The sequence below is a fragment of the Heterodontus francisci genome, chromosome 18 (genome assembly GCF_036365525.1).
Source record: "Heterodontus francisci isolate sHetFra1 chromosome 18, sHetFra1.hap1, whole genome shotgun sequence".
Lineage (NCBI taxonomy): Eukaryota > Metazoa > Chordata > Chondrichthyes > Heterodontiformes > Heterodontidae > Heterodontus > Heterodontus francisci.
In genome coordinates this window covers 14,243,979-14,388,157 of record NC_090388.1, presented here as the reverse complement: position 1 = coordinate 14,388,157, position 144,179 = coordinate 14,243,979, and the positions used below count along the sequence as shown (strand labels likewise).

Sequence of the window (144,179 nt, the reverse complement as noted above, 5' to 3'; positions counted from 1 at the left end):
GTGACATGTCAAGATTTATGGTGATCAAGAGTTGGTTTAATTTTGGATATTGTTTTGGTTCAGTTGTGGTGTAAGTCTGCTAATAGAGCAGCCACCAGCTCATCCTTTTTCCACCTTTTAGAGAAACCCTGAGAATCCAGTGTGATAGCTGAAACCCCTGATGCAGTGATTCTCCTGGACAGCCTGCCAGACTAATGCTTGACATCGCCTGAAAAGAACTGCTCCAAAAAGATTCCTGTGACAGCTGTCTATGTGTATTTGGATGCCAGAATAAAGGACCAGCTGGGACATCCCAGATCTTATCCTTTTTTCTTCAAGAATTAACAAGTATTTGGCCAAAGTGGGTTTTTTTTGGTTCTTTTTGTAAAGAGATCTCTGCAGAGAAAACTTCTTTATTTTTTCTTTAACTGGTGTGTGTGTGTATGTGTGCGCATGTGTGTTGGGTTAATTTAGAAGGGAACTTTCATATTTCAACCTGTATGTTAATAAAGGGGGAGGGTGCCTGGCTTGGATGTGCAGCTCCATAATCAGACCTGGAGAAAGATTGTCACTGCTGTGAAAATACTTCATTTCTCAAGCTCAAGTGTGCAGCTCAAGCTGGGACTTAGATAAAGTGTGAACTAAATTGCTGCATGGGAGATGACAGGGAATTTCCTAAGGCTTGAAATTGAAGTTCCATACTAGGGATTCAGGGAAAGGTATTTGTTTCTTGGAAGTGCCTTTCTATGTTTGGAACGCAGCGAGTACATATAACCTGGAATTTCAGCTCCATGCTGGGAAATCAGAGGGAGGTTGTCTGTTAACTACATGTTTGCAACTTTCAAAATGTTATACAATTAAATCACCTCAAATATAATCTCACCTGCATATAAATACTCTGGGTCTTAAAAAAAAAGGGAGATGATGGCATAGTGGTAATAGCACCAGATAAGTAATTCAGAGGCCCAGGCTCTGGGGACATGGGTTCAAATCCCACAACGGCAGCTGGTGGAATTTAAATTCAATTAATTAATAAATGTAATTAATTTTTAAAAATCTGGAATTGAAAGCTAGTCTCAGTAATGGTGCCATGAAACTATCATTGCTTGTTATAAAATCCCATCTGGTTCACGAATGGTGCTTTAGGGAAGGAGATTTGCCATCCTTACTGGGTCTAGCCTACATGTGACTCCAGATCCTCTGAAATGGCTGAGCGAGCCACTCAGTTCAAGGGCAATTATGGATGGGCAACAAATGCTGGTCTGCCAGCGACGTCCACATCCCATGAAAGAATAAAAACAAAAGGTATCCTCACTATCTTTTTCTGAAATCATTGACTCTTTGTTTGCTTACAGCTACCTGGCAATGAGTGATCATCCAGTACCATATCCAAATAGCTACTCTTCCAATGTGAGCGGGGATGGTGCATAAAGTGTCGGCAGATTCATAGACTACTGGAGATTTTGCACTTGTGTTGAGTTTGGTTGGTTCCTCCTTTAGTAAATCTTCCCTTAACGTGCCCTGCTCTAAGGAGAACAATCACAGCTCCTCCAGTCTCTCCACATAACTGTTGTCCTTTACCAGTCTTCACAGTAGAGAATGAGGATAAAATACCAGAGATGGAAGCAAAACCAAAAAACTAATCAAGGTGTTCAAAATTACCAGGGATATTGAGAGGGAGAAACTGGTTCCACTGGCAGTAGGGTCGGTAATCAGAAGAGACAGATTTCAGATCATTTTTATGCAGCTGAACCCAAGAGGTGAGGTGAGAGTGATTACCCTTGATAGCAAGGCAGCATTTGACTGAGCGTGGCATCAAAGAGCCCTTGCAAAATTGAAGTCAATGGGAATCAGGGGGAAAGCTCTCCGCTGGTTGGAGTCATACCTAGCACAAAGAAAGATAGTTGTGGTTGTTGGAGGTCAATCATCTCAATCCAGGACATTGCTGCAGGAGTTCGTCAGGGTAGTGTCCTAGGCCCAATCCGTTTCATCAATGAACTTCCCTCCATCATAAGGTCAGAAGTGGGGATGTTCGCTGATGATTGTATGATGTTCAGTACCATTTGCAACTCCTCACATGCTGTGTCCATATGCAGCAAGAGCTGGTCAACATTCAGGCTTGGGCTGATAAGTGGCAAGAAACATTCATGCCACACAAATGCCAGGCAATTATATTTCTAACAATACAGAATCTAATTATCTCCCCCTGACATTGCTGAATCCCCCACTATCAACATCCTGGGGGTTACCATTGATTAGAAACTGAGCTGAACCAGATACATAACTACTGTGGCTACAACAGCAGGTCAGAGGCTAGGAATCCTGCAGCGAGTAATTCACCTCCTGACTCCCCAAAGCCTGTTCACTATCTACAAGGCACAAGTCAGGAGTGTGATGGAATATTCTCCACTTGCCTGGATGGGTGCAGCTCCAACAACAATCAAGAAGCTCAACGCCATCCAGAACAAAGCAGCCCACTTGACTGGGACACCATCCACCACTTCAACCTTCACTCTCTCCACCACGGACATATAGTGGCAGCAGTGTGTACCATTGACAACATGCACTGAAGCAACTCACCACACCTCCTTTGACAGCACCTTCCAAACCTGCAGCCTCCTCCACCTAGAAGGACAAGGACAGCAGACGCCACCACGTGCAAGTTCCCCTCCAAGTCGCACACCATCCTGACTTGGAAATATATCACTGTTCCTTCACTGTTGCTGGATCAAAGTCCTGGAACTTCCTTTCTAACGGCACTGTGGGTGTATCTACACCATACGGACTGCAGCAGTTCAAGAAGGCAGCTCACCACCACCTTCTCAAGGGCAATTAGGGATGGGCAATAAATGCTGTCCAAGCCAGTGACACCGACATCCCATGAAACAAATGAAAAAACAGTAGTTATGAATAGGAATGCGCTCATAGAAAAGTTACGGCACAGAAGGAGGCCATTCAGTCCATCGTTTCTGTGCTGGCCAGCACTGCCTGAAAGGGTGGTATAGGCAGGTTTAATAGTAACTTACAAAAGGAAATTGGATCTGTACTTAAAAAGAAAAAAGAGCAGGGGTGTGGGACTAATTGGGAACTCTTGCAAAGAGTTGACACAGGCACGAAGGGCTGAATGGCCTCCATCAGTGCTGTATGATTCCATGGATTTAATCTCACCCTCACTAACACCCACATATTTACACTCCATCAGCGCTGCTGAATACTTAGCAGCAAAAGCTTTAATCAGTTTGCCTCTTCTTAAAGCTAATTGCACTCCCCACAAGACCGACACTAGCTGGAATTAGTAACTCACCCCAGATTGTTTAGTTTAGAGATACAGCACTGAAACAGGCCCTTCGGCCCACCGAGTCTGTGCCGACCATCAACCACCCATTTATATACTAATCCTACACTAATTCCATATTCCTACCACATCCCCACCTGTCCTTATATTTCCCTACCACCTACCTATACTAGGGACAATTTATAATGGCCAATTTACCTATCTGGGATCCTATTTTCCTGAAATAAAAACAAGAAATGCTGGAACCACTCAGCAGGTCTGGCAGCATCTGTGAAAAGAGAAGCAGAGTTAACGTTTCGGGTCAGCGACCCTTCTTCTCGTTCTGAGGAAGGGTCACTGACCCGAAACGTTAACTCTGCTTCTCTTGCCACAGATGCTGCCAGACCTGCTGAGTGGTTCCAGCATTTTCTTGTTTTTATTTCAGATTTCCAGCATCCGCAGTATTTTGCTTTTATCCTACTTTCCTGGTCTGCATGGCTCCAAGCTAACAAAGAAATCTTAAAGTGACAAAAATTATGCTTTTGTTTGCTGTGTGACCTGCTCTGTTAAGCTTTACATTAAAATTGCGGGAGGAACAATTGGTTTATGCTAGCTTTTAATGTAACATTGATTTGTCAATTCGAGTGGAAACTCGTATTTTGATTTCTTCAAATAATGTGGGCTTTTAACCAAAGCGCTGCAAACGAAATTGTATTCATTTAGTGAATTCAAATACATTCTGTCCCCAGGTCGCAGCTCCGCGCTGGGGATTCCGGGGAAGGTCGGTGTCTTAGAAAGACAGCTCCGTGTCGGGAACACGGAGAACTGTGGGGGCCTGGAGTCGCAGCTCCGAGCTGGGGACGAGGAGAGGGCTGGGGGGGGGGGGGGGTGGAAATGGAGGGGTCTGCAGGTGCAGCTCCGAGTTGGAGACAAGGCGACGAGCGAGGATCCGAGGGGTGCAGCTCCGAGCTGGAGACAAGGGGGAGGGAAGGCGGGCCTGGGGTGGGGGAGTCTTGGCCGTGCAGCTCCGAGGCAGGGATGATGGCCATGGGATGGGGTTGCGGGAGTGCGCTGGAGACGCTGGGAAAGGAGAGGGAGGGAGCCGGGGAGGGGGTGCGGTCGAGTGGCGGAGGTGCGGGGGGAGGGAGGGTTGGAGCTGGAACGGCCCGGGGAGCCGCGGCGGGAGGGCGGCCGCGCCTGGAAGTGCAGCTCCGCGCTGGGACTGGCTCCTTCGCAGCCATTTTGTCCAACCACAGCCGCCTCTCCAACTAACCAACCAGGCAGGGCTCCGGCAGCGCTTCAATAAGGTTTGTCACCGCTCGGCCAATGATCGCTACCGATTCCTCCGGCTCCCCGCTTGAACCCGCTGTCCGTCTCCAACAGCGGCTGCCGGCCCAGCGGCAAAGCCCGGGGCTCCGGCCAGGCCCACCGCCACCTCGGCTGTTGCCCCCGCCGCTTATTTCCACCCTTTGCTCCGAGGCCCCGCGCTTTATTTGGAATCTTAACCCGGGCTCCGGGCTGCATCTCCCCCCCCCCCTCCCTTCACTCCAGCCCCCTGCTTCTCCCCGGGCCCAGGCTCGGATCCGGGCCCCGCCGCTCTTTCTGTCTCCCACCCCGCTGCGATGTGTTGTCGGGCTGGCGTCCCCCCCCCCCCCACCAACCCGCGGATGGGGGAGGCCTCAGGCCGGTGGTTAGGCGTTGTTGAGGGAAGGGAGGGGGAGGACAGGACCCCCGGCACCGGGTCGAGGTCGAGTCCGGGGGGGAGGGGCCTTTGTTTAAGCAGCACCTTCCCCTCCCGGGCGGTGAGGGTCTGTGAGTGGGTTTGCGTATAAGCTGGAACTATCCCTCTCTCCCCATCCCCCCCCCTCTCTCTCCCCATCCCCCCCCCCATCTCTCTCCCCATCCCCCCCCCCCCCCATCTCTCTCCCCATCCCCCCCCCCATCTCTCTCACCCCCCCCCAACACCCTCCCCATCCCCCCCCCATCACTCCCCATCCCCCCCCCATCTCTCCCCACCCCCCCCATCCCCACCCCCCCCATCTCTCTCCCCATCCCCCCCCCAACACTCACCCCATCCCCCCCCCCATCTCTCTCCCCACCCCCCCCCATCCCAACCACCCCCCCCCCAACACACCCCCATCCCCCCCCCCACACTCTCCCCATCCCCCCCCCATCTCTCTCCCCATCCCCCCCCCACACCTCCCCACCCCCCCCATCACTCTCCCCATCCCCCCCCCCATCACTCTCTCCCCATCCCCCCCCACTCACCCCATCCCCCCCCATCACACCCCACCCCCCCATCACTCACCCCATCCCCCCCCCACACTCCCCCATCCCCCCCCCATCACACCCCCAACCCCCCCCCATCACACCCCCATCCCCCCCCAACACATCCCCATCCCCCCCCATCACCCCACCCCCCATCCTCTCCCCATCCCCCCCCATCTCTCACCCCATCCCCCCCCACATCTCCCACCCCCCATCCCCACCCCCCATCTCTCCCCCATCCCCCATCTCTCCCCATCCCCCCATCTCACTCCCCATCCCCCATCTCTCTCCCCATCCCCCACTCTCTCCCATCCCCCCATCTCTCCCCATCCCCCATCTCTCTCCCCATCCCCCATCCTCCCATCCCCCCTCTCTCCCCATCCCCCCCTCTCCCCCATCCCCCCCATCTCTCCCCATCCCCCCCCTCTCTCCCCATCCCCCCCCTCTCTCCCCATCCCCCCCCCTCTCTCCCCATCCCCCCCCCTCTCTCCCCATCCCCCCCCCTCTCTCCCCATCCCCCCCCCTCTCTCCCCATCCCCCCCCCTCTCTCCCCATCCCCCCCCCTCTCTCCCCATCCCCCCCCCTCTCTCCCCATCCCCCCCCCTCTCTCCCCATCCCCCCCCCTCTCTCCCCATCCCCCCCCCCTCTCTCCCCATCCCCCCCCCTCTCTCCCCATCCCCCCCCCTCTCTCCCCATCCCCCCCCCTCTCTCCCCATCCCCCCCCCTCTCTCCCCATCCACCCCCCTCTCTCCCCATCCACCCCCCTCTCTCCCCATCCCCCCCCTCTCTCCCCATCCCCCCCCTCTCTCCCCATCCCCCCCCTCTCTCCCCATCCCCCCCCTCTCTCCCCATCCCCCCCCTCTCTCCCCATCCCCCCCCTCTCTCCCCATCCCCCCCCTCTCTCCCCATCCCCCCCCTCTCTCCCCATCCCCCCCCTCTCTCCCCATCCCCCCCCTCTCTCCCCATCCCCCCCTCTCTCCCCATCCCCCCCCTCTCTCCCCATCCCCCCCTCTCTCCCCATCCCCCCCTCTCTCCCCATCCCCCCCCTCTCTCCCCATCCCCCCCCTCTCTCCCCATCCCCCCCCTCTCTCCCCATCCCCCCCCTCTCTCCCCATCCCCCCCCTCTCTCCCCATCCCCCCCCTCTCTCCCCATCCCCCCCCTCTCTCCCCATCCCCCCCCTCTCTCCCCATCCCCCCCCTCTCTCCCCATCCCCCCCCTCTCTCCCCATCCCCCCCCTCTCTCCCCATCCCCCCCCTCTCTCCCCATCCCCCCCCTCTCTCCCCATCCCCCCCCTCTCTCCCCATCCCCCCCCTCTCTCCCCATCCCCCCCCTCTCTCCCCATCCCCCCCCTCTCTCCCCATCCCCCCCCTCTCTCCCCATCCCCCCCCCCTCTCTCCCCATCCCCCCCCCCTCTCTCCCCATCCCCCCCCCCTCTCTCCCCATCCCCCCCCCCTCTCTCGCCATCCCCCCCCCCTCTCTCCCCATCCCCCCCCCCTCTCTCGCCATCCCCCCCCCCTCTCTCGCCATCCCCCCCCCCTCTCTCGCCATCCCCCCCCCCTCTCTCGCCATCCCCCCCCCCTCTCTCGCCATCCCCCCCCCCTCTCTCCCCATCCCCCCCCCCTCTCTCCCCATCCCCCCCCCCTCTCTCCCCATCCCCCCCCCCTTTCACACCACATCACCCCAATCACTCCCCCCCCCCCCCCCCCCAAAATCATGAGGGGTCTGGACAGAGTAGATAGAGAGAAACTGTTCCCATTGGGGCGGCACAGTGGCGCAGTGGTTAGCACTGCAGCCTCACAGCTCCAGGGACCCGGGTTCGATTCTGGGTACTGCCTGTGTGGAGTTTGCAAGTTCTCCCTGTGTCTGCGTGGGTTTTCTCCGGGTGCTCCGGTTTCCTCCCACAAGCCAAAAGACTTGCAGGTTGGCAGGTAAATTGGCCGTTATAAATTGTCACTAGTATAGGTAGGTGGTAGGGAAATATAGGGACAGGTGGGGATGTTTGGTAGGAATATGGGATTAGTGTAGGATTAGTATAAATGGGTGGTTGATGGTCGGCACTGACTCGGTGGGCCGAAGGGCCTGTTTCAGTGCTGTATCTCTAATCTAAAAAAAAAAAAAATGACAATGAGAATTTGGTACGTTTCTGTTTGATGTTTTGTATTATTGAACCTTCAAGGACAGTGCAAAAAAATGTCAGTTAAATTTAAGTGTTGTCATTTGCTTGAAATTTTCCAGCCCTGGAATTTGTAACACATGCAGCACAGTGGTTAGCACCGCAGCCTCACAGCTCCAGGGACCCGAGTTCAATTCTGGGTACTGCCTGTGCGGAGTTTGCAAGTTCTCCCTGTGACCGCGTGGGTTTTCTCCGGGTGCTCCGGTTTCCTCCCACAGCCAAAGACTTGCAGGTGATGGGTAAATTGGCCATTGTAAATTGCCCTTAGTGTAGGTACAGACTCGGTGGGCCGAAGGGCCTGTTTCAGTGCTGTATCTCTAAATAAAAATTTTTTTAAAACATGCTAATGTTGGCTGCAAAAACAGGCCAACATACATGTTTCAGCCTTTTACTCATGCACCAAGTGCACGCAAAGATAGTGTTAGTGGTACCACACCCAGTGACCCATAACTGCCTGTGCCTACCTTTGTAGGGGTCATTATATGTGCTAATCTCATTCCATCTTAATGGGTACGGTTTCTACATTAGTTCTGTAGAATTCGTGCTGGAATAGTTTTGGCTTAAATAGCGACTTGCAGGCGTAGTCAGGCACCTGTGCTGAAGATGGAGCGATTAGAAGTGACCAAAAGCTTGGTCAAAGAGAGGTTTTAACGAGGAAAGAAATAACCTGCATTTATCTTGCGTTTTTCATAACTTCAGGATATCCTGATGCACTTTACAGCCAATGAGTTACTTCTGGAGTGTAGTCACTCTTTTAATGTAACAAACGTGGCAGACAATTTGTACACAGCAATGAAATACATGACTGGTCATTTGTTTTAGTGATGCTGGTTGATGAATAAATATTTGAAAAGACACGGTGGAGAATCCCATGCAGTGCCATGCGATCGTTTATGCCCACCTGAGGGCAGATGGTGTCTCAGAAAGCAGGTGGCTCTGAAGGTGCAGCACTCCTTCAGAACTACACTTGAGTGTCAGATTATGTATTCAAGCCTCTGCAGCAAGCTTCTGACTTATGCGAGAGTACTATCACTGAGCCATGACTCAATGGGGAGGGAGGGAAATATATAATGTGGGATGTACATAAGGTATGTCCTGTACACAAAAAGCAGGACAAGTCCAACATGGCCAATTACTGCCCCATCCGTCGACTCTGTCATCAGTAAAGTGATGGAAGGTGTCATCGACAGTGCAATCAAGTGGTAATTGCTTAGCAATAACCTTCTCAGTGATGCTCCGTTTGGGTTCTGCCAGGGCCACTCAGCTCCTGATCTCATTACAGCCTTGGTTCAAACATGGGCAAAAGAGCTGAACTCCAGAGGTGAGGTGAGAGTGACTGCCCTTGACATCAAGGCAGTATTTGACCGAGTATGGCATCAAGGAGTCCTAGCAAAACTGGAGTCAGTGGGAATCTGGGGGGTGGAATTCTCCGCTGGTTGGAATCAATCCCAGCGCAAAGGAAGATGGCTGTGGTTGTTGGAGGTCAATCATCTGAGCTCCAGGACATCACTGCAGGAGTTCCTCAGGGTAATGTCCTAGGCCCAACCATCTTCAGCTGCTTCATCAATGACCTTCCTTCAATCATAAGGTCAGAAGTGGGGATGTTCGCTGATGATTGCACAATGTTCAGCACCATTCGCGACTCCTCAGATACTGAAGCAGTCTGTGTAGAAATGCAGCGAGACCTGGACAATATCCAGGCTTGGGCTGATAAGTGGCAAGTAACATTTGCGCCTCACAAGTGCCAGGCAATGACCATCTCCCCTGACATTCAATGGCGTTACAATTGCTGAATCTCCCACCATCAACATCCTAGGGATTCCAATTGACCAGAAACTGAACTGGAGTACCATATAAATAACGTGGCTACAAGAGCAGGTCAGAGGCTAGGAATCCTGTGGCGAGCAACTCACCTGATTCCCCAAAGCCTACCCACCATCTACAAGGCACAAGTCAGGAGTGTGATGGAATACTCTCCACTTGCCTGGATGAGTGCAGCTCCAACAACACTCAAGAAGCTTGACACATCCAGGACAAAGCAGCTCGCTTGATTGGTACCCATCCACAAATATTCACTCCCTCCACCACCGACTTTCAGTGGCAGCAGTGTGTACCATCTACAAGATGCACTGCAGCAACGCAACAAGGCTCCTTCGACAAGACCTTCCAAACCTGCGACCTCTACCGACTAGAAGGATAAGGGCAGCAAATGCATGGGAACACCACCACCTGCAAGTTTCCCTCCAAGTCACACACCATCCTGACTTGGAACTATATCGCTGTTCCTTCACTGTCACTGGGTCAAAATCCTGGAACTCCCTTCCTAACAGCACTGTGGGTGTATCTACCTCACATGAACTGCAGCGGGTTAAGAAGGCAGCTCATCACCACCTACTCAAGGGCAATTAGAGATGGGCAATAAATGCTGGCCTGGCCAGCGACGCCCACATCCCATGAATGAATTTTAAAAAAATTCTTGCATTTGTACAGGGCTTTGGTGAGACCACACCTGGAGTACTGTTCACAGTTTTGACCTCTATATTTAAGGAAAGTTATACATGTGAATTAGGAGCAGGAGTAGGCCCCTCGAGCCTACTCCGCCATTCAACAGGATCATGGCTGATCTGATTGTAAGCTCGACTCCACATTCCCACCTACCCCCAATAACCTTTTACCCCCTTGCTTATCAAGAATCTATCTACCTCTGCCTTAAAAATTTTCAATGACTCTGCTTTCACCGCCTTTTGAGGAAGTGAATTCCAAAGACTCACGACCCTCTGAGAAAAATTTCTTCTCATCTGTCTTAATTGGGCGACCCCTTATTTTTAAACAGTGATCCCTAGTTCTAGATTCTGCTACATCCACCCTGTCAAGATCCCTCAGGATCTTCTGTTTTTCAATCAAGTCGCCTCTTATTCTTCTAAACCCCAGCGGATACAAACCTAGCCTGTCCAACCTTTCCTCATAAGACATCTCACCTATTCCAGGTATTAGTCTAGTAAACCTTCTCTGAACTGCTTCCCACACATTTACATCCTTCCTTAAATAAGGAGACCAGTACAGTACACAGTACTCCAGATGTGGTCTCACCAATGCCCTGTATCACTAAAGCATAACCTCCCTGCTTTTGTATTCAATTCCCCTCTCAATAAAGATAACATTCTATTAGCTTTCCTAATTACATGCTGTACCTGCATACTAATCTTTTGCAATTCTGCATCTCAGAGCTCTGCAATCTTTCACCATTTAAATAATATGCCTCTTGTTTTATTCTTCTTGCCAAAATGGACAGTTTCACATTTTCCCACATACTCCATTTGCCAGATCTATGCCCACTCACTTAACCTATCTATATCCCTTTGTAGCGTCCTTATGTCCTCTTCGCAAGTTACTTTCCTACCAATTGTGTCATCAAATTTAGCAACCATACTGTTGGTCCCTTCACCCAAGCCATTTATATAAATTGTAAAAGGTTGCGGCCCCAGCACTGATCCCTGTGGCACACCACTCGTTACATCTTGCCAACCAGAAAATGACCCATTTATGCCTCCTCTGTTTCCTGTTAGCTAGCTAATCTGCTATCCATGCCAATATATTAATCCCTACACCATGTGCTTTTATTTTACACAGTATCTTTTGATGTGGCACCTTAACAAATGCCTTCTGGAAATCTAAGTCCAGTTCCCCTTTATCCACAGCACATGTTACTTCAAAGAACTCCAGTAAATTGGTTAAATATGATTTCCCTTTCACAAAACCATGTTGACTCTACCTGATTACCTTGAATTTTTCCAAGTGCTCTGCTATGCCGTCTTTAATAATAGCTTCTAACATTTTCCCTAAGACAGATGTTAAGTTAACTGGCCTGTAGTTTCCTACTTTCTGTCTCCCTCCCTTTGTGAATAAACATTCGCTATTTTCCAATCTAATGGAACCATTCCCGAATCTAGGGAGTTTTGGAAAATTAAAACCAACGCAGCAATTATCTCACTAGCTGCTTTTAAGACCCTAGGATGAAGTCCATCAGGACCTGGAGACTTGTCAACCCGTAGCTCCAACAATTTGCTCAGTCCCTCTTCCCAGAGGATTGTAATTTTCTTGAGTTCCTCCCTCCCTTCTATTTCCTGATTTACAGCTATTTTTGGGATGTTACTTGTATCCTCCATGGTGAAGACCGATGCAAAATACCTGTTCAGTTCATCTGCCATCTCCTGATTTTCCATTATTAATTCCCCAGACCCACTTTCTATCGGACCAATGCTCACTTTGTTAACTTTTTTAATATATCTATAGAAACTTTTGCTATCTGTCTTTATATTTCTAGCTAGCTTTCTCTCATATTCTAATTTTTCACTCTTAGTTTTTTAGTCATTCTTTGCTGTTTTTTTATATTCTGTCCAATCTTCTGACCTGTCACCCATTTTTTTGCAATTATTTGCTAATTCTTTAAGTTTGATACTATCATTAACTTTTTTAGTTAACCGCGGATGGTGGGTCCTCCTCTTGGAATTTTTCTTTCTCATTGGAATGTGTATTCTGAAATATCCCCTTAAATGTCTGCCATTGCATCTTTATTGACCTATCCCTTAACCTACTTTGCCAGTTCATTTTAGCTAGCTCTGCTTTCATGCCCTCATAATTTCTCTTATTTAAAATACTAGTCTTAGACCCACTCTTCTCTCCCTCAAACTGAATGTAAAATTCAATTATATTATGATCACTGCTGTCTAGGCGCGTCTTCACTGTGAGGTCATTGATTAATCCTATCTCGTTGTACAATACCAGGTCTAGTATAGCCTGCTGTCTGGTTGACTCCAGAATGTGCTGTTCTAAGAAACTATCCTGAAAGCGTTCTGTGAACTCCTTAGCTACCTTTTCTCAATTGATTTTTCCAGTCTATAAGTAGATTAAAATCCACCATGATTATTGCTCTACCTTTCTGCATTGGAGGCAGTACAGCGAAGGTTCACTCAAAGGGCGGCACAGTGGCGCAGTGGTTAGCACCGCAGCCTCACAGCTCCAGTGACCCGGGTTCAATTCTGGGTACTGCCTGTGTGGAGTTTGCAAGTTCTCCCTGTGTCTGCGTGGGTTTCCTCCCACATGCCAAAGACTTGCAGGTTGATAGGTTAATTGGCCGTTATAAATTGTCCCTAGTAGAGGTAGGTGGTAGGGACAGGTGGGGATGTGGTAGGAATATGGGATTAGTGTAGGATTAGTATAAATGGGTGGTTGATGGTCGGCACAGACTTGGTGGGCCGAAGGGCCTGTTTCAGTGCTGTATCTCTAAACTAAATTAGTTCCTGGGATGAGAGGGTTGTCCTTTGAGAGGCTGAGTAAATTGGCTGTATACTTTCTGGAGTTTAGAATGAGAGTTGATCTCATTGAAACATACAAAATTCTGAAGGGGCTTGATAGCGTGGACAATGAGAGGTTGTTTCCCCAGGCTGGGGAATCTAGAATATGTGGGCACAGTCTCAGGATAAGGAGCCGATCATTTAGGACTGGGATGAGGAGAAATTTCTTCACTGAAAGGGTTATGAATCTTTGAAATTCTCTAATCCAGAGGGCTGTGGATGCTGCATCTTTGAATATATTTAAGGCTGCAATAGACAGATTTTTGGTGCCTCAGGGAATCAATGGTTATGGGGAGCAGGCGGGGAAGTGGAGGTGAGGCAGAAGATCAGCCATGATCATATTGAATGGCAGAGCAGGCTCGAGGGGCCGAATGGTCTACTCCTGCTCCTATTTCTTTTGGCTAAAGGCTCAGTTGACAATTGGTGGCGGATGCCTAAGAGGCTAGAGTTGGAGAAACTGCGATCTGGGGTCATTTATAATTTTTCATCTGAAATTAACTTGTATTTTGTGACAGGCTACCCAATAGGGGCACAAAAAGGAATTTGCATTTAAGTAGTACGTTTTACATCCTCCAGATGCCCCAACATGTATGAATTACTTTTGAAGTGCTGTCATCGTTGTGTAGATAAATGCTGAAGCCAATCTGCAAAGACTTAGAATCAGCAGTGACATGATTGTTTTTTTTTGGCAATGTCAGTTGAGGGATCAATGTTGGCCAGGACACTGGGAGATATCTCCCTGCTCATTGACTAACCCCATGACAGCTTTAGCATCTGCCTTGGCTCATCTGAAGGATGGCTCCAGCAGCAATGCAGCTCTGCTATGGTTCTGCTATGGTACTGCAATGAACAGGGTTTGTACTTGATTCATAGCTTGTGAGCCTCCGTAGCATTAATGTAAGATAAATACAATAGGAAATTCAGCAGAAACTTCTTTGCCCAGAGAGTGGTAAGAATGTGGAAGTCGCTGCCACAAGGACTGGTTCAAGTGAATAATGTCGATGCATTTAAGGGGAAGCTAGATTTTGACCCAGTGATGGTGCTGTTAGGAAGGAAGTTCCAGGATTTTGACAGTGAAGGAACGGCAATATAGTTACAAGTCAGGATGGTGTGTGGCTTGGAGGGGAACTTGCAGGTGCTGGTGTTCCCATGCATCTGCTGCCCTTGTCCTTCTAGGTGGTAGAGGTCATGGGTTTGGTCGGTGCTGTTGAAGGAGCCTTGGTGAGTTTCTGCAATGCATATTGTAGATGGTACGCACTGCTGCCACTGAGCACTGGTGGTGGAGGGGGTGCTGGTCAAGCGGGCTGCTTTGTCTTGGATGATGTTGAGCTCCTTGAGTGCTATTGGCGCCACACTCATCCAGGCAAGTGGAGAGTATTCCATCACACTCCTGACTTGTCACCTTGTAGATGGTGGACAGGCTTTGGGGAGTCAGGAGGTGAGTTGCTCACTGCAGAATTCCAAGCCTCTGACCTGCTCTTGTAGCCACAGTATTTATATGGCTACTGCAGTTCAGTTTCTGGTCAGTAGTAGTCCCTTGGATGTTGTAGTGGGGGGTTCAGCGATGGTAATGCCATTGAATGTCAAGGGGAGATGGTTGGATTCTCTCTTGTTGGAGAAGGATAATGTTGATAGGGTTAGTTGAAGAGGGTTTGAAGGAGGTTTCTGTGGCCCATAAACACTGGTTTGGTGCATTTGGGCCAAATGGCCTGTTTCTGTGCTGTGTATTCTATGTAAATTGCCACAAAGACAAATGGATCGGATGCACCTGCTCTCTCTCGATAGTTGCAGACAGCTGATAATAAGAACACAGCTGGAGGAGAGTCCTGAATGTTGTGGCGGGCTCACAAATAGTTGTAGAAGAGCACAGGAAGTTGCAGAGGGTCTTGTAGTAATGACGTTTTAGATGCTCTTCCCGTACCCCCGCCAAAAAGTACTTTTGAAGACTCTGGTCTTTATTGCAATGAATACAGCGCAATGTCAATAATGGCTTGTGTTTCAGGTCTGAGAGTTATAGATTCACTATTTTCTGAATGAAAAATTTAATTAGTCAGTGTGAATCTGATGAAATGGCATTCATCTTAACGAGATATTCATCAGCCTAGTTGGGTTTTCTTTCGATTATGTTTGAGTTGCAGGAGGGCTAGCATGATATTCTTGAAACTATAACGCCAATAAGAATCATTGGTCACTTTTTATGGATTTTTTTTTTCCTCCTCAACAGTTTGCAGTAAACTGAGTCATTGTCTTTTCAAGCAACATATTGTACCCTGCATGCAACACTCAGAATGAATTCCACTTAAAGCTCCTATTCCTGTTACAGCTGTTTTGTGGGATGAAATTGAGCTATGTTAGTGCACGTATGCTTAGCAAGCAAGTTTGAGATTCCTTTGTTTTACTGGAGGTGATAACCAATTAAATGGTGAAGAACTTCATGTGAGCGTATGAAACATTTGTGCTAATATTGGTGTGATTTCACTTCAGTGTAGCCATAAACCAAATTAGAATGGAATTGGTTTCAACAATAACAATTTGCATTTATATAGCATCTTTAACGTATTAAAACATCCCATCACGAGAGCATTTATCAAGCAAAATTTGACACCAATCCGCATAAGCAGATATTAGGACAGATGATCTTTGACCACGCTTTTGGTCATCTGGCCTAAGGAGCATCGCAAAGGAGGAAAGAAAGGCAGAGAGGTTTAGGGAGGAAACGCCAGAGCTTAGGGCCTCGGCAACTGAAGGCACGGCCACCAGTGACAGAGCAATTAAAATCAGGGATGCTTTTGAGGCAGCATTGGAGGAGTGCCGATATCTCATTTGGGTGGAGGCCGGGGAGGAGATTAGAGATGGGGAGAGTTGAGGCCATGGTACAATTTGGAAACAAGGGTTTTTTAAAAATTTGTTCATGGGATGTGGGCATCACTGGCTGGGCCAGCATTTATTGCCCATCCCTAATTGCCCTTGAACTGAATGGCTTGCTAGACCATTACAACGGGTATTTAAGAGTCATCCACACAGCAGATAAGGATGCAGATTACCTTCCCTCAAGGACATTAGTGAACCAGATGGGTTTTTACAACAGTTGACAATGGACTGGCTTTTTAATTCCAGATTTATTAATTGAATTCAAATTTCACCATCTACCCTCCCTGTTGGGATTCGAACCCATGTCCCCAGAGCATTAACCTGTGTCGCTGGATTACTAGTCCAGTGCCATTACCACAACGCCACCGCCTCCCCCGGGTGAGTTTTAAAATTGAGGCATTGCTAAACCGGGAGCCAATGTAGGTCAGCGAGCACATGAGTGAAGGGTGAACGGGACTTGGTGTGAGTTAGAACACGGACAGCAGAGTTTTGGATGGCCTGAAGTATATAGAGGGTACAACCTCCTGGCCAGGAGTGTGTTAGAATACTTGAGTCTAGAGGTAACAAATGTATGGAAGAGGGTTTCAGCAGCAGATCAGCTGAGGCAGGGATGAAGTCAGGTGATGTTACAGAGGTGGAAATAAGCGGCAGCATGCTCTGTGATCAGAAGCCCATCTCAGTGTCACATGCTATACCAAGTTTGCAGGTTTTTAAACAATATGTAATCCATATAGCGCATTATCCAGTACCTGTGGTAATTTTTTCAATCATTCTATCCCCAGTACAGGGAGTTTCAAGTGAATACTTTCCAATCAGAGTGCATCCATTAATCACTTAGAAGAAGCAAAATGTTGGAAATGCACAGCAGTTTGTCAGTGTCTAGGGAGAAAAGCTAGGTTAAGATTTTGGGTATAACCCTTGATCAGTACTGAAACGCAAACTGGAAATGTTTCCAGTTAGACATGAAATTTTTAGCTTGTTTTCTCTCCTTACGAACACTAACAGACTGGCTGTGTGTTCTCTGCTTTTTCTATATTTTTAATTTCAGATTTCCAGCCTTTGTTTTTCTTCCCTTTATTTGAATTCTGTAGGAGAGATTAGTTACAAGCTTCTGTCATTGTGATATGACTATTTGCTATTTCTAATTAATGTATATGAAATCCAACAGTCAACCTATAGCATTTTAATTAGATTTCACAATCGATTTTGAGTATCAAGGTTTTTTTGGGTAAACCTGTTCTTTCTTGATTAGTCATTGGGTAATGTGAAATTATCTGTACAGGTTAACTGACAATTCACAGAAGTCAGTGAGACATTATTGGGATAAAACAGAAGGCTGAAAATGCACAGTTCTGTCAGCAACTAAACAGAAAAGACAGGTTATGATGATTTGAATTGGAAGTCTGTCAGAACTTGAACTGAAAGTTCGAGTACAGGAGCAGGGATGTCTTGCTGCAATTATACAGGCCCTTGGTGAGGCCACACCTGGAATATTGTGTGTGGTTTTGGTCTCCTTATCTGAGGAAGGATGTTCTTGCTATAGAGCGACTGCAGTGAAGGTTTACCAGACTGATTTCTGGGATGGTGGGACTGACATATGAGGAGAGATTGAGTCGGTTAGGATTATATTCGCTGGCGTTCAGAAGAATGAGGGGGATCTCATAGACACGTATAAAATTCTAACAGGACTTGACAGGGTAGATGCAGGAAGGATGTTCCCGATGGTGGGGGAGTCCAGAACTAGGGGTCATAGTCTAAGGATATGAGGTAAACCTTTCAGGACTGAGATGAGGAGAGATTTCTTCACCCAGAGAGTGGTGAGCCTGTGGAATACGCTACCACAGAAAGCAGTTGAAGTCAAAACATTGTACGTTTTCAAGAAGGAGTTAGATATAGCTCTTGGGTCTAAAGGGATCAAAGGGTATGGGGCAAGAATGGGAGCAGGCTACTGAGTTGGATGATCCGCCATGATCATAATGAATGGTGGAGAAGGCCCGAAGGGCTGAATGGCCTACTCCTGCTCCTATTTTCTATGTTTCTATGAAAGATGAGTCGATTTTTTTTTTAGTAGGGTTGGCTTAAAGGGTAATCTTCAAAAGTGGTCCATTTAAAAAGTTCTGAGTGGGCATCCTTCATCAAAACTGAGGACAATGGTAAGATTTTGCAGTCATTATGAAGCAGTGACCTCAGAAAGCTTAGCAATCTCTGGTGAGGATTTCCCCTTTCCCAACATCAATTTGAATCTGATGCCAAGTTAGGGGTAGGATAATCAACCAATCAAACTGAAGTATTCTCATAGACAGCAAACCAGGAAGTAAAAAATCACTGAATCCCTTCACTTAATTTTTGTATTTTGCAAATAGCAAAAGAAATGGGGCACACTCATGGGATTTAGGTAGAAGCTAAAATATCAAACAAACTTTAACATTTATTATTTTAAAAATTTGTGAATTTCTTATAGTAGAGAAATTTGACATTCAACAAATATAAAATTATTCTTTCAGGGCAAGTGAGGCTGTTTAGCAGTAATTATGAATTTAATACGCTGTTAAAAACCCAGTTACACCTTATTCGACAAGGTGCAACTTCACGAGTTTTTACAGCAAAGCTAAAAGCCTAAGAGTGGAAGTTCTCATCAGTTCAATGATTTCCCATTGATTGCAACTTGGGAACCTCAATACCACACACCCTCTGGAAAAGCGTAGAATCACTGACCGCAACTTCTGGATTTCGGTATTTAACTCTGCGTGGGCAGACTCCAAAACTGCTGTCAGTTTCAAAGGAGTAATGACAGCGAACACTGGTTTCACTGTCATTACCATCACAAAATCCACTATCTGTATGCAAGTTGGCGAAGTTTTACAGCAATCAACAGCTTTTCGGTATCTGGGAATGTTCTCTGTGAAACGTTTTGCCTGCCGATGAAATTTATGACTATCAACGCGAGCAGCTACACACCGAGTGTGCACCACACATTGTTTTCGGGTTTGCCTTTAGTAATAGATTTTACATAGTATCTAATCAAGCTAATTGAAATAGTTTGTGCTGGATCCAACTAGAAACACCACAAGCAAATTGATCCATCTGAGACAGCAAGCCTAGAAAAGGCGATTACAGTATTGAATTAATACATTTCAGTTGTCAACAGTTCTTGCAGTTGTGAGGAAGTGCATGTAACAGCCCGCAAATCTCATGGTTGGGTGGTTTGTGAATCTTCAGTTTTGTAGCCTTATTCTAACACTTCTGTGTTTAGAAACTTTCTGCGCAGTGCAAATCACTATTGAAATCTATCTTCATGCAAAATCTATTTAAACAAATGTGCTTTGAATATTTAAAGTACTGGGTGCTGAGACATTTTCTTTTGTTCTGTTTTTGTTTTTAAGAACTCCGCTGTTGTTTTGAGCAGGAACCTAGACTTGACGCCCCAGCGCTGGAAGAGTGCTGCAATGCTAGAGCTGGCATGTTTCAGATGAGGCATTAAACCGAGGCCACATTTACCTGTTACTAAAGGATGTAAGCAATCTCATGGCACTATTTGAAGAGTAGGTGTTGTGGCAAATATTCCCTTCAACCAATTAACGAGTCAATTGATCATTCAATTCATTTACTGTTTTTGGGGCCCTTGCTGAGTGCAAGCTGCTGCTGGGTAGCAGTGACTGCAATTTTAAAAATACAGTTGATGTTGTAAAGTGCTTTGAGTTGCCTCGGATGTGATAAACTTAAATACAAATGCTTTCTTTTTGATTTGTCTAAATAAAATGAGCTCAGATACAATATCAGCATGGAACGGAACAAAAATATGCCACAGTTTTCGTACAGAAGACTCTTTCATATTTTTGAATTGAGCAGCTTTGTTGACTGCCTATCAACCACTTGTGCTTTGATCTGTCTGCGGTTGTAGGGTGCCTCTAGTGTTCTATTGCACCTTAATGCGCGCTGTAACCCTTCCATTCGTGTTTCCACCCCTCCTGCAACACTGAAACAGGATGTGTATCAGTCACAAATGACATCCAATGTGACTGTGACCATGATGAACTATCCCTGTACATCCTTCCCAATTTGTCAGTAGCCATTGACATGGTTGACCACATCATCCTTCTCCAACCCTACTCCGTTGTCTAGCTGGGTGGGATTGTTCCTATCTGGTTCCATTCCTGTCTACCCAGTCATAGCCAGAGAATCACCAGCAATGTCTTCTCTTTCCACTCCTGCACCGTTGCTTCTGGAGTCTCCCCTAAAATCTATCCCTGGCATCCCCTCTTCTTTGTCATCTATATGCTGCCCCATGGTAATATCATTTGAAAACAGTTCAGTTTCCAAATATACACTGACAGCACCCAGCTCTACCTCACTATCATCTTGCTCAAACCTATCACTGCATCTGATTTGTAAAGCTGCTTGTCTGACATCCTTTTTTAAAAATTCTTTCATGGTACATGAGAATCATTTGCAAGGCCAGCATTTCCTGCCCATTCCTAATTGCCCTTGAGAAGGTGGTGATGAGCAGCTGCTTTGAGCCGCTACAGTCCACGTCGTGTAGGTACACCCACAGTGCTGTTAGGGAGGGTGTTCCAGGATTTTGATCCAGCAACAGTGAAGGAACGGCGATATATTTCCAAGTCAGGATGGTGTGTGGCTTGGAGGGGAACTTGCAGGTGGTGGTGTTCCCATGTACCTGCTGCCCTTGTCCTTCTAGGTGGTCGAGGTTGCAGATTTGGAAGGTGCTGTCCAAGGAGGTTTGGTGAGTTGCTGCAATGCATCTTGTAGATGATACACACTGCTGCCACTGTGTGTCGGTGGTGAAGGGAGTGAATGTTGAAGGTGGTAAATGGTGCGCTGAGCAAGCGGGCTGCTTTGTCTTGCTTGAGTGTTGTTGGAGCTGCACCCATCCAGGCAAGTGGAGAGTATTCCATCACACTGCTGACATGTGCTTCGTAGATAGTGGACTAGATTTGAGTTGGGAGATGAGTTACTCACTGGAGACTTCCCAGCTTCTGACCTGCTCTTGTAACCACAGTATTTATATGGTTGGTTCAGTTAAATTTCTGGTCAGTGGTAACCCACAGAATGTTGATGGTGGGAAATTCAGTGATGATCATTGCCATAAAACATCAAGGGGAAGTGGTTAGATTTTGTCTTGTTGGAGATGGTCATTGCCTGGCACTAGTGTGGCACAGATGTTACTTGCCATTTATCAGCCCAAGCCTGGATATTGTCCAGGTCTTGCTGCATTTTGACATGGACTGCTTCAGTATCTGAGGAGTCGCGAATGGTGCTGAATACTGAAATCATCAATGAACATCCCCACTTCTGACCTTATGACAGAGGGATGGTCATTGATGATGGTGTAGTGGTAATGTTACTGAACTAGTAATCCAGAGGCCCAGGCTAATGCTCTGGGGACATGGGTTCAAATCCCACCAGAGCAGCTGGTGGAATTTAAATTCAATTAATTAATACAAATCTGGACATGAAACCATCATTGACTCACAAAAACCTATCTGGTTCACTGATGTCCTTTAGGGAAGGAAATCTGCGTCCTTACCTGGTCTGAACTACGTGTGTCTCCAGACCCACAGCAATGTGATTGACTCTTAACTGCGCTCTGAAATGGCCTAGCAAGCCATTCAGTTGTCAGGGGCAATTAGGGATAGGCAACAAAAGCTGGCCTTGCCAGTGACGCCCTCATCCCATGGAAGAAAAAAAAAAGCTGAAGATGGTTGGGCCTAGGACACTACCCTGAGGAACTCCTGCAGTGATGTCCAGGGGCTGAGATGATTGGCCTTCAACAACCAAACCATCATCTTTTGTGCTAGGTATGACTCCAACCAGCAGAGAGTTTTCCCCCTGATTCCCATTGACATCAATGTTACTAGGGTTCCTTGATGCCACACTTGGTCAAATGCTGTCTTGCTGTCAAGGGCAGCCACTCTCACCTGACCTCTGGAGTTCAGCTCTTTTCTCCATGTTTGGACCAAAACTTTAAATACGATCTGGAGCCAGATGCCCCTGGCGGAACCCAAACTGAGCATCAGTGAGCAGGTTATTGCTGAGTAGGTGTCGCTTGATAGCACTGTCAGTGACACCTTCCATCATTTGCTGATGATCGGGAGTAGACCGATGGGACACTAATTTGCTGGGTTGGATTTGTCCTGCTTTTTGTAGACAGGACATACCTGGGCAATTCTCCACATTTGTTGGGTAGATGCCAGTGTTATAGCTGAACTGGGACAGCTTGGCTAGGGGTGTGGCTAGTTCTGGAACACAAGTCTTCAGTACTACAGCTGGGATGTTGTCAGGGCCCGTAGCCTTTGCAGTATCCAGTGCCTTCAGCCATTTATTGATATCACATGGAGTGAATCAGATTACCTGAAGTCTGGCATCCATGGTACTGGGAACCTCAGGAGGAGGCCGAGATGGATCATCCACTCAGCACTTCTGGCTGAAGATGGTTGCAAATGCTTCAGCCTTGTCTTTTGCACTGATGTGCTAGACTCCCCCATCATTGAGGATGGAGATGTTTGTGGAGTCCCCTCCTCCGGTTGTTTAATTGTCTACCACCATTAGCGAGTGGATGTGGCAGGACTACATAGCTTTGATCTGATCCATTGGTTGTGGGATCACTTAGTTCTATCCATCGCATTCTGCTTTCGCTGTTTAACATGCATGTAGTCCTGTGTTGTAGCTTCACCAGGCCGACACCTCTTTTTGAGGTAGGCCTGGTGCTGCTCCTGCACTCCTCATTGAACCAGGGTTGGTCCCCTTGCTTGATGGTAATGGTAGAGTGAGGGATATGCCAGGCCATGGGTTGACATATTATGGTTGAATACAATTTTGTTGCTGCTGATGGTCCACAGTGCCTCATAGATACCCAGTTTTGATCTGCCAGATCTGTTCTGAATCTATCCCATTTAGCACGGTAGTAGTGTCACACAGCACGATGGAGGGTATCCTCAGTGTGAAGATGGGACTTTGTCTGCACAAAAGGACTGTGTGGTGGTCACTCCACTAATACTGTCATCGGCAGATGAATCTGCGACAGGTAGATTTGTGAGGACAAGGTCAGGTAAGTTTTTCTCTTGTTGGTTTTCTCACCACCTGCCCAGACCCAGTCTAGCAGCTGTGTCCTTCAGGACTCAGTAGTGGTGCTACCGAGCCAATCTTGGTGATGGACATTGAAGTCCCCCACCCAAAGTACGTTCTGTGCCCTTGCTACCCTCAGTGCTTCTTCCAATTGGTATTCAACATGGAGGAGCACTGATTCATCAGCTGAGAGAGGGCAGTAGGTGGTAATCAGCAGGAGGTTTCTTTGCCCATGTTTGACCTGAAGCCATGAAACTTCATGGGGTCCAGAGTCAATGTTGAGGACTCCCAGGGCAACTCCCTCCCTAATGTATACCACTGTGCTGCCACCCCTGGTGGGTCTGTTCTGCTGATGGGACAGGACATACCCAGGGATGGTGATGGAGGAGTCTGGGACATTGACTGGAAGGTATGATTTGATGAGTATGACTATGTCAGGCTGTTGCTAGTCAGTGGGACAGCTCTCCCAATTCTGGCACAAGATCCCAGGGGAGGACTTTGCAAGATCGACTAGGCAGGGTGCGCCTTTGTTGTTTCCAGTGCCTCGGGTGATGCTGAGTGGTCTGTCCGGTTCTATTATTTTTTGACCTTTCTGTAGCATTTTGCTGCAACTGAGTGACTTGCTAGGCCATTTCGGAGGGCAGTTAAGAGTCAGACACATGGCTGTGGGTCTGGTGTCATATATAGGCCAGACCGGGTAAGGACAGCAGATTTCCTTCCCTAAAATGAATTAGTGAGCCAGATGGGTGTTTACGACAATCTGGTAATTTTATGGTCACCATTACTGAGACTGCTGTGGTGGGATTTGAACTCATGTCTCTGGAGCATTAGTCTGGGCCTTTGGATTACTAGTTCAGTAACAGTACCACGACGCTACCATTCTCTCCAGTATTGAATGAGAAGAAATATCCTCCACATTATATTTTGGGAAGACTGGCACCATCGTCTTCGGTCCTGCTCACAAACACTCTACCCTAGCTACTGACTCAATCCCTCTCACTAGTAACTGTCTGAAGCTGAACCAGACCAATCACCGCATCTGATGTGACACTAAGCTCCCAGCCCTGTATCCAAGACCACCTACTTTCACCTCTAACAATGCCAATTTCCGCCCCGGCCTCAGTTCATCAGCTGCTGAAACCCTCATCCGTACCTTTGTTACCTCTAGACTCGACTGTTCCAATGCTTTGCTTGCTGGCCTCCCACCATGCACCCTCCATAAACCTGAACTCATCCAAAACTTGCACTGAGTCCCGTTCCCCCAAGACCTCTACACTTGCTGACCTATATTGGTTTCCAGACTGGCAATGCTTCGGTTTTAAAGTTTTTATCCTTGTTTTGAAATGCCTCCATGCCCTCCCCAGGTCGGCCCCCCCCCCCCCCCCCCCCACTATCGCTGTAACATGCTGCAGCTCGACAACCCAACGAGATATCTGCACTCCTCCTGTTCTGACCACTTCTGCACCCCAAATCTCTATAGGTGGCCGTGCCTTTAGCTATCTTGGAAGATCTGGAACTCCCTCCCTAAACCCCTCCACCTCTCCTAAAAGCCTATCTATTTGGCCAAAATTTTAGCTACCTGTTCCTATATTGCTTCATTTGGTTTGGTGTCACACTTTGTTTGATGATTCTCCTGTGAAGGGCCTTACGATGTTTTATTACATTAAAGGAGCTATATAAGTACAGTTTATGCCCAGTAATTCAAGATTAATTTCGGCCAGTGTAGTTGTGCTTAAACTATTAGTGTTTAGGGTCTTGTGAACAGCAGTTTGTTAGCCATTTCTTTCTATTTTGGTGTTCTCCCAGATGAATTACTGCCTCCTGTCCCACATTTACACTCACACCTTATTGCTGTGCACCTCCATTCATCCCTTCTAAAGCACACAGTCAGTGTATGTGAATGGCTTCAGTTAAAGCAGGGTTGGATGTGCGACAGAATCCCTTATTAAATGGGATGTTCTTTGTAGTCGCTCAGTTTCTCATTGTTTAACCAGTTCGATGCTCTCCACTCAGTAAACTTTTATTGTAAGCTCAACCATAAAATATCTATTGCATTTCTGGGCTACTTTCGAGTTGTTTTGAAACAAGTGTTACACATTTGAATAACACTTTCAACCATGTAAATCATACAGGATGAATTTATAGAAGTACAAGACGTGACAAAAAAGCATGACAACACTTCAGTTTGTTTTCTGATTTGTACCTTGTGCTTGGATTTGCAATTAAAAGGATATTTTAACCTATTTGATGCACAATTACTCCATCACTCGCCTACGCCTATTATTAATGGCCTCTCTCTTTGGCCTCCTTGTCTCGAGAGACAATGGGTAAGCACCTGGAGGTGGTCAGTGGTTTGTGAAGCAGTGCCTGGAGTGGCTATAAAGGCCAATTCTAGAGTGACGGACTCTTCCACAGGTGCTGCAGATAAAATTGGTTGTCGGGGCTGTTACACAGTTGGCTCTCTCCTTGCGCTTCTGTCTTTTTTCCTGCCAACTGCTAAGTCTCTTCGACTCGCCACGCCTTTATGGCTGCCCGCCAGCTCTGGCGATCGCTGGCAACTGACTCCCACGACTTGTGATCAATGTCACAGGACTTCATGTCGCGTTTGCAGACGTCTTTAAAGCGGAGACATGGACGGCCGGTGGGTCTGGTACCAGTGACGAGCTCGCTGCACAATGTGTCCTTGGGGATCCTGCCATCTTCCATGCGGCTCACATGGCCAAGCCATCTCAGGCGCCGCTGGCTCAGTAGGGTGTATATGCTGGGGATGTTGGCCACCTTGAGGACTTCTGTGTTGGAGATACGGTCCTGCCACCTGATGCCAAGGATTCTCCGGAGGCAGCGAAGATGGAATGAATTGAGACGTTGCTCTTGGCTGAAGTACGTTGTCCAGGCCTCGCTGCCGTAGAGCAAGGTACTGAAGACACAGGCTTGATACACTTGGACTTTTGTGTTCTGTGTCAGTGCGCCATTTTCCCACACTCTCTTGGCCAGTCTGGACATAGCAGAGGAAGCCTTTCCCATGCGCTTGTTTAATTCTGCATCGAGAGACAGGTTGCTGGTGATAGTTGAGCCTAGGTAGGTGAACTCTTGAACCACTTCCAGAGTGTGGTCGCCGATATTGATGGATGGGGCATTTCTGACGTCCTGTCCCATGATGTTCGTTTTCTTGAGGCTGATGGTTAGGCCAAATTCATTGCAGGCAGCCGCAAACTTGTCGAGTCTCTGCGGACACTCTTCAGTGTGAGATGTTAATGCAGCATCATCAGCAAAGAGGAGTTCCCTGATGAGGACTTTCTGTACTTTGGTCTTCACTTTTAGACGGGCAAGGTTGAACAACCTGCCACCTGATCTTGTGTGGAGGAAAATTTCTTCTTCTGAAGACTTGAACGCATGTGAGAGCAGCAGGGAGAAGAAGATCGCAAACAGTGTAGGTGCGAGAACACAGCCCTGTTTCACGCCACTCAGGATTGGAAAGGGGTCTGATGAGGCGCCGCTATGCTGAATTGTGCCTTTCATATTGTCATGGAATGAGGTGATGATATTTAGTAGCTTTGGTGGGCATCCAATCTTTTCTAGTAGTCTGAAGAGACCACGTCTGCTGACAAGGTCAAAGGCTTTGGTGAGATCAATGAAAGCAATGTAGAGGGGCATCTGTTGTTCACGGCATTTCTCCTGTAGCTGGCGAAGGGAGAACAGCATGTCAATGGTGGATCTCTTTGCTCGAAAGCCACACTGTGCCTCAGGATAGACACGATCAGCCAGCTTCTGGAGCCTGTTTAAGGCGACGTGAGCAAAGACTTTCCCCACTGTGCTGAGCAGGGAGATTCCACGGTAGTTGTTGCAGTCACCGCGGTCACCCTTGTTCTTATAGAGGGTGATGATATTGGCATCGCGCATGACCTGTGGTACTGCACCCTCGTCCCAAACACAGGCAAAGCAGTTCGTGCAGTGCTGAAAGTATAGCAGGCTTGGCACTCTTGATTTCAGGGGTAATGCCGTCCTTCCCAGGGGCTTTTCCGCTGGCTAGAGAATCAGTGGCATCACTGAGTTCTGATTTTGTTGGCTGTACGTATAATGGCCTATACTTTGTATTATTCTAGGTTTTAATAGTGATTTGAGTTGTATAAATAAAATGCATCTGGTTGCACTGCTGTCACACAAGTAAATCCAAGGTGTACTGTTTTCCTGCAGAAGGCTCCGTTTATTTTCTCAACACATCTCAAAAGCATTTTGGTTTAACTGTAATTGCTGTTTTCTCCTCCTAATTCAGCATTTCTCAATTTTTCAGATGGATGGTGACAGTTCCACTACAGATGCTTCCCAGTTAGGAATCGCGGGTGATTACATTGGTGGAAGTCATTATGTGTTACAGTCTCACGAAGGTAAGACTTATTTTTTGCCATCGAGTAAAGGAATAACTAAAACACTTTTTATAGGTTTTCTCTTCGAAAACCAATCTAGCCCTGATGACCCACCAAGGCTCCCTGTTTGAAATGTGCTCGCCCTATATCCAATTTACATTCCCTTTCTATTGCAGTGCTAGTGTCAATGTGGATATGTGAATGAGGTATGGGCCAAGTGCTGGAAAATGGGATTAGAATAGATCGGTGCTTGATGGCTGGCACAGACACAATGGGCCGAAGGGCCTGTTTCTTTGCCGTATAGAGCCATGGAACATAGAGCCATTTCAAGAGGTCTTTTGTTTTTTGTGCCCCTCGAATACCCACTAGCAGAGTCTGAGCACAACAGAAATGGTGCTGGTGACACGCACTGCAACGAGCCACCATTTTCTTTTAATGATCCAGGCAAGCTGAGAGTTCAGTCAGCCTCCAGTACAGATCATGTGCAGACCATCCCCTTGTTTAAGAAAGAACTCACATTTCTATAGCTCTTTTCACAATCTCCGGACATCTCAAAGCACTTTACAGCCAATTATGCACTTTGTGAAGGGTGGTAATGTAGAAAACGCTGCAGCCAATTTGTGCACAGCAAGCTCCCACAAATAGCAAAGTGATAACCAGATAATCTGCTTTTAGTGATATTGATAGATAAATATTGTCCAGGACACCAGGGATAACTCCCCTGCTCCTCTTCCAGATAGTGGCATGGGTGCTTTTGGATCCACCTGAGAGGGCAGACAGCTTTAATGTCTCATCTGAAAGACGGCACCTCCAACAGTGCAGCACTCCTTCTGTACTACACTGGAGTGTCAGCCTGGATTTTATGTTCACGTCTCTTGAGCAGGATTTACACCCACAACCTTCTGGTTCAGAGGTGACAGTGCTAGGTTTAGGTTAACATCTGTGGTCTGCTACTGTTGCTGCTGTCACAGGGCAGGAAGGATTGCATGGCACTGAGAGCCATTGGAAAGAGAATTGCATCTGTTTAAAAGTCATGCAAAGTACAAAGGCAAGGTAGGTTTACCATGGGGATGCCATATCCTTGTGTCAATGTGACCAAATATTTGGAAACTCCATGTTGAGCTGTAGATTTTGAGGAGGCAATAGCCATGTACTCAGTGATTTAATTGCAGATGGTTAAGGAAGGTTTTTTTTTCAAATAGTTTACCTTTTATGTTTAGTTTTTAACAACCACTACAAATATTGTGAATTGTTATTAGTTGTGCTTGGTTTAAATGATTAAAATGAGCTCTTAAGAAAACTTTTAACATTGAAAATGTCAAGATCGGGGACTAAGTGGCAAAGCGGGTGAACAGCATTGCTGTTTCACCACTTGTGATCTGTATTTGACCCCAACACAGACTATGTGATAGAAACTTCCCTCTCCAGTGACTGTAATGATTCTACATAAAATGAGTTTAGGAAGTCTTAACTCAGTCGTCAATAGTTACAAGTCCACAGCACAAAAATATCCATAGTTAATCTTGTGGAACAGCCAGAAAGCTGATACCAATGGGTTGGGGGGGGTGAGGTGTGAAACCTCATACTGATACATTAGAAAGTGCTTTTTCAAAGATGTGGTTGGGTCAGAGTAGATGCCTTTGGACTGTTTTGAGCATGAGCGCAAAAGTTAGACATCCAGTACATGATGAGAACAGACTCTTGTGCACAGATGTATTGTGTAGAAGGATGTCAAGGCCTTGGAGAGGATGCAGAGGAGATTCACTAGAGTGATACCAGGGATGAGGGACTTCAGTTATGTGGAGAGATTGGAGAAACTAGGATTGTTCTCCTTCGAGCACAAAAGGTTAATGGAAGATTTTAATAGGGGTGTTCACAATTATGAAGGGTTTTGATAGAGTAGGTAGTGAAAAACTGTTTCCACTGACAGGAGGATCAGTAATCAGAGGAATCTGATTTAAGATAATTGGCAAAAGAACCAGAGGGCAGATAATTTTTTTATGCAGTGACTTATGATGTGGAATGCACTGCCTGAAAGGGTAGTAGAAGTAGATTCAGTAGTAACTTTCAAACTGGATTTGGAGATATACTTGAAAAGGAAAATATTGCAGGGCAATGGGAAAAGAGCAGAGGACAGGGACTAATGGAATAGCTCTTTCGAAGGCACAACTAGCTCTATGTTTCTATTTTTCCAGTGAATCTTCTAGTGTCTGTTTTTCCTGTAAGGGGAATTGTACATTACTGAGTTATTCTGTTGCAGGAGACACTGACGAGGGGCTTGGTGATCATGATGACACAAATGGTTCCAAAGAGTCCTACAGGGAACAAGACATCTATCTTCCAATTGCCAATGTTGCACGGATAATGAAATCAGCCGTACCTGCAACAGGGAAGGTATTGTGAAACTTTATCTTTTGATAAAACTCTATAACAAGTCCTTCCTGTAACCATCCTACTTATTTCCTGTCACACATCAGCTGTCACACTCGTTTGGGTTAAAGTGAAACAGCAGTAAATCAGAATAGGCTGAGAGAAAACAATGGCCTCGATAATACATTGTGGTACATAGCAGAACATGTCTATTATCATAAAACATAAAACACAGCCCAGCTGTGAGCAATGCCATGGGAGATCTAATTATTTCAGGACAAACTTCATCTTGATTATAATTTGCACATCAAGGAATCATTTTGTGATACATTATCAAGTGTGGAGGATTAAAATTTCAAAGAGTGAGTTCCACTTGAACACAGCCTACATAACAGATTGCACTTCAAAGTAATTCATTGGATATGAAGTAGTTTTGGGACATTTCTGATAGAACCGACATGTTAAATTTTTGGTCCCATTTTAATATGATTTTTCAAATTAAATTAATACACTCTGTAACTTAACAGTCTGTAAATTTCATGAGAAAATATGTGATATACTCTAGAATAAGGAGAAAAGCAGCACTTGACTGTAGAATGTTCAGAAGCAATTTTCTTTTAGAAAACATAACCTGCAGTTACTTCCAGGTCCCCAAGATCTATCCTAGGCCCCCTCTTTTCTCATCTACATACTCCTCCTTGCTGACTTCATCCACAAGCCAGCTTCCAGCCCCCGTCCTGTCCTGACCCCACCTCCCCCTCCCCGGCCCTGTACCTTCTCTAGGCTTCCTTGACTCCTGAACTGTAATTGTGTTGTCAGATTGTTCATCAGACATCCATTCCTCCATGGATCCCGCCTTCCTCACACTCAACGCCACGAAGACCAAAGCTTTTGTCTTCGAAATTCACTACAAACTCCATTTCCATGCTAGCGACTCCTTCCCCCTCCAGTAACTGTCTCAAACTGTTTGTAACCATGATATCTATTTCAACCCTGATAGTTTCAGACCATAGACACTCGCCACCACAGAGACTCCATACATTGCCACATTAACATTGCTTTCCTCTGCCCCTTCATTGCTGAAACCTTTATATGCCTCCAGACCCATTACTCTAATGTCCTCCTTACTGGCCTCCCTTCACCCCACATTAATTTCAATATGAGCCTTGCTGCACGTGTACTTTCCTGCACTATGCTCCCTTCATTGGCTTCCAGTCACCTAATGGTTTTAAAATCCTTCTTGTCTTGTTTAAATCCTAGTATGGTCTCCCCATCTCTGCAATCTTGTCAAGCCCACACCACCATCATCCTGTCCTAAAACAGACAATTCCTCTGATTTTAGGCTGTAATGCATCACCCCTCCCTTTGTCCCAATGTTGGTGGTAGATCCCTCAGCTACCTAAGTTCCACACTCTGGCATTCCTTCCTTAAACATCTCCATCTCCTTTTAAAAGCTTCTGTAACTCCTATCTCTTCGACCAAGCTTCCTGTCGTCCATCCTAACCTCTCCATTCCTGGTTTGGCATCTTCTTTCCTTATCCTTATCTGTGAAGTGCCTTGGGACCACATTAACGTTAAAAGCATTACATAAATGTCAGTTGTTACAAAATACAATACAGAAAAGCTATTTCATTTGAAATGAACAACCATGCATTTAATTTGGAAATTCCAGGGACACACTCTGTAATGTGCCAGTTTCCTATAGTAATATAGATTTTAATGCCAGTGATCCTTTTTTTTTAGTTTTAATTACATTACAGAAATATTCATCTTGGTGAGTAGGGGAGTCTCCTACTATTTGACTGCAAAGTTACTTGGGGCTACAGAGCTGGAATCAGATTAGAATAAATACCCAAGATATATTTCCAGTGGATTTAACTTGGGGGTAAAAACATCAGCATGCTGGAAGTGCAAGTTGAGTCTTGTTGGTACATGTACTGACATGGGATACCACTCCTGACTGGGATTGTATTTATGTCGCACCTTGATACATCCTCAATGCCTGAGTGATTCAGATACAATGAAGTACTTTTAAAGTGCAGTCAAAACATGGCAGACCATTTGTACACAAAGATCCTACAAAGAACAAATGAATGAGCAGATACTTGATTTCTGACTGTCAGTTGAGGGCTGAACATTGGCCAAGACATGAGAAGAACGCCCTGTTCCTCTTCAGATAGCGTCATGGAACATTCACTTGATGGGGTAGAACCTCGGTTTGACATCTCATCTGACAATACCTCAGTGCTAAATGACGACTTGGATACAAAGTGTAACCGTCTGCTCTTAAACAGAAAAAGAAAAGTCCTTTGGGGCTTAAGCATACTGTTCAGTACATCGTACTGTCTATAGCCATCAATAGGACATCCTCCAGTACCGCTCAAAGCCCTTCAGAGCCAATAAAGACTGTTGAAGTTATTGTGCAGATAAAACCTTCCTGTGCTTGAGTGGGAAGTAGATATTGTGGCTTTGGATGAATTTTATAAAAGCATAACATGCAGCTGTAGTGTTCAATGTTCCTAACAATCGAAACCATCTCTCATTAGATCGCTAAGGATGCTAAAGAATGCGTTCAAGAATGTGTGAGTGAGTTTATCAGTTTTATAACGTCTGAGGCCAGTGAGCGATGTCACCAAGAGAAACGCAAAACCATCAATGGAGAAGATATCCTTTTTGCCATGTCCACACTCGGGTTCGACAGTTATGTGGAACCACTAAAACTTTACCTGCAGAAGTTCAGAGAGGTGAAACTGTTTTCACTTTTAAATTCAAAAGTATTTAAGTGGTCTTTGAAAATTGTTATTGTCCAGTGTTAGCTTCTCTGCATTTGATTTCTGTTTTTTTTTGGGAAGGCAGGCTGCCACATTCCAGTTGGGGCATTTTTGCTATCAGCCTACCTGAAGAGAGAGTACGCTGCCTGGAATGAAGTCTCTCTAATTTAACCCACCCAGTGGTGAACTGCTTGCTCAGGATTGTCAACATGACTGAAATGAGGAGCTGACTGGGGAAGTGCAGACACTGGCCTGTGGTCCTTCCACTTGATTGCTGTGGCACCAATCCATCTGAATATTTCATAAGAATTTTAAAATTCCCATCCTTGTTTTCAGTTCCCTCGTGGCCTCGCCCCTCTCTCTTTGTAACCTCCTGCGCGATCTCTGCACTGCTCCGATTCTGGCCTCTTGCGCTCCCCCCCGATTTTCATTGCCCCACCATTGGCGGCCTTCAGTTGCCTAGGCCCCAAGCTCTGGAACTCCTTCCCTAAACCTCTCCGCCTCTCTTCTCCTTCAGGGTGCTCCCTAAAACCTAGCTCTTTGGCCAAGCTTTTTGGTCGCCTGTCCGACCATCTCCTTACATGGCTCGGTATCGAATTTTGTTTGATAACACTCCTGTGAAGTGCCTTGGGATGTTAAAGGCGCTATATAAATGCAAGTTGTTGGTACATGTTTAAAAAGTAAACCTTTTTTTCCAATCACATTTGTCATTCAAAGAAAAATTAAAACTGAATTGAATTGTGCAGGCAATGAAGGGGGAGAAAGGATTAAACACATCAACAGGTGGAGGCACAGATGGCCTTGGCGAGGAACTGACAGAAGAAACTTTCTGTAAGTGCTGCATATGACCATTGAATTCTTAAAAAAAACTTTTATTCAAGACTGGCTACTGGACACTAAAGGAAGCAGGAAGAAGGATTTTTTTTTCTTTAAACAAAGGATAGTCACCTCAGAAGGCAATAAAGATCTTAATGGAAAAATGCTGTCAGATCAGAACAGTCTTTGTCTTTAACCCATATGTCTACAATGTGTTGCTATTATTCAACTTGCATTATACAGCAACTTTAACACAAAAAAAATTTTGACGGTGATTCACAGATGTGTGATGAAAAGATGGTCCTGAGTCAAAAAAGGTTGAGGGAGGAACCAAAAGCTTTGTCGTAACTGCCGCAGGTTTTGAGAAGCAGACACAGTTGGAGAGGTTGAGGGAATTCCAGAGAGTGGGACCCAGGCAGATGAAGGCAGGACTGACATTGGGGCGGCAAAAGGGGAGAATTCACAAGATAGCCCATCCATTTGGTGAGGGTGATGATCATTTTTCATGACTTTTAATTGAAAGCTAAATTATTTTCTTCATCTAAAATTTGCTGCTGCAGATGCAGACTTGGCTGGATGTTGGAGGAGCAGGGCTCCTGCACTGAGTTGTTCTCTCTCAATTTTATTTATGTTGGAGAAGAGAAAAACAGAAAGCTTTACTTACTCTTCCTTGGGATAGCCACACCCTCAAACTACTAGCAGGGATGTTTAACAGCAGCGAGGGCAGTGATTGGCATTAAAACTGAAGGAAAATTGTGGCAATAAACTGAATCTGGCAGTTATTTTTTCCCCTTTTCTGCACCGCTCCATCTTTTATAAATTATAGAATGGTTACAGCACAGAAGGAGGCCATTCGACCCATTGTGTCCATCCTGGCTCTCTGCAAGAGCAACTCAGCTAGTCCCACTCAATGTCACTTTGTTGTCCATATGGATATTTATTTTGGGTATATTGCTAATCCATTAAAACAAATTACATATGAATTATAATAAAAAAGAAAATTACACTATCTCAAAAAGTAACGATTAAAATATGTTAAAAACTAATTCCAATGCATTAAGATAATCATTCAGACTCCCATCATGAGTACATATCCTAAACCATTCATCAAGCTCCTGTTAAAAGTTCTTATAAAGGCACAAACGAGTTGAAGAACCAATTTGTCCTGCATCTAAGAGATTGTAGCCTTTTCCCTGAACGCATCCTACAGTAATACTGAGCCAAGGAGTGATTCTCACTGTTTATAACACTTTTTTCGCCTTTTCCCTGTAGTCCTGCAAATTTTTCTCTTCAAATAATTATTCAATTCCCTTTTGAAAGCCACGATTGAATCTGCCTCCACCATACTTTCAGGCAGTACAATCCAGATCCTAACCACTCACCACGTAAAAAAAAGTGTTTGCTCCTGTCAGCTTTGGTTCTTCTGCCATTCACCTTAAATCAGTGTCCTCTCGTTCTCGACCTTTCTGCCAATGGGATTAGTTTCTCCTTATCTACTCTGTCCGGACCCCTCATGATTTTGAACACCTCTATCAAATCTCCTCTCAACCTTCCTTTCTCAAAGGAAAACAGTCCCAACCCCTCCTTGTAACTGAAGTTCCTCATCCTGAAAAGTTTTGGACCCAAAGAGTGAAATTGGTAAAAACAGTTTGGTGATGGATCTACTGTTTGAGTGCTATCACTGAGCAAAGCTACCAAAAATAGGTTACTTTAAGTTTCTGATTTCCAACCTCCTGGGGCTTGATTACACACAAGAACCAGTAGTGTGGTTCTAGAGGAATTAATTTTAGAAATCATTTGTTTTTCAAAACCCAGGAATGGCTGTCAGTGAACTAGGCTGCACAAATTTGTGGCTGTGCTTAATTTCCTATGGGTTGACGAATCCCATAGTACAAATTCACTCAACAGAAAACTGGAGTCATTAATATTTCTGATCATTGTAACAAACACAAGCAAAGCAAGGTGAGAGTGTTTAGAAGGATTAGTTAATAGGATTCAATGAAGCAGGGTGGGAGGTGGCTCATGCAGAGCATTAACAACCGGCGTTGATTTGATGGGCTGAATGGCCTGTTTCTGTGCTGTAATGTTTTTGACAAGAAGAAAATGCTCCACTGAATATTAACAAATTTATAAAAAAAAACACCCACTGGTCTCTTTTGTGCAGTTACATTTTCTTAGAATATCTGGCTTAAATTGCTGTCTCCTAGCATATTTTCACCCAATGTTCTAAAATACCTACCTGGTTTTAGTCATGTAGCATCCAAATCAGGGGTTCCCTGTGAATGTGGGGATGCTGAATATTAAGTTCAGTGAGAGAATTGCATAGACCCGGTGAATGTTTTAGTTTAATGCACAATACTAATTTCAGCTTGTTTATTGCAAATATACTACTGCGCTATTGAAAACTTTGATACATTTCTTATTGCCATCAACAGCTAATCAGTTGACAACAGGATTGATCACTGCAGATGGCCAGCCACAAAATGTCATGGTTTATACAACATCTTATCAACAGGTGAGTGTCCTTGCCTTTCCAAAGTTCAATCTTTGTTTTATGCAAAAGTAACATAAGTGTTTGAAGTTTACAACATTGTTTCTCATATTATCTTATTGGTAGAATTTACTCTCTTTAATGCACATGGTTGAATCATAGAATCATATAATACAGGAGGAGACGATTCGGCCCATCATCACTGTGCCAGCTCTCTGAAAGAACTACCATTTAGTCTCAATCCCCTTCTCTATCGCCATAGAAGGAAAGACTTGGAATTTATATAGTGCCTTTCACGACTTCAGGATATCACAAAGTGCTTTACAGCCAATGAAATACCTTTTGAAGTGTAGTCACTGTTGTAGGAAATGCAGCAGCCACATTACACACAGCAATGTCAAACAAACAGCAATGTGACAATAATATAAAAGCAATGTGACAATGACCAGACAATGTTTTTAGTTATGTTGGCTGAGATAAATATTGGCCAGGACACTGGGGAGAACTCGCTCGCTTTTCTTCGAAATAGTGCCATGTCCTTGGTTTAACGTTTCCTCCAAAAGATGGCACCTCTGACAGTATTGGACTGGGGGTGTCAGCCTAGATTATGTGCACAAGTCTCTGGAGTGGGTCTTGAACCCACAACCTTCTGACTCCGAGGTGAGAGTGCTACCCACTTAGCCAGTCTGCATTTATTTCCTGTCAGTATATAAATATGGTCAAAGCTGAAAAGCAGAGAAGTCAGTGTTGCTACAAGTAAAAAAAAAAGTTTATAAATGATTTATACAAACCCTCCAGCTGACTCAGGAGGGATGGGGTTAAGTGGAGCTTGTGGCTTGGTACTGAACTACACAAACTGTGAAGGTCGCAGTCCAGTCTCTGATCTGTGCTGAATTCACTGATTGCAGCTAGGGTGGTGGCGAGCTGCTTGGTTTCAATATTCTTGAACTGGGGAGAGCAGTGTTTTAACATTTAAAAAAAATTGACCAGGATTTCCTGATCCTGATCGCGAAAGGGGAAGATCCTGATCTCGGCTGCAACATACCCTGTAGTCCGCGTCCAGGATCATGCATGCGGAATGTGGAAGCTTTAGAGAGGGTGCAGAGGAGATTTACCAGGATGCTGCCTGGACTGGAGGGCATGTCTTACGAAGAAAGATTGAGGGAGCTAGGGATTTTCTCATTGGAGCGAAGAAGGATGAGAGGTGACTTGATAGAGGGGTACAAGATGATGAGAGGCATAGATAGAGTGGATAGCCAGAGACTTTTTCCCAGGGCAGAAAGTGCTATCACTAGGGGGCATAATTTTAAGGTGATTGGAGGAAGGTTTCGGGGAGACGTCAGAGGAAGGTTCTTTACACAGAGAGTGGTGGGTGCGTGGAATGCGCTGCCAGCGGTGGTAGTAGAAGCAGATACATTAGGGACATTTAAGTGACTCTTGGATAGGTACATGGATGATAGTGGAATGAAGGGTAGGTAGGTAGTTTGATCTTAGAGTAGGTTAAAGGTTCAGCACATCGTGGGCCGAAGGGCCTGTACTGTTCTATGTTCTATGAATGGTTGCTGAGGTGAGGTCCCGGCGGGATGCCAGCACCAGAGCAGCCACTATCTTCAGGACAGGAAGAATAAGAGAGAATAAAATTCATTCTCAGTGTTTTATGCTTTGGGATTGTATCTACTGTAGACAGTCAGTAAAAGCTACTCGACAGGTAAAAACAATAACAACTTAATTAAAGAGGCTTTCTTTTATTCATTCATGGGATGTGGGTGTCGCTGGCCAGGCCAGCATTTATTGCCCATCCCTAATTGCCCTTGAGAAGGTGGTGGTGAGCTGCCTTCTTGAACCACTGCAGTCCGTGTGGGGTAGGTACATCCACAGTGCTGTTAGGAAGGGAGTTCCAGGATTTTGACCCAGCGACAGTGAAGGAACGGCAATATAGTTCCAAGTCAGGATGGTGTGTTATTGGCTATTGGAATATTAGTCTTTATCTCAAGGGAGCTGAAATACAAAGGAGCAGAAGTTATGCTATGGATGTAGAAAGCTCTGATTAGACCGTATCTGGAGTACTTTGTTCAGTTCTAGACACTGCACCTAATTGAGGTGTTTCAGATGATTAAAGGAGTTGATTGGTTAGATAGAGAGAAACTATTTCCAGTGGCAGGGGAAGCCCAGAACAAGAGTTAGGCTATTCAGGGGCGATGTCAGAAAGCACTTCACTCTTTTTCCCACCCCCTAAAAAAGATGTTGAGGCTGAGGCTCAATTGAAAATTTGCTCAGGATATTGAGATATGGTACCAAGGTGGGTAATTGGAGCAGAGGTATAGATGAACCGTGATCTAATTGAATGGCAGAACAGACTCGAGGGACTGAATGGCCTATTATTATGTAAACCCTGAAGGTGGTGATTAGGAATGAAAGAACACTCAACACAAGTTTGAAGTAAAATGCAATGTGGTGTCACAGAGATGGGGGGGGGGGGGGGGGGGTGACGGTGACGTAGTGGTAATGTCAGTGGACTAGTAATCCTGAGGCCCAGGCTAATGTCCAGGGAATATGAGTTCAATTCCCACCATGACAGCTGGTGAAATTTGAATTCAATTAATTAATCAGCAATTCAAATCTAGTCTCAGTAATGGTGCTATGAAACTATCATTGATTGTCATAAAAACCCATCTGATTCACTAATGTCCTTTAGGGAAGGAAATCTGCCATCCTTACCTGGTCTGGCCGAGATGTGACTCCAGGCCCACAGCAATGTGGTTGACTCTTAACTGCCCTCTGAAATGGACTAGCAAACAAATCCGTTCAAGAGCAATTAGGGATGGGCAACAAATGCTTGTCTGCCAGTGACATCCACTTCCTTAATGAGTATTCTCTTATCCAGTGGACTGCTTGTGCCTGGTTTATCTGAACATCTGCTGCTGTTGAGGAGCCTTGCTCCTTGATTGCATCCATCAAGGAATCTTGTCCAGTGTGCCTACACTTTACCAATAGGCATGGCTGTGTTGGCAAGACAGTACTTGCATAATTCACCCTTTTGTATACACTGAGATTAGCTTCATTGGCAAAAATTAAGCAGTGGGAAATTTAAAAAAAAAAATCCTACCAGTTAAAACTAAATTTCTCCCGTAGTTCCTTATCACTACGGAGAAGAAATCTAGAACATGTAAATGTACTCAGTTTAATAGATTTTTTTAAAAACTTGGTTCCTCCCATGGCGTGGACTTCACAGGCATCATGATTGTTCTAAATTTCAATGTCTCTTGTGCTACAAATCATCAAAGTCTTTGAAAAGAAAATATGAACATATACAGGTCAACTTCTATAATTCTGGGTCCTAAAGGAAGTTGTCATGTTCCCCCATCACCCCTGTGCTCACTGACCGACATTGGCTCCCACTGAAGCAATGCCCTGATCTAAAAATTCTCATTCTTGTTTTCAAATCCCTCCACGGCCTCACCCCTCCATATTTCTTGGAGGGCTGTGGGGCTGGAGATATCTGTGTTCCTCTAATTCGGGCCTCTTGAGCATTCCTGATTTTAATATCTACATGATTGGTGGTTATGCCTTCTCAGTTGCCTATGCCCTAAGCTCTGGAATTCTCCCCCTAAACTGCTCCATCTTTCTCCCTTGTTTAAGATGCTCCTTGAAACCTACCTCTTCAACCAAGCCTTTGGTCACCTGCCCTAATATTTCCTTATGTGGGTTCAGCAGAGCAGGCCCGAAAGAGGAGTTGAAGCCTGGGACAGATCAACCATGATCTTATTGAATGGCGGGGCAGGCTTGAGGGGCTGAATGGCCTACTCCTGCTCCTATTTCTTATATTCTTATGTCAACTGCTGTTTGATAACGCTCCTGTAAAGCACCTTGGAACGTTTTATTACATTAAAGGTGCTATATAAATGCAAGTTGCTCTTGTCTGACCCATTGTATATGTCTACATTTTCTATTTTGATTTCCGCTTTCTGGTTACTCTGTTTAAATTCAGTTCAGTTTTAAAATTGCTCTTTGAGAGTTTCCATTTTAAAAATAAAAGAAATGAGCTCACTACTTTGAAACTGTTGGTGTGTGTAAGCGTTCAATAGAAACTGACTGCATCTCCTCCTTGGTTCCAGCAGATTTCAGGTGTACAGCCCATACAATTCTCTTGATGGAAACCAATTAAGACTTAGAAACATATCAAGTCCCACGATAACAAGCTGACTGGCTGAAAGAAAGGAAAAAGAATCAGCAAGGATAAGAGCAGTTGAATGGTCAACAAACCCGAAGAGAATGATCTTTACCTGCTCTTGTATTATATTCTTCTGAATAGTTGTAGATGCTTTGACAGGTTCCTGGGGTGTGACCAAGAAATCCAGTTTCTGACCCCACCTGAAGGATCATTTCTTATTTACCAGTTTTAAAAAAAAAAACTGAATCTTTATAATGTATCACAGTTACAGAGTACTTTTGTTTTGTACAAGAGTTGTTGGGTTTTGTGTGGATACATGCAGGAAGCTGATATCATTGGCCGCTGTGTGTCTGATTTATTACTGTCGAAACTTACTGGGCAGTATCTTATTTTCATATTGAATCATGTTGCTCCTTTTGTAATTCAAATAAGTAATTTCACTAGATGTACCCTTTTAATAAAACAGGTGTATAATAAATTGTTTTTGAGAGAACGAAAGCTCGTGTTTCTGTCCCATTCATTACAATTTACAAGCTGGAAGTCACTAGTTAATTTGTTCACACAAGTTAGTGACCTTTTCCTCATTTTTCCCCTCCCAAATAAAAGTGGCATAACAAATGATTTACTATGCAGTATTTGCAGATTTATTCAGGAATCAACCCACCTACACTATCAATATGTACTGGAGTGGATCATTAGCCCACATACTGAACGTAACCATTACTTAACAAGAGTAACTGTTATGAAATGAATATTTTCAAATGGGAGGCCTTCATATTTCCTCTTCCAAATTGGCACTGAGGTTATCTCCAATTAATATTTCAATGGTCAGCTAACGGAAAGCTGGCACTATGTGAGATGGGACTAGTTCTGCTGATTTGTGTGTCTCCTTCAGGTCCCCATCAAGCAGTCCAGTTGATTTAGCTAAATTAGAGCTATGAAGAAACTTCATGTGACACACCGCACTCTACATTGGAGTGGTGTGGCCATTGCAAGATTGTAATGAGCGCTAGTACAAACATTGTTAGGGCTTAATCCAATAATATACAGGTAAGGAGGTAAGGCATGGCGCTCTTGGGGCGGGGGGAATTTTAACATAACGGGATTGGATCACCTGCCTGTTTTACAGCTCCTTCCATTGAGGCCTGCCTAAAAATTATATTGGGATGGCATCCAGCAGTAAGTTGGTGATTTTCATCCTGCTACACCGCTGTTCACACCAATAAAATAGGGTAGTAGGAAGACATAAACCAGCCCAGTTACATTGATTGAAGGAGAGGATGGAGTAGGGAATTAGTCTTGGTCACAGATCTAATATGGGTTAATAAATTGAACTCTGTTGAGCTGATTCTGGTTTGAACACTATGCCAAGGATCGACACCTCTGGACTAAGCCTATGCAGTCAATTGTGAGAAATGCAATCTAAGTTGGCAGTGTCTAGGTAGGTACAGAAATGGAAGAGATTGGCTTTGCTGCCACATTATGCCAGAGGTGGTTATGGCTCGTGAGGCTCTTGGAGATAGCGATACACATGATTTCCTCCAACGGGTGTTCCTGATTGTAACCAGCGTATGCAAAGGTGGTCTGTCAAGAGGCAGGATTTGAAAGCTTTCAAGCTGGAATGGAGAGAGAGAGACCCCCACTAAGGGTACGCATATGTAAGAGTTCAGTTGCTTCTCTGCTGCAGAGAAAAACCACAGATGAGGAGGGACCTGTCACATGACAGTCACTCTGATTCAAACATAACAGTATTTCTCTGCTTGCTGAAAAGAACAGGTAGTTCCTTTAAATGCACAGACATTTCATCTCCCTCGTCACAGTCCTTGGCAATGTAGGATAGAGTGTAGCAACTAGATGATCACCTTAAGCTGCCAGCAAAATCATCCTTTCAGCTGGTCTTTTAAAAATATATAAATTCAGATCTCGAGTCAGTAGACCAAAGAAATTAACACTCAACAAAACACATTGGTATAACACTATCGACAGTGGCACCAGCCATTGGTTTGATGGAGAAGCATACAGGTGAAAGTTAACATTGCTTTATTGGTGGCATATAAATGAAGAGTAGAGCATCCAGTGTGGAATCCTGCATCACTAAATTTAATGTCGTTCAAATGCAGAGTTCATCATTACTTGCTGAACCAGGGTTACTGGAGCACTGACTTATGTAAAATTTGTGACTATTATTTAAGAAAAAGTCCTGCATTTTTCTATGCTCCCAATGGTCACCAGAGTCAAATTCATGAGGTGTTTCTTGTTATAGCTGTTACCAGATGCATTCAAATCCACCACCTAAACACTACAACATTTGCCATATTTAGCAGGTGATATGCGGTACCCTCTATCGACTGAACACTACAGGGTAGATTTTAGGAATTTGTGCTCCTGGTGAAGAGCATTACAAATGGAAAATACCACAGGGCCCACCAATCTCCACACCTAAAAAAAAATACATGCTGCCAGCACCTTAAGCTGGAAGCCTAAATTCGTAAAATCTACATTTATGTCTTAACCATTTCTCCCTATGCTGTCAAAATTTCCTACACTAAGCATTATGACCTGAGACTGTTAGTTCATATCGAATTATCAGCAAGTTATACTGTGGTTCGTGCTCACTATATGGAGTGGAGATTATCCAAAGTTAATGTTGAACCTCACAGACAGAAAGAAAGAAAAGGATTTAGCCCATCTGTCCAGGTTTGGCTCCTGGGGGTTTACGAACCATTACTACCACATTCTACGGCAGGTGACCTTTCAAGTCCATGTAACATCCATTTCAAATATTGCCATCCCAATTGCCCACACAAGGGGAAATATTGATTAACCCATTGCATATTGCAGGGCTGTATAATTGCTATCCATTTCTCCATCAATTAAACCATTGTTACACCCTTCAGTTCCCATGGAGGCTGTACAGGACCACAGCATGTCTATCATTTTGCACAAGGTACACCCCCATATGCAAATATTTTAGGGCCTTCCCTTCTTTATATTGGCAGCAGTGGGGCTGTTTGCTATGTCGTTCAAAATACAAAGTTCCTTCCTACTTAATTGTTTAACCAGGAACTCATGTGTATTTGCCTCATTTGCATCTACCTCTTATGAATGATGGTGTACTCATTTGCATATGTTCCTTCATGAGATATCACCACAGCAGCACACTGGCCTGGATTTCATGGTAGGAATAGGGGTAAGGCTATCAGCACTCAACATTATTTCGTAAATCAAACAGTGACTTCCAGCATCTGTACATGCAGTTAAACGTCCGAGTCAGGAAGTTGTCCGATTTGCATTGCTCCTCCACAAGCTTTGCTAGATTGCTGCCTCACTGAGGGATTCAGCATTAAAACATACACACGGGAGAACACATGAGGGCTTGTCTATTGACATGAGTGAATTCTTAATGGTCTGATAAGACTTAATTACTGCCAAACCACCTCTCTGGCACTGAATATTTTACAAGTGTGGAGTCTCATTCCTTCAGATTTTAATTATTGGTGGAAATTTAAAACTTCTTTTTAAATTTTAGCTTTGCCTCTTTTGTCTCTCAATCCCGCTTTTCTTCTACTTTGCAATGACTTTACATTGAATTAAATATATTAACTTACACTTCCTGTTTCAGCCTTTGTATGCCTCAATAAGAATTCTTCAATCTGCTTGGTTGAAGAGACACACTGTTGCTTTTCCTGCTCACACAGGTCCCAGATCCTCTGTCAAGGACATCGTGCTAAAATGACACTATAATTAGCGCAAGCGGGCAGTTGTAAGGATAATGAACGGTGACCACCGTTTTACAGCTGCCAACTGTAAAATCTAGGCCATTATCTTTTCCCAACCGCTACAGTATAGAAGATCTCATTTTGATATCATGCTTCATTGTTTTCGAAAGAGGCTATAAAATAAGACACCAAGTTGATGCAACAAAGGATGAAATACACAGAAATGCCCCAACTCAGGCAGAAATGAAGTGCAGGTAGAAAGGGAACTGCAAATGCAAGAGTTGAACCACATTCATAGAGAAGAAAGATTGTACCAAAGGTTTAGCAACCTAATATTCCTCCTTTTTTAAAACCTTAATACACAAATAAATTAAGCCAAAGGTATACAGAAAATGAATGCAAGAAGCACCAGAACTTGGTTTAAAGGCCATATTGAAGTATGTTAGTGCCACAGTTCCGAAGAAGGGTGACCCCGAAACGTTAACTCTGCTTCTCTCCACAGATGCTGCCAGACCTGGAGTATTTCCAGCATTTCTCGTTTTTATTTCAGATTTCCAGCATCTGTGGTATTTTGCTTTTATGTTAGTGCCACAATGCTTTGTCCTGAGCTGAGATCAAAACATGATCATAGAGGTCCAGATTAGTCCATGCAGCTACCTTGCAAATATATATTTTTGTATTGGCTCATGATGTGACCTTAGAATGTAATTTTTCTTGGTGGACTGTGACCAGTTAAAGAATAACACAAGGCACATTTTACTAATTTGCTCCAGTATTGCTTTGTGACAGATTTACCCGTTTGTTTTATTTGATTAAAAAGTAACAGCGCTTGGCAGAGTCCTTGGCTCTTGCTGTATAACAAAGCACTACAGTGACTGTGCCACTCTGGAGAGAGGTTGTATGCATTGCTGGATAGGAGACAATTTACAAGACAAATGCTGGCTGTCATGTCACCTAAGTGGAGTGGGAAATTCAGTTGGAGAATATTCAACACGGATATTGTAGTTCATGAACACTGCCTGGATCATCAATAGGGCCTACCAAATTCACAGCTGTGAAAAATGCGTAACGCACCACGAAATCCAGGTCCTCTGTGAAATCAGCCATTTTGCTAACTTTGCGCATTTTATTCATTGACACAAGGTTCACCTCACTGATTGGTAGTTTTCAGAGAAGCAGCCTCATGTATTAGCAGATAAGTGAGAATGCCAGAATGAGCAAATCAAAAATGGCCACAACCATTACTGCAGCACATCAAGTGAAAGAATTTGGAAACCAATTCTGCATGCTGATGGTGGAATACGGTTTTGTACAAGCTGCAATGTTTTGTTGGATTACACATGGCGGGCAATGGTTCAGAGCCACTCACAGTCCGAAAGTCATTGCAGCAGAAAGAGAGCATCCGACACTCCAGTGTTGGAAAACAAGCACACAAAAAAAAAAACAAGCAACGATTTTGTTTCTTTTTAAGAAGTCGACAGAGAGCACAGAAAATCATCAGTTGGTTCCAATCAAACTTGTGGATGCTTTTGCAAACGCCAACATATCATTGGAAAAACCTGATCATCCTAAGCTGTGGGTATTCATTCAACGTAATGCGCAAAATGATGGTTGATTGCAAGTGCAAATAAACTATGACAGGACTACCTAGGTTTTTGCTACACATTGTGAGATGAAGTCTCAGATTAACGCATGTGAGTCTTCTGCAATTATTTGTGATGAATCCATCAATGAGCAAGACAACTATATGCTGCAATGTTTTATTTGACTTTAATGTCTGGTAAGGCCGAAGATATACTGTCAGGAAAGCTAACAACAGTACTTGCAGATGGTGTTCACTTAGAAGCTGTTGATTACACCACAGTTTCCCAATCGATAATCAAATCAGTTTCAAAATACAGTGCAGATTTCAACTAAGCGTCTGCTTTCATTAGTGACAGTGCAACCTGCATGACAAAATCTTTCAAATCTGTGCTCCAAGGTGAATGCCTAATATTGTCCATATTTATTGTAATGGGCATATAATTTTTCGGCAGTGAGCTGTGGAAAAGCGAGTTTGGTAAAGTCGACAAACTGGTCAGCTACATTAAAAAGATCTTCAAACACTGCTCTAGCCGCAAGGTTTGATACAGGCAACACATTACAAATACGGCTGAATTTGGGGACAATACATCGCCCTTCCTCCAGAGCCCGCAATTATATGTTGGAATTCTTGGTTTCGGGACAGTACAGTATCATACAGCTCACCTGAAATCCTATTCAGGCTTTGTCTCAGAAGAGCTCACACTGACAGTGAAAACACAGGTTTTAACAGACATTATAACCCTTCTAAATGATGCTCAACTTAAAGAGGAGGTACAATTTGTTGTCAAGTATGTTCCACGACTGATGGATTTAATCACTTGGTTTGAATCTCGACATGTCACAATCCACAAAGAATTGGAATAATTTACAATAAAGAAGTGGATGTACTGTTCTGGGCTGAAGCACAGTCAAATGAACAATACTCTGATGACACTGAATTAAATGGCTGTGCTCAACGGGCATTTTCTTGCATGGCAAAGAAGCTCAAACAACATTACTGCCACAAGGAAGAGTCTAGCGGTGAAGAAAAAGTGGCTCAGAGGTTTCAACAACCTTCTGCGGCGCTGCTGAAAGCTGTGTGTATCTTTGACCCTGCACAAATGCATCTATTGATGGTGGATTTCAACCATTTTGAGGTGATTCTTGGCTTTGACAAGAACTGTAGGCTGGAAATTCCTGCTTACTAAAGCATTGCAAAAGAAGCGGATTGTACTTTGCCCGTGCTGCACTTTTGGAACTCTGTGGAATGCAGAATCCTCCACCTTGCAAAGCTCATAAGGCACTGTCTGACAATTCCAATAAACTGTGGATGCGGAGAAAGCGGTGTCTAAACATGGGCAGGTGTTCACTGCACAGAGACAGGGAATGAAGGAAGAGACAGTTGCAGGTTGCTCCATGCTCACATTCAACCACTGACTTCAGTGAGTAAAGAATGTGACCTGTTTATAGTCAGCATTTTACAATAGTTTTTGAGCATGTAATAAATGCCATTTGAAACCAGGAACCTCCCTTGTCTTTTTCATGGTTTGTTCCAACACCATGAAATTTACCATTTAGATACGTGAAATCGTGAAATTCATGATTCTTAAAATGCTATGACTGTGAAATTCATTAAGTTTGACCGTGAACTTAATAGGGCCCTCATCATAATCTAACCTTTTTCATAATCAAATTTTTTTTAAAAAGAGTTGTGTTGTTTCATGTGAGCTTGTGAAGAATGAGATTTATATCACAGGTAGGTGTGATTTTCCAAGCAATGTTCATGAACCAGGATACCAGTGTTGAATAAAAGCAAAATACCGCGGATGCTGCAAATCTGAAATAAAAACAGAAAATGCTGGAAATACCCAGCAGGTCTGGCAGCATATGTGGAGTGAGAAGTAGTGTTAACATTTCAGTTCAGTGACCTCTCATCAGAACTGGCAAAGGTTAGAAATGTAATAGGCTTTAATCAAGTAAAGCGGGGGTGGGGGGAAAAAAAAAAAGAACAAAAGGGAAGGTGTTGATAGGACAGAGGACCGGAGAGATTAACTGACAAGGAGGTCATGGGCAAAGGTGAAGAGAGTGTGCTAATGGTGTGGTGAAAGACAAAGCATTAGTGTAGAGAGGGTGTTAATGACAGAATAATGAACAGCTCTAGCCAAAAGCACAAACACTGAATTTCCCATGAGACTCAGGTGATGACTTGGGCGGCACAGTGGCGCAGTGGTTAGCACCGCCGCATCACAGCTCCAGCGACCCGGGTTCAATTCTGGGCGCTGCCTGTGTGGAGTTTGCAAGTTCTCCCTGTGTCTGCGTGGGTTTCCTCCGGGTGCTCCAGTTTCCTCCCACAAGCCAAAAGACTTGCAGGTTGGTAGGTAAATTGGCCATTGTAAATTGCCCCTAGTATAGGTAGGTGGTAGGGAAATATAGGGACAGGTGGGGATGTGATAGGAATATGGGATTAGTGTAGGATTAGTATAAATGGGTGGTTGATGGTCGGCACAGACTCGGTGGGCTGAAGGGCCTGTTTCAGTGCTGTATCTCTAAACTAAACTATAATGTGAATCCCCAAATGAACCAGGTTTCTAGGATTCTGAGTCACTAAGTATTGGAATAAAGTAAATATACCTGGATTTTGCCTTACAGAATTGTACTTACTACACAGCATAAACAGCACAAAAACAAACCATTCAACCCAACTTTTTTTCTGGTGTTTCTGCTCCACATAAGCCTCCTCCAACTCCTACTTCATCTCAACCTATCTGCATATCCTTCTCGTCCTTTTTCCCTCATGTGCTTATCTAGCTTCCCCTTAAATGTGTCTGCTATTCAACTCAACTACTCCATGTTGTCCTCATTCTAATCACTCTTTGGATAAGAGAAGTTTCCCATGAATTTTTTACTGGAGTTATTAGTGACTATCTTATATTTATGACCCCTAGTTAGGATTCCTCCATAAATGGAAACATCTTCTCCATGTCCACCTTATTAAACTCCCTCATAATTTTAAAGAACTCTATTGGGTCACGCTACACTAGCATCAAAGAAGCAGCTTCTTTCTGCAATGGAAGCTTTTCACAATGCTAACTAGTTGCATAGTCAGGCTAGAACACTCAAGAGCTAAGGTGTCAAGTTTTGCGCTCAGAGCAGTGTCTTATATTACAGCTCAACTGAGCTGGCAGGTGCAGCTAAAATCTTGGCAATGCTTCGTTTTGAAAAGGCATCTGGATTCTCACCTCTAGCTAACCAAGATTCTCTCTAGATGAAGGCCTCACTCACATGGTTAAGCCACCACCCTGATCAATCCAGTGAGACTTACCGCAGCAATCCCTCGAGTTACTGAGCAAAAAAGATAGCAAAATTCTGATGGCACTTGTACTTTATCCAAATGACGGTATAAAGGAGGGCTAGCAACAAGCCTCTCTTCCCACTCACCACCTCCTCATATTGCTCCAGTGGTACTTCTAGATCTGTTGCCACTTTGCTTCCCTCAAAAAAAGCAGGACTAGCTGGTCTGTGTGCCCTTTAGCCCATTGCAGGAGACTTGGTTACAACAGTTGTCGTCAGGATCTGCTCCAGGATATAAGGAACGATACAAGGATCCAGAAGCTATTTAGTGGTAGGCAAATTATACTCACTACCTCCAAAAATGGCACTAAAAAAATACAATTATATGGTGGAAATTCAATCTTCCAATTAGTAATATGAAACCAAAAACAACAGTCCCCACCAGTTACACTGTCAACTCTCATCACACTTGTTGACGCAGAATAATACAGCATAGAAGGCCATTCAGCCCATCTCGCCTGTGCCAGCTCTCAAAGAGATATCTAATTATATCAGGCAAATGGCCCCATTACTATTGGAGTCAATTACAAAAGCACTGTTTACAACTTAAGTGTGCTATTTCAGCCAGCTCAATAAATTCTTATGCTGTACTTACTAATTTAAAAGGTTCTGCTGATCTCAGGAAAAGCTGGGTCTTCAGTTTCAATCAGCCGTTTGCACCTCCATGAAATGCGATTATCTTAGCGATGAGATTCAGGATACAACTGCTAAAAGCTAGAGGTAGTTGCTCAGTGAAATTTCCTGTTTTTTAAAAAATTAATATGTTGGTTACTTCACTTTTTGGCTGTACTGTACAGCGAGAAAATCAGTCACACCAATACACCTGCTGTAATCAGAGGGACTGCAAATTTAAAAAAGGCAGCCATTTAATCGAGAGGTACATATTTTCAAAAGTAATTTGGATGCCTAATGAGATAGAAAGAAAAAAAAAAGTACTTATATCGTGATATTCACAGCCTCAGGACATCCCAAAGCATTTGACAGCTAATGAGCTACTTTTTAAAAACAACATTCATGGGATATGAGTATCATTGGCAAAGCCAACACTTATTGCCCATCTCTAATTGCCCTTGAGAAAGTGAAGGTGAACAGCCTTCTTGAACCATTGCAGTCTGGGTGGTGTAGATATACCAACAGTGCTGTTCCATAGGGAGTTCTAGGATTTTGACCCAGCAGCGATGAAGGAACAGTAATATATTTCCAAGTCAGGATGGTCTGTTACTTTGCGCAGCGGGGGGTGGGGGGGGGAAGAGAAATACTCCATCACACTCCTCATTTGTGCCTTCTTGATGGTGGAAAGACTTTGGGGAATCAGGTGGAGTTACTCACTGCAGAATACTCAGTCTTTGACTTGCTCTTTCCCAGGACTTATATGGCTGGTCCAGTTAAGGTTCTGGTGAATGGTGACTCCCCCAGGATGTTGATAGTGGGGGATTCAGTGATGGTAATGCCATTGAATGTCAAGGGGAGATGATTAGATTTGCTCTTGTTAGAGATGGTCATTGTCTGGCTTGAATGTTACTTGCCACTTATCAACCAACCCCTTAATGTTGCCCAAGTCTTGTTACATGCAGACACGGACTGCTTCATTATTGGAGGGATTGTGAATGAACTGAATAGCGTGCAGTGAACATTCCCACTTCTGACCTTATGATGGAGGGGATGTCAGCTGAAGATAGCTGGGTGAGGACACTGCCCTGAGGAATTCCTGTATTTGAGATGATTGACCTTCAACAACCTCAACCACCTTCCTTTGTGTTAAGTATGGCTCCAGCCAGTGGAGAGATTTCCCCTTGATGCCCATTTTCAATTTTATTTGGGTTGATGCCACACTTAGTCAAATGTCACCTTGATTATCAAGAGCAGTCACTCTCACTTCACCATTTCAGCTTTTTTATCCATGCTTGGACCAAGGCTGTAATAAGGTCTGGAGCCAAGTAGTCCTGAAGGATCCAAAGTGAGCATCAGTTAGCAGGTTATTGGTGAGTAAGTGCTGCTTGATAAAACTGGTGGTGATGCCTTCCATCACTGTGCTGATTAGCCAGGAATCGGCTGGATTGGAATTGCCCTCCTTCTTAAACTGTTGATTGTGACATTGTTGGAAATGGGACAGCCAATTTATATACAGCAATATGATAATGACCAGATAATGTTTTCTTTAGGTGTTGGTTGAGAGATAAATATTGGCCAGGACAATTACATAGGAAATTTAGTATTTCAAACAAATATTAAAGACCAAACCAAAAACCAATACAGCAAAGACAATTAATCTTAATTTTAAAATAAATCAATCACAATATATACTGAATATTTTGACATTTTTAAAAACAATCTTTTCAAAAGCAGGCAAGAAACCAGCTTGGCTTCCCCCCCCCACCACCACAGAGTGCATGTTTGTGTTAAAGGTCAACGTGCCTTGTATTTGACGCTATGCAAGAAACTGAAGACAAGGAGAACTATGAACAGAGGCGTAATATAAATGCTTTATTTGTATGTAATTAACCAACATAAGAGAAAGTGGTAAGTAGGATAAAAAGTTATTGGCAATTATTGTATTACTGTTGAGAATGTACAAAGATAATACCTTTCCCTACAAAGCACAAACAAGCGTAAAGTATGACCATTCGCAAAGAAATAAATGTACTTTATGTTCCACTGGGGAAAAAAATAAAGCCCTGAAAGTTGTGTTTCACCTGACATGAGTGCTATGATGTTGCTAGTTTAATATGGGCTGCCTCACAGCTTGATTTATAAGAGTTTAAACCAGAGCACCGCATTGTGGCATATAAGCATTTCTCAGCTGCACCAGAGAGTGCAGTTTTCAAATGTTTTGTAAAAAAGATACCAGCTGAGAAAACATTATAAAACTCACAAAACACTTTGAGCCAGAGCCTGCAGGTTGGCCAATTATTTGTTAAGTCTTCTGACAAATTCACACTAAACTAGAGCAGTCTATCTTCTTTGCATTAAAAAAACCTTTACAAAGTCAGTTTTAATCGATAGCTATAAAGAGCTTAGACTCTGTCCTACTATTAATGTAGAAGTGAGATTTATAACAGTTTCTTCAGTTAAAGTGGAAGTCTAAGTTCTTCCTGTGCACATTGCAAAATGATGTCTCAATAAGTGAAAATAAAGCTTGCAATCTGATGGAGTTGCCACCAAACTTAAATAAATTTTACTCATTGCTGCGATTTAGGTCACAAAATAGCTAGGAAAGACATTAAATAACTATGTAAATATTTGTCATGTTTTTAAGCACACGTAACACTATTTTAAAAAAAGCCAACCATCACCACACACACTATACTTGCCTTCACATTTGCCATAAACACTAAAGCTGCAATAATCTATTTCTTAAAATAGTAAATGATGTTACTGAAACATGTGACTTTTCCTGAAATTTTGGCAACCTATGTAAGTTCCTAGAAAGTCACAAACTGTTTGCAAAACTATACCGATCTATGTTTCGTACCACACTGACCTACGTTTCGCATCACTAGTTCCTGGGGCTAGGGAAAGCTTTGAGCAGTCATCCCAGAGTGGATGATGGGTCTCATCTGTAGTACTCCAACAGAATTCCCATAAAAGGGAGCACAGTTTAACATTGAATTTTCAAAACTACAATTTATCTAGTTAAATCCTTCTTTGTTTTACACATCAAGGGAAAATGATTCAAGGCAATTTTACATATAGAATTATAGAGTCTAGAGCACAGAAACAGGCCAGTTGGTCCAACTGATCAATGCTGGTTTTTATGCTCCATATTAGCCTTCTCCCACCCACTTCATCTAACCCAATTACCATATCCTTCTATTCCTTTCTCCCTCATGTGTTTATCTAACTTCCCCTTAAATGCATCCATTTTTACCGAAAATACAAATGCACCCAAGAAAAATGAAACTTTTCCTTTTGATCTATGCAGTGGCTGATTGGTTCACACAGCAAAATCAGGCCATAAAATAATTTGATTAGCATCAATTGAATCAGTCTGATCACAGACTGAATGTTGATAAACAATTGAGCATCATTCTGTTAAAATGTGCACTTGGTGACTCTTTTCTATCCACTGAAAATGTCTGACATTTGATAAGACAAAGAGTTTTTAAATTGAGTGTATTATTGTCCCTCCAGAAAATCCTGTACTTTGAGTTGGAGATTTTTAAATCAATATTTCAGCTCATAAACTGACATTGAAAAATTAGTAATAATGTGGCTCAGTTGCCGCAAGTAGTTTTCTTGATGTAATGTGTTATATTCCTAAAATATAAACACTTAAAATTTTGCATGCTTAAGAAAAGGGATTTAAGGTCTTCTGCTCTCCCATCTCACTTTCCTGTTCTATTTCCCTTCCAATTTAAAGTAGAATTTTACATTTTTAAAGCATATTCTACACTTTAATAAGTTTCATTTGTTCCCCCCACCCCCAACCCACAGTCCCCATCTTTAGGTGTGGCTTCTCCCATCATGCCCAACCCCATACCTTCAGAACACCATAGTTTCAAAAAATGCCTTCCAAAAGGTCCAGATATTGACGTCTGCCATGACCTGATCACTGAGGCAGACCTCTGATTCCTCACCCCCTCCAGAGAGGGGCTTCCAGTGCTCACTGAGTTCGCTCGCCAACAGCAATACAAGGGTTAATCAATTACAAAGTGCCATTCTTAAAATGTGCACCTTTTACTTGCATTTGAAACCTCAAGTATATTCATTCAACTGTTCCTAATAATAAAAAAAGGAAGTCACAGAAAGTGCCAGATGCACACAAAGGCTTGAATTTCCCCCCTTTATATATAAAGGCACCATCCCGGAGTTTATTTTCATTACCCAGTTTACAACATCCGTAGACCAAACACAAATTTTTTTATTCTTTGTTACTTTTTGGTAAAAAGTAGTTGAAACGGAAACTGTTTTTCCTCACTAAAATTCAAAATGGAAATTTATAGATGCAGTGAGTGGACAATACCTTTGTTGTAGAAAATCTATCCGTGCCGACTGAAAAAGAGCTAGCCGCCTAATCCCACCTTCCAGGTCTTGGTTCATAGCCCTATAGGTTATGTCACTTTGAGTACATATCTAAGTATTTTTTAAAAGCAATGACGGTTTCTGCCTCTACCACCCTTCCAGGCAGTGAGTTCCAGACCCCCACCACCCTCTGGGTGAAAACGTTTCTCCTCAATTCCCTCTCTAATCCTTCTAACAATTATTTTAAATCTATTCTTTGTTGCTGACCTAGTTCAGAAACCAATGAAGTAAAAAGTTGTTTTGGTGGATGGAACAGTTTATTCGAAATGGTAATGGAAACAGATTGACAGAGTGCAATAGAGAATTCTAATCGAAGCCATTAGTGAGTTCATCATGGGGGTAAAGCTCGAATCGAGGGGAAACACACGCTGGAAATAGGACAATCCACAATGCAAGATCTGCCAACCTCTGTTTGCTTGCTGATTTGAAAAAGAGTTGACTATGCCATAAATCACAGCCCAGACTGCTAAACTTTAGTTCCAGCAGGGCCATCTGAACATCATGAGTGAATTGGAATTTGAATCATCCACATGTAATATTTCATCTTGAAGGTCTACCAACAGAAGACCTGGACTGTTTCATCTAAAGTACTGTTGCTTGTTAGATTCTACAAAAGCCTTTTAAGAGAGTGCATTAACTTCTTGTAGCTGATTGTTTTGCTTTTTAAAAAAAAACTTTTATATTTTATAAAAGGTTTCATTATTTTACCACATCTTTTTGATTCCATGTGTTATCAATCTAAGTGGTTTATCTTGTAATGCACTGATCTAATAGCTATTTCCTGCTTTCTGAAGCAATGGGAGAATGTGTTGGGTGTCCCACAGATTGTCTGGTGAGCATTGTGATTGGAGAGTTAATCCACAGCACATTTCAGGACAGGGTTTACAGTTAACAGGAGGCACAGTCTGCTTATGGAAACTGCCATCTAGCCACAAACACAAGACAAACATGTCGGGATAAAGCCCAAACTGTAAACAGAACACTAAACTTTGTAAATCTCCATCAGCTACATAGCTGCTGAGAAAAGTGAAGGGACATTGAGGCTCCATTGTTTTAACTGCTCATAGTATCTTACAGCACAGAAGGAGGTCACTCAGTCTATCATGCCAGTGCCGGCTCTTTGAAAGAGCTGCTCAACAAGTCTCACTCTCCCGTTCTTTCCCCCTAGCCCTGCATTTAAATGCTTGCGCAAAGTTATCATGTATATAGCAAGATATGATCATCTGCAGGGATTTACATGCAGTGTCAGAGCTGGACAGAAAGTACCTAACGTAATCTGTGCTACATGTTCATCTATGACAATAAGCAACTACTGTAACAGATGAAGAAGAGCATTGAGAACTCTAAGTAAACCTTTTAAGAATCAATTTCCCCAACCCATTAAAAGAAGCTTGAGTGTTAGACAAAGACATCTGTCTGCAAAGCTTCCATCACCAATATTTTATCCATACATGAAGATTAATTGATCCTTTATAACACTGATCAATTGCTGACATCCAAAGTACGTTACCAGCATCTTTTCAGTGCTAGCCACTAGTTCTTGTATTTACACACTTGCAATGCAACATTTAGACAGAAACTTCAACACTTGTGCTTTATAAATTCAATCTTGGCTGTCAGTATAGGCAGAGTGCATTGAAGGGTTGCAGAAAACTAGATCCAAGTATGCATCGTTGTCTCTTCAAGACCATATCGCTTTCAGTTACCCATTTGCCTCACAAACCCAGAAGGACTGATTTTGTTAACAAAAACCTGAAAACTGTAAATGCCATAAAAGGGTGAACTACACACCTTAGGGTAGAAATTTGTCACAGACGCTGGTGCAAAAAAGGCATTATTGGATCAGTTGCCTGTTAAAATGTGCCTTCCATTGCAATCAATGGAATTAACCATCAAGTGCTGCTTAGAATAGGCAGCCAAACTGATCCCACCCGTGTTGCGTCACCGAGAGAGACAAATTTCTACCCCCTTAACTTTAGCCAAAGTTCAAACAGCGTTAGGAGGAGGATTTGCATTTATATAGCGTCTTTCACAACCACCGGACATCTCAAAACGCTTTACAACCAATGAAGTACTTTGTTTTTTTTGAAATGCAGTCACTTTGGTAATGTGGGAAACACAGCAAGCTCCCAAAAACAGCAGGACCATATAATCTGTTTTTGTGATGTTGATTGAGGGATAAATATTGGCCAGGGCACCAGGGAGAACTCCCCACTCTTCAAAACACAGCCATGGGATATTTTACGTCTACCTGAGAAAACAGACGGGACCTCGGCATAATGTTTCATTCGAAAGATGGCACCTCCGACAGTGCAGCACTCCCTCAGTACCGCACTCCCTCAGTACCGCACTGGAGCGTCAGCCTTGATTTTAGTGCTCAAGTCCTGGAGTGGCACTTGAACCCACAACCTTCTGACTTAAGAGGCGAGAGCACTACCTGCTGAGCCACGGCTGACGCACATAACCCACTCAAGCTTCACTCACTGGTCAAGTCATGTGTTTCTTCAGCTAGAATATTTTATAAATTATTCACTCTTTATTCCAAAAATAATTTGATTTATTTAGCAATGTGTGTGTAAATTTTACATTACATTACTACCTAATAGCAATGTTATAAGATCATTCGATCTCAATGGGCCAAATGGCCTCCTTCTGTGCCATAATGACTCTATAATAATGACTATAAATAGGAGCAGAAGGAGGCCATTCGGCCCCTCAAGCCTGCTCCAACATTCAATAAGATCATGGCCGATCTGACTGCGGCCTTAACCTCCATTTTCCTGCCTGTGCCCCATAACCCTCGACTTCTTGTAGATCTAAAATCTAACTCAGTCTTGAATACATTCAATGACCCAGCCTCCACTGCTCTATGGGGAAGATAATTCCAAAGATTAATGACCCTCAGAAGAAATTCCTCCTCATCTCAGTCTTAAATGGGAGACCCCTTTTTTTTTTTTAAACTGTGCCCCCTAATTTTAGATCCCCCCAAGAGGGGAAACATCCTCTCAGCATCTATCCTGCCAAGCCCCTTCAGAAACTTCTATGTTTCAACGAGATCACCTCATTTTTCTAAATTCCAATGGTATTGACCCAACCTACTCAACCTTCCCTCATGACACAACCCCCTCATCCCAGGAAACAGCCTAGCAAACCTTCTCTGAACTGTTATGTATCTTACTCATATTTATCAGGCTTGAATTTGGATGTGAGAATTCTCTAATTAAATAGTAATGTGATACGAATGCCACACTTCTGGTTGCTGACCCACAAGCCAGTCTTCATTTGTTATGAATGGGTCAAACTAAATGAAGCACAGAAATGTGTAGGGCCCTGGGTTAATAGAGCACTATACACCACCTGTTTTGCTACAAAGTCAGCTCTCCAGATAATTATAGTTCTAGTCTTTCAATATGGGTGGAAACATAAGAGAACAATTAAAGACTGGAATAAATCAATATCAACATGGTTTGCCAGTATACATTTTTGGCAGACTTCCAGCACTTAACATATAAGCAAGATCCACAAAACAAAAACAAAATTCACACAATCCAATGTGCACTATATATATATATTTCACCTTTTGGACAATGCAGAATGGCACCCAAATGTTAATGTTATACTTAGAAGTGTAGAAGAACACATACCGTGCAATTCTGATGTCAAAGATTAAGATCTATATATTAAAAATCTTGCATCTTTGTGCAGTCAACTTTTACCACTAAAAATTCCTACATCCACATCTGTGGGGGTGGGCAGGGGAGAGGTCAAAACTAGGTCATAAATATAAGATAGTCACTAACAAATCCAATCAGGAATTTAAGAGAAACTTCTTTACCCAGAGAGGTTACAATGTGGAACTCACAACCACAGGGAGTAGTTGAGGTGAACAGCATAAATGTATTTAAGGGAAAGCTAGATAAGTGCATTAGGGAGAAAGGAATAGGAGGATCTACCAACGATGAGATGAAGTAGGATGGGAGGAGACTCATGTGGAACACAGACACTGGCAGACCAGTTGTAGAATCATAGAATGATTACAGAAGGAGACCATTTGGCCTGTCGTGTCCGCGTTGGCTCTTTGCAAGAGCAACTCAGCTAGTCCCACTCCCCCACCTTTTCCCCTGTTGCCCTGTAATTCTTTCTCTTTGCTCTTAACAAATCCGTGCTGACTTTCCTTAATTAATCCACATTTGTCCAAGTGACTTACTTTTGTTCCGGATTATCGTTTCATAAAGCTTTCCTATCACCGAGGTTAAACTAACTGGCCTGTAGTTGCTGGCTTATCCTTACCTTTTTTTGAGCAAGGGTGTAACATTTGCAATTCTCCAGTCCTCTGGCACCACCTGTGTATCTGAGGAGGAGTAGAAGATTATGGACAGTACCTCCGCAATTTCCACCCTAGCTTCCCTCAGTGTCATCGGATGTATCTAATCCGGTCCTGGTAACTTATCAACTTTAAGTACGACCAGCCTTTCCTCCAGCTGAGTGACCTGTTTCTGAGTGCAATTTCTATGTAATTCTATATATGTAAACTGTATGAAAACTTGTCACGGTGGAATAACACCACCATCACACCAATGTTGGCAATGTAATCTCCGTTTGGATTCACCAAGCTCACCAGCCTGTACTGGAGGAATCCATACACTGCAAAGAGTTTTATTTCTTTACTGCCCAAATTGCTGTACATTTTGCTAAATAAAAATATAAAAATCAAAGTTTTATATAAATATAATGACAATGTTCAACTTTAAAATGGCAACTTAATTATGCCTCCACACGCTGGTTTGATTAACCCTACCCTTTCATCCCACTTTACCTGAAGACTAGAATTGGTCTAAAGCCATGTGCAATACCATGAGAAACTGATTAAAGTATATAAATGCTTATGCTCGAATAAATAAAGCATCTCATATCTTTCTGAAATGTTAACACATTTTACAAATATCACTTACAATCATCTCTTACAAAAACCGCATTCAAAAAGCGAGTATGATCATATTGAATGGCGGTGCAGGCTCGAAGGGCTGAATGGTCTACTCCTGCTCCTATTTTCTATGTTTCTATGCATTACCAGCAGAATCATATTTTAAAATGGAACAGCAATAGATGGCACCTCCCTCTCTGCAACCTCTACCACAAAGTTTTAGTTATCCTTTTAATTCATCATTTATCATTGTAAATTGTTATGTCAACAACTCCCATTCAGCTTTCCTATGTCACCTTTAACAATATAACTACATGCTGTGGCCACCAACTCACTATGGGAAGCAAGTTTCTGAAGTATTTCTCTCTCTCAACTCCATTGTCACAGAAAATAGGAAGGGAGATGATGACGTAGTGGTAATGTCACTGGACTAGTAATCCGGAGGCTCAGGCTAATGCCATGAGGACATGGGTACAAATCCCATTACGGCAGCTGAATTTAATCCAATCAATTATTTTTTTTTAAATCGGGAATTAAAAGCTAGACTTAGTAATGGTACCATGAAACCATCGATTGTTGTAAAAAAAAACATCTGGTTCACTAATGTCCTTTAGGGAAGAAAATCTGGCATCCTTACCTGACCTGGCCTACATGTGAGTCCAAACCTACAGCAATGTGGTTGACTTTTAACTGCCATCTGAAATGGCCTGGCAAGCCATCAGTTGTCAAGGGCAATTAGGGATGGGCAATAAATGCTGGCCTTGCCTGCCGAATCCACATCCCATGAAAGAATAAAAAAAAAGTGGGCCGCTCGGCTGCCCCTCGAGCCTGTTCTGCCATTCAACTATATCATGGCTGATCTACCTCAACGCCATTTTTCCGCACTATCCCCACATCCCTCGATATCTTTAATATCTAGAAATCTACTGATAGTCTTAAATATACTCAATGACTGAGAATTCCAAAGATTCATCACACGCCGAGTGAAGAAATTCCTCCTCATCTCAGTCCTAAATGGCCTACCTCTTATTCTGAGATGGTGTCTCCTGGTTCTAGAACCCCCAAGTTGGTGGGGGGGGGCGGAAAACATCCTTCCTGCATCCATCCTGTTGAGTTCTCCAAGAATTTTGTATGCCTCAATGAGATCACCCCTCATTCTTCTAAACTCTAAAGAATATAAGCCCAGTCTCCTCAATCTCTCCTCATAGGGAAAGGTAGCCAAACCATGGCTTACAAGGGAAATTAGAGACAGCATTAGATCCAAGGAAGAGGCATATAAATTTTCCAGGAAAAACAACAGACCTGAGGATTGGGAGCAGTTTAGAATACAGCAAAGGAGGACCAAGGGATTTATTAAGAAGGGGAAAATAGAGTACGAGAGCAAGCTTGCGGGGAACATAAAAACTGACTGTATAAGTTTCTATAGGTATGTGAAGAGAAAAAGATTGAAGACAAATGTAGGTCCCTTACAGTCAGAAACAGGGGAATTTATTATGGGGAATAAAGAAATGGCTGACCCACTAAATACATACTTTGGTTCTGTCTTCACAAAGGAGGACACAAATATCATACCAGAAATGTTGGGGAACACAGGGCTTAGTGAGAGAGAGGAACTGAAAGAAATCAGTATTAGTAGAGAAATGGTGGTGGGGAAATTGATGGGATTGAAGGCCGATAAATCCCCAGGGCCTGATGGTATGCATCCCAGAGTACTTAAGGAAGTGGCCCTAGAAATAGTGGATGCATTGGTGGTCATCTTCCAAGATTCTATAGACTCTGGAACAGTTCCTACAGATTGGAGGGTAGCTAATGTAACCCCACTATTTAAAAAGGGAGGTAGCGAGAAAGCAGGGAATTATAGACCAGTCAGCCTGACGTCGGTAATGGGGAAAATTCTAGAGTCCATTATCAAAGATTTTATAGCAGAGCACTTAGAGAACAGTGGTAGAATCGGGCAGAGTCAGCATGGAATTACGAAAGGGAAATGATGCTTGACAAATCTACTAGAATTCTTCGAGGATGTAACTAGTAGAGTTGATGAGGGGGAGCCAGTGGATGTGGTTTATTTGGACTTTCAGAAGGCTTTTGACAAAGTCCCACATAAGAGATTAGCATGTAAAATTAAAGCGCGTGGGATTGGGGGTAGTGTATTGCGATGGATAGAAAATTGGTTGGCGGACAGGAAACAAAGAGTAGGGATAAATGGGTCTTTTTCCGAGTGGCAGGCATTGACTAGTGGGGTACCGCAGGGATCAGTGCTAGGACCCCAGCTATTCACAATATACATTAATGATTTAGATGAGGGAACTAAATGTAATATCTCCAAATTTGCAGACGATACAAAACTGGGTGGGAGGGCGAGTTGTGAGGAGGATGCAGAGAGGCTTCAGGGTGATTTGGACAAGTTGAGTGAGTGGGCTAATGTATGGCAGATGCAGTATAATATGGATAAAGGTAGCAAAAACAGAAAGGCAGATTATCATCTGAATGGCTATAAACTGAGAGAGGGGAATATGCAGCGAGACCTTGGTGTTCTCGTACACTAGTCGCTGAAGGTAAGCATGCAGGTGCAACAGGCAGTAAAAAAGGCAAATGGTATGTTGGCCTTCATAGCAAGAGGATTCGAGTACAGGAGCAGGGATGTCTTGCTGCAATTACAGGGCCTTGGTGAGGCCACACCTGGAATATTGTGTGCAGTTTTGGTCTCCTTATCTGAGGAAGAATGTTCTTGCTATAGAGAGAGTGTAGCGAAGGTTTATCAGACTGATTCCTGGGATGGCGGGTCTGACACGAGGAAAGATAGAGTTGGTTAGGATTATATTCGCTGGAGTTCAGAAGAGTGAGGGGGGATCTCATAGAAACGTATAAAATTCTAACAGGACTTGACAGGGTAGATGCAGGAAGGATGTTCCCGATGGTGGAGTAGTCCAGAACCAGGGGTCATAGTCTAAGGATACGGGGTAAACCTTTCAGGACTGAGATGAGGAGATGAGCCTGTGGAATTCGCTACCACAGAAAGCAGATGAGGCCAAAACATTGAATGTTTTCAAGAAGGAATTAGATATAGCTCTTGGGTCTAAAGGAATCAAAGGGTATGGGGCGAAAGCCGGAACAGGCTCCTGAGTTGGATGATCAGCCATGATCATAATGAACGGTGGAGCAGGCTCGAAGGGCCAAATGGCCTACTCCTGCTCCTATTTTCTATGTTTTCCATGTTCTGTGTTTTCTATGTTTCACAGGACAATCCCACCATCCCTCTATGGCAAGTATATCCTTCCTTGGGCAAGGAGATCAAAACCGTACACAATATTTCAGGTACCGTCTCACCAAGGTTCTATACAATTGCAGCAAGCCTTCTTTACTCCTGTACTCAAATCCTCTTGCAATACAGCTCAACATACCATTTGCCTTCTTAATTGCTTGCTGCACCTTTATGTTAGCTTTGTGACTTATGAACAAGGACACCCAGGTCCCTTTCAACACTTCCCAATCTCTCACCATTTAAGAAATACTCTGAATTTCTGTTTTTCCTACCAAAGTGGATAACTTCACATTTTTCCACATTATATTCTATCTGCCATGTTCTTGTCCTCTCCCTGAGCCTGTCTAAATCCCTTTGAAGCCTCCTTGTGTTCATCACTTGACCATGAGCAACACCAGCAATTTATTAATACTAATCAAAGAAATAGTGAAATCTTCTGGGTAATTTTTATTTGTTCTTTGAGCATGGATGATGCTGGAAAGGCCGTATTTATTGTCCATCCCTAGTTGCATTGATTAACCCTTGAACTGCTATAGTCCTTGCAAGGATGCTGCTCCTACCCTGCACTGTTCGGTAGGGAATTCCAGGAAATTGACCCAGCAATGATGAAAGAACAGTGTCCAAGTCCAGATGGTGTACGACTTGGCTCTCCTGGTACGCAGGGTGAGATCCACAATCTAACTTGGATCTTACTGGCTGCACTTTGCACTCGAGAGCTCTAAACTCAGACCAGCAGTGCACCAATAACTCCAGCCTAAAATGAATAAAAATGAACTTACCCAAGGGTGTCAAAAATTGCCCAGATTATATCTGGCACCTAATTATTGTAATACTTCCAGGCAATAGACTATTGCTCTATCTATGCTGCCCATCTACATTTCCACAAGCCAACATGGATACATTTCTAATTCCGATAACCATAAATCCTGCTTGCTGACAAAGAACATGTCTGATCTTGATAAGTTTTTTGTCTCACTACCTTTACTTGCAAATAGCTCCACATGCTTATCATTTTTACTGTGAATAACCTCGCCTGAAATTCCAAGTTTCTTTTGACATTCTTAACTTGAAACTAAAGCTCTTGAATTTTGTACAGGGCAGAAAAACGCCTTCTCTAAATCCTGGATAATCATTAAGACTTCAATCCAAGAACATATCACTAGTTCTAGAGTAGCTAACCTCGCTTCACAGCTCTGTCACTTATGTTCTAGAATTATTGTGGTAGCCCTTTCAATAACTTAACATCTTTTCTAAAAGGGAGAATACAACTCTAACCATTTCTTCATGGATCTCATCAACAACAGATATAATTTCAAAATAACCTCTCATTAAAGACTATACTTCAAGTTGAACACCGGTAAACTCTGCTCACTTCCGAACGCTGTACTGATGGTTTTGCATTCTGTCCACTGCACCTCCACCCACCTTCTCCAACATCTCTATCCCAGTTCAAATATGTTTGAAGGCTTTCCCATTTTCCTTTATGGTTCCAGTTGCATTTTGCATGTGTTCTTTGTGTTTCTCATCAATTTCTTTGCATTTTTCAGCTCATCTTTCTATCACTCCATGCAATTCCTTTGAATATTTAAAAATTTCTTCCGTCTTCCTAATGTCCTCCATAACTAACTTAATTTATCCACACTGATTTAACTCTTTTGTTTTACCAAGAACTTATTTTATATTTCCATCTCAATATCATTACCAATTTTGAATGTTCTGTCCAAAGAGTTTTTTTTTTATAGATGTGCAGAGGACGGTTTACATTTATGGGGGAGTTCAAAACTTGGGGTCATAAATATAAGATAGTCACTAATAAATCAAATAAGGAATTCAGAAGAGTGATTAGAACATGAAACTCACTACCACATAGAGTAGTTGAGGCAAATAGCAAATGTATTTAATTGGAAGTTAGATAAGCACATGAAGGAGAAAGGAATAGTGTATGCAGATAAGGATTAGATGAAGTTGAGTGGGAGGAGGCTCATGTGGAGCATGAACACTGGCACAGACCAGTTGGGCCAAATGACCTGTTTGTGTTACAATTTCTGGAATTTTCAAACACATAGGGTCTAATCCAAATCCATTATACCTATACCTGACCAGTCAAACCCTTGCTTGAAATCTAATCAGATACATTTCTTCTCCTGCTGGATCCAGTTATCAATGAAGAGATCTACTGCTAAGTCATAGCACTGTTGCGGGGTGAAGAGGAGGATGAAGGGAATTTGTTCCCTGTACCTCCGCTGGTGGCCAGTCTGCTTGGTCCTCTGGAATCCAGGAGGGAGCCTCTGATTGTCAGGAAAGGATTGCAGCATTCCAATTTCAGGTATTCTTTGAAAGGCACTTAATCAGCTAGATTGGGCTTCTATACATCATTTTGTGAATGGCATTCAGAGCCTGCTGCTATTATTTCTGGCGGTCTAATAATGATACGAACAGCCAAAGCTAACACTAACTGAATCTTCTGAAATTCAAGTGGGAAACTTTTAAGTTCTCAGCAAAGTAAATGTGTGTAGGATACCTTGAGCCAGAATCCAAAATGCAGCCCTGTAACTTATGTAATATGCACAGTACTTTTGGCCTTTGTAATCAGAGGAACTTATATTGCACCTACACTAATCCCGTGTAAGCTACATGCATCTGGAAAGCCCTTTGAACATACAGCCATGAATTCAAACATATTCTTCAGATGGTATAAACATCTTGAAATTTCTCAGACTTTATCTGCATCTGGTAAATCATTGGAAAGGCAACAGCAAACTGTATAAGCAAGGCTTTCGCTGTTGTCATAGGAATTCTATACAACTTGGCAGGATTTATTGCCACTAAAAGCTGCTAGTTCATATCAAATTTTCCTAAATAACATTTGCGGCAGCTCACTTACAGGTTGCAGCAGGCTTGACTAGTTGTCACATCCAGTAGATCCATGATAGAATTTCCATTTGCAGTAGAACACTCAGGTTCTTACGTGCCAAAATGAAGTGGCAATAAAAATGAGACGCTTCCTCAATGAGAATGCTGGAAGAGTCAGAACCACCTATCAGCTGCAAAACATCAATACCCTTTTTTGTCCTTAATAGTATTATAACTTTCTCCCCACTTGCTTCCTTTTTTAATATAATGGGGAACAAACATCTAGCAACTCAAGATAAAAAGCATGTGCTCCACATGAATTAAGTGGTACCAGAGTCTCAGGCACTGGAGAAAGACTTAGTCATTCTGTGCCCATTATCAACACTACCCAAGTTCCAACTTCATTAAAAAAGGTAGCAATTGTAAACATGAAAGTCCATGGGGATTCCTTCAGGAATTTCCTGGGAGGCGAAGGTCATTTGTTCTTCAGGTGATACTGATCTCCCTGGGCACAAGTCAGCACAGAATGCAACTCAATCAATGTATCAGTGCTCTGATTGATGCCTCCAGTTACCTGGAGTAGGAAAAATACTTCGTAGGCTCTTTAGAATTAAGTGAGTTTGGACATCACAGTTAGAGCAGCCTTCCAGTAAATTAAAGTCACATTGAGCTGTCTTACTAATCTGCAAGTACTGTGGCGTACCTTCAGAAGCCAAGCAACAATGGAAAAATGGCATACACAGATGTCCTGACATCAGCCACTAGCAAGAGTCCATAACGTTTGATGATGCCTTAATACCAGTGGCTGGCATTGACCAAGGGCGAGGTGCTGGCAGCTTAAAGAGCGCAAAAGACATTGATCAAAGCAAACCATCAAAATTAGGAAGAGGTCTGAAAAGGATCAACACCACTAGAAAATCAAAAAATGCACAAGGAACTATTTTATGTGCCACAACTTGGGCGGATTCAATGCACAAATAGACAAGACTATTGCTGCTGAGGGGAGGAAGACAGAATGAGGCACTATATACAGCTAAGTTGGAAATTAAAGTTGTTGAAATTGGAGGAGATTACCAGGTGCATAATTCAATAGGAGGTAGTGTCTCGACATAGCTTTCCTGCAAGATGGCAGATTATCACTGTAATAACTTAGACATTTATTAACATTTTCTTTCATATAAAAGAATTGTAGACAGCAAAACTCCCTTTCTTAAAAAAAAACCCTTTCCTAGTCGCCTGTTAAAATATTATTGGCTAAGATTAATTCTAGATTAAATCCTACTTAAGATCAAATTTATTTTTAAAACTGCTGTCTTTTCTGACAAAATATTTCTAAATTTCCAACAGTGAGTACAGCTCTCAACAAGATACTAGCAAAGAAATCTTAAATATTAAAATCAGTAACTCGAGTCTTACAGTCACTGATAGAGTAATACTCTAGTTTTGGCATTCTCAAAAAAAAATTCAGCAACCATCCAGATTTTAGGCCCGAGTCCCAATCGAGCCCCTGTAAGGAGTGCTGGTCAGGAAATCAGATGCACAGTACCAGTTTTTCCATGAATTTAAATGAGTAGGAAAAAGGAGAGGGTGCAAAATCATGATTCCCTGACCAGCACTCCATGCAAGCACTGTTCTTTACCAGAAGCAGCTGATTGGGGAATCAGCACTTTTTTTATTTTTAAATAGAATCATCAATTATCCACAACTTTTACATGTCTTCTTTACTACATCGTATTTCTTAGTCCTGGGATTTCTTTATAAATACTGCTTCAGTGACTATAATCAAATACTATAGCTCGCTATTAGAATAGGATATAAAATAATTGTCTGCAATTCCTTCTGCTTCATTTTCACGTCTTGTCTTCCCTAAACTGGTCAACCAAATCTACATTAATTCTGACAGTTCAAACCAAACTTTTATACCTCTGGTCATTATCCCATCCTTACTCAATAGGATAGTTGTTCTGACCCACAGACATCCCTATTTAACTACATTGTGGGTGTACCTACACCACAGGACGACAGTGGATCAAGGTGGCGGCTCAGCATCACCTTCTCAAGGGCAATTAGGGATGGGTGATAAATGCTGACCTTGACAGCAATGCCCACATCCCATGAATGAATAAAAAAGTCAATATCATTTAATCAACACACTATCAGATGTGCTATAGCTACATATAAGGTATTACTGCTTCATGGAGTTTGGCACATGCTACTGTCGGCACCGTCAGTAGAACTTCTGGATACTTTCTGGATCCGCCAGATAACGCAGAACAGTCTTGAACCACTTCTGACTTCAAATTTTTGTGATGATGCAAATCTACAGTCAACTATACATCTGATGGAAGGAAAATGATGCAGCAAGACTGAATTGCACCAAAAACATCAGTTTGATGTTTTAAGCAGCGGATCTCAAATTTGTCAGAGATAAAAAGAACATTAGATTAGTTACCAGAGATAACGGCCCTGAAAATCTGCAGCTGTTCTGGCAGACTCCTGTCGTAAAGGACTTGATTTGCTACCTTGGTGGTGAGGGAGAGAAAAAGAGGTACACCACATCCATATACAATACAGCGGTCTCTGCTGCCAGGGGTTCCTCAGATATGCCACCCCAAGGTAGTAAAGACCCTGATTCTTCTGGCCTCACCTCCTAACTTCAAAAATCTGTGGGGTCAGAGGTAGAAAATGCATCCTGGCGCTTACACCAAGATGTAGCCTCATGGATTTTCAGGGCCATGGTAGTCTTCATTCCTGAATGCTTGGTGAACTACACCTATACAAAAAGATGTCTTCACAGGGGAGAAAATACTAGTTTAAATCTTGATGGTCATACTGATACCACTCCAGCGCCCTTGTACATACAGGCATTTATCTGGAATAGCAGCTTTGTTGTTTTGAAAGAAATGCCCGTATGAAAGTAGACAAGGAAGTTAGAGGGGCAGGAAAAAAAAAAGGAAGCTCTAAGATGAGTTCAACAGAGAGCCAAGATAACCAAGCAAAGCTAGGAAAACTCCCAATCCATACAAAAGGGATGGGGAGGGGCAAGAAGGAAAGACATGATTTATATAATTCCTTTAAGCCCCCAGGTTATTAATGGGGAATCCTAGTTACTTTCCACCCTCCTTTTGTACAATAGGCTATTCATTTGTATGTAGTGACACACGTAGATACCCAGTTCCTTCTCCTTCCATTCACATCTAATTTCATAACCTTTATAAAAAGCATCTTTGCATAAGCTTTTGTTCTAAAATAATTATTTTCATATAAAACCAGGGCTGTTACTTCAGTTTTGTGTCAGTGTTTGTTTAGGTATTATTGGAAGACACGTAATGTAATTCAGAAAATGTGTTAGCATGTGGAACATCTGTTTCTGTCTTCTGTGGCGCTTTTGTGTCTTTTAACTCTTTCAGTTCCAACCTAGTATGCTGTGGCTGGATATGATAATACTTAGGAATTACCAGTCACGGGCTCATCTGTTACCAGTTTTCAATTACTTCAGGGTTTTTAGGGACAGTGGGGGGAGGTTGGCAGTGGAATTCAGAGGAAATAAATGTCATCTTGGCAACGAGCAAAAAATAAAATGGGTTGGAGTTAGAAAAGAAACCCAATGCCATGGAAACAAATATAAAAAAGACATCACAAGCGAAAAGACAATTTCATCATACAAGTCTTTTTTGAGCAAGAACAGATATCCAAAGCTACATTCAACCAGCTCTTTAAATAGCACTGTTATATTTGCACCATTTTTACTCTTGCATTGAAAACATGGGAGGAAAAAGTGCACTTTCTGAATGCATGTTAAAGCAGAGAAGTACATACTTTGCCCCTGCACAAAATAATAAAAATAGAAAACATGCACAAAAATAAAAGTAGGGTACTCTGATCAAAACATATATACTTTGGGGAAAACAAACAATAGCTTTTGTTGCCTAGCTATCAACCCTGGTCACAAAGAAATCAAACGGAAAGCTGCCGGAGTTCTATTATGCCTTGAGCACACTATTATTGAGTGGCTCATCAATTAGATCAATATTTCAAGAATATAAAAAGTATACAGTTTCAATATACACTATATTAACATATTTTAATGTACCTTTTCAATCTGAACCACTTGTTACAGAATGCTGTTGTAAATGGTTGGAGCTGTATGTATGGTCAAGAGACTAGCATTCAGATTCAGCAACTTTTCTCTTTATTTTCATTACAGCAGAAACCTAATAGGAACAGTTCTGATCAAATCCTACTTCAGATCACACTTCATTGTTGAAAAGTGGAAACTGGTCTTAAAAGGGCTCCGCTGAAAATGTTAACTAGCCCAGGTTATAAAAAGTGTCTACATCTTTTTAAATCAACAAAATTACTATCGGCTCTTATTGAGTGAGAGGTATAAAGTGAATATCCAATGGCAAGGCGCGAGCAAATATACCAAATGATCCATCCATTGCTGGAAATGTAGCTTTTTAATTAAACTAAACAGCACAGAATTGTTTAAAGCAGTATTTACTGCAAAAAAGCAAGCTTAACATGTCTTACCAAATAAAAATTACTCCAATGATATTATACATAATATATATCTGTAGAAAGATACAAGAGCAATGTTACTAAAAATTATAACTTTCCTCTGGACTTCCCAATGCACCTTGTTAAAGCTGAAGCAGTAATTGTGGGATTAACAAAAGTATTTTGTGTAGATCTTTGTGTGCAGTTGCCTAAAATTCAACTCAGGATTTCTCTGCTTCTTTTGCATTATAACTTTGTGAATAGGCAACTGGGTTAACAAAAAAAGATAGAAAAACAAATATAAAGAAAAATGCAAGAAAATTATAAACTGCTCGGTTCAATGACAAATACAAATTCACTGGTTAGCTATAGCAGAGGTAATCTTCTGAACTATACAATTTTATGATGAAATTAGCCATTATTACAGCAATAATTTTCAACCTCAACCAGTCCAACAAAATGCTCGACTTATGAATCCTTAAGTTGCATGACCCCACAACTTTCCAGAAATTGACCGCACTTATCAAAAATGAAGCTCTCGTAAAGGAAACGTTCATTTATTTAATGTGAGCAATTGAAACAGCATTTCAAACAACTGTTCTGCTTGTGCTGATTTATAGCCAGTCATCATTGTCTGCTGGAAGACTGTAAGCAATACCCTTGCCATACACATTTCCTAGATTTTCCCTACGATTTCGGCAAGTGTGTGTGTAGGGCAAGTCTTTACATTTGAAGAAATGAAACAGTTGCAGCTGCAAAAGATTTTCTAAAATCCATTTTAGCCCAGCAAGAGATGATTATGGTTAATCTATTTGGTGAGATTTAATAAGAACTTTAGTAAAACAGTGGGGTCATACAACTTCTAGATGCCCAATACATCAATCATTTTTATACCTGTATAAAAATTGAAAATAAAAAAAGCAGTTTTAAATTTTTCATCACAAATCATGCACAAGAATGCCACTTGGTAGCACACACACACACGCACACACAAAGAAAAATTGTCCAATAACTTTTGTTTCTAATGGTGATTCAGAATCTGTGTAAGTGCTACTCTGAGAAGGAAGCTGCTTCTCCGTAGTGCCTTTATTGGTCCCAAACTTCATCCATACATAAACATGCTTTAAAGACCTACCTAATCCACCTGCAACAAGGTGAAACACCAACATTTCTTTGAAAACTCTTTAAACCACTGCTTGCACGGCAAACATCCAGTCACTACTGTAGTGATTTCAGAATAAGCCACTTTAGAAACAAGCCACCTACATGAACTCTACACAGTAATATTAATACAAATTTAAAATCTACATTATGTCTCTAAAAAGCTATTTAAAACCTGCCTGAAGCCTATTGTCACAGTTCTAAAACAAGAAGTGTACTTTGTACAATTAATACAAATTAAATTCCTTCTCTAAGAAGCTCACGTTATAGGAATTAAGAGTATAACAGAAACATATTACAAAACATTTACAAAATAAATACAAATACTATCCGATGGTACTTTACTTCTTTCATTCAGCAAATAGAAAATTTCTTCTATTCATCATTCGGACTTGGACTTCTTGGCACCGCCACTTTTAGTGCTGAAATGACATTCATGGCATTGTGTTAAACGGTTTTCCACTGTGGTCATATGTGGTAATATGCCCTCAATTATTCCCCCTTCCTCCTCCACCACCTGCTTCCTTCTGAATAGTGCTATTTGCTGCCATGTCTTTTTGAACAATGATGGCAAAGAAGGCTGAGGAGCAAGGTTTCTTTGGCAACTGAGTCACAAGAATCACTTATTTCTTCTGCCCAAATCTAGACCATTATCAACGTTACAAGGGAAAAGGATGTGCAGAAACCCCTTCTGCAAGCGAATCACAAGCTTTCTAATTCCACCTTGAAATTTTGAGCAGGATTACTGCAGTTCTAATCATCTAAAATCAAAGTGGTGACCCATTTAAATGCCTCTGTTGAAGGCACCATTTTATTTCTCTTGAAAATTTTAGCTGGTAAGACTGCAAAATTTACCATGCACCAGTGTCAGATTTGAAAGGCACTGGGACAACTCGTGAATTAGCCCCACCCCATATGTTGATAAATTGAACTCAATCGGGTTGTCAGAACTTTTCTGTTCTACTCCAGCTACATTGCTTCAAGGTGGATTTTGGCGATATGGCACATCAGAGATCACGTACTCACTTGGCTAATGTTCACTCCAGGTAGGGTCCCCCACCCTGTGAGGATGGCACAGGTCACTAAGGTTTGTGACAGTTAGGAAGGCTGCAGCTGCAGCCCAGTAAAAATGCTGACACTTTATGACCACTACTGTAGAGTGGTAAGCACATTTTGATCTAGGATTTCAGGACAGTGGAAAATACGTGGGGATTAGTACATGAGGAAGTTCACTCATATGGTTTGTTGAATATGGTGTCATGAGACCCTCTACAATTGAACCATCTCTCATATTCATTCTTGCATAACCGTTAACTGTTTTGAACATCAAAAATGGAACCAAACATTTTTCAGTATCAGAAAACTGCTGTAAAATATGGGAGAAAAGGCTGAAGGACTTGCGCAAAAATAATGCCTCATGCAAAGTAGAACAGGCAAGATCACATATCAGACTGGATGCAAAGTTCTTAAAAGGGCCCAGATGTTCATACCAACGAAGTAAAAGCAATTTAAAAAATATATATTATGGTTAAACAGATGAGGAAAAGAAATGATTTACCCAAGTCAAACAAGTTGATGTGGCAAACAGCTCTGGAACTCAAATTTATGATCTTCCAGTTACAACACTGATCAAAACCCTAGGGGAGCGAAACTGGTCCACACCAGTACTACAAGATGGGCTTATAGAATTGACAGCCAGTTATACATCGTGCCCGATTCTCTTTTCTGTTAACTTCAATGGAAAAGGAAAATCACACGTTGCAAAACAGGCAGCTGATTCATTACGAGGCTGTTTTGCGCTACTGGTGCAGACCAATTTCACCCATGAGTTAATGTACTTAGAGGCAAATATTTAATGCTATTATGCAATAAGAATAATGCTAAGAAAAGCCAGTCCACACAGAGTCCTCACAAAAGCTCACTTACTTATCTGGTGAAGCTGTAGGCCGTTTTGCAGTGCCTTTTGTTCCTTGTGCACCTGCGTCTAAAGAACATAAAAGATAACTGAGTTGTGAAAGGTCCTCTGGATACTGATGCATTTTCATAAACACATGCAACTTTACATCCAGCATTACAATGATTAACTCAACAGACATTTCCTCTGCCAATAATCTCTACCACAAAGAGAAAAAGCCAAATCTGCCTAAAATAGAGTAAACATTCCAGCTCCAAGTCAGCTAATCATTAAATGACATTTCAGCATTTTAATTTGATTCAAGCAGAAAACAATCATTTTTGGGAACAAAATATTGGAAGGTATCTTATCCTCTGCTATCTTAAGTTATATGAACGAAGTAATGATAAAAGTTTAATATTTTACGATAAATTGAGATGTATTTCTAATGTTGTCAACTATCTCCATCAGTGCAGTTAATACAACATGTGAACGCTAATTCTGATTCAAACAATATGCCTAAATAGCGATGGTTCTGAACATACCCCGAATCATCCACATTAATATTTAGTGCTGTGGTATCATAACTCCGCCATCTATGCTTCTATATTCCGTAGACCACCAGTTCCAAATCTCTAGATTACAAACAACAACTGAAAACAGCTGCCAGTTTTCAGCTCAGCACCATGTTATGGTGGAATTTTTTTTTCATTCATTATAGGATGTGGGTATTGCTGGCAAGGCCAGTATTTATTGCCCATCCATATACAACTGAGTGGCTTGCTAGGACATTTCAGAAGACAGTTAAGAGTCAACATTGCTGTGGGTCTGGAGTCACATATAAGCCAGACTGGGTAAGGACAGCAGATTTCCTTCCCTAAGGGATATTAGTGAACCAGATGGGTTTTTGTAGCAATCTGGTAATTTCATGGTCACCATTACTGATACAAGCTTTTTATTCCAGATTTATTTAATTAAGCAAATTTAAATTCCCTAGCTGCCTTGGGGTATTTGAACTCATGTCTCTGCAACATTAGTCCAGGCCTCTGGATTACCTAGTCCAGTAACAATCAATCATTATGCTACCACACTCCTAAAGCTGCAACTTTGGGACATTGTTTCCCCTATTTTTAGGGATATTGGTTTATAGTGGCTGAATAAGTCTATTTCATTCTAATTCACTGGATTCAAGTATTTTTACCAGAGTTTTGGGGCATCGAATTCTGCAATTTCATCTGTTTTTCTGTGAAAACCGTAAATCTGTGCACTTGCATATAGGCAAACCTCCCACTACTGAATTAGTTGGGAAGACATTTGCAGCCAAAATTAAATCACACTTGTATCTGAAAGCAGTTGTGTGGAGGTGCAGGCACAGGAAAAGACCCATTTGCAAATGATGAAGGACTTTTGATAAGCATTTATGTTTAAGGTTTGTGCTTCTGGTGAACAAAAAGATTCTGCACATCTGTTCATGCATAGAAAGTCATTCAGTTCCTGTGCTACAACTCGCCCGCATGTTAAATCATCCTCAACACCGAGACTGATTCTGTACAACTGTTCTCAGCTGCCATCCAATTCCAAGACATTTCGTCTGAAATGGTAAACTGCATTTGAAAATATTTTATGATTAGAGACACCAATTACAAAATGACAAGACATTTTATACTTGTATAACACAATTTGCAGCATGCATCCTGCATCTAGCAATCTGTAAGAATTATAGTATGGCTGTAAATTTTACAAGTTTGTTAATATATTTGGAATTAATACATTCAACAATCACAAATTGCATAAAAAACACAAGCCATTCTGCCCACTGCACCCGTGTCTGTGCTAGCTCTTCAACTGGAGCTATCCACTCTAATCCCATTTCTTTGCCCTTTTCTTAGTCTTTTATAGTCTTCCTTTTAACATGCAAATCAAATTCCATTTTAAATTTTGCCTCAAAAAGCACTTGGAGCAAAGCATTCCAATGTTCTAATAACGCTCTGTGTATGAACATCCCTTCTAACTACCCCTATGATCTTCTAGTGATAACCCTACCGTATGCCCTTTTAGAGTCACAGGGCTGGATTTTACGTCGGTGGCAAACCCTCTTCCGCCCGGCCCGGGGATCCGTCCCGCATTTTACAGGTCCCCAGGCTTTAATTGTTCTGAGGTGGGATTTCCACCCGCTTGAGGGAGGAAGTCCCGCCTCATTGAGCTGCCAGCCAATCATCAGGCCAGCAGCTAAGTCCCAGCAGTGCCACCGGGAGTGGTGCCACTGCTGGGACTGCAGCCCAGCCGAGGACATGGAGCCAGGACTACAGGTAAGTTAGGGTTGCCTCGCTGGGGTGATTGGTCGTGCCCCGGCGAGGCAAGGGTGGTCGTGTGGGGGGGAAAAGAGGGGAGTCTTAGGGTCCTGGAGGTGGTTGGGCAAGCGGGGGGTGGCCCTCAATTGGGCACCCTGTGCCCGTTTGTCAGGGCCCACCCCACGGGCATTGAGAGGCCACCAGCTTTCACTGGGCGGCCTTTCACGTCTCCCAGGAGTCCGCTTGCCACGGGTAAAATCCTCCTGGAGGCAGGCGAAGGCCCTTAAGTGGCCACTTAAGGGCTTTGTTTGGCCTGTGGCAGGCGGCCCATTTCATGCCGCCCCCCCCCCCCATATAAAGTGGGGCAGAGGTGGGAGCGGGTCAGGAAGGCCTCCAGGATTCTCCCGCTCAATTTACAGGGGAGATGGTGGCATAGTGGTAATGTCACTGGGCTAGTAATTCAGAGGTCCAGGCTAATTTCCTGGGGACGTGGGTTCAGATCCCACCATGGCAGCTGGTAGAATTTAAGGGCGGCACAGTGGTTAGCACCGCAGCCTCACAGCTCCAGCAACCCGGGTTCAATTCTGGGTACTGCCTGTGCGGAGTTTGCAAGTTCTCCCTGTGTCTGCGTGGGTTTCCTCCGGGTACTCCGGTATCCTCCCACAGCCAAAAGACTTGCAGGTTGATAGGTAAATTGGCCATTATAAATTGCCCCTAGTATAGGTAGGTGGCAGGGGAATATAGGGACAGGTGAGGATGTGGTAGGAATATGGGATTAGTGTAGGATTAGTATAAATGGGTGGTTAATGGTGGCACAGACTCGGTGGGCCGAAGGGCCTGTTTCAGTGCTGTATATCTAAATCAAAAATCAAAAAATTTGACGATGAATTCCGGCCAGAGTCATTACGGCAGAAGAGATGGCCACTCAGCCCATCAAGTCCATGCCGGCTTTCTGTAGAGCAATCCAATCAATGAGTCCCATTCCCCCGATCTACTCCCGTAGCTCTAAGTTTATTTCCCTCAAGTGCCCATACAATTTACTACCAATTCACCAGCCAGTAATAACAATCTTGAAAAGTAAAAGTATAAGCTTCATCAGATGTACATCAACTAGCAAAACTGCAATTACCGTACCATATAAACCATATTTTTGTTCAGAATGATTGAATTTTGAAGTTTACAAGCCAGTAAAACTGGTTGCATGGGTGCCTAAATTGCATCAAAAGAGTTACCTTGAAGCCATCTAACTTGTGTAGCTGGTCCATATCCCTTCTCATTCCGTGCTGCAATCCTAAAAATGATAGCAGGCTTTGTTGTACAATCAATATGTGCATTTGCAAGGTGTGATGAAGACACCACACAAGATGGCTTAGCACCACAGTATACCCTCATAAAGGCCAACTGGGCTGGGCTTCCAGATTTTGATTCCGTCACCTGAATGCTGCGTACTGCTAAATAAACAGAGTACTCCAGAATTTTGCCAGCAGTTGTAGCAGGTGGCTCCCAGGTAAGATGAGCACCATCTGCACTCTGAAAAAGGAGACATTGAGAAATTATCAGTCCCCACTTCAACATTGTTTTTTTCACATTTCCTGACAGTTTCTAAACTAATTAAAGTTTCCACAATCAGGAAACTAAACTTAAATTTTCACTGCAGCAGTTTCCCACCTCCCCATTTTTCAGTAGTTTTAATACAGTATCGCTCTTTAGTCCCTCAATCTTAATTTGGAAAGATATACACTTGAAGCACATCATGCAGTTCATTGCTTTTCCCAGAAATTACTAATTTTAAGTGAAAATACTGCTGCAGCAAAATAGTTTTACAAAGAAATGCTTATGAAGCTCAATAAATTATATTTCTATAACACAGAACTATACGTTTATTGTAAACTGCAGTTTCCGATCCCTCTTTGTACCTTGGTAATTTTGATAGCAGATGGAGCTCCAGGAAATCCAGGGAGACAAGTTTTGAATGCACATATCTCACTGAACGGACCCCTTCCACATGCATTAATTCCAGCAACCCTAAATTTATATGCCGTGCCTGGGAGGAGTTCTTGCTTTTTCAGCATGCTGTAGTCTGGGATGTTAGCACTTGCATCCTAAAACAAATAGATAAGGAAATACATATTTAAACTTAGTGCAGTTTTGTAATGTTATCCTTTTTTAGCTTCATACCAAAAATTAGCAGTTCGATCCATCCATGAATTTATCTCACATTCTGTTTTTGTAATGTCATTTAATTATGCTAAAAACTTGGTTCAAACATCCATTTTTGAGCTGAAGATGTCAACCATGGCTCAGCAGTAGCACTCTCACCACTAAGTCAGAAGGTCTTGGGTTCAATCCTCACTCCAAAGATGTGAGCACATAATCTATGACTGCACTTCAGTGCAGCACTGTAGGAGGAGCTGTCGCTTGGATGTGATGTCAAATGGAGGCTCTCCCTGCCTTCTCAGGTGAGCACGAAAGATCCCACTGCACTATGCAAAGACAAGGGGAGATATTCTGGCATCCTTACCAACATTTATTCCCAGAACCAGTGCCCAAAGTCAATGACCTGGTCATTTATTTCAATGGCATTTGTGAGACCTTAACTGTGTGCAAATTGGCTGCCGTGTTCCTTACGTTACACTAGTGACTATTCCAAATTACAGTTCTAGAACTAGTATCATTAATGGATGAAAATTAGCTCTGATGAGAATGATAGATTAGATACAAAAGAAAGAAGCAATAAGAGGAGGAAGGGATAAAAGACAGTTGCATTAATGAGACAGATTTTACATTTTTTTTGACACCATTCTGTTAGGCACTTGATATCTTGCTGTGTTCACATATGGAATTATTAGAATGACTTACCCATACTAAAACCATATGCTCTTAATGACTTCATGCACACAAAGCGGGCGCTAAAACCAAACAGTACTGAAATTTAGTGTTACGTGAAACATAAATAGTAGCCAACAAAAAATAAAAATCTAGTTTTGAAAAGATAATCCATACTGATCGACAGCAGATTTGAAAACCTGATTTTTTTTTTAAAGTCTGGTTTTCTGTTCCTGGAAGCACTGCCTCTTCACAAATCCTTAAGCCAACAGCAGGAATCAGTGTCAGGTGTTATTGTACCTACAACACCCACATGTCTGGTTTAAGAAAAATGCTGGAAAAGTGATAGGGGCAAGAGGCAGGGAGGAAGGAAAGCATGCAGAACAGGTAACTCCAAAATGTCTCCATTTAAATGCTCCAATTTGTACAATATTTGCTCAGGAATGAGGGCTAAAGCCAATATCAAGTACTAAATGCAAACGTAAAGTATGGGGCAGCTTCCACATTCGCCATTTGAATTTCACTCACCTCTCCATGGCTGCCCTCTGGTGGCAAGTGATACTGAGTTACAACAGAGCTGGTTCCTTTGATGATCCCTACATCATACCATGCATTGCCTTCTTTCTTTGGTGTTACCTTTAATTGTGTGAAAGAATTTTCTTGTTTCTGAAAAAAAAACAGGATCTTTGTTCAGGTTTTGCTTCAATGCAAAAAGTACCATCACTGAAAACCAACCTTTGTGTAGAAAGCTTGAAAATCAGCTACATCCGTTAACACTTTATTTATGTTTATGAGCACAGAACACTAATCCAGAGGTTAGCTGCGTGACCTTACATAAGGTTTTTGTACCACATGGCTCAGTTTTAGTTCGCTCTTAAGCAAAAATTAGATAGCAGCATGTTGTGACTGTATCATGTTACTTCACATTTAAATATCAAGGCAGAACATGCAAGTTCAACTGTTCTATCATGGCGGTGTAAAATCTGTTGTATTGGGTAACCTAATAAACCAGTAGAACTGTCGTTGAGGTAGTAGTAGTAACTCTATTTACCCCATTTGCTAGTTGATTACTATTGGAGACTTCAATTGGTGACACAGCTGCCGTGGTGGAGGATGATGGAAGTGAACTGGCAGGACCTAAAAACAGAAGACCTATAAAGTTATTTCCTGTATGCTGGATGTGAATTTATTCAATCTCACTATGTGTTTAATAATTATGTTCATTGATGGCATATAAAATATTTGAAGTGATGCATCCATTAATAATTAATGACCTTTAGACCATATGTACGACCCTGTCTGCTCGACTCAACACAAAATCATTGTTAAATCATATTTAATTCGGTAACATATAAACTGCAATAAACAAGGAACCAAAATAAAAGCACTGAACTCACTTAAGATGTATAAACACATCTCATTAATTTTGCATTCAAATGACTGTCAAATTTCAGGCATAAAGCATTTCAGGCATTTCTTCACACTTTGAAGTTAAGTTTCGACAGAATAAACAAGTGTTACAACAGGTGCCATGTTAATAAGAGATGGCAAAATATTCCAATAAAAAGTTTTCTGTAAACAACTACCATAAATCAGGCTATGCCAAAACACTCTTTCTTTTTCAAGATTAAAAACAATCTCAAGTAAAACACTTACCTTGGATATTCCCCATCTTTGTAAATACCATTAAATTGTGGACACAAATGTCTTTGAAGACATTTGCAACCATATCTTTTCATTTATATGCTGTAACTAGATATCGGAACCACAATTTTTTCATGAAATTTATTTTATTTGAATGCAAATATTGAGACATACCAAGATGCAGCGTTATTAAAAAAACAAACAAAAAACATTTAAAAGGTATCTCTGACTCTGGAAGCAAAACAAAGCCAAAATATTAGACATGTTCTCCTGTCTGTGCATTAACACAAAAGCACTAGTGTCTGCCAACACAGTGAAGCCAAGATGTGTGAGGGCACCTCGAGTAGATAGTCTTGCAATTCTTTGGTTTCACATCAGGTGTAGTATCTGACCAGCCAAGTCTGACACCCAGCAACTTTTTGAACTAACTTTTGAATCATTTTCATGTTACAAAAGTGATCCTGCCACTCGTGCTTTCCTAACACTGAAAATTGAGTCTGCAGATGTTCACAGAACTTTATCCTCATTGGATCAACTGATGTGCAACTCCAGTGCAACCCTGTTTAATAGTTGTACACCAAGCTATGCTGTAGTGCAGCCAAATGTTTACAATTACAAAAACTATGGAGGAAACGAATAGACTATTGCATTATATCATTTTTAGTGAGTTGAACATACTTGAAGTGGTAGGTTGGTGCGTGTCCTCTGTACATGTGGCCTGGCCTTGCTGACTGCTTTGCATGTTTGTATCATCAGAACTCAGCACTGCTGCTTGAGGAGGAGCACTCAGTGTGTTCTGTAGCACTGGAGGCTGCAATAGATCTTTTTGTTGTGCTGGTTGCTCTGGGGTCTGACTCTCAGGCTTCTGGCAATGTTGCAAATGCTGAGAAGTGTCTGCGTTAGGCACACCTGGTTCTGAAGCGACAGCTTCGGAGGAGGGTTTTACAGTGTTGCATTCTAAAATATTAAAACAAGCAGTTCTGAAAAGGTTAGTCATTCTGAAATATATCCAAAAAGGTTTGGTATAACTAATTTTTACATAATACATTTTGTATTATGAAAATCCTTTTATATATCCATAGGCATCACTGATATAAACAAATTACATAATGCATTTTTAAAAAACCTAAACTTGACACATTTCTCTGCAAGGTACTGAATGCAAACTTATCGAGGAGGTTGAGTCATTTTAAAAATCGGATATAGAAAGGTTTAATGATTTCAATAATCCAAATGGACAGTTCTTAATTATCAATGTGTACATTCCTTATAGACAAGTTATGGCCATTAATGTAATATAATCTAATAAAATTGTCTCTAAAGCTGCAGATTTCACATTTTTGATTGCTACACACACTTACTCAAAAGTTTTTTTTTTAAAAGTGAGTTAAGACAACATTTTTAATCTCGTTGTACTAATCTGCAGAATTAACCCAAGAACAAAAAGGTTATATTTGACCTCTACCTACTAACACTCTATAAAAGAGAGTTCTAACTTCTTCCAGACAACAAATAACAGTTTGCATTCCTGTCGAAAGATATTTTTTTCAGTGATAAAAAAATACAGCTTTTTCCCCCATGGGCAGAATGCCTGCCTATTCCTGAACCACATTTAAAATAGTTATTTTAAAAAAATGGTGCTTACCTGTAGCTTTTGGCAATGAAGATGCTGGAACATCTCCAGCAGTCATTTTGTGTTGGATACTGTCTGTTGGTTTTGCTTCAGTAACAAAAGGCTCAGTTGCAGTGACATGATGATGGTGCTGCTCTGGGTTTTGACTCAACTGTTCCTCTGCTTTACTACTTTCCACTTTCTCTTGTGGGTCCTGGAAGGCCTCTGCCTGATCAGGTTGCTGACTCTCAGTCGGCTGTGGTACTGCATTTTCAAAGTTCTTTAACGTCTGTTCGGAAGAAGTCTGAAGCTCAGAACTGCCTGGATATTGGCCAGTCTCTGCAACAGGTGCCAATTGTGACGTATTCGAATCTGACAAAGATGTACTACTGCTTGAAGTAACATCAGATGTCGTTGAGGCAGCCTGGTCAATGGAAAGTGAAAAGACAAGACTGCAGGTATGAATCCAAAACACAAACATAAAATATAGTCCACCAGTTTCTGACTTTTAGATTTAGCTCATACCAAACAGTCCTGATAATTCCAAGTCATTTTTGTGTCAATAACCTGAATTATCCAACAATTTTTATTATGCAAAGTAAATAATAGTTAAATAGGAATTGGTGCAAAAAACTGAATAATCAGATAATTTGTAGACCAGATATACCCATGACTGGAAACCTTCAAGTTGTGTATGGGTAAGAAAGGGAACATTTATGCAGCAGTGATTAGGATTCATACAAGGGACATATAGATCACATCATAATTAGTGTGAGGTGCTAACAAACTTATTTTGAATGGGCTAACACCTCAAATAAAATAACACAGACAGGATTATTATATGACTATTGTCAGGCAGGCCCCACCTACCAAGAATGAGGCACACATTATTTCGTCACATGAATATTAAAACTTAAAATTGCTGCCGGGAAGAAAAGAGGGCCTATCACAAGGAATTGCCAGGCACCTCGCCGGAAAGACCTTTTTTGCATACTAGCAGACAGTGCTGGATCAAAGGACCCAGTCCCTGCTTCCCCAATACACAGAAGACTTGGTCAGACCAGTTTAGTCACATGACAAACAGGCGGTTATTGTTTTTTGAATTTGAACTTGCCACAGAGTTTTGAATCTGAACGCTTTTTGCTCCTGGACTGAGAACATCTATCTCCAGTCTGTACCCATCTCTTTCTCATGGAACTGAAGACCCATTGAAGAGATATGAACCCCAAGAGAGAAAAGTCTCCTACAGTTAACAAGGTTTAAGAAGAGCAGCTAATGCGTGTCCTTGATAAGTATGTACCTGTCAGGCAGGGAGGAAGTTGTCGAGCAAGGGAGCCGTGGTTTACTCAAGAAGTTGAAGCGCTTGCCAAGAGGAAGAGGGCGGCTTATGTTAGGATGAGACGTGAAGGCTCAGTTAGGGCGCTTGAGAGTTACAAGCTAGCCAGGAAGGATCTAAAGGGAGGGCTAAGAAGAGCAAGGAGAGGACACGAGAAGTCATTGGCGGATAGGATCAAAGAAAACCCTAAGGCTTTCTATAGGTATATCAGGAATAAACGAATGATAAGAGTTAGAACAGGGCCAATCAAGGATAGTAGTGGGAAGTTGTGTGCGGAATCAGAGGAGATAGGGGAAGCGTTAAATGAATATTTTTCGTCAGTATTTACAGTAGAGAAAGAAAATGTTGCCGAGGAGATTACTGAGATACAGCCTACTAGGCTAGATGGGATTGAGATTCACAAGGAGGAGGTGTTAGCAATTTTGGAAAGAGTGAAAATAGATAAGTCCCCTGGGCCAGATGGGATTTATCCTAGGATTCTCTGGGAAGCCAGGGAGGAGATTGCAGAGCCGTTGTTGTTGATCTTTAAGTCGTCATTGTCGACAGGAGTAGTGCCGGAGGACTGGAGGATAGCAAATGTTGTCCCCTTGTTCAAGAAGGGGAGTAGAGACAGCCCTGGTAATTATAGACCTGTGAGCCTTACTTCGGTTGTGGGTAAAATGTTGGAAAAGGTTATAAGAGACAGGATTTATAATCATCTTGAAAAGAATAAGTTCATTTGCGATAGTCAGCACGGTTTTGTGAAAGGTAGGTCGTGCCTCACAAACCTTATTGAGTTTTTCGAGAAGGTGACCAAACAGGTGGATGAGGGTAAAGCCGTGGATGTGGTGTATATGGATTTCAGTAAGGCGTTTGATAAGGTTCCCCACGGTAGGCTATTGCAGAAAATACGCAAGTATGGGGTTGAAGGTGATTTAGAGCTTTGGATCAGAAATTGGCTAGCTGAAAGAAGACAGAGGGTGGTGGTTGATGGCAAATGTTCATCCTGGAGTTTAGTTACTAGTGGTGTACCGCAAGGTTCTGTTTTGGGGCCACTGCTGTTTGTCATTTTTATAAACGACCTGGATGAGGGTGTAGAAGGGTGGGTTAGTAAATTTGCGGATGACACGAAGGTCGGTGGAGTTGTGGATAGTGTCGAAGGGTGTTGTAGGGTACAGAGGGACATAGATAGGCTGCAGAGCTGGGCTGAGAGATGGCAAATGGAGTTTAATGCGGAGAAGTGTGAGGTGATTCACTTTGGAAGGAGTAACAGCAATGCAGAGTACTGGGCTAATGGGAAGATTCTTGGTAGTGTAGATGAGCAGAGAGATCTTGGTATCCAGGTACATAAATCCCTGAAAGTTGCTACCCAGGTTAATAGGGCTGTTAAGAAGGCATATGGTGTGTTAGCCTTTATTAGTAGGGGGATCGAGTTTCAGAGCCACGGGGTCATGATGCAGCTGTACAAAACTCTGGTGAGGCCGCACCTGGAGTATTGCGTGCAGTTCTGGTCACCGCATTATAGGAAGGATGTCGAAGCTTTGGAAAGGGTGCAGAGGAGATTTACTAGGATGTTGCCTGGTATGGAAGGAAGGTCTTACGAGGAAAGGCTGAGGGACTTGGGGTTGTTTTCGTTAGAGAGAAGGAGGAGGAGAGGTGACTTAATAGAGACATACAAGATAATCAGAGGGTTAGATAGGGTGGATAGTGAGAGTCTTTTTCCTCGGATGAGGATGGCAAACACGAGGGGACATAGCTTTAAGTTGAGGGGTGAAAGATATAGGACAGATGTCAGAGGTAGTTTCTTTACGCAGAGAGTAGTAGGGGCGTGGAACGCCCTGCCTGCAACAGTAGTAGACTCGCCAACTTTAAGGGCATTTAAGTGGTCATTGGATAGACATATGGATGTAAATGGAATAGTGTAGGTCAGATGATCGGCGCAACATCGAGGGCCGAAGGGCCTGTACTGCGCTGTAATATTCTAATTCTAATTCTAAATACTGGGCCCCAATGAAAAGCAGGACTACCTGCAAAAGGACTGCAGTGAGCTCGAAGCACAGCAACAAGAAACTCTTCTGATATTGCCTCAAATCTCTCTACTTCATTTTTTCTTCTGCTCGTTTCTGTCTCTATTTGCATGTGCATATCGCGTATGCATACTAGCATGGGGCGCAGCGTGTATCTGTAGGCGTTAACCGAATTTAAGTTTAAAGTTTAATAAATTTCACTTTTCTTCTTTAAACCTAAGAAAGCCTGTTTATGCTAATTTTTGTGCCTTATAATTGGAAAGTTGTGAACCAGGATTCACCAAGGGGGAGCTCAAAACACTATGTTTAAAATTAAAACCTGTTACAATAAGACCAGGTGAAGGCTAAAGGGGACCCCTAGACACCTTTCTCACCTGGTCGTAACACTATACTAATCATTTGCCCAGTCATATCAACAGTTCTAGTTATAGTTCTGAGTGAAAATGGATGTTAAAGCTACAGCACCCAAGCATCATCTCTATTTAGTTCTTACCTTAGAACAGGTTAATTGCAGAAACATGTTTTCTGGTCAAGTCACAGAATCGTCGAAAAGTTTATTTTTGTGGGGCTAGAACCAGGAGTAGCCTTCCAGGCTCCACAAAAACCAGCCTGGGTTGCTGCTTCTCCACACCTCCCAACTCTATTTATAATAATCTCCTTTCGGCCTGGCTGCGCAATATTAAGGGAGCCCAGAACCAGTGGGTTACCATGGAGTGCTTGATTCCTGAACACAAAACCACCAGCCTGATGCTCATGAGGCTTGACCTCAAAATGGACCAGGCCTACCCTAGGTACTATTAGGCAGCTGCCCGATAGTAAAAATCTACCCAAAGGAGTGGGAATAATTACTTTGTGTCTGTCTTCACAGTGTAAGACACAGAAAATCTCCCAGAAATACTAGGGAACCAAGGGACTTGTATAAATGAGGAACTGAAAGTAACTAGTATCAATAAAGAGGCAGTACTCGAAAAATTAATTGGATTGAAAGTTGATAAATCCATTGGACCGGAGAGTGGATGCATTGGTGGTTATCTTTCAAAATTCTATAGATTCTGGAAGGGTTCCTGCAGACTGGAAAGTAGCAAATGTAGCCCCAGTATTTAAGAAGGAAGTGAGAGAGAAAAGGGATAACTACAGACCTGTTATTTTGACGTCAGTAGTAGGGAAAATGTTAGAATCTATTATAAAGGATGAGATAACTGGACACTTGGAAAATAATGATATGATTGGGCAGAGTCAACATGGTTGTGAAAGGGAAATCATGTTTGACAAACCTGCTGGATTCTTTTTTGAGGATGTTACTTATAACCTATAACCCAAGTAGTGCATCCATAAAGCCTTGGTGAGACCATACCTGGAGCACTGTGTACAGTTTTGGTCTCCTTATCTAAGGAAGAATATACTTGCCATAGAGGGAGTGCAACGGAGGTTCACCAGACTAATCCCTGGGATGGTAGAATTGTCTTATGAGGAGAGACTGCAGAAACTGGGCCTGTATTCTCTAGAGTTTTGAAGAATGAGAGGTGATCTCATTGAAACTTACAAAATTCTTACAGGGCATGACAGGGTAGATGCGGATAGGATGTTTCCTCTGACTGGTGAGTTTAGAACAAGGGACACAGTCTCAGAGTAAGGGGCAGGCCATTTAACAATGAAATGAGGAGGAAGTTCTTTACTCAGAGGGCGTGGAAGCTCAATCATTGAGCATGTTCAAGACAAATCAATAGATTTCCAAATACTAATGACATCAAGGGATATGGGGATAGTGGGGGAAAATGGCATAGAGGTAGATGATCAGCCATGATCTATTTGAATGGCGGAGCAGGCTCGATGGGCCGAATGGCCAACTCCTGCTCCTATTTCTTATGATCCTATGAACGCTGGCTAATTTTCTCCTGCCTAAACGACTCATTTATATTTCCCATTAGGAGGTATGACTTCGTGTAACTTGGTTTACTTCCATACTGTTCATAATACTGCTGTCAATTACTTTTTTAAATCCACTGTTAGGATATGGATATCACTGGAAAATGCTGCATTTATTGTTTCCCTTGAGGTGGTGGTGGTGGTGGGTCTTCTTGAATCACTGAAGTACCTATGGTGAAGGTGCTCCAAAAATGCCGTTAAGTAGAAAATTCCAGGATTTTCACTCAGTGGTGATATATGCCCATCAGGATTGTTGTGTGACTTGAGAAGGAAACCTAGAGGCAATGGTGTTCCCTTATGTCTTATGATCCAGATTGTAGAAGTCGCAGGTTTGGGACATGCAGCCGATGAAATGTTGGTGACTTATGCAGTGCGCTCTGTAGATATTACACAGTACAGCCACGGTACACCAGTGGTGAAGGGAGATGTTTAAGCTGGTAGGTGTGCTGCTGATCAAGTGGATTACTTTGTCATGGATGATGTCAAGATTCTTGAATGTTGGTACAGTTGCATTCGTTAAGGCAAGTGAAGGGTATTCCATCACACTCCCAACTTGTGCCTTGTAGGTCCTGAAGAAGCTTAGAGGAGCAATGTTCACCAATTGTCAGAAAATTCCCAGCCTCTGAGCTGAATGCTACAGCATTTACGGGGCTGGTCCAGTTGAGATTTTGGTCAAGGATGACACCCCCAACCCCTCCTCCCCAAGGATGTTGATGGTGTGGGATTTGGCAATGATAATGCCACTGATTATCATGGGAAGGTGGTTAGACACACTCTTGCTGGAGATGGACATTGCCTGGCATTTGTGTGGCATGAATGTTACTTGCCATTCATCAGTCCAAACCTGGACATTTCCCAAGTCTAGTTGCATACAGGGTAATTTTTCAAAGCTCCACCCCCAGCACAGAGCCTTGCTGGGTTTAACACCAAGGCAGATTTATATGGAGTGCAGCCTCTTCAAACATCCTCTTCTACATTGAAGATAAGAAATGTCATTAAAATGAAAAACAATGCTTATTGTTTCACCAGTAAAAACAGAATCATTTTCTTCTTTTCTTACCTGCAATGAAGGGCCTGGAGTTGGTGTAGATTGTGTAACAGTGGTCACTGCTCCAGTACATGCTGCTGAGACAGTGGTCGCTGTATTGGTTGTTCCTGCAGTCGCTGTTTCTCCGTGCACACTTTCTGGCATACCATTGTTACTTGTGTCTGGTGGCTGAACTGTGACACACAAAAGATTTTAAAAAACACTGTATGGTATAACAAGATCAGGACAATATCCTAGAATTTTGCTTGCTTATTTTCATGGATCACAGGTGATATTTTGTAGTCGTGGTTAATCATCTCTTTGAAGAGACTAAATAACTTGGAAGAACCCATGTTAAATTTATTTTTTGTTCTCAAAGACACTGCGAGATTAAACTTTTTCCTTCATTTAGGAATCGAGATACAGAATAAACCTCACTCTGCTTTGTCCAACTGCTTTTTTTTTTAAATGAATGTTCCCGAACTCCACATCAGTGCCCATTTTATTTCTTCCCCACTCCAACTGTGCCTGAAAGCAACATTGGAAAAAAAATCATAGATTTTTTTCAAAAATGCAGACAAGGAGGTCTTTCTATAAGTTAAGTTGCTAGTTGATGACAGAAAATGAAATCAGATTACACAAATTTATCACCATCACAATCCTTAACCTTGAATAACGATACTTTTCACTGTCATATTTAATATGGTATTCTCTGTGACTGTGACTATGATGCATTATCCCATCTCATCCTCTGCAGCCTTTGACTCAGAGGACCACCTCCGGACTCAACTATTTTAATGTTCTCCTGGCTGGCATCCCATCCTCCACTTTTCATTAACTTGAACTCATTCAAAACTGTGTTGCCTGTCTGCTACCTTGCATCAAGTCCTGCTTGCCCAACACCCCTGCCCTTGCTGATCTAAACTGGCTCCCAACCCCCCAAATTTAAGATTCACAATACTCTTGTTTAAATCCAGTTATGGTCTTTCCCCTTTCCATCTCTGTGACCTCCCCCAGCCCTATATTACCTTTAAAACTCTTCGGTGATACTCTCTTGTGACTGTGGCCTCGTGCATTCACCCTCCTTTCGTCCCACCATTGGTAACCATATTTTAAGCTATCTAAGCCCGATTCTCTGGAATTCCCTACCCGAAAGCCCTCTGGCCTCTCCAACTCCCTCGCCCTCTAAGATTTTCCTTAAAATCCACCACAGACCCAGCTTTTGTTCAGTTCTAATAGCTCCTTCTTTGTTCAGCATATATTTTTACCCTTCTGTGAAAGCTCCTTGGGATGATTTTCTATATTAAAAGTGTTCTATAAATGTAAATTGTTATTGTTGTGTTTAAATATCTCCCATGACGGGGCACTCAGTAAACGGGGTAACATGCATTACAAGGACAGAAATGGATTGCACAATGTAATACCTTCTGCTAAGGTAGAACTATGTCACATCAAGATCACAAAGTCTATTGCTGTTACATAAACACAGGCTCAGGTTAATCAGAGTCTAATTGTTGTTTGGTAAGAGAAGGTGGAGATAGAAAAATGTTTGCAAGTTTCAAGCCAAAGATCAGAAGCCCCCAGCATTAAGTGAGAATCTACCTTAAAAAATGTTTTCTATCTGTAACATACAAGTATGACATCTAGCACAGCAAACATATCATTTCCATTAGCAATATTGTGGATTTACATGCTCATCTCTCCAGAGTAATTGTAACCAAAAAAAGTTTTTTTTAAAAATCAGAGTTGTTCGAGTACATCTCTGAACAGTTGAAGTAGCTGGGTTCCAAGTGAACAGAAAATGAGCTGTTTGCTGTTAACCCTTCCTTGATTGTAGTAGGCCAGACAGAAGCACAATATCAGCAAGTCTACTTCATCAACATTAATTAAGAAACATCGCTCCTCTAAATGGGGTGACCAGTTTCAGATGCCTCATTATTGCTTAGTCTACTCACTTTGATTCAGAGATATGTTTGCTGTACTGTTGGTAGCTGTATTTGTAGTATTTGTTTCTGTAGTTTCATGGGCTGGCTCTTCTGCTGCTTGATGTATTTGTTGATCTGAAGTTTGCACATTATTCTCGGAAACAGCTATTGCAGTTGCAGCTTGTTCTACAGCCACTGGCACCCGCATTTCACTACTGTGTGTAACCAAGCCAGTAACTGGAGGGGACACTGCTTCTCCTGATATCACAAACATGGGCTGTCAAAACACAAAATATATGCAGCAAGAAACTATTAACCTATGAATACACTAATAGGTTTGTAACAGTAAACATTCAGGGATAATTCTTCAATGTAGAGGACCATAATAATCTCACACCTATACAAAATCCTTATCATGCATCTGCACTTCAAATTCATAATTTTGGTTGATTTTTCTTGTCAAAATGAGGGGTAGTTGTGCTTGGGCAGACTGCCAATCAATGTGAATCACCCACACTCAACAGTAACACTAATTACCCTTGTATATTATTTTGCACGTAACAAAACATCCTGAGGTGATTTTTAAAGGGAAATCAAGCAGAAAGTAGGAGAGAAGTTAAGGGAGGTTACAGAAGGCATGGCCAAATAGATATATTTTTGAAAATGTTTTTAATGATGGTGAGGGACAGAACTGAAGCAAGGAGGTTTAGGAAGAAAATTCCAGACCGCAGGGGATGTGATGGCAAAAGGCTCTACCTCAAATGTTATGAGGGGGAGGAGCAGTATGGGAGGAGCAGTGTTGGTTCGCAAGGGTGTTGGTTGAAGAATGTAGAGATCAGAGAGGAATTTGAAGATAAGTGAAAGGAGCAACATGCTGGGAAACCAGTGGAGTCTCAAAACTAACCTGCATTTATATTGTACCTTTAAGGTGCTTCATAGAAGCATAGAAAAAAAAAATGAATTCCAAGCCTAGGAGATATCAGATGGGTTTCAAGGAGGATCTTAAAAAGAGGACCAAGGTGGAGAAGAATAAGTGTATAAGGACAAATTTCCAGGAGTGTGACACCTAAGCAGCTGAATGCGTGGCCGCCAAAGGAGGAACGAAAGAAGTTGAAGGGGTTGCACAAAGAGACCAGAGTGAAAAGAATGGAAAGTTTGGCGGGCAGAGGGGAGTGTGGTGTGTGCAGACTGAAAGAGATTACAGATGGGAAGCCGGGTGGCCACGAACGGATGCAAACACAAGGATGAGATTCTGGTGTACATTAAATTTAATTTAATTTGCAAAAGACAAAAACACACAGACAAACAATCGATAAGATAGATCAATTACCTCGGTGTTAACCATAGAAGAAGTTGAGACAATTCCTGTTGTAGCCTTTAATGCTGTTGGTGCCACAGCCAATGGATCAATAGTTGTGCTAACCCCTTGGGTGGCCAGTGTTGTTACTCTAGCCAGAGCAGTGACTGGTGGAGTGAAGTTTGATGATGCAAGACCTGTTGCTCCAGCATGAATTGTAGTTGCTGCAGCAGTCACAGTACCCAATGTAGTAACACCTGCATCGTAATAGATTGCAAAGATAAGCTTTCAAGAACTAGTAAACACTTAAGAAACCCCAGAGCACTACAGAACACACCTTGGTCTGGATTGCAGATGCAGTAACCCAAATGCCACAGAAGTGGCATAAGTAGAATACAAAATATTTCCTCCCTCATAGCATACACATTTTATTTTAGCATTGCTCTTGTTCTTAAAGTTGGGGGGGAGGTGAAAGAGTTGTGTGTAAAATTAAGATTCAGGCTGCAATCAGAATGTAGCCAAAGTACAGGTACACCAATGTTAAATATTCATATTGAATGTTCAACAGCAACAATAATTTGCATTCATGTAGATTACTGTTGAACACTCAATACAACTGCTACAGAGGCTTCTGGCAGGAAACTACCCTTTACCCCAATATAGGACCTGATATGAGCAGTTGCCTGTACGTCTTGAGCAGCCAGGCAGCTTTTCTTAGGACAGGGGCAGAAAATAGGTCACCCGAGAATGGTTGGGCCTCTTGATTGACACAGCAAGTAGTTTTTCCCTGTCCTGTCACCTGAAAGTCTGCCTCGGTTTCACATCCTAGCCCGGCCCCATTGAGACCTGAATAATTAGGAGTACAAAATTACACAGGAGAGCAAAGGAAGAATTTTACAATTTTCCCACCTGTTTTTGCAACTCCAGCCAACATTTAAGCTGAGTGAAGTTCAGTCCCACTGTAAGTATGGAACCAGGAGCACTTCAGAATATCAAAACGACACCTTGGTAGGCTCAGTGATCTATGAACTACCTGACTAACCTAGTGGTTTCTCAAGACATCCTTTTGGAAGCAGATTTTTTTTTTAAACTTGTAAAACAACTCTAAAAGGGAGTTTAAAGTATCAGATTGAGGGTTATCTATCTACCTAATCGATCATATACTTTGAAAGTGCCTGTAAACACTTCTTGCCTCTGTGAGAAAGCAAAAGAGGTGGCATCCAGCAACCACTCTAAAGATTTACTGCTGCAGAGCAGTTACACTTGATAAACCGATTTAATTTTGAAGCCATTTTCCAGCCATGCAAATAGGAACTACTACTATTTTGAAAAAGCTCCGAACAGCCAACACAAATTGGTGAAAGACCAATACGCAATACTATTGTAAAACAACCTCACACCACAATCTCTCTACTGAGTTCCTGCTCTCATCTGCATTTCAAATATTAGATAGCAGGCAAAAGCCAGGCACCATGGTCACATCACATAGCTTTGCCAATTAGCTAGCTCAGTAGCATTGGTTGGAATCTCGGCTGAGGTTGCTTGCTTTCTCAACCATTGTATCTCTTGAGACGTGGATGGCTGGAGAGAAATACAGAATTTATAATTCAAACAACAGCTGACTGGGATAACGATATGAAAATTGGAGATGAATGCGTGGCATGTATGACATCGAGTCAGCTGTGAAAAAGGCATGTTCATCTACTGCACTACATTCCAGTCTGCACCCATCAGTGGAACCCAACAAATTGATAACACGTGGATTGTAACCAGATTCAGGACAATGACCTGACCAGCTTTAGGCAATTTCTTTTTCTTTTTTAAACACAGATTCCCATCAGTCCAACTCGAGACCCAGATCAGTATCTGTTAGACTTAACTCCAGACTTATCTTATACCAATTAATTTAGAAGGCTATGGCAGATTTTAAGCATGTCCCTGCACACTTTTTAAGTATGGTAGATTTTATATAAATGTAGCTGACCATAAACCTGCCTGTGTAATCCCTCTCAACTGTAAAAGAATAAGCTCAAATTATAAAAATTACCTGTGGTTCCTTTCACTAGCAAAGTTGACACTGTAGGTTTGCTTGAAGGCACGGAGACAGGAGTAACCAATCTGACTCCACTAACTGTGACAGGAGTCCCACCAACTGTTCGCAGGATGGTACCAGGTGTTCCTGGTGTCTTCAGAACAACCTAGAAAGGCCACAAGTGAAAATTGGAATAACGACATCTGTTTTAATGATTAGGGTAATTTGATTATCTGACCACGTGGGATGACTGGGCAGCAATTAGGAGCCAGAAACTTGCCCAATTAATCCCTCCCTAGCCTCGGAATGCTGAAAGCAACTAAAGCAATCCTCAATGCCACCATTATAGAGAACAAGCCAAGCACAGACAAGCGGTCTAATTCTGTGTCTGGCTCAGTATCACTCCACATGGGGAATCTAACAATGACCTTTGACTAGAACTGTTTGGTTTGCATCTGCATCACATATCTAGTTCTCAGACAGAAGTCAGGTACATCCTCACAAAGAGGGAACGAGAAAGTTTATGTAAATGCATTTAACAAAAAACATCCATCCACGTTGCCCTGGCTACATCTGCACAACTTACATCCAGTTATAAAGCATTATTCGTACATGCCGAGAACAGATTTTTTTTGCCAAATATCTCTAACAGGGAATGATGATTATTTGCAGGAGGGAGAACTAGACTGAGAGGAAGAACTGCATTAAAGGAATAAAAAACTAGACCAGAATGAAGGAAAGTATGTAAAATAATAGGTTACTATTGCATTTTATTTACAGTATTTCTATAATTAAATGATTATACAGTGTTCAGCTCTATTTATAACTCCTCCAATAATGAAGCACATGCCAGCCTACAGCAGGACCTAGACAATATCCAGGCTCTTGCAGACAATAGGTAGGTAGAAAACATGCCACATTAGTGCCAGACAATGACAAGCTCCAACACTGCTTCCTGACCTCAATGCCACAACCAACACTGAGTCTTCCATCATCAGCCTCCTAGGGTCACCACAGACCAGAAGCTCAACTAGACTACCCATATCAACAAAGACACTAGAACAGCAAGACAGAGGTTGGATACTCTTCCAAGAGTGGCTCTCCTCTTGACCTCTCAAAGCCTCTTCACCACCTACAAGATTCAAATCAAGAGTGCGATAAAATAATCATCACTCGTCTGGATGGCAACAACATTCAAGAAGCTTGACACTAACCAATGTGTTTAATCAGTATAGTTGCCACCGGACTCAATATTCACCTTCACCAGTACACTGTGGCTGCAGTAATCATTATCCATGGGACGCTCTGAGGCAACTCACCAAGAGTACAATATTTACCACCTCTACAACACATGGCATCAACAACTTGCATTTATATAGTGTCTTGAATGTGCAAAACATCCCAAGGTGCATCAAGGACTGTTATCAAACCAAATTTGACACAATGAGTTAATAGAACAGATGACCAAAACCTTGGACAAAGAGTTAAGTTTAAAGAGCATCTTAAAGGAGGATAGAGGGGGGGAAAAGATTAAAGAGGGAATTCCTGGGCTGAGGGCCTAGAGAACTGAAGGCATGGCTGCCAATATCAAGAAGGACAAGAGCAAGATCTTGGGAATACTATCAAGTCCAAGTCATATACCATCCTGACATGTGCATATATCACATGGCTTCATTGTTTTTCAGTCAAAATTCTGGAATGCCCTACCGAACACTGGTGTGGGAACAACATGTGCACAAGGATTGCAGCTGCTCAAGGCAAAAGATGACCACCAACTTCTCAGGAATGGACAACAAATGCAGCTTTGCTAGTGTCACCTACATAAGAATATTTTTTAAATGTACAACAAGCAACATGACATGCTATACGGAGTTCCTTGATTATAATTAATTTCATGTCAGTGTCAGCTTGGATAAAAAAAATGGCCTAAAGACAGAAAATAGCGAGTCATAGGAAATGGTTGTTCTTCAGTCTGAAGGATGGTGATCCCCAAGGGTCAGTGCTAGGACCACTGCTTTTTTAAAAATATATTTATATATAAATAACTTGGGATATTGGAATAGAGTAAAATTTCAAAATTTGCCAATAATACCAAACTTGGAGGTGTGGTAATCAGTGGGAATGTTACCAATCAGCTGCAACAGGACATAGATAGGCTTGCAGAATGGGCAGACAAGTGGCAGATGGAATTTAATATAGAAAAGTGTCAGGTTATGTATTTTGGCAAAAGGTATAGGGAGAGGCAATATAGACTTAATGACACAGTTCTAAAGAGTGTGCAGGGACAGAAGGACCTGGGAGTTCATGTACATAAATCTTTGAAGGTGAAAGGGACATATTGAGCAGGTAGTTAGCAAAGCATATGGGATCTTGGGCTTCATAAATAGAAATATTGAGTACAAAAGCAGGGAAGTTATGCTGAACCTTTATAAAACTCTGGTTGGGCCACAACTAGAGTATTGTGCCTAGTTCTGGTCATCACACTTTAGGAAGAATGTGAAGGTCCTTCAGTGTGTGCAGGGGAGATTTACCAGAATAGTTCCAGTGATGAGGGAATTTAGCTACATTAGGTCGAAGAAGCTGGGGTGTTCTCCCTGGAACAAAGGAGGTTGAGGGGAGATCGGATAGAGGTGTACAAGATGACAAGTTTAGATAAGCTAGACAAAGCTGTTCCCATTAGCTGATGGTGCAAGGACTAGGGGACACAGATTTAGGGTTTTGGGCAAAAGATACAGAGGGGAATGTGAACTTTATTATGCAGAGTGGTAATGACCTGGAACTCGCTGCCTACGAGGGTGGTGCAAGCAGAGACAATGATTTCAAAAGGAAATCGGATGGGCACTTGGGGAAAATAAATTTTCAGAGCCACGGGGATAGAGTGAGAGAATGGGACTGACTGGATTTCTCTAGAGTCGGCATGGACCCGATGAGACGAATGGCCGTCTTCTGTGCCATAATGACTATCACTCTATGTCATTCTTGAAATTTACCCAAAAAACAATCGACATCTGAAATGACATTGTTCAAAGTGTTGCTTGAACAAATGTTCAAGGCGTCAGGGACCTCCAAAGAACAAAGATGTTTGTCTTTACCTACATGACAATCTGTCTGGGTCCACCTCCTCTTTCTCACATCCTCCAAGTAGATCCCACTACAAATTGCTTTCGGTCTGGCATGCTTTAAAGATCTAAATCACTCCCATTTGTCCATTTTGGCCAAGCTTTCTGATGAAATGGTTTGCAATTTAAATAGATAGTGGAGATTTCCATTTCCAAGTGAGGAAATATAAAAAATATTTTTAATTTAAAAATCAAAAGGCAAATTAAGGTAAAATAATGGGACGGTTCCACTGTAAAAAAAAACCCCTTCAAAATATTTTTTGGAAAAGACGGGAGTAATTCTACGATCCCATGTTTCAAGTGGGGAACAACGTTCACTGAAAGCATGGATCAGAGCAATACTGCAACCTCGACTGGAGGTATGCAAGTCTGTACAAGCTGGGAGAATGGAACGGAACTATCCCCAATATGCTTTCAGATTGAGGCATCTGGAAGAAACAGAGGTCTGAAATGGTCATAGTGGAGGAATAGGAAGAAAGGGACAGACTATTCTCCATTACCTTTGTTAAAATACATTAATATTGCTTTAGGAATGAATCAAACAGGTGCTACCTGCGTCACTCCAGGCTGTCCTGTGGTAAATTTTGGCACAGCTGTAATGATCTTTGCTGGAGCTCCAGTTCCTGATGTGACCACTTTTGTTGTAATGATTGTTATTGGAGATTTCATACCAGGGGATGCAGATACACCTAGAATAAAGTGTATACATCATCGTTGAGGATTTGTAAATGACACAAGACATTCACTTTTTTATATGCCGTATTAAATGTTTATATTTACATAATTCCTATCTTTAGATCATTGGCTGCCTATTAACTTTTTTCTTCTACTGTTGTGAATATTTATCCAGACAAATTGAGCGCAAATAAATTCTTCCTCATGTAGCTCGAACACTTTAACCCCGAGAGTGAATAGAGTCACATACACAAGAGATCAAAACAGGTCATGATACAGAAAGTAAAAAAAATATGGTGAGGGAAAGACGTCAGCCTCAATTCCACCACCAACTCACCACTACATCACTCAGTAAATAGTTTTCGTATCAAGAATGGAGGATATAAGGTGCAGCTAAAAAAAAAAGTACCAACAACTAATTAATGCGAATATTTCTTGAGATTGCGGATGTAAATTTCCTTTAGCCATATCCTGGCCCAGAATTTCCTGGAATGTTTCAGCATAACTACAATGTAAGAGTGTCACTGTGCCAGATTTTTGAGGAAATTTGCACACAAGTGATTTATGCTGGTTTTACACAAACATTACTACATAAAAGTTTTCTCGATTGTTTATGGCACTTAATAAATATTCACTGAGAATGTCTGTTGCTCATTTACATAGCTATTCCAGCTCAAGCAAGTTTCCTGGATGTTTGCAAACAATACACTGGCGTAAATCTACAATCAAGTATTTAGTTGTATCATGGCCCAGCCACCTGATATAGGCATAAGTGTGATGATCTCTAGAATTTGCTGGCGATTTTCTTTGTAATTCTTCTTGTTGACTTTTCCATATCAAGACTTGCGTTACACTTAACCAAAGTGTGTCTTCTCTATGCACTCAAAATACCCAAAAGGAATACCCTTCTCTGCAGAATAATAATGAGGAGCAGCAGAGGCAAGAGTGTCAAAGTGAGGCAATATGGCAGATGATAGCAGCTCACTCACTATTAGTGAGATAGGAACAGGAGTATGCCATTTAGCCACTCAAGCTTGTTGCACCAATAAGATCATGGCTGATCTGTATTATAACTCCATTCACCTGCCTTGGCTCCATATCCCTTAATATCCTTGTTTAAATATTCCAACTGGATTATGGCAAAAAAAACACTTGACAAGATGTAATACATCAAATGAATTTACCATTTGTGAGTGTTACGACCAGGTGAGAAAGGTGTTTAGGGGTCTTTTACTGTCTTCACCTGGTCTTACCGTAACTGGGTTTAATTTTAAACACACAGTGTTTTGAGCTCCCCCTTTCTGAATCCTTATTCATAGCTTTCCAATTATAAGGCAAAGAAATGAACACACCAGGTTTTCTTTAGGTTTAAAGAAAAGTTAAATTTATTAAATCTTAATCTGAAGCTCGAATATGGTTAACGCCTATGGATATACGACACGCCCACACTAGCATGCACACAAGATACACACATGCAAATCGGAACAGAAAAGGGAAGAAAAATAAAATGGAGAGGTTTGAGGCAGTCTCCAAGGGGGTTTCTTGTTACTGTTTCTGTGTTTCCAGCTCGCCATAGAATCCTTGATCATAGACAGCTCTTACTTTTTGTTGGGGCCCAGTATTCTTCTTGAACCTTGTTCACTGTAGAAGATTTTTCTCTCTTGGGGTTCATATGTCTTCAATGGTTTCCGAAGCTGGTGAGAGTGAGATGAGAGCAGACAGGAAAGAGGTGTTCTCAGTCCAGGAGAAAACAGCCTTCTGATTTAAAATTCCTTGTTGGAAGTTCAAATTAAAAAAACTCCAACAGTCAGCCAGCCACGTGACCAAACCCGTCTGACCACGTCTGTTTGTTTACTCAGCCATCTTAGCAGTTAACCTGGAATGCTAGCCTTTCCACCTTCAACATCTGGTAATCAAAAGTCCATTGTGGATTAAATTGGAGCAGGGAATAGCTCCTTTGGCCTTTGAAGTACTTGTCTGTTGATATGCTAATGTTGCTCTCCAGTCAGGGGCTTGCAATTTTAAGTTTTAATGTTCATGTGGCGAAATTAATTTTCCTCATTCATGGCAGGTCAGGGGGCTTGCCTGACAGTGAGTCAATGGCCTGAAGAGTCTGCAGACTTATAGAAACACGGCTGCCATCAACCACAAAAATTTTCAGTGGATGGTGATTCAGCCTGTTAACCAATTGCTGTAACATACTGGTAGAAACTACACTTCCAAGAGTGAAAAGCTGACATATGAATTTTTTAAAAAATCTAGATATGTTGTTTTACACTACTTCACAAATTCAGAATTACCCCAGTGAGCCTCCTTGTTGGGAGTGGAGTCACTGAAAATTTACCATCATATTTCACAATAGATCATAAAACTAGAGCACCTGCCATCAGTCCCAGAACAGTAGTTAATTCAACAATAGTCTGATATTCATTTTCACATACCTAGTCTAAAAAGCTAACTTTAGCAGAGAGATAATCACAGTAATTGATGTATACTTATCCCTACATCAACATTATGCTTAATTTATTTTTAATAAAACTCCATTTTAGTGGCTTTTTTTTTTAAAGAGTAGCCATTTCAGTGGAGATGACGACCTAGGATCATGGTAGAATGGGGATATCCTTGTTTGCATTACAGTATCAAAACTGGACTTGTACATCATTGTCTGCCCACTTCTGTGTGGTTCTGTGTAAACTGCAATTCCTTCTACTCTAGTAACTAATATGCAGTGTAGAAAGACCCCAGGAAACAGCTATTTGCATATAGCCAATAAAGAACCAAATACAAAATTCTGTGGAATGACTGCCTTGCTAGAGCTTCCTCTTGCTGCACCCTAGCTTGATGATATGCAGCTTTCCCATATTGTACTCATTTTACAGGGTTTCCATGTGGAAGCCATGTAAGCTACTCAGCCCATTGAATCTGTGCTGGCTCTTTTCAAAGAGCAATCCAGTCAGTCCCACTCCACTGCTCTTTCCCCATATCGCTCTAATTTCTTCTCCTTCAAGTATTTATCCAATTCCCTCTTGAAGGCTACTATTGGATCTGTATCCAGCACCCTATCAGGCAGTGCATTCCAAACCCTAACCACTCGTTAAACAACAAGGTTTTTCTTTGTCGCCTTTAGTTCTTATATCAATCACCTTACATCTGTACCCACAGGCTATCGACTCTTCAGCCATTGGAAACAGCTTCTCTTTATTCACTCTCAGCAAAGCCTTGATGATTTCAAATACCTCTATCAAATCTCCTCTTCGTCTTCTCTGCGCTATGGAGAACAACCCCTACATAACTGTAATCCCGCATCCCTAGAACCATTCAAGTAAATCTCTTCTGTACTAGTTCCAAAGCCTTCACTTCCTTCCTAAAGTGTGGTACCCAGTATAAGTACTTCAGCTGGAGCCAAACTAGTGCTTTATATAGGTTTAGCATAACTTCTATTGATTGATCAATTCACGGGTTGTGGACGTCGCTGGCAAGGTCAGCAGTTATCACCCACTCAACTTCCTGGCTTTTGTACTCTATGCCTCTATTTATAAAACCCACGATCCTATACGATTTATTAACTGATTTGTTGACCTGTCTTGCCACCTTCAAAGATCTGTGCACAAACTCCCTCAGGGCTCTCGCTTTTTACCCTCCTTTAAAATTGTACCATTTAGCTTGTATTGTTTCTCCTCATTCTTCTACGAAAACATATCACCTCACACTTTTCTACAGTGATTCATCTGCCATCTCCCATTCCAGCAACCAATATATGTCTTCTTGAAGACAATTACTATCTGCCTCACTGTCTATTACACTTCCAAGTTTCATGTCATCTGCAAATATCAAAATTGTGCCCTGTACGCCCAAGTTCAAGTTATTAATGTATATCAAAAACAGCAGTGGCCCTAGTACTGAATGCTGGGAACACCACTATACACCCCCCTCCAGTCTGAAGATCAGCCATTCAGCACAACTCTATTTTCTATCCACCAGCCTATTTTGTATCCATGCTGCTATTGCCCCTTTTATCCCACTGGCTTCAATTTTGCTAACAAGCCTAATATGTTGTACTTTATCAAACATCTCCTGAAAGTCCATATACACATCAACTGCACTGCCTTCATCTACCCTCTGTACTTCATCAAAACTCAAACAAGTTAATCAAACATGATTTGCCTTGAACACATCCATGTTAGCTCTCATTTATTAATACATACTTGTCCAAGTAACTGTTAATTTTCTCCCAGATTATTGTTTCTAGAAGCCTTCCCCCCACAGGATAGCCTGTAGTTGCCAAGTTTATCCTTCTCCCCCTTTATGAACAAGGGTGTAACATTTGCAATCCTACTGTCCTCTGGCACCATCTTATATTCGAAGGAGGATTTGAAGATTATGGCCAGCATCTCTGCAAATTCTACCATTACTTCCTTCAGCAACTTAAGATGCATTCCATCTGGACTGGGTGACTTATCCACTAAGTACTGCCAACCTTTTAAAGAACTACTCTTCATTTTTATCTCATCCAGTATCCTGACAACCTCCTTGTTTGCTGTAGTTTTGGAAAAGTCCTTTTCCTTGGTAAACACTGGTGCACAGTAATCATTTAGTACCTCAGCCATGCCTTCTGCCTCCACCAATAGATCTCCATTTTGTTCCCTAACAGGCCCCACCACTCCTGTCAGCTGTTTGACTGTTAAAATGTCTATAGAAGACCTTTGAATTTAATTTTATGTTAGCTGCCGATCTATTCTCATACTGTCTGTTTGCCTCATTTTTTTTCACTTCCCCCAAGTACTTTTTATATTCAGCCTGATTCTTTGTTGTATTATCAAGCTGGCATCTGTCACATGCCCCATTTTTCTGCTTTATCCTACTTCTCGAACTCCTTCGACATCCAGGTAGCTCTGGTTTTGCTTGCTCTCCCTTCCCTATACTGTACCTGAATTATCTCCTCTTTAAAGGACATGCATTGCTCCATTACATTTTTGGCTGCCAGTCTCTGACCCAGCCCAGATCCCTCCCCAATTTGCTCAAATTAGCCTTCTTCCAGTTAAGTATTTTTATTCTACATTGCTCCTTGTCCTCCTCCATAATTAATCTAAACCTTATACTATGATTACTATTCCCGAGATGTTCTCTCACTGACATACTTCACTTGACCCAATTTTTCCCCTGGGCTACATCCAGCAATGCCTCCTTCCTCATTGGGCAGGAAAGATACTGAACAAGAAAATTCACCTGAACACTTCAGAAATTCCTCCCCTTCTCTGCCCTTAATACAATCACAGCTCCATTCAATATTGGGGTAGTTATAGTTCATGCACCTCAATAATTTCTTTGCAAATCTATCCCTCTATCTCCTTCCTACTATTTGGTGACCTTTAAAGTACACCAAGTAATGTAATAGCTTCTTTATCGTTTAACTCCCACAGATAGAAATATTAATAAACCACCATACTGGTAAAGGAATGATGCAAGGATAAATAAGGCATGAATGTCCCCTTTCATCAGTTGAATTGTAAAAACTTAAGTGTGCAATTCCTTCAACTAATTCCATTCACAAAATACACAGTTTATATGCAACCAAAATGGTCAAACGCAGCTCGAACTCCATTTTTGCGAGATTTGGTGAAAAGATTTTGCAGGCTTCACGTCTGAGAAGCAGGTGAGATTTATGGTATTAAACATAAACCAAAATACTTGCTCAGCAAGATCCTTACAATTAACTCCAGTTTAATATTTTTGATTCAGTGAAAAATAATTTTCAACTTGTGGCGCAGTGGTTAGCACCGCAGCCTCACAGCTCCAGGGACCCGGGTTCGATTCCGGGTACTGCCTGTGTGGAGTTTGCAAGTTCTCCCTGTGTCTGCGTGGGTTTTCTCCGGGTGCTCCGGTTTCCTCCCACAAGCCAAAAGACTTGCAGGTTGATAGGTAAATTGGCCATTATAAATTGTCACTAGTATAGGTAGGTGGTAGGGAAATATAGGGACAGGTGGGGATGTTTGGTAGGAATATGGGATTAGTGTAGGATTAGTATAAATGGGTGGTTGATGTTCGGCACAGACTCGGTGGGCCGAAGGGCCTGTTTCAGTGCTGTATCTCTAATCTAATCTAATCTAAACTTCCCTTACCCCATCTACTTTACACTGTGTGTTTAATTATTGCTTCAATACGAAATCCTACAGAAGGCAATAAACACAAGAATCACAACTAATTGGACCTTTTATATATCTAAAGGACTAATGCATGTAGCAGAACTGGTTTTTAAAAAGTCTTTAAGCAAAAAATAATTCCAGCTGAACAGAGATCAAAACAGAACTGTATGTGTGTCCACTTCTCATACACACAAATATTCAAGAAATTTAAACTGGAAACCTAGAAAATTCCATCCTGTACCTGTAACATTGGGTTGAGCCATCAGTGCTGAAACGGGGATGGTTTTTATGATGGTGGTTGCTCCAGGTTTGCTGCTGGTCGGTGAGACGCTGCCGAGACCCAGGATTGTTTGCTTCGTACCTATTCCACCAGCTTGCGAGGTTGTGATTATTGTTGCTGGCTTACCATCCGCTGCTGTTACAAGTCTCACTATAGTTCCTGGAGGAAAGGGACCCTTTGCCTTCAGATTGTTGAAACCAAAATCAAAATATTTGACAAAGGGGAAACAATAGAATAAAATAAAAGCCACAGAAGACACATAACAGAAACAATTATTTCATTATTTTCTAACACTTAGATATGTATATTTAACTCAAATATGGCTCCTGCAATAAAAACTCAAACTAGTTTAAAAACAAGACCAGAATCAATTTGTGCCTGTGAAACATGCAATATTTTAGTGTGCATCTATTAAGCAAACAAACACTACAAGTAGACAGGCAACAAGACAGAGCAGTCACAGAAGAAAGCCAATGCAATGTGAAATAGCACACAATGATCATACCACTGAACCTGCATATATGTAAATTTCATCAACACATTTTCCTCAGATCCCAAATCTTTTTTACTGTAGTCAATGCTCATAAAGCTATTCTGGTTATATGCCATGTTTAAACAATTTTTTTGCCATATCCTTTACATAAAAATTTCTATTCACTGGCTCTACATTTATGGATTAAGAAATTCAATTATTTATTTTTGCGAAGGGCAGAATAATCATCTAATTGCTATTGATATTAGTTCTATTTTAAAATGATTACCAGTTAAGTGTTGTGAGCTTTAACAAAATGCTTTAAAAGCAGATTCCGGAATAAATCTCAACTGCTACAGAACTGTCTGTATCGGAAAATGTTGCAGTTGGGATGAAAGAATGCAACATAGGAGCAGTGGTAGGCCATTCAACCCCTCGAGCCTATGCTGTCATTCAATTTGATCACGGTTGATCCATTTTGTTTGATACACTCACCTAACAAACCTCTGCCGATCTCAGTTTTGAAAATTTCAATTGACCCAGCATCCACAGCCTTTCGGGGGAGAGAATTCGACATTTCCACTACCCTTATGTGTGAAAAAATGCTTCCATATTTCATCCCCGAATAGGCCAGCTCTAATTTTAAGATTGACCCCCATCTAATTTTCCCCACCAGAGAAAATAGCTTCTCTGTATCTACTCTATTAAATTCTATCATTTAGATCATCTCTCAACCTTCTAAACTAATGGAAATACAAGATTATGCAACCTGTCCTCATAATGTGACCCTTCAAGTTTCAGTATCATTCTGGTGAGCCTGCAATGTACCTTCTTGAAGGCTAATACATCCTTCCTGAGGTGCAGTACCCAGAACGGAAGGCAATACTCTAGATGTGGTCTCACCAAGACTGTGCAACTGAAGTATAATTTCCTCCCCTCTGAACTCCAACTTTCTCAAGAAAAAGACCCACATTCTTTTTGCACCAAATTTGTGATTTGTATACCTGGAAACCCAAATCTCTCCGCTCAACAAAACAGTTACATATAAATGAGAAAACTGCAGAAACACAACTATAACCATTACAGTTAATTAAATATTCTCTAGATTTGATATCATTGGTAAATACTGAAGTTCCACTTGACAATTATGGCATTATAATTTAAAAAGACAAACTTGATCAGTTTTTGTTATGTTATGCAACTAAAACTGTTTTATGTTCTGAAACTTTTTCCTGTACTCAAAGAATGCCATTATAAAACTGGTACTACAGCATGAAATACACAGCAAAAGGAATTGAACTGCACTGTCATTGAACCTCACTGTGTATCCTATTTTTCCCAGCAATAAAGGAGGTCTGCACATAAATGTAAGCAGCACTTCGCTCTGCAGGGGTGAATTTTTAGTGTTGGGGACAGCATCAGCCAGGGAGTAAGCTCTGTCCTAATGCTTCAATTATTTAAAAGTTGATAAAATGCCCATCAACACATTGATACAAACTCATTAGTCTAACTTAGCAGTCAGATCTTCACTTGGCTGCCAAACACACTAACAAAGTAATGCAAGACCCTCTCAAGCCGCTGGTCTCCCAATTACAGAGTACACATCTAGTGTTGTATAACTCCAATGCAGTGTGAAATCACATCTTAAACTGTCTCAGTCACAAGTTAGAATGCTGGCCCTTGATTATTCAAGTGCAAGTTTTGCTGTTCACTCCTCAAATGCTTGCAGCAGCACTCTGCTATCACACAGTGCCTAATCTTGAGGGAAGAAAAGAAAAAAGAACTGGACTAATCTGTTCCAACCTGCAAAGTATGACCATTTGCTGAAATATGGTGGGACACTGACAACAGCCACAGAAAGATCTGTGGCACAGACTGTCACCTGATCTCCTAAATGGAAAAAACATGGCAGCAAGTTGCAGTGAGGAACAGTAAAATGGAAAAGACAAAGAACAGTAAGCTACTAAAAGAATATATATCTATGAAAATAAATTGCTAATAATGCTGTTTTTATATCAAAGATTGTAATAGGCTTGGGAAGACTTCAGAAACTCACTCCAGAGAGACACAGTGGCCATTGCCTGTAACGATATTGTGATGGTTGATGTAACAAAATAAAATGGGAATTGTTGACCAGCTAATTTACAATGGCAGATGGTGAAAGAAAAGCTTGAACAAAAGCCGTGACAACAGGATGTAAAGTTTACTGGCAGAAGTACGCACACTATGCAACATTATTAACACATATGAGGATCCATAAATTTTCCATAAATATAAAAACACATGATCCTGCCAATCACTGTTGGCAGGATCAGGGAATAGCTTTACACTGTCATATGATATTCTTCCATCCAATATTTTTTAACGGAGGGATTAAAATGGATAAAAACGCAGTTGTGTTTATCCACTATCAGCTACAGCTATTTCGAGGCTATGATTATGAAAACGTAACACGACATTACCTGAATAAACTGTGCCAAAGATCCAGCAGTGGCCTGGCCCGTGATCGGAGCACCAGTTTGTACAGGCGTTGTCTGAACAAGAGTCATCATTTTCCCCAGATTAGAGATCTAAACACAACAAGTTTCAATTGAACACACAGTCAACAACTATAGCAACCAGCACTTACATAAAGCCTTTCATGTAGAAAATATGCCACAGTGATTTAGAGGGTGATTAAAAAAGATAAAAGGAATAAAGGAATGGACAATAGCTATGGGGCAAGGGTTAGAAGAGATGACCAATAGTTGAAAAGATAGATATTGAGGCTTTTAAAGGAGAGAACTGTGGAGAGGCTGATGGAGTTTAAGGAAGGAATTTCAAGGAGGCCCTAAATGTACATATTCAAGCTAAAAGAATCTAGGACTGAGATAAGAGAATTCCTCTTGAAGTTGTGCTTGAAGATGCACATACACATTTTGTGGGAACACAAGAAAGTTTACTACAAACTCCCAGGTCAGCATACAAAGTTAGACAGGCAAGTTTTTCTAAATTAACTATGTTCACGCATCAGACCATACACAATTTAAAATTGTTAACCTATATACAAGACAGCAAAGCAGGGTGGTGTTTGTTACAAAAGTCCATCTTCTTTCTCCTAGAAGTTAGTAATCTCAAACATATGAAATAAATTGTTCCTGCTATACAAGTTTCCATGGCTCAGTAGAAATACAATAGACAAAATGTAAATCAGGATGAATAAAGGCATTTATGCCCAATTACAAATAATCTGATTAGTTTGACAAGATTTTCTCTCCAAGTTTCATCACATAATACACCAGTTAAGATGATGAAAAAGGGACATAATTCTGAGGCCTCTGCTAATATTGCTAAAGAAGTGCAAAAGAACAACCTAAAAAAAGTTAACTCTTCCTCTAATTTTCCCTCCTCTCCACTCAGTGTTCCTCCGAAGGCACAGGTGAGATCAAGAATTCACTGTGGGAAATATCAAGCAGTTATATGTGTTCTACCACTTTGTTGCAAGGCACGTCGGAGCCCAGTTTACTTAATAAGAAAAACCGAACAAGAAACGTTGGTGCAAAAAGCACAGCCAAAAATTGAGACAACTTGGGCATCTACATCCAAAGAACGATGAGTGGGTCGACGGGTTCCAACACCAAAGGTTCCTGCGCCAATGGCCTACAAGGAATCCAACATTACACTGGAGGCTATCACATACAAGCCTCCATTTGTCTGGGCTGCATTCAAGGCCTGGACCCCCTTAGATGAGGGAATTTTATTTTTTCCATAATGTAAAGATAGGCCCCTTTCCCAAATTCTCTTTTGGAGGGAAAGGAGCATCTGGCAATAATGCCCCCAAGCTCCCACAGTTAGCCACCTCCACTGCGCCATACAGACCATTTTATTGTGGCTAAGAAATTTGATGGGGTCAATAGCAGTGGCCAGTCACATATTTTCAGGCCCTCAGGGCGAGATTTCCAACTTGCCATCAGGTGTAAACTGCCATTACGGATCAGCTGCTCATTATAGAAACCACCTGATTCACATTTCCATTGCCCTCTCTAACAGGCAGCTGAGACGCAATGCCAGTTTAACACCCAAGCGGCAAGATGAGAAGCTGCCCCTCGGCATTCAATGGGGAGAAATCACCTTGAGATTTTATTAAAACATTAGAACAAATCTGATATACAAAGCTATCTAATAATTCTGAAGTGCTAATTACCAGCGAGCCTCCACCGCCAACCTGTATTGGGCTTTTGACAAGAGTGAACGTTTTGGTGACACCGCCCATGACAGTGGTGACAACTTGAGCCTGTTGAGCCACAGTCAGTGCACCAGATTTATGTACAGTTATAATAGGTCGGGATGAAGCTGAGCCAAGAGAGCCAGATGACGTCACCACTTGAGCAGCTGCTGTCTTCAGCATTGTTGTGGCCGGAGTGTTCACCTGCACAATACAAAGACACTTTCACACATTTATTGCAGAATAAAGGAACATTTTTAGATTTCCTTTTTCACAAACCTGTCTACCATGGTGCATTGACAAAGACCATCTACTGCACTGTTAAGTACTACAAGCTTCTTTCATGCACATTAAAAGAAAAATTCACTTTGTTTGGCTTCACTTCACAGAAATCATAATTCCTCCACACTATCCTACAACAGTGAAAAGTATATCTGGCATACTGTATTTTGGAACTTGCAACAAGGAATAATCTCACCACTACAAATGAACAGTAAAGGTCAATGTTTATTATAGGTAACTTTAAGATTAGTCATTAAAAATAAATGTATCATTTTAATGATTTACTTCAAAACACAATATCCTCTCGAGGACTCCAAATTCCATGGTATTGAGAAAATCAGCTAGCAATGATTTAATTTTTCATCAGTGAGGTAACGATTCCTCCCACATGCAATTCATCCTGAAAGAGATCACTGTGGCTAAATTCTAACTTGTAGCCACATGTTAAAATTCAAGAGAATATTTTTGTTCATTCACTTAAAAAGATTAGAGAATATCCGCCATTCTATGTTCTTTTCAAGCAATTACTTCTTCATAAAAACATAATCTAGCTATTCTTAAACATACTTAGAAAGCACTGCAGCATGAAATAAATCCTGCCCCCGCTGGTGAAAAAACCCCAGCAACATTCAGATCAGAGGATTTTATTCATAGGCAACAAAGTGGAAAAAGGAGCGAGGATTTTCCTGATAGATGGGAAAAAAAGAAACATCCTCTATTATTCAATCTACATTTCCACACCAATACGTAGAACAGGATGGCCTATCTTCTTGCTCTCTCAACCTCACTCCCAAGAAATATTCAACTTCCCTTCATACCTCCCATTTTAGGTATCACTGCAAATACTTCCCTTGTCTTTCAGACTGTCCCACTACTACCAACACACATTGCTCTCCCACCTATGATCCCTCGGTCCTTTCAAGCCATCATCCCATCTCTAAACACCTTTCCTCACCAAGATCCTTTGATGTGTTTTTGTCTCCCAAAACTGTGTCCATCTCTTGTGATAGTCTGCTTAAATCCCTCCAATCAGTTTTCTGCACATCCCCATCACAACCCCCCTCCCCCACCAAGCACCAAAACTGCACTGTATGGTGACTGTTACCATCATCTATCCTCATTCTCCTTGACCTCTAGGCAGCTTCTGACTGTCAATCTCACAATACTCTCGATCCTGTGCTGTCCAGCTCTATATGACTGCCTCACTTGGTTGCAATCGGATCATTGCCATCTCTATTCACGGCTTCTTCTCCCATCCTCAACTTTTGAGCATGGCGGGATATATTCTCGCTTGTCTGCTGTCTTTCTGTTGTGTGTTAACATTCTGGAGAGCTCTGCTGATCGATATGAACAGAGCAATACAGTTCCCATTGAATCATAGAATGATACAGCACAAAAGGAGGCCACTCATCCTATCATTCTTGTGCCAGCTCTTTGGTAGAGCTATCCAATTAGTTCTATTCCACTGCTTTTTCCTCATAACCCTTGAATTTTTTCCCCTTATCTAGGGATAAGGATCCAAGTTCAGCAAATGGAGTTAAGATACGGATCAGTCACGAGCTGGGTGAATGGCAGAACAAACTCAAGGGGCTGAATGGCCTACTCCTGTTCCTATGCTTCCCACCTGAAATTGGCTAAAGTGACATTAGGACCAGTGGGTGTGAGCAAAAACCAGAGGGTAGCATGAGTACTCCAGGGACCCAAGGATACACTGAGTGAATCCAGAATATTCAATGACAGTCGCATGCAATTTGCTGACCCTCTTCGTCATCAATGAATATCAGTTTTCCATGTTAGAAAATTTTACATTGTGGTGCACCACAATGGCACACCAATGAATAGAGCCACATACATGAATAAGTGAATGTCTGGTCTCCAATTCAGCTGAGTTCTAAATGGTGCCACATTGCTGTGGAATGGTACTAAAGAGAGACAAGGTACCTCCCAACAGAGTGGTCAAAAATCAAGTGGGAGTTTATCTTCAAATAAATAGTTTGAAAGAAAATTCATACTGGAACTGTCTTCCAAGTCCCGCCAATTAATTTGTTCCCCAATTCCCGATACTGCCTGCAAGAACTGGGGTTTAAACACATATGATGGGACTATCTCCTCTATCACAACTCCCAAAATGAAAGTACTTTTGTCTCTGAATCTCTCCCTTTCTTGCACTGACCTCAGATTCGGTTGTTTGCAGCAATTAGAATTCATGGTATCAAAGTGGCAAGCCAAATACTGCACCTAAGCAGCATTACAGGTTATCGTGCTCATTATAAAATAGCATCTCATCTGATTTACTATAAACAAGGCTACAGGATATATACTAGTCTAGCGAAAATTCCAATTCTAACTAACCACACATTGTACCTATTTAGACCACTTTTCCAACAAGTTGTGGTCTCAAACAAATGGGCTGGGTTAGCAGTTAAATATCAGAATTATGCTCCAGACTCCATGAACGCTGCCAAATAGTGGAACAGTGCTATTGTAGACAATGTTCCCTCTAAGCTGCGTGGCCTCGCAACAACCCAAGCAGGTCAAAATCAAGTCATCCAGTTGAAATTACCACGTAAAAAAATTTAAAAAGGATCATGCACTTAAAGAAATTGCTCACGCACTTGATTGTAGACCTTCTGTTTTCTTTAAGTCAAGCTTTCATAATAGTACATTTTTGCAGCTTATTCCTCCCTTCAATAACTAGGCAATCATTTATTAGTTAGAAGCGCAGGGTAATAAACTTCTTCCTTTTTCGGAGGTCAAACCTCTATCTAATTGGCCTTCTCGCTTCCCCACAAATACACCCACGCCCCCCCACACCCCATTTCTAATTTACTACCACTATAAAAGTTATCTGTAACAGAATGTTATTGCTCCACTATATATTACATTTACATTTTCTTCGCAAAGTACTTTGTGCCTTGTGATTAAAATGAACTGATAGTTCAACTGGTGAATAAGAGGGAAAGAAAAAAAAAATACTCACAGTTACTACAGAGGGAACAGTGTTCGTGGTGCTTTGAGCTGGGACAACTAGACGGATTCCAGCAGGTAAGGAAGAAACTGCAGCTTTAACTGTCTGTACAGCTTGTTGGGAGACTGTAACAAGCTGGGCTGCTGCCGAAGACATCCCAGACACCTGAGCAGCAGAGACTTGCATGGCAGTCATAGCACCTTTACAGAATACAAAATAGAAATATACAAACTTAAAAAAACTGAATCACCATTTAAAGTTCTAGAGTACATTTCTCAGTTAGGAATTTTGTAATAGCAAAATTACAGAAAACATGCTCGCAGGTTGGAGAGGTCTTGCATGCAATTGGAATAATCTTCATTCTTTTAGAGTACTCTAATTCACATAATGCATAAAAAAATTAATTAAAAACAGGTCAAATTGAATAATCAAACACAATTTTAAATTGTGCACCACTGTTAATTTGAAAGCAATTTTTTGCTCAGAAAAAGACTGAATGATCCAGTAGTTCAAATTTAATAATTCAAATAAGATACAGGGCATTTTGCAGCCTTTAAATTCGAACAGATGATCTGGGTCATTTTCCAGTTAGCAAGATGTAACGAGTGGTGTGCCACAGGGACCTGTGCTGGGGCCTCAACTTTTTACAATTTATATAAATGACTTAGATGAAGGGACCGAAGGTATGGTTGCTAAATTTGCTGATGACACAAAGATAGGTAGGAAAGTAACTTGTAAAGAGGACATAAGGGGGCTACAAAGGGATAAAGATAGGTTAAGTGAGTGGGCAAAGTCCTGGCAAATGGACTATAATGTGGTAAAGTGTGAAATTGTCAACTTTGGCAGGAAGAATAACAAAGAAGCATATTATCTAAATGGTGAGAGATTGCAGAGCTCTGAGATGCAGAGGGATCTGGGTGTCCTCGTGCATGAATCGCAAAAGGTTAGTATTCAGGTACAGCACATAATTAGGAAAGCTAATGTTATCGTTTATCACAAGGGGAATTGAATACAAAAGTAGGGAGGTTATGCTTCAGCTATACAGGGCATTGGTGAGACCACATCTGGAGTACTGTGTACAGTATTGGTCTCCTTATTTAAGGAAGGATGTAAATGCGTTGGAGGCAGTACAGAGGTTGACTAGACGAATACCTGGAATGGGCAGGCTGTCTTACAAGGAAAGACTGGACAGGCTAGGCTTGTATCCACTGGAATTTAGAAGAGAGGTGACTTGACAGGGCGGATGTGGAAAGGATGTTTTCCCCTTGTGGGAAATTCTAGAACTAGGAGTCACTGTTTAAACATAAGGGGTCGCCCAGTTAAGACAGAGATGAGGAGAAATTTCTTCTCTCAGAGGGTCGTGAGTCTTTGGAATTCTCTTCCTCAAAAGGCGGTGGAAGCCGAGTCTTTCAATATTTTTTAAGGCAGAGGTAGATAAATTCTTGATAAGCAAGGGGGTGGAAGGTTATCAGGGGTAGGTGAAAATGTGGAGTAATCAGTTCAGCCATGAGCTTACTGAATGGCGGAGCAGGCTCGAAGGGCCGAGTGGCCTGCTCCTAATTCGCATCTGTGTAAAGAATTGGATGATAAATATAGGTGGCCTAATATCTTCATAATGAAAGTTTCATTAACATTACGGTGTACTCTCAACTCCAACAAAAAAGAGACACAGAGTTACTTCCCACAGCCCATGTAGTATCTACAGCAGAGGTTCTCAACCTGGGGTCTGCAAAATGGTTTCAAGGGGTTCACCAAGACTAATCCAAAACATGCTCAACCGTATCATCACACTGCTACTTTCAACATCCTCAAACAGCAACCTGTCCACCACTTTTGGCGCCACTGCTGGTAAAATATAACTGTTCACCTATTTTTGTTTTTGCCTTCTTTCAGCCACCTTCCCCAGCACTGCTGATATTTGTCCGTTTTTGCAGCATGTCCATGGCATGCATGTTAGTGACGCTGGAGTCAGACAACAGCCCTTGAAGGAGCCAGTAAGACAAGTGAGCTGGACCTCAGCACAGCCTGTGCGAAACAGTTGGGCGCTATGCTTACGATTGGGACAGGAGGACGGCATGCTTCTCGGTGCCCAGTATTTGAGGCTTTGATCCACAGGTGATTGGGCCGTGCTCGCAGCAGAGAATGAGCAGTTTGAACCAATGGTGGGCATCAGGTTTATAAGCAAGATGTGAGGCAGATTGCAGCCCTTCTCAATACATGAACTGGTGTTTGTTAGTGGCATCTACAGTAAGTCACATGTTTAAATAAACATGAGTAACTCACTCAATGCATGGGATTCACAGGTGTCTCCATTTCATCATTTATAACTTTATCCCCCTTCCACAATGTAGATTTCCTTTTTGATTGCCATCTGTAAAGATCCCGTGTGTAACCTTTCTTGGGGAGGGATTATTATGCTTTTAAGATCCCACATATACAGAGGTATATTCAAGAAACATTCTGGGGATGCTGAAGGTTGTGTCACAGGGAGTCCATGAAATTTTTATATCACAGAAGAGGAGCCTCAGAAGATTGAGGACCCTGATCTACAGTACTAGTGTTTTGAGAAATTAATACATAGTATTAGATATTACTTACAGCACAGAAACAGGCCATTTGGCCCAAGTGGCCCATGCTAGTGTCTGGGGTACACACGAGCCTCCTCCTAGCTTACTTTATCAACTCTATTAAGATATCCTTCTATGAATTTCTTAATGTGCTTTTATCTAGCTTCCCCGTAAAATGCATCTTTGCTATTCACCTCAACTATCCCTTGTGGTAGCGAGTTCCACATTCTAACTACACACTGGCTAAAGAAGTTTCTCCTCATTTTCCTACTGTATATATCAATGACTCTTATATTTTTGGCCCTTAGTTCTGGTCTGTCCTGCAAGTGGATACATTTTCTCCACTCTATCAAAACTTTTCAAAATCTTAAGGACCTCCGTAGGGTCACCCTCAAGAACTTACTGACAAAAAATCAATAAATTATTCCCTTTCTTAGTTCACTTATGAAACATAAATATATAGTCTCAAGCAAATAAGAAGCAACCCTTTGCATAGTCCAACATACACTAGAAAAGCTTTAGAATGACTGTGATATAGCTAAAATCCTCCAATTCAAAATGCAGATTTTTGCTTAAATAAAATCAGATTAATCTCAATTACAGATACTGATATGCAGACCAGCTCAATACAATTGAGTCCCATCAAGTTTTACTAATAGTGATGACAGTAGGTAAAGACACTGGAGCAATTACTGGTGCATTAATCCCATGTGCCACGAACAGAGATTCATGTCCACAATTCCCCAAATTAGCTAAAATAACCAGTCAGAGGTTGTAAACTAATGGTGGGGCAGGAGGAGGGGTGAAGACATTAGAGAAAGACAAACAAGTTAAATCAAGCAGTGAATGTGCACTTCACAGAGGTTGGGTACAGAGCTATGCTGGTAAAGGGAAGGTCACCTGCCTTTAGCTGTTCAGCTAAAAAATATGAAACCTGGGTATAACTTAAAACAGGGAAATTACTCCAAAATAATAGTCCAATACTTCTTTAAAAAAAAAGCTTTCAAACCACACTAAAATATACCTTGTTCCAGAGGAGAAACATTAAGAGGTTATAATTAATAGCTTTCCAATGTTTGTTAATATTAGCCTTTACAAATATTCTCTTGTACAATTGGCACACAAAACACAGGAAGGCAATGGTTTCAAATGATGACACTTAAAATTCTTAAAAATACTGCGGCTTACTTGTCATTCCAGGAACTAGCGCACTAGTGGGAGAAGCTACTTTAGAAACAGGGAGTGGTGAATGCAGTGGTGTGGCAGGAGAAGCAGGCGTAGGAGAAATAGGGCTGCATGGAGTCTTCTGTGGCAGTGAGGTGTTGCTCAATGATGGAGTTGCCATGGCGGTCGTGGTGGTAGTTGATGGCGGCATATCATACTTTTGCAGCTGAAGGAGGTAGGCATCTGCTGTTGGAACAGCACCCCAACACACTTCAAGCGAATTTGTGCTGGCTCTGACCAACTGCACACGGGAAGGTGCAGGGGGCTTTTCTAAAGATAAAAGAAATTCTGTTTAAGTTATATTTGGGAAAATTGTATTCTAAAATTTCTCTTCTGACATCCCTCTGCCTAGACCCACTTTTCTTAAGTCTCTATCCCCAAGAATCACTACTGAAGAAAATGTGCAAGTTAAACTGCTGACTTCCATTATTCTAATGGCAACTTTATACCAAACTGATTAGGAGTAGACTGACACAGGTGCGCTATAAACCCCTTCTTTTCTTTCTGATCTAGATTCCAACTCATACAATTTTCTGATTCTACCAATAGCTTTTAAAACATGCCATGTTAAATTCCAGCCTCTGCTGTTTATACATTTATGGTCATAGAAAAACAATGCACCCCTCCTTTCAAAATAAAAAACTAAGCAGCTGAAAGAGATATGGATATACACAAAGCAGTTACAGATGAGAAAGGTCATTCATTCATCCAGAGGTACCCTACGGCTCCCCCCATGCAGCACCCAATCTTTCTTAAATGATTACAGGACTTTTGCCTCGAAATTCTCATTCAGGGAGTCTGTTCCACATGTGTTCATCACCTTGTGTGTGTAAAATTCCCTGATATTAGTCCTCAGTTTTCCCTTTGCTGTTTGAACCCACATCCCCTTGCCCTATTCTCACAAATTACTTTAGAGCAATTTTAAACGAATTTTAACCCCCAAAAGATTCTTTAGCCAAGTTTAGTTTTAAGGACTATGCAACACCCACCAGTTTCCAAATACCAAAGATCTTTGCAGCAGACTTGATTGTTCCAAGCCTTCCGGTAGCCATCTCTGCCACTCCAAATATAAAGGCGAGTGTGAATGGCAACAGCACAGTGGCCAGCCCTGGCCCTTGGTACATTGTCCTCCAATGTGTCCGAGACGACAGGTGTCCAGATATTGCCATCTATCAGAAATACACCACTAACTTAATTTATTTTGCCAGAGCAATTTTTAAAAAACATATCACTTATACAAACTACACACAAAGCAATATTTTGAAATTCTGACATACACTTTAATATTACCGAAACACAGCTACAAATTAAACACAATCATGTTGGAGTTGTTGAAATTGTTTTTACATGACCTACTGTCACCATTTACCTCAGAAAATATTGTAAAACTGCTTCTGGAATAAATTGCTCAATAATTCTGGCAGAAATGGGAGATGAAAATCATCTGTTGGGAAATTCCAAATCACTAAATTCTAGGCTGCTTTCTAGCTTGGATAACTCTCTTCACTAAAATAAAACTTGAGAACATTTAAATATTGAACAAAGTACAGTAGATCATTCATACACTTATTTATACAAGGCCTTGATTTAACGTCTCATCTGAAAGGCAGCACCGCCGACAGAGCAGGGCTCCCTCAGTACTGCACTGCAGTGTCAGCCTAGATTTTGTGCTCAAGTCTCTGGAGCAAGACTTGAACCTACAACCTTCTGACTCAAGAGTCCAGTCTGCCACTGACTGAGCCACAGCTCACACCTTATGGATAACATCTACATTTTCAACAAATGAAACATTCAATGTAAGTTTAAAACAAAAAGTACACCATGTTTTTTCCTTGAATTAAACCAGATTATATCTGAACTATACAATAACACTGTGTTACTGTATACTATTTGTGGATACACTTTGTGGACTAGGCAGTTTATGAAAAATTACCTAGTAATGGCAACCAGGTAACAGACTAGCCCCATGAGTGAATTATACTGTCAGCAATGGTTCATGATCTGTAAATCACTGCTCCAAAAATAAGCTCTATTTTAACTACACAGTAAAAGGCTCTATGGTGACATGCATGAAGACTGAGCAGCCTGAAACTGACAAAACAGGAAATAAATCATTAAAACCTTTCATTTTAAAAGAATAAATTGGTACAAAATGACAATGCACTTCGTGACTAGGTGGTTTATAAAAGTATTAAACCACCTTAAAGTATGAAAAGTAAATGCCCTGCCTGTGTCTTGATGCAAGCATAAGCAACTGGGCTACACTCCAAATGTGCTGCTTAGAGTGAAATATGCATGCGGATAGATTTAATGCATTAATGATCAGGTAGAATTTCTAGAGACTGGCAATATAGTGCCAATACTCAATTAATTTCTGCCATATATCTGCAACATCTTTATAGAAGTCTACAGCGGTTAGATTGAATAAAAATCTCCCATGCCAAGAATCAGTCAAAATAATTGAGCACAATCAATACAAATGTAGAAGATCAAAATTAACTTTTCTCTATCAGATGATAACAAATAGCTCAAGTACAACTATGAAAAATCATCTCAAAGACATTCACGCCATTTCTTGAATTTGGAATAAGCATGCAAATGATTTAAATTGTTGAATGTAAAATTGCTTCTGGAATAAATTGCTCAATAATTCTGGCAGAAATGGGAGATGGAAATCATCTGTTGGGAAATTCCAAATCACTAAATTCTAGGCTGCTTTCTAGCTTGGATAACTCTCTTCACTAAAATAAAACTTGAGAACATTTAAATATTGAACAAAGTACAGTAGATCATTCATACACTTATTTATACAAGGCCTTGATTTAACGTCTCATCTGAAAGGCAGCACCGCCGACAGAGCAGGGCTCCCTCAGTACTGCACTGCAGTGTCAGCCTAGATTTTGTGCTCAAGTCTCTGGAGCAAGACTTGAACCTACAACCTTCCAACTCAAGAGTCCAGTCTGTTACTGACTGAGCCACAGCTCACACCTTATGGACAAAATTTATAACTGCACAAAAAAAGGAAAAGGAAAACATATTATTTTGTACTACAATCTGTAAACAATGGTTGGAGTTAGCAGGAGGGGTAACTGTGGTTTGATTTCATACCCATTAGTCACTTAAGTAGGAAACTCAAGAGACTGACCTAAATGTAAGTAAGCAAGTGTATTTGTGCACTTCCATTCCTTTTCATGAGTGGCAACTTTCACATCATCCATCACAAGTGGTACCCAGCCACCAAAGACAAACATTCTAAAGGAAAATAAATACAGACAAAAAATAAACAGGTTGTGCTGAAAACCATTTACAACAAAACTGTGCATTTGTATTTAAAACAGATATATCAGACTTAACAAGAAAAACACATTCAGTAATGGCTCATGCTGCTTAAATACAACAGAATGTCAATTATCCAAACACATGGGAAATTTGGAGTGTTCAGCTACTTACATTGCAAAAATATATGTCTAAAAAATATATACTCATTCAGAAATAGGTGCGCGGGACAGGACAGTTTGGACAATTGACCTAATTAATAAAAAGATTTAAATGAATACATAATTATCAAAGTGACAAATACAGATAATAGTTTATGGAAACTAAAAAGACCATTGATAAGAGAATTCTGGCACCTAAGTTGGAAATGTGTCACATAACAGATGAGATGCTAAACAGTGATTATTACAATTCAATAAACAAAAATGTATGAACATAATATAATCAGGTGTAAAATAACAGGTAGAAAATTAAGTGCCTTTTACAGTTCAAATTTAGTGATGTTAGTTAAAAAATCAACTTTAAAATAATGTGGGATCAGCAGGTCTATCAAAGGTTCACTATATAATGAATACTTTTTAGATAAGAGTATGATTTAGTGCTGAATGCCCTAAAGCCTCCCTGAGTGCTTTACAAGGTTATGCTACAAATGATGCAAAAGTGAAGCTGTGCAAGACCACCACCTGGAAGTGTCCTCACACCCAATTCCAATCATTTAGGCTGCAGTTATACCTCATGTTTTCATGTGCTGCAATCTCAAACCTGCTTCAGAGTAATATGAAATGTTCAGCAGTGCTTCACTACTAGCATGAACCTTTAGTGTAGTGATAAGGATGTACTCCTGAGATGAGTATATTCGAAAACAATTTTACAAATATTCAAAATGCACATGGTTATAATCAGTAGGTCTGGTGTTTTTTCCAGCAGTGACAAACTTGCACTGGTGTAGCCAGTGCGCTCAGATTACTTTTTTATTCATCCTTTTCCCATCTCTACCAAGAATTTACCGCTTGGAAGCAAATCATTTCTGGAGGCTGAGAATGGGAAAGGAGTCCTCTTCAGGATTTAACTACTATATATGTGATTATGTATTTGTAAAAGTGTTTTAAAATCCACTTAAGAGTGCTTACCATTCACAATACTTACCCCCACAGTAAATTTCCCACTAAAGATGGACCAATGCATATTTTTAATAATTTCTCTCCCACCCCCACCATTGATTTACAATCGAGCAATTAATCATTCTGATTAAACTCTTGTACATGACAAAATGATACCCACTCATGACCCTGCTAAGGGGTCATGCACAGTGAATGGTTCTCTCTCACCACATGCTTTCTTTTTCATTACTGACTTTTTGGGAGAAGCCTCAGATAGCAGCAGAGCACTTACTTATTCCCAATAATAGTAGCAGAGTGCAAACTCCGAGGGAGTGGTGTTGAACCCTTGGTTGCTGGCTTAGTCCAAACCAAGCTTTCTGTAAACAAAGGAAGAAATACTTGACAGTTGACTGTAAATATATCTGCACTATGCAGTTAGTCAACCAACAGAGTCCAAAAGCAATACATTTCCCATTGGGTCATCCCCTATAGACTGTATTCTATTTAATGCTATTTCCAGGTGTCATCAGATTTGTACTTCTATGGTTACTAAGAGGTAAATTAAGGCAAAGAAATGCAATTTGATGATTTATGCACAGAGTTACACATCAGTCTACAATTCATCAAACTGCAACCACACCACTACAAGAAGAACTTGCATTTATATAGCACTTCTCACCACACAGAGACGCACCGAAAAACATGAATGCTGAGCCAATGATGGGGATATTAGGAAGGGTGACCAAATTCTTGGTTGAGGACGTGGGCCTTGAGGAGAGTCTTAAAGAGAGGGAGGTGTAGAGGCAGAAAGATTTAGTGAGGGAATTTTAGAGCATTGGGCCCAAGAGGCTGAATGGCATGGTCACCAAAGGCAAGGAACATGGGAGTGGGATGCACGAAGCCACAGAGACAAAGGAAGAGAGAGTTGGCGGTGGTGATTGTAGGGTTGAAGGAGATTACAGAGATACAGGAACAAGATCAGAGATTTATACATGAGAATTTTAAATGAGGCATTGGAGTCGGGTATAGGGGTGATGGACGAGCAGGACAGATTATGAAATGAACTGAAGTTTACAGAGGGTGCAGCATTGCAGGCCAACCAGAACAGCATGGAATAATCAAATCTGGAGGTGACAAGAGGCAGAGTGAAGAGGGATGATGTGGTGAAGGTGCAAGTAGACAGCTTCTATTAAAAGGAGGATATATGGTGGGAAGTTCAGCTTGGGGTCAAATAAGACACTGAGGTAGCAAACACTCTAATTCAGCCCAAGACAGTAGCCAGGGGAAGCACTGATAAGGGGCAAGGGGTTACCGTCTGAGACACAAGTTTCAGTATAAGCCAGGATTTTAACACAATCATCAATAAAGTTGCAGATAGCAAGTTCAGACACTCTGGAAGGAAATGCAGAGCGGGACAGTATCCCTAAACATAGTGACAGGTGGGGTGAGTGAAATGGCAAGGTGATTGGCAAGCTTACCCCCCATGGGTGTTCTGGGTGTTTGTAAAGAGGCAGCAACAGCTGCCTCGATGGACCCTTCAGAGAATGCTGAGATAGTCCGCAGCTACACCTTATGCCTTATTCAAAGGAGATTCAAGCCTGGAACGGTGGCAGAAGTGTACAAAGGCAGAGTAGTGATAGGCTGGGGTGAAGATTGGCAGGGGTAAATTACTCAAGAGGCGAGAAATGGAGGCTGTATGACTGGGCAACAGAAAGCAGATCAGACAGGAGAGAAGGGCTCAAGAGAAAAAAAGGGGAGATAGAAATATCTCCACGCTGGTCCAAAGAGCAGCCAAAATGTACACATGAACAGAAACTGAGGAAATTCAAGCTACAGAAGCATAGCAGAGACTGGAGACATGCCCTGATCATTACCTTCCCCCTTATACCAGATGCCTTATAACAATGGATTAAAGACTACTGCACTCAGTACGTTAATGTTAGAATAAAATGTTACATTATCTACACAACTGCCAGCCGTATTGGTGCAAAACTGTACTGAATCAACAACTTCACCAAACACTAAAGCACTCCACAAAGCAAGGCCGACAAATTCAGATCACCGATCTCTGGTCTGTCCCAATTCCCTGATAGTAAAGGCATTGATCCCTGGTATGTGTTGTACTCCTGCTCAACAGCACCAATTCCTGGCCTGTGCTGATTCCCCAATGGTTTACCAGATACTGTAATCTGGTATGATCAAATATGACACGGCAGTTTGACCATTCAGGACTTGCAAGAAAACACATAAGTAATAACACCACAAATCCTTAAAGGATCAAATTCACAGAACAATATCATTTAAAAGAACCAATGAGGGAGATCAGTGCTGAGGTTCTTTTTTTTCATTTTGTATTTTGTGTCAACATTGTATTAAAATCAGCTACAGTGCAAGTGCAGGGTAACAACAGTGGTACAAAAATGTGCTTTAATCCAAGTAGCAGAATGTAACATTCAGCTGTGAAGTGGGAATTTGAAAACTCATATCATCCATTCTTGTGGCCTCTCAGATATATTTGCCTAACTTACAATGAATCACAGGAGTTTTGCATTCTGAATTTATGTTCACTGTTAAATGAACTGAGACTAATTTAATGAATTAATCAGTTCCGTGGTAATGCAAATTTTGAGAGCGCTGTTGGGTGATTGCACAGAATAGTAATTAAACTAAGAATACACCTAATTTTTACTTGCAAATTACACTCCTCCCTGCACCAGATAGGTTGGTAATTTCAATCTCTGCAATGGAAAAGCTGATAACGCTTCACAAAATAGCTCTTCATCCCATTTGATATCCCCTAGAATAACAGTCCATCTACCTATTACTGCATCTAGATTTTCTTTCGTTAAATGAATCTAATGTTTGAGTCTCAACCACTCTTGCTGGCAGCCCATTCCAGCTGTGTGAAGAACTTCCAAGAAAGGTTCTGAACTGAAAGATTAGAAAGACTAGCATTGTCACTCTCCACCCACCCTACTGCGCATTTTTGTGATATCAACTTTAAGGACAAATTCTCATTTTAAAAAAAGCACCATAATTTCTGAACAACCACCACCTTTAACATGCAAAATGTCCCAGTGCCTTCCACAAACGGAACCCTTAAACATTTAGATGGACTTTAAGTCTGTAGTGCACTTACCCACATCTAGTATCCAAAGGTCACCAAGTCTACATCCACTCATCCCTCCGTAAATGATCATCTTTGGTTTTTTTGAATCTTTATAAACAACAGCTGTGTGAGATTCTCTTGGAGGAGGTGGAGTACCATGTGTAACAGGAATGTCCCATCCTACCACCCCTGATCCAGTCCTTAGTTCCACAGTGTACAAGTCATTCAAATACCTTCAAATACAGCAAACAAAAATAATTACAGAGTAGTTATACATTTAACAGCATGAGATGGAGATATAGAAAACCAATGACTTGCATCCAAAGCAAGCTTCAAAATGGATTGGCTGCCCACTACATCAGTGGTGGCACTTCAATCATCAACTAGCAGCAAAGAAAGCAAGACAGGTACCAGAAGCAGTAAAGAAAGATTCATTTTGTCCCTCAAGTAACTTCAACTGAACTTTATACTGAAGTTGGTAAAAGTTTAAGACTTTAAGCACATCTGATAGAGGGTTCCTCCCTCTCACTCAGCACTCTCGAAACATAACAGAATTTGACTCATCAAGCCGATTCTTTCTACAAACTGTGTACAATATGCTCTCCGCAGACTTGGTCACATCTACCCAACCTTATTCTTCAGTTGAAATGTGATTGGAGAGCAGGAAATAATTGGACCAGATGCACAGATTTAATTCAGCCCCCAATTCAAAGTCATACTTTTGGTCTCTAATTGCCATATTTCCATTATAAATTCATATGCATTTATAATGGAAACCACTTATGTAAACTTGTCCCACAACAATTATGCCCTCCCACCAGTGGAGGGCACGCAGATGTTGAGGTTTTTAACATACTAGTCGACCTCCTGTAGTGTTGTGTACAGGAAATCAAGAACAACTGTAGTCTTCAGGTGAAGCACAATTTGGAGGTGCAGGAATAAATGGACCAGGTCGAAAGAGGACTGTGTTGCTGAAGAGGCTTGAGTGAAGTGCCATAAAAGACAAGGCAGAACAGAGTTAGAGGATGTGAGACAAAGACTGAAGCTGCAGGAAGGGGAATCTACAGCAGGATTTAAGAGCGCAAGAAGATCAAGCAGAGTTCGAGATCAGTGTGGGGAGGGATGAAAGAGTAAGGAAGGTAGTGCAGGGTTAGAGGCTAGTGAGTGCTAATAAGATAAGGTAGAAAAGGATCAGAGGTTAGTGGGGGCTGGCAGAACAGGTTAGAGGTTGGGCAGAGGGTGGTGGGAAAGGCACAGGTAAAGTAGCAGAGGATTAGAGTGAGGGGACAATGTGTTGGGGGCAAGTGGAGATCAGAGAGTACAAAGATAATAAATGACCAACACTTAGTACAGTATAGGATGCAGGCAACGGGGTTCTGGATCAGCTAATGTTTCTGCAGCTAGAAAGGCCAGCAAAGGATGAACACTGGAGTAGGAGGTTTGGAGATGACAAAGATGCAAATAAGGATTCTTGCAGTGATAGGAGTCAGGTAGAAATAAGGCAGAGAATTCTACAGAGCTGGTGATAAATGGACTCGTTAACAACAAGTGTGGGGTTTGAAGATCAGCAAAGTCAAAAGGACACAGAGATTACACACTGTCTGGTTTAGCCTAAGCAAACAGCTGAGATGGAAGTGGAACCGCGACCTTGGATGCAGAATTTCTGATGGCAGCTGATGGCTTTGGCCTTGGCAATGTTAAGCCTCATTCATAACTTGTATCAGGCAGCACAGCAACAGTGAAGGACGTTGGTGGAGATAAAGCTTGGAGTTATCAGCATACATTATGCAGGTAAAACAGGACATTGCACAGAACGTACAGCGTATAACAGGAAATTCAGCCCAACAGGTCCACGCCAGTGTTTATACTCCACACAAACCTCCTCCCATCCCTCTTTATCTAACCTATCAGCATAATCTTCCTTTGACCTTTTTCCCTAATGTGTTTGTCTAGCTTCTTCTTAAATGCATCTATACAATTTGCCTCACCCACTTAGTAACGTGTTCCACATTCTAACCACTCTCTGGGTAAAGAAGTTTCTCTTGAATTTCCTATTGGATTTATTCATCACTATCTTATTAATGCTCCTAGTTTTTGTTCTCCATGTTTACCCTACCAAACCCTTCCATAATCTTGAAAGCCTCCATCAAGTCACACTTATATTGTGAGCCTTATTCAACATTTTTCTCCAATCAAACGCAGCCAAGCGAAGGTTTTCGGATGATGAGAAAAGTTGAGAGTTTTGAACCCTCGGGGCACAATGAATCATGCTTTGTGTTTATGACTTCAGGCCTGGTAAAAGTAGGAAATCCACTTTGTTTTTAATGAAGGGCACTAATGATGCAAAATTGCACAATATTGAGATTGATGGATTTACAGCCTTTTACTTTCTGCCAGGAATGGCTTATTCTTTATGTAGTTATGAATCATGGTTTCAGTTATAGCCAATTTAAAGTGACATTTATCGATAAAGTAAAAAAGATCTGAAAGATGTGCAAAATGTACAGTCTAGACAGCAAGCAGGCCTGTTTAATGAAGCTAAAAGAACAAGCCACAGAAAATCACAGGCATAGCAACATGTAGCACAGATTTTTAAGATGACCCAGTGAAGTAGGGATCATGCTTGACGCACTGCCTCACACGTCAGACTCGAGATAAAAATCTAGCCCAGACTGAAGGAATGAAAGCCTTCCCTTTCTGCTAGCTGCAACAACCCTAAATGAAATAACTGAACTGTGTCAATCTAGTACATGCTAGGCACAGATCTACTGCACAAAACTCTCCAGAATTTGGGTAAAATTAGCAACCTTACTCAGAAATGTCATGAGAATAGTTGGTCTGAAGTGACGGGGCTTATTTTGAGGTCAGGTTGATTCCAAAATGACATGTCTGCTAGTGGAAGATTGGAACACAATTGACCCTCTGTGGCAGATTTGCTAATCTAATAATTGAGGCAGGCAGGTCTGCCATACTCCTGGGCACTGTTGATGACAGACCAGCCAGTCTGGTTTATTAGAATATTTTTACAGCACCTTCTATCAATTGGAATATCTCGAAGCGCTTCACATGAGATGCTTTGAAGAACTGTCATTATTGAAATGTAGGTAACCATAACTGGAAGGATTAGATCTGTCTCTGGAGCTTAGGATTCTTCCCACTAAGCCGCAGATACACCTGTAAGCCAATGTGGAAAGGGGGTGATCCTAGCTGGACAAGCAGTAGGAAGTTGTCTAATGCTCTCTGCTGGTAAGCGGTGTGATTTTTAGCTGGTTAATCTCCAGCTGTACGCCAGTACACAACTCGAAATCCCTATCCCCAGACCAACTTGTGCCTAAGCTCTATAGTGTTTGATAAATAAATTTGATACATTCTTATGGGCAAAGAGTGGGAACCCAACTGAGCAAACACGGGCCAATTTTCCTGATCTTTGCCTCTCAGGCAATGCCCATTACCCAAAAGAATTGCACTAGGTCTCCATCCCCTTCATATTACACCTCGATTTCCAGGACTCCACCGGCAGGCAGATCCAGATCTGTCCATCAGGCTGGTACAGATGAAATGGGACAGGAGCATTCCCACCTCAATTGCCTGTTCTTTTGGTGTGGACACCCAGGCACAGTGGTACTCTACAAAGCTAGCACTGCTCGCTTACACCAGGATTTCCTCAATTTCAAAGGTCTGGCAACAAGGTGAAAACACTTCTCCTCGGGTCTTTACATTTCTAAATTTACAGGTTTTCCTGGGATTTTGGGCCTTCCAGCTGCTGCTCTCCTGCAGTGCTTCGACTGCTCAATTTTCTGGCGCTAAGTGCTGCCAGGGGTCAGGACCATGCTGGGATTACCCCCAGTGCAAGCTAATGGCCCAGGACAGGAAATTCACACAGGCCTGTGCCTGGATGGGTTCAGCACACTTCAGGTGAACTGCTGCTGTCCAGTGCCAGGGATTATTTGATGATAATCCTGGATTGACAAATGTTTTTATTCTACAGCAACAGCATCTTTTAGCTTTACAAGTGCAACCAAAAAAAAAACTGATACTGAATTACTTAATTCCAGAGCACTGAATGTCAAAAAGCTGACATTTTTCCCCACACTATTATGACTTGTTATTGGCCACTTGTACTTAACCTTCATGGTAGTCCAAATGCAGTTAATGTTTGCTGTTGTGCAGTATTATAGAATCTACATTAAAATGCAATAAGGATGACCATCACACTAAATGCATGCAAGCCTAAGAAATGTTGTTTAAAAAAAAACTATTGTACACGTATAAATCTTCAAATCTTATGACAATTGTTGAGATTTTCAATAATTAAATTAATAGCACATTAGAGGCATATCATGTATAATATCAATTGCAAAATATGCTATTTCTATATTTGCCATTTATATGTTTGCTTTTTTCAGAAATTCAGATAAAAATTCAGCGCTTTAAGCCTGAAAAGCTGAATATTCACAGATTTAACTGGCTTGCTATTGATACTATCAGTTTTTAAATTTACTAAACTACTCTACGGAATACTGATGTTTCCAAGTACAGTACATCCAAGAAAACAATGCTTTCCCAGCCAGGATCTTGAGCCCCAATCTATATAAACTCCAACCAGTCCATAAATCCACTAATCACATCCTATGCTGCACAAAGTCCAGCTCACCTATAATTCTTGTCCATACCAACTTACAATCTTCGCCACTCCCAATGCAGTTCATTCAAAATTCTCATCCTCGTGTACAAATCCCTCCCCTGTCTCACTCCACTCAATCCGTCAATCTTCTTCAATCCATGACCCAATACGTCTTCTATCACCTTCTAATTCCCCAAGCCCTCTGCTCCACCATCAGCAGTATAGCCTTTAGCCATCTTGGCCCTGAATTCTGGAACTCCCTCTCGAAACCCTCCCACTATAGGCCATGCCCACATGAAAAAAAGCCTTCTCAGGAACTATCTTTCCAATCTTTCAAGGTCACCTATCCCAATTTTTCTCCTACTTGCTAGATGTCCATTCCCCCACCTCCTTTTTCTCCTCTGTGAGACATCTTGGAACCTTTACTATATTAAAGGAACAAGTTGTTGTTGAAAAACAGATGTTTTCAGGCTATTGCCGGCTAACACAGTCAGTTGCTAAACTTGATTTTATGATTCTAACTCTTTTATATTTTGCCGGGAAGTTATCCAAAAGCCTGTTCCTTTTTGTGCTTTAAGAACAAAGAACAAAGAATAGTACAGCACAGGAACAGGCCATTCGGCCCTCCAAGCCTGTGCCGATCTTGATGCCTGTCCAAACTAAAACCTTCTGCACTTCCGGGGTCCGTATCCCTCTATTCCCATCTTATTCATGTCTTTGTCAAGATGCCTCTTAAACGTCTCTATGGTACCTGCTTCCACCACCTCCCCCGGCAACAAGTTCCAGGCACTCACCACCCTCTGTGTAAAGAACTTGCCTCGCATATCCCCTCTAAACTTTGCCCCTCTCACCTTAAACCTATGTCCCCTAGTAACTGACTCTTCCACCCTGGGAAAAAGCTTCTGACTATCCACTCTGTCCGTGCCGCTCATAACTTTGTAAACCTCTATCAGGTCGCCCCTCCACCTCCGTCGTTCCAGTGAAAACAATCCGAGTTTATCCAACCTCTCCTCATAGCTAATGCCCTCCAGACCAGGCAACATCCTGGTAAACCTCCTCTGTACCCTCTCCAAAGCCTCCACGTCCTTCTGGTAGTGTGGCGACCAGAATTGCACGCAATATTCTAAGTGTGGCCTAACTAAAGTCCTGAACAGCTGCAGCATGACTTGCCAATTTTTATACTCTATGCCCCGGCCGATGAAGGCAAGCATGCCGTATGCCTTCTTGACTACCTTATCCACCTGCGTTGCCACTTTCAGTGACCTGTGGACCTGTACGCCCAGATCTCTCTGCCTGTCAATACTCCTAAGGGTTCTGCCATTTACTGTATACTTCCCACCTGCATTAGACCTTCCAAAATGCATTACCTCACATTTGTCCGGATTAAACTCCATCTGCCATTTCTCCGCCCAAGTCTCCAACCGATCTATATCCTGCTGTATTCTCTGACAATCCTCATCACTGTCCGCAACTTTATAATAACAGTTAGCTCTGTGTCCCACGAAAACCACATTTCCAATCCCATTGCATATGCATGATTTGCACCAACACTCTATCAAGCGGCGAGATGTGACTTTAACCACTTTATAAATGAATAAAGAGTGAGTCACAAGTCATTCCACATCGGGATTTACAAGATGTTGAATTCCAGAAATGATAGTGCTTTACCCTTAACTGGTGGCTGCTGAAAATGATTTAAATTCACAGTATAAATCCATATAAAGCACAGTAAAGATCAGTAATGCAACTGCCAATGATTAACTTACATTATTATGCACCAAGTATTGCAGTATTACAATACAAATTACTATCAGAAACACAAGAGGAGTACCTTGGAATATTATTCTTTGGGTCTTCACTGTCATTAGCCAGACCACCAAACAAATAACACTTATTCCCAACCAGACACAAGGTATGACCAAGGCGTGGACAGGGCTGCGGACCATTTTTGGGAGGTTTTGGTTTTAGTTTCTTCCATTCCCATCTGCTTGCCTGTAACAAACATAATTGAATTTTTATAGTTAAGTAAACAACTTGCATTTATATAGTGCCTTTTAACATAATAAAACATCCCAAGGCACTTTACTGCAGCATTATAGAACAATTAAAATAACAAGAAATGCTGGAAATACTCAGCAGGTCTGACAGCATCTGTGGAGAGAGAAGCAGAGTTAACGTTTCAGGTCAGTGACCCATCAAAACTGGCAAAGGCTAGAAATGTAATGGGTTTTAAGCAAATATAGCAGGGGGTGGGGCAAGAGATAACAAAAGTGAAGGTCTTGATCGGACAGGGTCCCAGCCACATATGGAGATATACGGCCAGATTAACAAAAGCTTGGTCAAAAAGGTAGGTTTTAAGGAGTGCTTTAAAGGATGAAAAAGAGAGACAGACAGACATGGAGAGATTTAGGGAAGGAATTCCAGAGCTTACAGCCCAGGAAGGCAAGACCGTCAATGGTGCAGCAATTAAAATCAGGAATGCTCAAGAGGCCAGCATTTCTGCAGCGCAGAAATTTTTTTATTGGGGGGGGGGTTTGTAGGGTTAGAGGAGGTTACAGAAATAGGGAGGGGCATGGCCACAGAAGGATCTGAAAACAAAGATGAGAATTTTAAAATCTTATTTCTCACCTTTCATTTACATAAAATTTTAAACAGAACATTACGAGAACAGAATATACCCAGTTTATCACAGTAGCTTAGGAAAGTTCTGATCCAAAGAAGTTAAGGTTCTGAGAAGTCATAATGGCATTTTAATACCACAGAAATAAATGGAGCAGCTGGAACAATTTCTCACCTGCAGTTCATACAGGTCATTGCTATATTTTCCATATTCTACCATTCCTCCAAATACCAGAATCCTGGTGCCATCACAGATGAAGCCATAGGCTGCACAGCCTGGTGGGATATCCCCCCTAACTGCTGGGATGAACCACTGGTTTGTGGCTGTAATGAAAGTCACAAAATAAAGAAAAAGGATATGGTTCAATGAACTGTATAAAACCACATTATGGAACAAATACATATATCAATTATTATGAACCCCAAGTTCAAATTAATATAATTCCATTGCTTAATATTTTTATTTCAAAGGATATTAACACTTTCATCATTAAACTGGTGAACTTGCAATATGACAGTCTTTAAAATCATGTCAGTTGTGACGAATATTTGAAACAAGCCTTGCCATACTTTCAATAGGAAACTTACATCGAACTTGGCATCAGAAAACAAACATTTAAACCTCGCTGCATCATAGACATGATTATTTTTGCCTTAAATGGGCCGACAATGAATTTACTTGTTGGAGGCAAGTATTTCCTAGTGCACATGCAAAGGACTGGTCTGAAAACACTACCATTACGTTATGTTTTTGTAATTGTGATGCACTTTATGAAATGTATATAAACACTGGGTGCAGCAAAAAAATCCTTCTAAAGTGGAAATAAACCCATACCCACTATATCTGTCTTTTAACAACTTAAAGGAACCCAACACTGTGCACTGCATTATGAACTACTCACTGACAATTGCGTATTGACCTGCACCCACCCAGTTCTGTAGTTTCCACACTTAGAGGACCCAACCAATATATAATTAATTCTACAATTATTGGGGAAGACAGTGGCATAGCGGTAATGTCACTGGACTGATAATCCAGAGGCCCAAGCTAATGCCCTTGGTTTAAATCCCACCATGGCAGCTGGAGGAATTTAAATTCAATTAATAAATAAAAATTCATTTAATTAAAAATCTGCAAATGAAAGCCAGTCTCAGTAATAGTGGCATGAAACTATCACCGATTGTTGTAAAAACCCATCTGGTTCACTAATGCCCTTTAGGGAAGGAAATCTGCCATCCTTACCTGGTCTCGCCTACATAAGACTCCAGACTCACAACAATGTGGTTGGCTTTTAACTGCCCTCTGAAATGGCCTTGTAAAGCACTCACATCAAGGGCAATTAGGAGTGGGCAACGAATTCCGGCCTGCCAGAAAAGCCCAGATCCCATGAAATTTTTAAAAATATCCAATTTTTTTTAAAGTCGTTATACAAGCTGGGATAGTTTTAGTGTGAAAGGAATTGAGGGAACAGAATTCTTCAGGTGCATTCAGGAGAACTTTTTTGCCCAGTAGCAAGTCCAACAAGACAGGGTGCAGTTTTAGACTCAGTTTTCGGAAATGAAGATGGGCAGGTGGAAGGGGTGGCAGTAGGAGAGCATTTTGGTGGTAGTGATCATAATTCAGTCACTTTTAACATAAGTATGGAAAAGGACAGAGATAGAACAGGAGTTAGAGTTCTCAATTGGGGCAAGGCCAATTTTACTAAACTGAGGAATGATTTAGCCAAAGTGGACTGGAAACAGCTACTTGAAGATAAATCAGTGTCAGAACAGTGGAAGGCATTCAAAGGGGAGATTCAAGGAGTTCAGGGTAAACAAGTTCCCACAAAGAAAAAGGGTAAGGCGACCAAATCTAGAACCACATGGATGTCAAGGAGCGTACAGGGTAAGATAATGCAGAAAAGGAAAGCTTACGTCCGACACCAAGAATTCAATACTACAGAAAGCCAAGAGGAGTACAGAAAATGGAGGAGTGAAATCAAAAAGGAAATTAGGAAAGCAAAGAGAGGGCATGAAAGAATATTGGCAAGCAAAATCAAGGTGAACCCAAAGATGTTTTATCACTACATTAAGAGTAAGAGGATAACTAAGGAGAGAACAGGGCCCATAAAAGACCAAAAAGGTCACCTCTGTGAAGGGGCGGAAGATGTTGGTATGGTTCTTAATAAATACTTTGCGTCTGTCTTCACAAAAGAGGGGGGCGATGAATATATTGCAGTTAAGGAGGAGTATTGAATGTGACAAACATAGGGAGAGAGGAAGTATTAATGGGATTAGCATCCTTGAAAGTTGATAAATCACCAGGGCCAGATGAAATGTATCCTAGGCCGTTAAAAGAAGCAAGTAATGAAATAGCAAAGGGTCTGACCATCATTTTCCAGCAGTCCTCACTGGATACAGGTATAGTGCCGAGGATTGGAGAATTGCTAACGTTGTATCTCTGTTTAAAAAGGGAGTGAAGGATAGACCAAGTAATTACAGGCCAGTCATGCCAACCTCAGTGGTGGGCAAATTATTGTAATCTATTCTGAGAGAGAGGATTACTTAGAAAGGCACATGTTAATCAAGAATAGTCATCATGGATTTGTTAAGGGAAGATCTTGTTTGCCAACTTGATCAAATTTTTTGAAGTAACAAGGAAGATAGATGAGGGTGGTGCAGTTGATGTGGTCTACATGGATTTTAGCAAGGCTTTTGACAAGGTCCCACATGGCATACTGGTGAAAAAAATAAAATCCCATGGGATCCCAGGAAATGCAGCAAGGGGGATACAAAACTGGCTCAGTGGCAGGAAACAAAGGGTAATTGCTAACGGCTGTTTTAGCGACTGGAGGGCTGTTTCCAGTGGCGTTCCACAGGGCTCAGTACTGGGTCCCCTGCTTTTTGTGGTGTATATTAACAATTTGGACGTAAATGTGGGGGGCATGATCAAGAAGTCTGCGGAAGACACAAAGATTGTCTGTGTGGTAGATAGCAAGGAGGATAGCTGTAGGCTGCAGGAAGATATTGATGGTCTGGTCAGATCGCAGAAAAGTGGCAAATGCAATTCAGCCTGGAGAAGTGTGAGGTGATACATTTGGGGAGGTCAAACAAGGCAAAGGAATACACGATTAATGGGAAAATACTGAGAAGTATAGAGGAAGTAAGAGACCTTGGAGTGAATGTCCACAGATCCCTGAAGGTAGCAGGACAGGTCGATAAGGTGGTTAAGAAGGCATATGGGATCCTTTCCTTTATTAGCTGAGGTAAGGAATGCAAGAGCAGGGAGATTATGCTGGAACTATATAACTCATTAGTTAGGCCACAACTTGAGATCTGTGTGCAGTTCTGGTCACCTCATTACAGAAAGGATGTAATTGCACTAGAAAGGGTACAGAGGGGATTTATGAGGATGTTGCCAGGACTGGAAAATTGCAGTTATGAGGAAAGATTGGATAGGCTGGGTTTGTTCTCCTTGGAACAGAGAAGGCTGAGGGGAGATTTGATTGAAATGTACAGAATTTTGAGGGGCCTGGATAGCGTGGAGGTGAAGGGTCTATTCACCTTAGCAGAGAGGTCAGTGACGAGGGGGCATAGATTTAAAGTGATTGATAGAAAAATTAGAGGGGAGATTAGGAAAAGCTTTTTCACCCAGAGGGTGGTGATGGTCTGGAACTTGCTGCCTGAAAGGGTAGTTGAGGCAGAGACCTTCAACTCATTCAAAAGGAGTCTGGATATGCACCTCAAGTGCCGTAGGCTGCAGGGCTACAGACCAAATGCTGGAAGGTGGGATTAGAATAGGTGGATCGTTTTTCGGCCGACACAGACACAATGGGCCAAGTGGCCTCTTGCTGTGCCTTAAACTTTCTATGATTCTGTGAAAGTATATAGTAAAAAGAATCTTATCTCCAAAACTTTCCTAAAACTCCTCCCAACATGCAAAGCACTAACAAATTTGGAATAACCTGATTTACTTGGGAGCACCTCTATTCACAGCTGACATTTTAACCAAGAAAACGCACATTCACTGGAAATTTCAAAAGTCACTTCCAGTTCACTGGTTGGTGTGAATCATTGAAAAATGACAATTTAAAAAAATATTTTTCTAAAATTTATCTTTCAGAATGGTAATTTTACATTTAACCCCTCCTCATCCTTCTCCCGGATCACAATTTCAGGTTTTCTCCTCCATTCAGTTTATGGTTTTCTCTCCTGGGTTCAGCCTGGCTATCTGTTTCTCTGACTTTTTAAAAATGTCATTTCACAATAGATCAACAGCTGAGAGACAGGTTCGTAGCTGATCGTTACAAGCTGCAAAACAATCAGGTGAGATAGAATGCGATACACAATGTCATCAAATTGAATGTGAATGCTTTACAGTTGTTTAGACATTTAGACCAAGGGATACACTACAATAAGAATGGTGGTAAAAGAGGTGGGGGGGTGGCATTGTTAGTTAGAAATAGTGTAACAACTGCTGAAAGAATTTTCGAGGAGGATCTGCCGACTGAGGCACTGTGGGTTGAGGTCAGGAACAGGAAAGGAGCAGTCACCTTGATGGGAGTTTTCTATAGGCCCCCCAATAGCAGCAGGGAGGTGGAAGAGCAGATTGGGAAACAGATTTTGGAAAGGAGCAGAAGTCACAGGGTAGTAATTATGGGGGATTTCAACTTCCCAAATATTGATTGGCAACTCTTTAGATCGAATAGTTTGGATGGGGTAGTGTTTGTGCAGTATGTCCAGGAAGCTTTTCTGACTCAGTATGTAGACTGCCCGACCAGAGGGGAGGCAATATTGGATTTGGTACTAGGTAATGAACCAGGGCAAGTGATAGAGCTGTTGGTGGGCGAGCACTTTGGAGATAGTGATCACAATTCTGTAGCATTCACTGTGGTAATGGAGAGGGATAGGTATGTGCAACAGGGCAAGGTTTACAATTGGGGGAAGGGTAGATATGATGCTGTCAGGCAGGAACTGAGGAGCATAAGTTGGGAGCATATGCTGGCAGGGAAGGGCACGGTCGAAATGTGGAACTTTTTCAAGGAGCAGATAGTAGGGGCCATTGATAAGCATGTCCCTGTCAGACAGGGAAGGGATGGTCATGTGAGGGAACCGTGGTTGACAAGAGAGGTTGAGAGTCTTGTTAGGAAGAAGAAGGATGCGTATATAAAGTTGAGGAAAAAGGGCACAGGCATAGCTCTGGAGGGATACAAGATGGCCAGGAAGGATCTGAAGAAAGGGATTAGGAGAGCTAAGAGAGGGCATGAAAAATGCTTGGCGGGTAGGATAAAAGAAAACCCCAAGGCCTTTTACGCGTATGTCAGAAATATGAGGATGACCAGGGGGACCGTAGGTCCGGTCAAGGACAATAGCGGGAGACTGTGTGTTGAGCCGGAAGAGATAAGTGAGGTTTTGAATGAGTACTTCTCTTCGGTATTTACGAATGAGAAGGGGTGTATTACTGAAGAGGACGGTGTGAAACAGACTGGTAAGCTCGAGGAAGTGCTCGTTAGGAGGGAAGATGTGTTGGGGTTTTTGAATAACTTGAAGATAGACAAGTCTCCCGGGCCTGACGGGGTATATCCAAGGATGTTATGGGAAGCAAGGGATGAAATTGCAGAGCCGTTGGCAATGATCTTTTCATCTTCTCTGCTGACGGGGGTGGTACCAGGTGATTGGAGGGTGGCAAATGTTGTGCCCCTGTTCAAGAAAGGGAATAGGAACAACCCTGGGAATTACAGGCCAGTTAGTCTTACTTCGGTGGTAGGCAAGTTGATGGAAAAGGTGCTGAGGGATAGGATTTCTGAGCATCTGGAAAGACACTGCTTGATTCGGGACAGTCAGCACGGTTTTGTGAGGGGTAGGTCTTGCCTCACAAGCCTGATTGAATTCTTTGAGCAGGTGACCAAGCAAGTGGATGAGGGTAAACCAGTGGATGTGGTGTACATGGATTTTAGTAAGGCATTTGATAAGGTCCCCCATGGTAGACTTATGGAGAAAGTCAGGAGGCATGGGATAGTGGGGAATGTGGCCAGTTGGATTAAGAATTGGCTAACTGATAGAAGGCAGAGAGTGGTCTTAGATGGTAAATACTCAGCCTGGAGCCCAGTTACCAGTGGCGTGCCGCAGGGATCAGTTCTGGGTCCTCTCCTGTTTGTGATTTTTATTAACGACTTGGATGAGGAAGTCGAAGGGTGGGTCAGTAAATTTGCAGATGATACAAAGGTTGGTGGAGTTGTGGATACCGAGGAGGGCTATTGTCGTCTGCAAAGGGACTTGGATAGGTTGCAGTGCTGGGCTGAAAAGTGGCAGATGGAGTTTAACCCTGAAAAGTGTGAGGTCGTCCATTTTGGAAGGACAAACATGAATGCAAAATACTGGGTTAACGGTAGGGTTCTTGGGCATGTGGAGGAGCAGAGAGACCTTGGGGTCTATGTGCATAGATCATTGAAAGTTGCAACTCAAGTGGATAGGGCTGTGAAGAAGGCATATGGGGTGTTAGCGTTCATTAGCAGAGGGATTGAATTTAAGAGCCGTGAGGTGATGATGCAGCTGTACAGGACCTTGGTAAGGCCTCATTTGGAGTACTGTGTGCAGTTCTGGTCGCCTCATTTTAGGAAGGATGTGGAAGCCTTGGAGAGGGTGCAGAGGAGATTTACCAGGATGTTGCCTGGAATGGAGAATAAGTCTTACGAGGAAAGGCTGAACATTCTAGGCCTCTTCTCATTAGAAAGGAGAAGGATGAGGGGTGACATGATAGAGGTTTATAAGATGATCAGGGGAATAGATAGGGTAGACAGTCAGAAACTTTTTCCCCGGGTGGAGCAAAGCGTTACAAGGGGTCATAAATTTAAGGTGAAGGGTGGGAGATATAAGGGGGATGTCAGGGGAAGGTTCTTTACCCAGAGAGTGGTCGAGGCATGGAATGCCTTGCCCGGGGAAGTTGTTGAGTCAGAAACTTTAGGGACTTTCAAAAGGCTTTTGGATAGGTATATGGATAAAGGAGAATGATGGGGTATAGATTAAATTGTCCTTGACAGAGGACAAAGGATCGGCACAACATTGTGGGCCGAAGGGCCTGTTCTGTGCTGTATGTTCTATGTTCTATGTAATAAGGGTGATTTTTGTAAGAAAGTGGATTTTTCCCATATATGGCTTCCGTATTAAGAGATGTTCAAATCAGATCTCCATTTAGCCTTTTCTGCTGCTTTTATAAGACAGTAGAGCAAAATGCATTTGGAACATACAAATGACAATTGAAAATACTACAGAAATTTAAAATTGTTCTGTTTTCCTATTTCAAATTCTCTCCTAAAAATTCTCCTTAATGCAGAATACAGTCTATAAATTTTGAAGCCCTCAATTTACAATGAATGTTCACTACACAATAGCATTAGTCGTTACTATATGTTGGTTACATAAAATTGCAATCAGCTGTGCTAGTACTAAACAATAGCACTACCCATCTTAAAAACCTGATCCCGAATGCTTAACTGTAATTTAAAAATAGTTCAGTTTTGCTTTTTGAAGTGTATTTAATGGACAAGGCTTGTATGCTGATTTCAATGCTTCATAACGAGTCCCAATTGCTGACTAACCAGCCCTGACTATGTTTCTCCAGGCAATGCTCACTCCCTTCACAAGTAAATGCACAGGTGCCAAAGCACTGCTAAAGATTTCCTTCAACCATTTTATTTTTTGCAGTTTATATCCCCACATCCCTCAATTATGGCCTAAAATACCATATTGCCAGCCAGAGGGTTGCAAAGACAAACTACATATATTTCCATTGCTCTGTTCTTTTTTGCTGATTTAAGAGGCTACTTCAGTGGCACTAGGCAATATCAGTGCAGAGATACCAGTCAAAGATGGGTTCTGAACCTTGGTCCTGTTGAATTTTGTTTTGGTAACATTATGACATTAAAGCTGCTTAAGCCACATCCACCTTTTATTCCAGTAGCACAAGTATGTATTCCCCAGTAAGTTCAAGGGTGAATGCATTACACAGTGCCAAATTACATTTAAATTAGGATGGTTATAATCCCTGTTCAGTGCTGAATTCCTTGATCTCAATCAAGATTGCAGTGGGAGCAGTACAATTAATCTCAGGGTCCCTGGCTTGGGAAACTAGCCAAAGGTTCCACACCTAACTGGGTCACTGGAAGTCAAAGGGAGAGCAGAGGTTTACACTCACTTGTCATGCTCTTCAGCCTGCCAGCATTTGTCTAGGCTCACATGGTCAGAATGGCCATTGAGCAAGGTGCCAGGGAGCTATCAGCATCTACAGAACAGAGTCAGTGCCCTTGAAACGAGAGACGGCTTGGAGGGAGTACAACATAGATTTATCGGAATGATACCTGGATTCCAAGAGTTAAATTGCGAGGAGAGATTACCCAAACTAGGATTGTATTCCCTCGGAACTTAGAAGTTTAAGGGGTGATTTGATCACAGTTTTCAAGATATTAAGGGAAACAAATAGGGTAGAGAGAAACTATTTTTGCCAGTTGGGAAATCTAGGACTCAGGGGAACAGTATAAAAAGTAGAGCCAGACTTTTCAGGAGCGAAACTAGGAAATACTTCTACATGCAAAGGGTGAGAGAAACGTGGAACTGTTGTCTGCAAATGGCAATTAATGCTAGATCAATGGTTGAAGGCAGCATATGGAATGCTTTCTTTTATTGGCCGAGGTATAGAATACAAAAGCAGGGATGTAATGCTGGAACTGTATAAAATGCTGGTTAGGCCAAAGCTGGAGTATTGCGTACAGTTCTGATCATCACATTACAGGAAAGACATAATTGTTCTGGAGAGAGTACAGAGGAGATTTACAAGATTGTTGCCAAGAAAATTGCAGCTATGAGGAAAGATTGGATAGGCTAGGGTTGTTTTCCTTAGAACTGACGAGGCTAATGGGTGATTTAATTGAGGTGTACAAAATTATGAGTGGCCTAGATAGACAGTACAACCTGTTTCTCCTAGCAGAGGGGTCAATTACCAGGGTGCACAGATTTAAGGTGATTGGTAGAAGGATTAGAGGGGACATGAGGAAAGCATTTTCCCCAAATGGTGGTGGGTGTCTGGAATTCGCTGCCCAGATCGGTGGCGGAGGCAGAAGCCCTCAACTCATTTAAAAGGTACCGGGACATGCATAGCCATGGACCAGGTGCTGGAAGGTGAGATTAGAATGGGTGGCTAGTTTTTTCAGCCAGCGCAGACACAATGGGCTGAATGGCCTCTTTCTGTGCCGTAACTGTTCTATAGTTAATTTTAAATGAGATTGATTGATTTTTGTTATCCAAAGGTATTAAGGGATATGGAGTTAGATAACAGATCAGTTGTGCTCTCATGGAATGGTGGAATAGGATCGAGGGGCTGAATGGCCTAACCGGATCGAGGGGGCAAAAACTGGAGTTTATTTTTACTGTAACATCTCCAAATGTTTAAAAAGCAACTAATGATACACTAGATACAGAAATTCAACATAGGCACTTTATTCAACACTTAAGCTCAAACACTTCCTTATATTTAATGTTCTTGCGTTTGTACATAATCAATCCACTAACTAAATTTGTTATAACTCGTTCTAGACATTGAGAGCTGATATATTTTTTGTATTAGCTAGCACAGCAATTCGGAACTTAAAAGGGAGTGCGTACAAATTAAATCACCACGTTAAATTAAATATCTACAAATTAAATGTTAAAGGCAAAAAAATCCACAGTATTAGAAACAAAAAAAACATGCTGCAAATCTGAAACAAAAAGACCATTCTGGATACGGTCAGTCAGTATTAACTTGTCTTTTTCTGTCTAGCGCTTGACTGATCTACTACGTTTGCAGCATCTTGTTTTTGTTCCTGTAATCCTAATGTTGTCTGTCAGCCTTCATCGCCTCGTTTTCTGCTTCAAAATTGCAAGTTAGAGACAAAGCAAATAAAAAGGCTTCAGCGAGAACCCATCTTGCTGTGATTATCGGGAGTTTCTTCCCCAGTAATGTCAGAATTAAAGCGAGTCGTGGGTGGCAATTCTCATCCATGTAGTAGTACACAGCAGGGGGAGCCCTGCACAAAATGTCAGTTCCTGGGCTAATTCCAAACACCAAAGTTTAAGGCACATCAAAAAAAAATGTAAACAAGGAGCGAGTAAAATAGACGCATAATACAGTGCATCTCCCACTACAATATCATGATTCAGTCTTAAACACACTTCTCGACCAAGTAACCTATCCATAAATTACCATAAGCCAAAACAAACATACATTATTTTGAAAACGTCCTTCCCCAAGTTGCACTTATACAGCGTCGTTAATGTAGTAAAACGTCTTAAAGCGCTTCATAGGAGTGTTATCGAACAAAATTTGACACATAAGATAATAAAGCCAGGTGACCAAAGGCTTGATCAAAGGCGGTATGTTTTAAGGTACATCTTAAAAGAGGAGAGAGGTATTATCAATGTTTTGCTGCTGAAAAAAGGCATGAACGTTGGAGTGTTGAGAGGCAAAGGAGGGCGTGGAGAGGTGGTAACATGACCTGTGTTCGAAAAGAAGCAGCAAGGACATAAATCTCTTTAAAGAAAAACTGGCTGGTTAGATACTGAAGGTGAAAGGTCCATCAGTGGAAGCGTTCACTGGGCTCGCTTCAGCTCAGCCCCAGTGTAAACAAAGGGAGGCGCTCACCCTCTGCTGGCAGCGGCCGGAGCTCTGCCTTTCCTGACCGGGCCCGGAACGAGGGTCCCTCCCATTATCAACAAAAAAAAATAGCCGTTAAAGACACGGCTCAGCTCGGCCCCTCGGTAAGAGGAGTCGCCCTTATATCCTCACCAAAATAAACACCCAGGTTGTCCTGACACTCCCGCCCTCATCCTGCCGCGTTACCCCGCCCCCCTCAGGCCCTGTCAGCGGGGCCACTCCCAAACCCCCTCCCCAGTGTATGACAGCGCCTAACGGACGGTCACCTACCCCTGACGGCCGGGTTTACCCCCTCCCTCTCTGTCCCTCTCCCCGCGATCCGGCTCGGCGACGTCGGTAACTCCGTCTCCCCTCCCCCCACCCCAACAACAACCACCATCTCCCTCCCGGTGAATCGATTGCCCGCCGCTCTGTCACTGGCCGGTGCTGGCACTGGGGCCCGAGATCGGAGTCTGGGCCTCCCCCCCACCGACCCGCGCGGCCCTCAGTCGCCGGGAATAAACCGGATTCCGTTCAAACTCCGGCCGCTCGGCGCCACTGGCCGCCATCTTGGACACTGGCACCAATGGCGCCTTCCCTCCCGCTGAGGGCTTTTTGTGTCTCTCACACACAAACTCTCTCCGACCTGTGTTATAGACGTGCAGCTCGTCCACGATCCCCTCGTTGCCGCCGCCGAATATGATCATTAACTCTTTGATCGCCACCACCCGGTGACCGTGTCGGGGCCGCGGGACCGGTCCGGTGGCTCCGGTTACCCGTCTCCATTTGGGAGAGGGAGCCGCCATCTTACTACACCCTGCCCAAGGTGCACCGCGGCCAGACCTCCCCTTGCCCAAGATGCACCGCGGCCAGACCCCTTGCCCAGGATGCCCCGCGGCCAGACCCCTTGCCCAGGATGCCCCGCGGCCAGACCTCCCCTTGCCCAAGGTGCACCGCGGCCAGACCTCCTCTTGCCCAGGGTGCATTGCGGCCAGACCTCCCCCTGCCCAGGGTGCACCGCGGATCAGGCCTTCCTCCTTACTGTAGGAGACCTGGATTCGGATCTGCAGTAGCTGCATTCCTCACAACTCAAACTGGAGACTAAAAACACTTTTTTTATTTCAGCTTCACAGCATCCAAAGTATTTTGCCCTTGCATAAAGAGCTGAATGGCTTTTGTAAAATAACCTATTAAGGTTGGCTGCAGTCATTTAACGGACCTTGCAAATCGCACATTTTATTTAAAAAAATTAATATTACAGCAGTTCAGGCTGCATAACAATTTAGCACCGAATGAAGTCTCGCTGTCTGTTTACTTAACAGCAATTGAACTTTGTAGTCTTAAAAGGATACAGCTCCATCTTAGCAGCAGAATATAACATGACATAATGTTCCTGTCCCTTTCAAGTAATGCATGAACTAGTTCACTGAGAATTGTGTCATGGGAGATCGTTAGTAATATATTAAGTGTGGTGCACGACCCATGTTTCCTATCTATCATGCTACATATATTTCCTGTTTGCTACATTTCACACAGTCTGTGTCCTACTAAGGCACCAGATTGCTTAACTGCTAACCATTGCACTTCTATGTGTTGTACATCAGGAATTGCACTACTTGTGTCCTCTCCATTATCGTTTGGTCCAAGGTTCTCTGTGTCATACTTTATTTGATATGGAACAAATTTTGTATTGAATAATAGAGTCAGAAATAAGAAAATGTATGAAAAGTCATGAAAATCAACCAATAAAAAATCAGAAATCGAATCAAGCAAATGTCTCAAAGGTTTTCCGAAGTCATAAGTAGTTTCTGTTCTGGCGAAGATCAAACAATCGCATTTTTTCTCACAAACTGAAAAATTCACATTTAAAACACATAAAAATTCTAAGTTGCACAAAACCTGATTAAACTTACATATAAAATTATCCTTTGTGTTTTTGAGTATTTCATTGACATTATTACTTGTTAGTTTTGTTCTGCGTCATATTTAATACCTCTCCTAACCTATCACTCTGGAAGCTAAAAGGGATTGGCAACTATAGTAATGCCTGAGCAAGTACAGAGTTTAATAACATTAATCTGTTTGATTCTCTCAATCCACACTTTGGAGCATGCTGTAGCAAGTTTTCAAAGTTTCTTTGTTTTTCCAAGTGTTACGAGATTGCTTCTGTTTCTTTTGTAAAATATGTTTTAAGAAATTATATTTGAATTAGAGACATTGAGTCATCTGGAGATTGTTGAACTTTGTATTTTTAAAAAAAGAGATCAACAGTAGGTTTGGCTAGTAAACAAGTTTTACAGGAAGGCATCTGTTTTCCCGTAAAAACAGCAGGGGTTGTTTTGGGTTGAAGAGAGAATGACAGGTTAAGATTTATAGATGTCACAGGACTTGCTGCTGAACAGTTTTAGTTTCATTTTGAACTGTTGAAAAAAGCCAGTTGGTGCTTGGCCAAAAAACAAAAGTCAGTTGCTGTGTGCCTGCCAGGAGATACATGTCTCTCTTTGAAGAATCCCTGCATCTTTGAAGAGATCCTGCACCAAGTTTTACTATTTCCTCCTGTATTTGAGGAAATCTTTACTATTACATTGCTGCTATAAGACCTAAGAAAATCCTTGTTGCTGCTTCCTGCTGTAAAGTCTGACTGGAGCTTTCTGTGTTGCATCACGTGGAAGCCTACCCAGACTGATCATCAACATCGCCTGGAAAGAACTATTCTAGGAGGATCCCATTGACAGCCGCCTATTCACCTTTGGGATGCCTCGCAAAAACAAAGGACTTCCTTCCATACCTTCTTTTCAGCCTAAGTGGGTTTTTTATTTCCTTCTATTTCTTTGTAACAGCTGTAAACAAAAATCCTTTTTTTCCCGGTTAACCAGTTGTGTGTGTGTGAGAGAGGGCTAGGATAAATAAGGAGCTGTAGCTGTAGCAATAAAGCACACCAACCAGGTTTCTTTAATAAACAACAAAATTATCAGTTTATTATAAACAAAGTTTTAACCAATAATGAAGTAAAACATACACACAAATTGAAATTTTTTTTTTAAATAACTGTGGACCTGTGGAGAAGCGGGACTGAATTAACAGTGCACTTCTCCCGCCTCGGTCGTAACACAAGTAATTTGAAAACGAGTCTTCAAAATAAATTTTGGAAGTCTTTATTAGGTAAATTTTAGTGCTTCATTTTTATTTCAGTGAGTGAAGGGAGCGATGACATAGCTGGTGAACCTAGCCCAGAAGCGGTCACAGCCTGAGCTTTATTTTGTTTATACTTACAATGCAAAAAAAAAAGAATATAGTTATTTTTCTCAGTGTAAATGTGTATTTCCTCATCCTCCAACAAGATTTCTGAGCTAATACAATACATTAAAAACTATGTCAAGATATGTAGATGTCACACTGCAGATAAAACACACTGATATAGATGCATAGCAGTTAAAAATGTTTCTTTGTGCTGGGTTCTTCTGATCTGGAACTGAAACAAATGACACTTGACAATTTGCCAAGTTAGAAATAGGAGCAGGAGTCGGCCAATCAAAGCCTCGAGCCTGCTCCGATGCTCAATAATATCATGGTTGATCTTCTAATTCAACATAACTTTCCCACCCTATCCCCATAATCCCTTGATTCCATTAGTGTTCAAAAATGTATTGATCTCAGATCTCTGTTCTGTGATCAAGTTTCTTGATTAAGCAACATTTAAACTCTGAGTGGCCTGGGTTTGTGTTTACTAAACAACAAGCAAACCTTGTTGCCTTAAAGGGGCACAAATCCATCTTCCTATAGAATCATAGAATGATACGGCACAGAAGGAGGCTATTCAGCCCATCATGTCTGAGCCTATATCTTAGAAGAATACATATAGAGCTAGCAACCAACTTACTGAGGAAAGCACTACAGGAGAGCTGATATTATAAAATTGGTGCATCAAATAATAGCCATGCATTTCTAGCCCAGCATACTTCTCTAACACACTTTGTGTATCGCACTCAAATTACTGTGTCACAGATCAAAAGAAAAGACAAAGAAACAAAGGTACACATTGACACAGGAGCCAGGATGTCTACAACGTCTAAATGACTTTACCAACCACGATTAAAAATAAGGACAAGTACCAGAGATCTGACATGCAGCCTTTGAAGTGATTACCTGCGACCTCACCTAGTGTTTACCAACAACAAATAGATTTATGGCCTTAATGGGACATAGCTTTAACAATAGAATAATTATTATGTATTTTATGGCATGGAATGGTCCTTATAAATCAGTATATCATATACTTACTATTATGTATCATATATTTAAACACACATGTGATAACACCAAGCTGACCCTTAGGACCAAGCTGATGGTTTATAAGGCCTGTGTTCTCAGCACCTTGTTGTATAGCTGTGAAACATTAGAGACTTACAGCTACCAGGAAAAGAAGCTCAATAATTTCCATCTTCACTGTCTGCAGTGCAGATGAGTATATCCTGGCAGGACAAAATCACAAATGTGACAGTCCTTTCAAAGGCAGAGCTCCCAAGTGTGTTGGCCCTAATCAAACAGAGACGGCCTTGGTGGATCGGACACACCCGCAGGATGGAAGATGGTCACATACCCAAGGACCTTCTGTATGGTGAGGTAGCCAGGGCCAGACGACCAGTGGAGCACCCAAAGCTCCACTTCAAGGATGCTTGCAAGTGTGACATGAAGGCCTAAATGTCGACTATCAC

At 42.0% G+C, this 144,179-nt stretch overlaps 2 protein-coding genes across 7 annotated transcripts; one reads left to right on the top strand and one right to left on the bottom strand.

Moving 5' to 3' along the window:
• Positions 1-4,419: 4,419 nt before the first annotated feature.
• LOC137379465 (nuclear transcription factor Y subunit beta-like) lies at positions 4,420-40,484 on the top strand. 4 transcript variants are annotated; one of them, XM_068050323.1, is made up of 8 exons: positions 4,420-4,560; positions 19,304-19,462; positions 27,295-27,388; positions 29,628-29,761; positions 32,284-32,481; positions 33,255-33,339; positions 35,760-35,839; positions 39,931-40,484. In XM_068050323.1, the coding sequence occupies exons 3-8, from the start codon at positions 27,295-27,297 to the stop codon at positions 39,964-39,966; spliced, it is 627 nt and encodes a 208-aa protein (XP_067906424.1). In that variant the 5' UTR covers positions 4,420-4,560; positions 19,304-19,462; the 3' UTR covers positions 39,967-40,484. The 4 variants fall into 4 exon arrangements, with proteins under 4 accessions (XP_067906424.1, XP_067906423.1, XP_067906422.1 ...); XM_068050322.1 differs by having other exon boundaries at positions 4,421-4,560; positions 19,304-19,433; XM_068050321.1 differs by lacking the exon at positions 19,304-19,462 and having other exon boundaries at positions 4,421-4,560.
• A 10,596-nt stretch (positions 40,485-51,080) lies between these two features.
• On the bottom strand, positions 51,081-140,299 carry LOC137379464 (host cell factor 1-like). 3 transcript variants are annotated; one of them, XM_068050318.1, is made up of 25 exons: positions 140,111-140,299; positions 128,995-129,143; positions 128,032-128,192; positions 121,607-121,809; positions 118,760-118,844; positions 117,237-117,343; positions 115,081-115,260; positions 114,056-114,361; positions 110,313-110,500; positions 107,030-107,254; positions 105,309-105,416; positions 102,336-102,555; positions 95,829-95,965; positions 92,173-92,323; positions 90,159-90,382; positions 88,859-89,105; positions 86,937-87,097; positions 80,642-81,032; positions 79,675-79,953; positions 78,404-78,489; positions 77,881-78,018; positions 76,443-76,628; positions 75,759-76,056; positions 72,268-72,325; positions 51,081-70,763 (listed from the first exon to the last, which is right to left on the bottom strand). In XM_068050318.1, the coding sequence occupies exons 1-25, from the start codon at positions 140,268-140,270 to the stop codon at positions 70,724-70,726; spliced, it is 4,488 nt and encodes a 1,495-aa protein (XP_067906419.1). In that variant the 5' UTR covers positions 140,271-140,299; the 3' UTR covers positions 51,081-70,723. The 3 variants fall into 3 exon arrangements, with proteins under 3 accessions (XP_067906419.1, XP_067906421.1, XP_067906420.1); XM_068050320.1 differs by lacking the exon at positions 140,111-140,299 and adding an exon at positions 139,474-139,595; XM_068050319.1 differs by lacking the exon at positions 140,111-140,299 and adding an exon at positions 139,057-139,440.
• Between the last annotated feature and the right edge of the window lie 3,880 nt (positions 140,300-144,179).

What these genes read in the sequence shown, in the direction of transcription:
- LOC137379465 (XM_068050323.1), top strand. Translation starts at nt 27,295, where the DNA reads ATGGATGGTGACAGTTCCACTACAGATGCTTCCCAGTTAGGAATCGCG. An exon ending in CCGTACCTGCAACAGGGAAG is followed by an intron (nt 29,762 to 32,283) that starts GTATTGTGAAAC and finishes ATCTCTCATTAG; the next exon opens with ATCGCTAAGGATGCTAAAGA. An exon ending in ACCTGCAGAAGTTCAGAGAG is followed by an intron (nt 32,482 to 33,254) that starts GTGAAACTGTTT and finishes TGAATTGTGCAG; the next exon opens with GCAATGAAGGGGGAGAAAGG.
- LOC137379464 (XM_068050318.1), bottom strand. Translation starts at nt 140,270, where the DNA reads ATGGCGGCTCCCTCTCCCAAATGGAGACGGGTAACCGGAGCCACCGGA. An exon ending in TCTTTGGTATTTGGAAACTG is followed by an intron (nt 114,362 to 115,080) that starts GTGGGTGTTGCA and finishes TTTTATCTTTAG; the next exon opens with AAAAGCCCCCTGCACCTTCC. An exon ending in ACAAGTTAGATGGCTTCAAG is followed by an intron (nt 72,326 to 75,758) that starts GTAACTCTTTTG and finishes TATGTTCTTTAG; the next exon opens with ACGCAGGTGCACAAGGAACA.